Source organism: Mauremys reevesii, linkage group 15, assembly GCF_016161935.1.
Source record: "Mauremys reevesii isolate NIE-2019 linkage group 15, ASM1616193v1, whole genome shotgun sequence".
Lineage (NCBI taxonomy): Eukaryota > Metazoa > Chordata > Testudines > Geoemydidae > Mauremys > Mauremys reevesii.
Window position 1 is genome coordinate 14,731,611 of NC_052637.1, and position 144,179 is coordinate 14,875,789.

At 49.7% G+C, this 144,179-nt stretch overlaps 1 protein-coding gene across 1 annotated transcript; it reads left to right on the forward strand.

Annotated features, from left to right (window-relative positions):
* Nucleotides 1-29,833: 29,833 nt before the first annotated feature.
* LOC120383107 (butyrophilin subfamily 1 member A1-like) lies at nt 29,834-108,345 on the forward strand. Its single transcript, XM_039500733.1, has 9 exons — nt 29,834-29,939; nt 52,682-53,029; nt 78,748-79,029; nt 89,717-89,749; nt 90,055-90,087; nt 97,326-97,346; nt 99,541-99,546; nt 99,649-99,675; nt 107,792-108,345. Exons 1-9 carry the CDS (start codon nt 29,834-29,836, stop codon nt 108,343-108,345), a joined length of 1,410 nt encoding a protein of 469 aa, XP_039356667.1.
* Nucleotides 108,346-144,179: the final 35,834 nt, after the last annotated feature.

Below are 144,179 nucleotides of genomic sequence, written 5' to 3' on the forward strand. Positions count from 1 at the left end.
CGACCAAGGGGTTCCTGTCCCTACGGTCTGAGTGAGTGAAATCTGCACAATCGCAGCCGCACCGCACCTTGGGTAAAGCCCCTGGTGTGAAAGCAAGGGCGATTGAGGCAGTAGCCCGTGGGCTCCTTTTGTGTGTGGCACTGGGCATCGCTCTGACGAACCCGAATTTCCTTCTTGTGTGATTGGTGTGTAAAGTCCTCCTGTATGGGTAACCAGACGTCTAAGTCGGGGCAGTTCCCTAAAGGAACCCCGGCTCATTTTATGCATTTTAGGAAGGGTCCGGACTCCTGTAAATTTCTGGAAAAATGGTCTAGGCTAACTCAGGGAGATCCCAAAACTCAGTGGCCACTGTTAGGATCTTGGGACAAGGACCGAGTAGACGTCTTAAAAGACAAACTCGGCCAATCTAAAACTAAATTGGCAAAAGGAGAGGTTGACTGTTTCATGCAATGGTGGGAAGAGGCAAATCGTAGATGGACAGAATCAAAACTCGCCTCTCTCAAAGATTCAAATGATAAGTTAAAAGCTTTATTGGAAACCTCCTCTCCCACCACTAGACCGAGCGCTCCCCTTTATCCTGTTCTCCGAGCAGACCCCCCTTCATACTCCTGTCTCCGGGTGGGAAAAGACAAAGAAAACCCCTTGCTAGATTCCGGGGACGATGATGAGGAAGACGCACTAATTGGCCTGGCAGCCTTGCGTCGGATCAATAGACAGCCACCCACGGCCCCAGCTCAGGAACAACTGTCACCAGATCTCTCAGCTCATGAACAATTCCCAGAGATCTCCAGTTCAGACCTGTCTGGATCATCCAGTACGGCTGAGGCCCATTCCTCTGAACCCACCTTGCCCCGTAAAAGCTCGCGCTTGGGCCTTAAAAATGTCCAGGCTCCCCTCCGAATCCTGCATACTGGGGGCCGAAAAGGGGGTCCCACTTGGAGCTATAAACCCTGGACTCGCACAGAGCTCCTTTCAATTGTAAAAGGCTTTCCAAAGCCCCGGGAAAATCCTACCAAATTTGCAGAGGAATTTTTGTTAGTATGTGACACCTATGAACCCTCTGAGGCAGACCTCCTGCAGCTGTGCAAGCTACTTGTAGCAGCCCCAAGTGAGCATGAAAAATGGCTCACAGCAGCAAATTGGCTCACTGCTGACCGCCACTCTACTTTACCAGACACTGGTCCTGATACTGATTACCGGAAAAAGTGTAAAGAGCGAGCTAAAAATCTATTTGAAGCCATCCCTCAGGTATGGACTCCTAAAACCAACTGGATGGTCATAAATGGCTGTAAGCAACGACAGGGAGAAAACCCGGGCGACTATCGCACTCGGCTAACTGACATTTTTCTGCAACATTCTGGTATACAACAGCCAGACAGAAATGGACAGGGCGCCCTGGCTAGTGCGTTTGTTAATGGCCTCCTACCTGCTATTGGCAATATGCTAAAACGAATAAGTGTTGGGTGGGAGACTGAAACCATGGACAAATTGCAAACAGTGGCAGAGCATTGCCAATGTACTTTAAAGGGAAAGGAGGAACAATCAGCTCAACAGTTAATGGCCCTGCAAATACAGCATTATTCAGGGCAGGGCAAACAGTTCCGGGGAAGGGGAAAATACCAGGGACGGGGACGTGGTCGAGGGAGGGGCAAAGGAACTGGTTTTTCGGGTTATGGGGATGTTTGTAATTACTGTAAACAGCCCGGACATTGGAAGAACGAATGTCCCAGCCGGCCTGGTAATTCTGTAAATAACCAGCTAGACCCCCTGCCAGCACAGCCAGTCAGTCCCCAGCCTTACTTTGTCTCACAGCAATGATGGGATGCCGGGGAACCTCAGGAAATTTTAACTCCTTTACTACCACTCACTCCTACGGGTGAGTGTGTGTTAACTATCAATGATCTTTCTCTCCCTTTCCTTGTTGATACGGGAGCTTCACTCTCTGCAGTTCGTACTACTGATCTGCCTGCGGTTCCCCGCTCCGGAAAAACTGTGTCCGCTGTGGGCATTACGGGAGTCCCAACCTCTTATCCCCTTTCAAAACCTCTACCAGTCCAGGTTGGTCCCCTTTCTGCGGATCATGCCTTCCTTCTCTCTGATTCATTCATCATTCATTCATTCATTCATGCCCGTCACCCCAACCGGGGTATGGGCCGCCAACAACAGATCTCCATAGTCTTCTATCCTGGGCCATTCGCTCTAGCTGGTTCCAGGTATAGCCCATTTTTTGCTATCAACCTGAAGGTCGCGTCGCCAGGTATTTCTTGGGCGGCCTCTTTTCCGCTTGCCTTGGGGGTTCCACTGCAGTGCCTGTCTGGTGATGTTGGTTGGCTGCTTGCGTAGTGTATGTCCTATCCAGCCCCACCTTCTCCTTCTAATTTCTTTCTCTGCTGGGAGTTGATGGGTCCTCTCCAAGAGGTGGATGTTACTGATGGTGTCTGGCCAGCGGATCTGGAGAATCCTTCTGAGGCAGCTATTAATGAAGGTCTGGATCTTCCTGGTGGTTGTTTTGGTTGTCCTCCAGGTTTCAGCTCCATACAGTAAGACTGATTTCACGTTGGAGTTGAACAGTCGAATCTTTATTGCCAAAGACAGCTCTCTGGAGCTCCAGATGTTCTTGAGCTGTAAGAAGGCTGCTCTTGCCTTACCAATCCTTACTTTGATGTCTGCGTCTGTGCCACCCTGCTGGTCGATGATGCTACCTAGGTAGGTGAAGGACTGCACTTCTTCCAGGGGGCTTCCATTCAGTGTGACTGGGTCGTTGCTGATGGAATTGATCCTAAGGATCTTGGTCTTGTCCTTGTGGATGTTGAGGCCAACCTGTGATGATGTGGCTGCCACTACGTTGGTCTTCTCTTGCATCTGCTGTTTACTGTGCGAAAGGAGTGCAAGGTCGTCGGCAAAGTCCAGGTCATCAAGCTGGGTCCACAATGACCATTGGATTCCATTCCTACGCTTGTAAGTGGATGTCTTCATAATCCAATCGATGACGAGAAGAAAGAGAAGTGGTGACAACAAGCATCCTTGTCTGACTCGGTTCGCACCTGGAAGCTGTTTGTGAGCTGCCCTCCATGGATCACTCTACAGTGTATGCCGTCGTATGAATTCTTGATCAGGTTGACCACCTTTGCTGGGATGCCATAGTGCCGAAGGAGCTTCCAGAGGGTCTCTCGATCCACGCTATCGAATGCTTTCTCATAGTCAACAAAGTTGATGTACAACGAGGAGTTCCACTCCATAGACTGCTCGACTATGATGCGGAGCGTTGCTATCTGGTCCGTGCATGATCTGTTCTGCCGGAAACCTGCCTGTTCATCTCGTAGCTGTGGATCGACGGCATCCTTCATTCTCTCTAAGAGGACTCGGTTGAAGACCTTCCTGGCACCGACAGGAGTGTGATTCCTCTATAGTTGGCACAGTTGCTGAGGTCTCCTTTCTTGGGGATTTTGATGAGATATCCTCTTTCCAGTCAGCCGGAATCACTTCTTCTTCCCATATTTTCTCAAAGAGGGGTACAGCATTTCCACTGAGGCATCCAGGTCTGCTTTCAGGGCCTCTGCTGGGATATCGTCAGGTCCAGCCGCCTTCCTGTTCTTCATCATGGTGATGGCTTTTCTGATCTCGTCTCTGGTTGGTTTATCGCAATTGATTGGGAGGTCCTCGTTGGCTGGGTCGATGTCTGGTGGATTTGGTGGTGCTGGTCTGTTCAGGAGTTCCTCAAAGTGCTCCGCCCATCTGTTCATCTGTAGTTCTATTCCTGTTATAGACTTTCCCTGCTTGTCTTTAACGGGACGTTCTGGCTTGCTGAACTTTCCAGACAGTCGCTTGGTAGTATCGTACAGCTGTTTCATGTTACCGCTGTATGCTGCCTGCTCTGCTTCTGCTGCCAGTCCATCCACATAATCTCTCTTGTCCTTCCTAATATTCCTCTTCACTGCTCTGTGGGCTTCAGCATACTCTTTTTGAGCTTTGGCCTTTGCTGCTCTAGTCCTGCTGTTGTTGACTGCTGCCTTCTTCTTCTTTCTGTCTTCTATCTTTGTCAAGGACTCTGCTGTGATCCACTCTTTCTGCTGGTGTCTCTTAATTCCAAGCACTTCCTGGCATGCTGACCTAAGTGTGTCTCTCACTTTCTGCCATCTGTTGAGTACACTGTCTTCCTCTTCCTCAGACCGATCCTGTAGTACTGAAAACTTATTCTTCAGCGTCAATCCAAAATCTTCCTTGGTCTTATGGTCCTTCAGAAGGTTGACGTTGTACTTCACTCTTCTGTCTGACGCGTCTATCCAGTTCTTCTTCAGCTTCAGCTTCAATCTGGCCACCACTAAGTGATGGTCGGACGCCACGTCTGCTCCTCTTCTAACTCTAACGTCCTGCAAGGATCTTCTGAACTTCTTGCTAATGCAGACATGGTCGATCTGGTTTTCTGTCATGCCTGCTGGCGATACCCAGGTACTCTTGTGGATCCGCTTGTGAGGAAAGATGCTGCCTCCTATGACCAGATTGTTAAGTGCACACAGATCCACAAATCTCTCTCCATTCTCACTCATCTCTCCCAGAGCGTGGGTCCCCATGACTTGTTCGTATCCTGTGTTATCAGGTCCAATTTTGGCATTAAAGTCTCCCATAAGGATGGTAATGTCTTTGTCTGGGAGAGTCTCTAATATTTTCTGGAGTCTGTTGTAAAAGTAGTCTTTGTCCTCCTCTTCACTGTCATTGGTTGGAGCGTAGCACTGAACAACATTCATCTTAATCCTCTTCATTTTAGTTCTGAAGGATGCTGTGATGATCCTGGGACCATGTGCCTCCCAACCAATCAGTGCTCTCTGTGCCTGCTTGGACAACATGAAGCCTACTCCCTGTGTGTGGTGTGCGTCGCTCTCTTCATGTCCTGAATACAGCAACAGCTCTCCTGTCAACAGTCGTCTCTGTCCAGCTTGCGTCCATCTTGTCTCGCTAATGCCTAGTAGGGTCAGGTTGTTGCTCCTCATCTCTGCTGCAACCTGCGCCGTCTTTCCTGATTCGTACATGGTCCTCACGTTCCATGTGCCGATGGTAATCCTCCTGGCTGCAAGAAGGGTGATCGGCTTAGTGGCTTCCTCGTGGCTTTCACCACCCAGCGTCATGCATCTTCGAGTTGAAGACCCTTTTTTTTCCAGGCTAAAAGTCTCTGTTAACTCTATTGTTGGCGTTTCTGTAGCAAGCTGATTTTTACAGGGTGGAGTTGCTAGCCCCACGCCCAACCCTCCTCCTTTACCCTGACTTGGGACAGGCAGATGGCCCCAAAGGACCTCTCTGGTGGAGTTTTCTCTCTGATTCCACTCCGGTAAACCTTTTGGGTCGGGATCTGTTATGTAAGCTTGGCTGCACCATATACTGTTCCCCGGATGGGGTCTATTTACAAATTCCCCAGTCCTCTCTGAGTGATTCTGTAGCCTCCCTGCTGTCTGAAACTTCCCTTTCCACTCCAGTCCCTTGTTGCCCACTGGTCCCATCCCTTGAACACCTAATTTCGCAGGTCCCATCCTCTCTGTGGCCAACCCATCCCTCTGAGGTGGGCCGCTTAAACACTGACCCCGTCTGCATTACTGTGGACTCCTCCAAACCCCTGCCTCGCCTTTCTCAATACCCTTTAAACCCTGAGGCAGAGGCTGGCATTGCTCCAGTCATAACTGCCCTGCGGGAGCAAGGCATTATTGTTCCCTGCTCCAGTCCCTGTAACACCCCATCCTCCCAGTTCGAAAAGCTGATGGCAAATCATGGCGATTTGTTCAGGACCTCCGAGCCATTAATCGTATTGTCATACCCGCCTTTCCTGTTGTCCCAAACCCAGCAACGATTCTGGCTTCTATCCCACCAGCTGCAACTCATTTTACTGTTGTTGATTTGTGCTCTGCTTTCTTTTCTGTTCCGGTTCACCCTGACTCCCAGTACCTCTTTGCCTTTTCTTACAAGGGACAGCAATATACATGGACCATGCTTCCCCAGGGGTATACGGAAAGCCCATCTTACTTTTCCCAGGCATTAGCCCGAGACCTAGCTGACCTTGTTTTCCCATCCGGGTCCACTCTAGTCCAATATGTGGATGATCTACTCCTCTGTTCCCCCTCGTTATCTGCCTCAAAAACTGATTCTTTAGTGCTCCTTACTGCCTTAGCAAACAAAGGTCACAAGGCTTCTCGCTCTAAACTACAGCTCTGTCAAGCCTCTGTCACATACCTTGGTTTTCTCCTCTCCCAGGGTTCCCGTATGCTCTCTCCCACCCGTGTCCAGGCTATCCTTAGCTTTCCCCGACCCTGCTCCCCACGCCAGGTCCGAAAATTTTTGGGCATGGCTGGATTTTGCAGGCAATGGATTCCCCAATATGCCTCCCTTGCAAAACCTCTCCAGGAACTCACTCGACTCTCTGTGCCTAATCCCATGCCATGGCCCCCTGAAGCAGACTCTGCCTTTGTTTCCCTCAAACAAGGTTTAGCTTCTGCCCCCGCTTTAGGGCTGCCAGACTATTCTAAGCCTTTTACCCTTTTCTGCCATGAACAATCTGGATGTGCACTTGGAGTTCTTACTCAGGTGCACGGAGAAAAGAACCGCCCAGTAGCTTATTTCTCTGCCACTTTGGACCCTGTGGCCCAAGGCCTACCTCCCTGCCTGCGTGCTGTGGCTGCCGCAGCGCGCCTAGTCGAAATGTCTGAATCCCTTGTCCTTCGCTCTCCCCTTACTCTCATGGTCCCTCACTCTGTGGAAACTCTGCTGTTACAGCGTAACACAAGCCACCTCTCCTCCGCTCGCCTTACCAGGTACGAACTTCTACTGCTGTCGGCTTCGTATATCACCATAAAGCGTTGTTCTCAGTTAAATCCTGCCACTCTCCTTCCCTTGTCTAATGATGGTGATCCCCATGACTGTCTTGCAACTGTGTCTGCTGTCACTGTCCCGCGCCCTGACCTTTCCGATGTCCCTCTCCCTAACTCTGACCTTGTTTTGTTTACTGATGGTTCCTGTTTTCGAGACAGCCAAGGTCGTCTCCTTGCAGGATACGCTGTTGTGTCACTCTCTGAAACCCTTGAAGCTGCACCTTTACCTTCTGTGACCTCAGCACAAGTTGCTGAATTAGTTGCCCTCACCCGTGCCTGCTTTTTGGCGGAGGGACGCTCCGCCACCATTTACACTGACTCCCGCTATGCTTTTGGGGTTGTACATGACTTTGGCACCCTGTGGCAAGCTCGGGGTTTCCTTACCTCCGCCGGTACCCCCATTAAAAACGGCCCCTACATTGCTGCTCTCCTGTATGCAGTTTTACTTCCCTCTGCCCTAGCTATTGTTAAGTGCCCTGGCCACTCGACGGCAGATACTGATGTTGCTAAGGGTAACGCATTTGCTGATGCCTCTGCTAAACATGCTGCTGCCATAGAACCTTCCCCAGATGCATTTCTAGGTTCCCTTTCTGTTTCTATAGCACCGCCGTCCCTCACTGACCTCACCCTACTCCAGGATTCTGCCCCAGAAGCCGAAAAAGACTCCTGGATAGCCCAGGGTTGCTCTCTGTATCCTGATTCTCTTTGGCGTTCGCCTACTGGTGCCTTTGTGGCTCCCTTTTCACTCTACCCATCTCTGGCCGCCCTGCTTCATGGTGTTTCGCATGTCGGAAAGGAGGGGATGGTCTCTGCTGTAACTAAGGTGGGATGGTGGGCCCCCCATTTCAGCTCTTTTGCAGCCCGCCACTGTGCCGCCTGTACCACTTGTCAAAGCCACAATATTGGTAAACCTGTAAAAGTGGCTCAGGGATTCCGGGGCCTGCCCCAAGCACCCTTCTTGCATTGGCAACTTGATTTTGTACAAATGCCCAAGTGCCAACGATATGAATTCATTTTGGTTATGGTATGTTTATTTTCTGGTTGGATTGAAGCCTTTCCTTGTCGCAAGGCTGATTCACTGTCTGTTGCTAAATGTTTGTTAAATCATATTATGCCTGCCAAGGGAATTCCTGCCACTCTGTCCAGTGACCGGGGTACACATTTTACTGGACAAATTGTTCAACACTTGGATCGTATATTACATATCACACATCTGCTGCACTGTCCCTACCACCCACAAAGTGCAGGTGCTGTGGAAAGGCGAAATGGCGACTTAAGAATAAGCTTGCTAAGATTTGTGCCTCCACAGGGTTAAGCTGGCCAGCAGCTTTACCACTAGCCCTTATGGAAATGCGATCCACTCCATCCCAAAGACATAAACTGAGTCCCTTTGAAATTGTTATGGGACGCCCTATGCGAGCTGTGGCTACCATTACTCCAGTCCCAGACTTGAACTTGACTCACAGTACGCTCCTTCAATACTGCAAGGGATTAATGCAAGCTGTAAGTCACTTCCATTCACAGGTTCGAGCCGCCTGGCCGACGGAACCCACCTCCGACGCTTGCCACAACCTCGAGCCAGGTGACTGGGTCCCACGACGGCACCATCATCGAAAACACGCCTTGGAACCCCGGTGGAAGGGTCCTCATCAGGTACTGCTTACTACCCAGACGGCTGTTAAACTATCTGGCATTGCAGCGTGGATACATGCTTCACAGTGTAAGAAGACACCCTCCCCGGCGAACCAATCATCACCTCAGGACTGCGCAGAGTCAATTTTGACTCCAGAAGAAGACGCAGAGGAACAGCCTGCAATACCTTACAATCTACGCTCTCGTAAGGGTTGCCAGAAGCAGACGACAACCTAAAGCAAGGCCCACCAAAAGAAGCAGTAGTGAGCCTAGCGCCTGCTGCCTGGTGGATGTAAAACCGTGACTGCGGTTCCCTCAGTTGAGGTTGTCAGAACCAGAAGGGCCTTGCCTCCAACATGCACCTCTGGTGGCGCCTGTTCCTCGGCTGCTGGTGTCTTAAGGTCTGGGGAGCCCACAATGACAATTCTTTTATCCAGCAGCAAGTGTGGATAGCTCAGACCCTTAATATTTCTAAATGCTGGGTCTGCAGCCACATCCCAGCCCATTCTCAAGCTGGTATTCCTGTCCTGGCTATCCCACTCAATTCCCCAGATCTCACTGGAGGACCTCGTCCGTTTAACAAAACATGGAACAGCAATGACACTTGGGAAGCAGTGGGAATAAATGTATCTAACTGGATAAGTGTGGTGGAGGGAAAGGGTCACTGGTGTTGGGTGTGTAATGGGACAGGGCTGGATCTGGGAAAAAGCCGTTGCCTTCAGCATATCGTGGCCAATGGTGTATGGGATTATTCAAACAAAACTAAAGAGCGGCGGGCTGGGTATGGGGATATGAATTTTTTTTCAACCTGGGATCAAACAGAAAAATCAATCTCATGTTCCCCTTACAGTAATCTTAGTAAAAATAATACAATCTTTCAATGCCATACAAACACTACCACTCCTCGTAAGGAGAATTACCCTGTCCCCTTTGGAGGATATTACTCCTCATTTGTAGACACCTATGTAATAAATGTATGCAATCGACCCTTCCCGGCCTTAACAGGCCATCATTGGGTTTGTGGAACCAAAGCTTATACTGCATTACCAGCTAACTGGTCAGGTATCTGTTATCCCGCCCAACTCTTCCCACAATTCCGAGTGCTAGGTTCCTTCCCACGAGAACGCCTCCGTAATTTCAGGTGAAAAAGAAGGGACTTACCAGATGCCCAATGGTATATAAATAACATAAGCCCCTTAACCTGGGAAGATGCCATTGGCGGTTCCCTTATCCCACTTGGGGGAGTAATACACCATGCAAAAAGGCTCCTGAGGTTACAAGCAGTAGTTGAAATAATGGCAAATGAAACCGGAGAGAGTTTAAAAACTCTGGCCAAAGAAGCAGAGGCAATCCGACAGGTGGCCCTTCAAAACCGTCAGGCATTGGACATAGTGCTGGCGGCCAAAGGAGGGACCTGTGCACTCATTGGAAAAGAATGTTGTGTGTATATACCTGACAATACCAATGAGGTAATAGATCGTGCTAGCCACTTAGAACAAATCGCATATCTTCCCCATGAAGAGCCGAGTTCTTTATGGAAGTGGCTAAGCAACCTGTTCAATTTCTCTGGCCTAGGAAACTGGTTGTTTCAGGGAGCCCTGACTATCCTGTTTGGAATCCTAGTGATTTTTGTATGTTTTCAGTTAATCTCCTGTTGTATCCAAAATTGTGTAAAATATGCCGCCCAGGTGACTGCCCCAAAACAGAGTGCTAATATGATGATTTTAAATATTGCTGATGAACAAAAAGATAAAGAACGGTTAATATGTGGAACCCAGTCCATCGTTGGTCATGGCGAAGCGTGACCAAAAGGAGGGATTGTGAAAGTAGAATGAATTATATTACAAAAATAGATAGGATTAAAGAAATGCTGTCTGTACCTTTAAGGAATATCGCTGGAATGCTGGAGTCCAGGTGTCAGGAAAACAGACATTAACATAGAACAATTGCACCGTTTAAGGGCAATTGGTGAAGCATTAGCCTTAGATCGATAGGAGTTAGTAAGGAAGTAGGATATGCATGCTATGCCCCAGGTGAATTCTGCTGGTTTTCTCCTTTGCCCCTTTGTTTGATTCCCGCTCTTTTATCTGTATAAATAAGACTGTTTGGGTCTTGCATGGCCACTCACATTATCTGAATGTTATTGGCGGAGCGCTTTGCTAATAAAACAGAGTGGTCTGACAAACTGTGAGTCTTGATTCTAACGTTGACAGGCTGGAATTGAAAAACTACATGCACAGTTTTCTGAACTTCAGCACACATTAGTGGACAGGCTGAAGCATTAGGGGGAGGGATAGCTCAGTGGTTTGAGCACTGGTCTGATAAACCCCCAGTTGTGAGCCCAATTCTTAAGGGGACCACTTAGGGATCTGAGGCAAAATCAGTGTTTGGTCCTGCTAGTAGAGGCCTGGGGCTGGACTTGATGACCTTTCAGGGTCCCTTCCAGCTCTATGAGGTGTGTGTGTGTGTGTGTATATATATATATATTACAACAAGCTAGAACTGAGCAGCAAGAAGTTTTATCATTGGCTAAGGTGGTGACAGACCAACATGCTAATGCAGCTAAGAAGCCTCCTATCATTTATGTTCGATGAGACTGGAAGATACCCGAGTTCAATAGCTTGCCAACAAAGCCAGGGGACATCATGATAGAAGACTGGATTAAGTCAGAGAAAGCAGATCTACAGGTGTTGAGAATTGAAGATCACATGCATTTTGTGGAAGACCACAGCAAAACCCAGATCCAATACCGGATTTATAATGGTGCCACTGGCGCCAGGCCCACGGTCGAAAGGGGCCCCAGCGCACTCTTCTCTGCGCTTTCTTCCCTCCCCCCCGCTCTCTCCTGTGGGGTCACAGCTTGACTCTGCCACTGCTGCGGCTCCGTGGCAGCCTCTGCCTGCAGTCTAGCTCCTGCTTTCCCCAGCATGCTACAAGCCACCTCCCCAACTGATCAGCTGGATCAGCCTTGCCGGCAGGAGGTGAGAGGATGGAGTCACAGCACTTTGCTCCGGGGAGGAGGAGGAGAAGAAGAGGCGGGGGTGAGGCCTCTCCCCGACCTCTTTCCCCAGCGTTCCCCTCAGCCCGCCGCTGCCAATCAGCTCCTTGCCAGCAGGAGTGGGGAGGAGGGAGCTGCAGCACGCCGCTCTGGAGAGGAGGAGGAGAAGAGGCGGGAGTGAGGTGTTGGGGAAGAGACTGGAATTGGGGCATACCCCCTCCAGCCCCCTGCGTGAGCACCCACCAGCCCCCTGCCCTCCCTAACCCCTGCACCGCCTCCTGCCCTGACTCTTGCACCCCCCCACACACCCAGCCCCCTGCACTGCCTCACACATATCCAGCCCCCTGCCCTGACTCCTGCACCCCCTCACACACCCATCCCCCTGCACCCCCTCACACACCCTTAGCCCCTGCCCTGACCCTGCACTTCCCTCACACCTCCTCAGCACTCCTCACACACCCCAGCCCCCTTCCCTGACCCCTGCACCCCACACCTCCCCAGTCCTCTGCTCTGACTCCTGCATCCCCTCACATCTCCCCAGCCCCTGCACCCCCTTTAACCCCCACACCTCCAGCCCTGACTCCTGCATCTCCCCTCATGCCCCCAGCCCTTGCCCTGAAACCTGCACCCCATCACACACACCCAGCCCCCTGCCCTGACTCCTGCACACACACCCCACATCCCCACCCCCATCCTGAGAACCAAACAGGAGCTGCCCCAGGTAAGCGCTCCACACCCCAACCTCCTGCCCCAACCCCGAGCCCCCTCCCACACCCAAGCACCTGGCCCGACCCAGAACCCAAACATTTTTTACAATATTTGGAAAGATCATTAAGTTGTCCATCGAGACCCTCCATGATTTTCAAGTGGTCTGTGGAAAAAAAAGTTAGACTACAAAAACAATCAAGGTACCTCACTTTATTTTCATTTACTTGCTATTACTTATGGGAGGAGGATGAAGAAAAAGAGAATGAAAAACGGGGGTGGGGGAGATAAGAGAGAATGCTCTTTGTCTTGGCTGGGTCCCAAGGAGGAGCCCCAAAAATGAAGCTGAGTGCGGGGCTGGGGGGGGCTCACTAACTCTAAATCCAACACTGGCTGTCACGTCACCTGGGCTGGGGAAACTGTCAGGGCTGGTGTAACCACTAGGTGAACTACGCCACCGCTTAGGGTGCCAAGATTTGGGGGTGCCAAAAATGGCACCCCCCAATTTTTTTTTACACTACAGTGGAGTCACATCTTACACGGGTTTAGGTTCTAAAGTCACCACATAAGAGGAAAATTGTGTATAGTGAAAATTGCCATAAAGTACAGTATACACTAGAACAGGGGTCCTCAATCTATGGCACACACACCAAAGGTGGCACGCAAGCCGATTTTTTTTTTAATGGCAGGCTGCAGGTCCTGGCTGCCGCTGAGCCTGCTGCCGACCTGGGGTTCTGTTAACTCAGCTAGCAGTGGGCTGAGCAGGGCCAGCAGTGGGCCGGTTCCTGCCAGCTGAGGTCCCAGCCACCAGCCCCACTCAGCCTGCTGCCGGTGTGGGGTTCTGGCTGCCAGCCCCTTGCCAGTCGGGGTCACGGCCACCAGCCCCGCTCATCCTACTGCTGGCCTGGTGTTCCATTCACCCGGGCTGCCAGAAGGCTGAATGGATCCAGCGGCTGGGTCCCCGGCTGGCAGTGGGCTGAGCAGGCTGAGTGGGGCCAGTGGCTGGGACCCCAGCTGGCAAGAGCCAGCGGATGCTCAGCCCACTGATGGTCTGGGGTCCTGGCCAGCGGATGCTCAGCCCACTGATGGTCTGGGGTCCTGGCCAGCGGCCCTGCTCAGCCCGCTGACGATCTGGGGTTTCGGCTGCCGGCCCCTTGCCAGCCAGGGTCTCGGCCACCGGCCCTGCTCAGCTTCCTGCCAGCCTGGGTGAACAGCAGGAGGCTGAGTGGAGTCGCCGGCTGGGACCCCGGGTGGCAGGGCTGGCCAGAGGATTCAGGGGGCCTGGGGCAAAGAAATTTTGGGGGCTCCTTCCATAAAAAAAGTTGCAATACTATAGAATACTGTATTCTCATGGGGGCTCCTGCAGGGCCCGGGGCCTGGGGCAAATTGCCCCTCTTGCACCCCCCTCTGGGCAGCCCTGCTGGCTGGCAGCTGAGTGACCAGAACACCAGGCTGGCAGCAGGCTCAGTGGTGGCCGGGACCCACAGCCTGCCATTTAAAAGAAAAATCAGCTCGTGTGCCACCTTTGGCACGTGTGCTGTAGGTTGAGGACCCCTGTTCTAGTGTAGACAGTGTATACTATGTATACTGTGTGTACTGTAGTTTATGGTAATTTTCACTATATGTGATTTTCCTCTTATGTGCTGACCTTAGAACCTAACCCCCACGTAAGATGTGACTCCACTGTATTCATTTTTGAAAATTTATAATAAGTGATGCTCCAGAGGGGAGTGGGAGGGTGCAAGGTGGAAGTTTCGCCTAGGGAGCAAAATATCCTTGCACTGGCCCTGGATACTGTGCCAGCTGATCCCCACAGTCTCCAACCTACCTGGGCAGTACAGCAGACATGGCCCTGCCCACTAGCTCCTCTCCACTCCCCCAGCCCCCCCACCACTTCCCCGCCCCTTAAGGCTTAGCCCTCTTACTTTTGAAAATGATTGTTTGCCCCTCTCCCCCCTCAGGCTTTTCTGGCAGCCCTGTTGCCAGGTATCCAGTTTTAGACTGGAAACTCCAGTAGAAAATGGGACCTGAGTGTCCGGTTAGCAGTTCTGACTGGGAACTAAATGTCCAGTTACAGGAGTAACCACATTAGCCTCCGCTCCTCCCACTCCCAACACCCACCCCAGAGGGCTGGAAGAGAACCTGATCTGCTGCTGCGGGAGGAGGGGCAGCTCAGTGCAGAGAGAGACAAAGAGAATGGGCTAGAACCAGGTAGGTACCTGCTCCACTGGTGGGCAGGAGTGTGTGTGTGTGGATCCTCTTTACCCCCTCCCCAGCCCTGCTGCGCTTGCAGTTTATCCCGACCCCTCCCTAGCTCCTGCTCCACTGTCCTTTTACGCCCAGCCCCTTTTACAATTATTCCCCAGGAAGGCCCACAAATATGTTTGGCACCGGACCCACAAAAAGTTCATCAGCCCTGGCCAGACCAGATCCAAAGTGAAGTTCAGGGCAACAGCTGACAAGACAGATGTAGAGAAGACATTTCAGCTTCTCTTAGAAGAGTATGGAAACTGTTGTAACCCCTCTGCCAGGCTGAAATGATAGCAGCAAGGGCCAGGTTCAATACCTAGGGGTCCCTTCCCCACAACGTAATGCAAACCAGCTCGAGCCCCCACCCAGTGACCTGGGAAAATCTTACACACACCCCTGGGCGCCTCAAGGAGGCAATACTTCCCCTCTCGCAAGCACAGACTCTTGGTATAGCAGAAAAGGTTTAATTACATAAGATAAACAACAACAAGCATTAAATTTGGAAAATACCTCAACTAGAGTTCATAGGTCAAACCGTGAGCAAAGACCCACCCCAGCAACTTGGGCCATGTCCTTCTCTCTGGGCCCTTGAGTCCAGCAACCCCCAAATCACCCACAGTCCCAAAAATCCCACAATTCAAAAGTCTCTGTCCCGGGTCAGTGCAGCCCCAGAGTTCAAGAGTCTCTTTGCAGAGGTCCCCCTCCCCAGCCTAGGTAGAAAGGGGCACCTTACGTGGTTCGGGGCCAACTGCCCTGCCTCTTCGTGGGGTTCTGCTTCCACTAGTCGTCCCCGCAAACAGCTCAGCTTCGCTTACTCTGTGGGCTGCTCCACTCTGCCAGCTGCTCTGGTCCACCAGCTGTCCTGTGATCCGCTCCAGCCGTCCTCACGAGCTGCTCAGCTCCACTCACCCAGTGGCTGCACAAACTGCTCCACTCCGCTCTGCCAGTATTGCTTCAGGCTCCCCCACTCATTAGCACAGTGCTCTCAGCTCAGGAAGTCCAGCTCTTCAGTGATTTCAGCTCCACTCATTAGCACAGCGCTCTCAGCTTAGCAAGTCCAGCTCTTCAGTGATTTCAGCTCATAGTAGGGGAGCCCCAGTACCAGTGAATTCAGCTCAGTAACCTGCATCTAGATTCTTAAGGGAATCAAAATTAACTCTGACATTCCACAGTGGAGAGAAGCACAGGTGGAACTGGTACTTCTGGCTCATACAAGGAGTCTGCACCACCAAGTACAGATACCTGTCCCCAGCCTCTCTCTCTCCCCAATGCTTACACTCCTGCCCATTTTGCAGAGATCCTTTTGTGAAAATAGCTAAACATCAGATATTCAGTCAAAATGTAATCATCCCATGCTGCTTTGCGGTATGCTAAGTGGGGTGGGAGTGGCAATGCAAATAACCGAAACTTCTTTCCGCACTCCCCATAATTTACCACCAGATGTCAGGGTGGGGCTCATCCTGACTCTGCTTACATCGTGATGGGTTGGGTCACAGAGATCTCCTTGGGACCATCACCTGATGTGCTGAAATCACCTCGGAGCCAGTTTTCCCTGCCAGCCTGGGCCCCCCAGAACCCCGCTTTGATGGGGCAGACATACTCTAGGTATTTTGCCGCCCCAAGCACGGCAGGCAGGCTGCCTTTGGCGGCTTGCCTGCGGGAGGTCCCCAGTCCCGCAGATTTGGCAGCACGCCTGCGGGAGGTCCGCCGAAGCCGTGGGACCAGCAGACCCTCTGCAGGCATGCCGCCAAAGGCAACCTGCCTGCTGCCCTTGCGGCGACCGGCAGAGCACCCCCCATGGCTTGCTGCCCCAAGCACGCATTTAGCGTGCTGGTGTGTGGAGCCGCCCCTGCACACTAGCCTGCCCGATGCAGACCTAGGGTCTGGGCTAAACCCAAAAGCTGCAGGCTTCACTGAAAACAGCTCAACAAGTTACCTGTCTCCAGCATCAGACACCCAGCTCCCAATGGGATCCAAACCCCAAATAAATCCATTTTACTCTGTATAAAGCTTATACAGGGCAAAGTCATAAATTGTCCGCTCTCTATAACACAGATAGAGAGATAAGCACAGCTGTTTGCTCCCCCAGATATTAATCACTTACTCTGGGTTTATTAATACACAAAAGCGATTTTATTAAGTATAAAAAGTAGAATTTAAGTGGTTTCAAATAGTAACAGACAGTTCAAAGTAAGTTACTGAGTAAAATAAAACAAAATACACTGGGCTAACTTAACACACTGAGGATCTAGTTACAGGTAATATCTCACCCTCAGAGATTTTCCAATAAGCATTCTTCACAGACTGGATTCTTTCCTAGTCTGGACCGAATCCTTTCCCCTGGTACAGTCCTTGTTAGTTCCAGCTTACATCTCAGGTGGTAAACAGGAGTGTTCTCTTCACTGGCAGCCTCTTGAGCCAGCTGAAGACAAAATGGAGGGTTTTCCAGGGCCTTTTATGTTCTCTGCCTAGTGGGAGGAAACCCCTTTGCAAGATTACAGCAGCTAGATGGTGTTTGGAGCCACATGGGCAAGTCACATGTCAATGAATGATTCAGCTTTCTGCAGGCCGACCCGCCATTGTTTACATGTTAGCTTAGCACATGTGGATTGGTGTCTCCCACCGTCCATTGTTAGTCACCTACTTCCAATTTACTTGAATAGTCTTCAAAATAGGTTGGCTCACCCTCCCTTATGTGTTTCCCACAGCAAACACTTAACATACCAGACTAGAGCCGATGCTCATAACTTTAGATATAAAAATGATACATGCATACAAATAGGATGAATATATTCAGTAGATCATAACCTTTTCAGAGACATGTTACATGGCATATTTAGCATAAAGTATGTTCCAGTTGTGTCATATTCACATTCATAAGCATATTTCCATAAAACATATGGAGTGCAACCTCACAGAAACAGAGAGTCCATTGGAACCAGACTCAAGGAATTCTCAAGGAAAGCTGACACAGACTCCAGGTGAGACCATCTGGTCCTAAACATACAAGCTCCAGGAGAGAATGAGCAAGCTGGAGCACTGGGACTCACAACGAGTTCCAGACAGAGGTATAGTTCTGAAAGAGCAGCTGGTGCTGGGGCTCCAGGATGACTCCCTCTGACGTGAAATGAAGAAGAGGTTTAAAGAAGAGACCATTAAGAACTTCCAGGAACTCGTGCCAGCTGCCGTTACATGGTCCAAAGATGAGGAAGTTCCTGTGGAAGAGATGGACAAGCTCAATACCTGTACACAAAGTGCAGGCCTAGTGAATGCAGCTATCAGGGAAAAGGCCCTGCCCCAAACACAGTTAATACTGGAAAGTTTAAATGAAGCTGTCCAGAACCTGGCTGAAGGTGATGACTGAGGTGATGAAAGCTAAAATCTCCCCAGTACACCGAAGTATCCAAGGGCACTGAAATCCTGAAAATCTCCACTGAAGGATTGAGCAGGGAAGGTACATTTGCTACGCTTGTGAAGGGCCAGGGCCTACTAGCCGAGAATGTCCACTGAGAAGGAGACCAGAGTGCCAGGCACTCAAAACCAAAACTCATTCCTGGTGCCCCATCTATTGTAGAAGGCCAAGCAGTGGCAGAAGGATTCCTAGGCCTGTCCTTGGAGGAAAATCACTCTGCAGATAGTGATGGAAGAAACATGAACAGTGCCAGCATATCTAGTGACTTCTGTGAGCGAACATTTGGAGACTGTTTAACTGATGAAGTACTTATAGCAGAGGTGAAGACCAGATGTTTGTTAGATACTGGCTCAGAAGTCACCACCATTACTGAGTCGCATTTTAAAAAATATTTGAAGGACAAGGAGCTGACCATGCACAGCACATGGTTTGTACATCTAACAGCAGCTAATGGAATGGCAATCCCAGTGGTAGGGTGCCTTGAAACAGATATAAAGAACATGGGTCAGACTCTGCCAGGAAAATACATCTTCATCCGGAAAGACAAGGTCTCTGAAGGAAATCATATGGGAGATGGAGCCCCAGGAATTCTAGGGATGCACATCATTAGTGAATTCAAGGAGCTACTGTTGCCAGGAGGATGAACTGTCACGGGCACTGTAAGAAGAATGCTGTGCAGAGTAGGGTACTGACTTGAGCAGAGAGAGAGCCATTCCCTGGGCCCCTGGGAGCAAACTGGAAATGTGAAAGTGGCTGGAAGACAGAAGGTGATTGTTCCTCCCTGGAGAGGGAAGATCCTTGATGAATGCTGTTGGGTACCATGAAATACTGGTGGACATCAAGTGCTTGTAGATCCTGCATCTTGGACAAACCTAGTTAATGGGTTCCGGCCAGCCAATGTACTGACAAATGCCATGAAAGGAAGAATACCAGTGAGTCTTCTAAACTCAGGTGGAGGTGACCTTTGAAAAGAATGAAGATGAGCTGCGGGTGACAAGAAGAGAGAATGAAGAACAAATTGCCAGTTGCAGTTTAAGCAAAGCTCCAAGAGTTGATTCCTGTCACAGATGGTTAACTTAGGGCTTGTCTACACTACCACTTACTTTGGCATAATTTATGTTGCTCAGAGGTGCGAATAAGCCACCCCCCCGAACGATGTAAGTTACTTTGATCTAAGCACCAGCGTGGACAGCACTATATTGGTGTGAGAATTTTTCCCACCAACATCGCTACAGCTTCTCATAGAGGTGGAGTTTTATGCCTATAAGAGCTCTCTCCCAGTGGCATAGAGAGTCTTTACTAGATGCAGAGCTTCTAGTGTAGACTAGCCCTTAAGCATGTTGCTAGAGAAGCATCAAAAATCTTTTCTAAGGATGAGCTGACCAATTTGGAGGACTGGGTCAAAGGTCACCATGACAGGCTGAAGACAACCTGTGAAGTTGCTCCCAGCACAACTCAAGGCACAGCCCAAAGTAGGAAGAGGACTTCTGATCACAAGACCAGTGGGGCTCTCGTCAGACCTGCTGACCATGTCCTAGTTCGTAACCATAGACACTGGGGATGTAATAAAATACAGGACAAGAGGGAGTCAAATCTCCACATTGTACTTTTTCACAACAACTCCAAGCTGCCAGTTTACACCATCCAGCCTAGAGGAGGAGGTCCTGAGAGAGTAGTGCCTGGTGACCAGCTAAAACATTGCACTCTTAGTCTGATTAGGGACCATAGGTGGCACAGATCAGTGTGCCCTGAGGAGACTGAAACCAGTGTGAGTGTGGTTCTAGTCACATAAACTGAATCCCCAGGGGAACAGAGTAGAGCAAACCCAAAGCCTGATGAAAATGGTCAGATCCCTCAAATTGACCCGGTGTTACTCGGGGACTGGGAATAGAAAATATGGGTAATATACCGCTAGTGTTAAGATGGTTCCAGGGAACTGAGCAAGGTGAAACGCCCATTAAACTTACAGATGATTATGTTATTGGTTTTTTGCATTGTATTAGAAAATGTTATAATGTATAAGATAAAGAAGTGGACATAGAATGTTAAATATGTTAAATGTTTATATATATTAAATGCTTGTAAATGTTAATATGGGACCTAGATGTACTGGTGTGGTGGACATTCTTGATGTGGCAGAATTTTAGAAAGGGGGAATGTAGGGACTCTTAACTGAAACTTGGTGGAGGTTTGGCACTCTCCTGAAAAATAGGGGAAAGGCTGAAGAGAAATTAACATCCTAAGGCTAGCTGTCTCCACGACCAACGGGGAGAGGCCAAAGCTCCCAGTCAACCTGATTGACAGGGCAGGCAGGCCAATGAAGGTGTCAGGAGCCCAGAGGACCATCCTCCATGTGAACTGGAGCTGTCTGACCTAATCCGTCACAATTAGCTACCCTGGACTAGAGGATGACAGAGATGAGAGGTAGCAAATTTGTGACAGATGGTTGCTGCCCTGTCATAATTTGCTACTATGGGTCCAGAGTGTGGGAATGGTAAAACACTGTGAGAGGTGTATCCCCATTTATTATAATTTACTCTCCCTAGAGCAATTAGAAAGGAGGGAAGAGGTAGCAAATTGTGACAGGACATCATGGAAACCAGTAACTGGGCCTGGTAGCAAAATCTGCCTGACTTTGCCAATATGGAATTTAGTATTAGTTGAGCAAGTCTGTCTGTATTGCTGGTCTGCTGAGTCCCTTCACTGCACTCAAGGATAGTGTAGGGACTAAATGTTCTCCACTCTACACTGTCTAAAGGCCAGAAGAATGTGGCTAATGCTTGCCCTAGAAAGCAAAGGGTGGTTCGAAATGGTAGGGGATTTGAATCCTGCATTTATATTTGCAGAAATTTCCAAAACTTCCATAACCCTGACTGCCTACATAAGCTTTGTGATATTCCTGCCTCTCCTGAAATCTTCCCAGTGTACTTTTAACTCACTGGTGAATGTGAGCTATGCGTTCATTTCTGGTCCTGAGCCACAGAGTATATTCAGCTTTTACACCTTTCTACTCATTGTCCGCCCTCCTTCCTTCATCACCTACTCCCTTCTCCTTCTGTTAAACAGGGTGGGGTCAGATCAGTCAGGCAAATTATTTACCAGGCACTGGGAGAAATAGCAGCCAGTGAAGGTCTCATGTCCTCCTGCTTGGCAATTAGGGTATTTCCACACTGAGGAGTAACCTGCATGTCACTAAGCTGCTAACATGGTATAAACACAGTGTGGAGTGAACATCCCCATTTAATCACCAGGTTTAAAAGCCTGGTTCTGCCCTTGTAGATGGAGGAGAGTTTGGGGCAAACAGGCTAAGGTGACTGGATTTTGCCCCGACATCTCTCTGGTGCCATGTGTGATACTGAGCCACTGGCAATCACATGGGAGGTCCCCACGTGGGGCCCAGCTGCAGCCGCTATTGACGTCAGTGGGGATTTTAACCATTCACCCAATGGGAGTAGGATGGGGGCTCACAGGTTTGAAGCATTGAGCTGAGGAGTGTTGACTCCCCCTCCCAGCATCAGGAACAGACAGACCATGTGTGTGTGTGCATGTGGCGGGGGGGGAGGGGGGCGGATCCTGAGGCTGGATCTGCCAAGGACAGAAGGGAACAAGCTAAGAGAAGGGTGGAACACTGGGAGGGGCACAATGGGGTGGGGGTGGCAAGGTGAGAGCTTGCCCCATGAAGGGTTCTGTACCTTTATCCTGTCCCCTGTGTGAGCCAGTATCTGCCGCTATTGTTACATTGTTCAATGTTAGATGAAATTTTCTAACTTTTCTTCCTTCTCTTCTTAAGAATTAAACTTCCCAAGATCCAGACAGTTAATGTGTCCCTGGCCATCAAGCAACGGTCGACCTGATAAGGGAACGGTTTTATGGTGCTACCCGTATTATTTATTGCAGAAAAGTCTGAAGGTTACAACAATTCCTGCCTCCAGAGATAAGGAGACTTTCAATGCAAACTGGTGTGAAGAAAAGTTACCAAATACAAAGGTGACTCATGTCCTCCTGCCCAGATCTGCTCTGACAGGAAACCTCTGCACCAGGGTCCCCTGCTCCCATGTGAATGGGGCTCAGAGGTCTCTGTGGCACTGCCCCCCCATGGATCCGACAGCAGATGGTGAGGGGAATGGATGGGCCATAGCTGGGGACACCCATCGTCCCTCCCTCAGCCTAGTGGAGATCCATTGGAAAAGGCAGTATCACCTGGGGCTGTATCAGGGCTGGCCTTACCATAAGGCAAACTGAGGCAGCCACCTCAGGTGCCAGACTGTGGCGGGGGGGGGGGGGCACTGCTAGGACCCAGAGCTTCAAAGTTTTGGCCCAAGCGAGGGGGTATGGGGGATTCATTTGAGTTCCCTGCCTCAGGTGCCAAAATGTTGTGGGCCGGCCCTGGGCTGTATGATATTTTCTGCACCTTCCCATTCATGGTGGGACTCCCCCTTTATGGAGTTCCCCAGGGGCAGCTGTGATCACAGGAGACTTCCTGCTAGTGCTGCTCCCTAGGTGCTGTGTTTCCCAGGGTTGGCCATAGTGGGCACCAGGGGCGGCTCTAGACATTTCGCTTCCCCAAGCACGGCGGCATGCCGCGGGGGGCGCTCTACCGGTCGCCGGTCCCGTGGCTCCGGTGGACCTCCCACAGGCATGCCTGCGGAGGGTCCGCTGGTCCCGCGGCACACCTGCGAGAGGTCCACCGGAACCGCAATGCCAGCGGACCCTCCGCAGGCATGCCACGGAAGGCTGCCTGCCTGCCGCCCTCGTGGTGCCAGCAGAGCGCCCTCCCCGCCCGCCCCGGCATGCCGCCCCAAGCATGCGTTTGGTGGGCTGGGGCCTGGAGCCGCCCCTGGTGGGCACTGCTAGGGCCTCCTGACTTCCTGCTGGTCCCTCAGCACTGGCCAGTTTTGGGACAAGTCTCTGGCTCAGTCTGTGGGAGAGCAGCCCCCACCACTGACAGAGCTGTGCGAAGGGTATTCCTGTATGGGAGCCCCATGGAGACATCCTGCAGCTGCAACCCCTCCAGTATGTGTTACCACAGCAGGGGTGTGATCCCTCCTGCTCTAGTCAGGTTCTTATACTGCTCCCATCCCTGTGCCCTCTGAGACCTTATAATTTATACATTTACTCTTTCATTAATTTTGGAAGAATTTAAAAAAGAAAAAGAAAGCAACCTTATGGAAAAGTAAAATACAAATGTTCCCAGCAATAATTCATACAAACGATTCTAGGGAAATGCAGGGTAGATATTGAGTTATCAAACCCATAAATCAAAGCAGCTAGAAGGACAAATATAATCCAATAATCCTTCGAAAAGGTTTCTGTTACAGACAGGTGGCTGGGCATTGGCCCACACCTGGCTTTCACTGCTGGGGCACTGGTACAGTCGGTCAGTAATAGCACAGGACAATACGTGGATGATATCTGGTGACCTGTGCGAAGTGAGCTGCTGGGTCTTAGTCTATTTCATAGGGAACTGGCCCCACATAGCCTCATCCACCCTCACAATCGGCACCAACACAGACGCTGTTTGGAGTCTCAGCAGAGAGGTGAAACAACCCCTGGACAGGGAGAGTGACTGACTCTGATCCCTAGAGGGGGGGCCTATCCATGGGGTCTCAGCTTGTGCAGCTCCATGCCTTCACTAGCAGGACCAATTTTTGCCCCAGATCCCTAAGTGGCCTCCTCAAGGATTGAACTCACAACGCTGGGTTTAGTAAGCCAATGCCCAAACCACTGAGCTATCCCTCCTCCCTAAGCAATGGACTTGAACTGCAGCAAAGGAGGTTTAGGTTGGACATTAGGAAAAAGTTCCTAACTGTCAGGGTCGTTAAACACTAGAATAAATTGCCTAGGGAGGTTGTGGAATCTCCATCTCTGGAGATATTTAAGAGTAGGTTAGATAAATGTCTATCAGGGATGGTCTAGAGAGTATTTGGTCCTGCCATGAGGGCAGGGGACTGGACTCGATGACCTCTTGAGGTCCCTTCCAGTCTAGAATCTATGAATAAAAGGACCACTTGGAGTTCCTATTTCCCCAAAATATCCCCCCAAGCCCCTTCACCCCCTTTCCTGGGGAGGCTTGAGAATAATATACCAACCAATTGCCTTTAATAAAAGTACAGAGCAGACCCTTGACTTTTAGAACACTAAAATAATCAGGTTCTTAAAAAAAATCTTAGATGCTTATTTCAGGTAAGGGTTTAGGAGATGATTTTTTCCTGCCTGATCCCTCTCTCTGTCCCCAGAGAGAACAACAAAGAGAGCACAAACAAAACCTCCCCCTCTCCCTCTCCCTCCCCCCCCAGATTTAAAAGTATCTTCTTTCTCCATTGGTCCTTTTGGTCAGGTGCCAACCAGGTTATCTGAGCTTTTTAACCCCTTACAGGTAAAGGAGGGATTTTATGCTACCCTTAGCTGTATGTTTATGATAGAAGGAAAAGGACACACAGAGGGGTGTGTGTGTGTGTGTGTGTGTGTGTGTGTGTGTGTAAGTCTCTTATGCCAGGGATGTAGCCAGAGATGGTGGAGATGGACCCTCCCTGGCTCGGTCTGGTAAGCACATCCCTCTGGATCAGGGCTATGAAGGCCCAACTGCGTAATGGTGGATTCTGAGGGCCGAACACATGGTGGGGGTGGCAGCCATGATGGTGGAGCTCACTCTCTCCGGCCCACCTGAATCCCAGTCAGCCAGTGTCAGCTAATTCCGCCCCCCCAGGTTCTCTTCTAGAGATCCCCAGGGGGATCGGTGGGTGGAATGGCCCATCCCCTCATTTTTGTTCACCAGCTAGGCCTAATTTCAGACACACCCATCGTGCTCCATTGATTTCCTATCCCACCCTCCTCATGTTTACCAGACACGATCTGAACACAGCCCTGGAGTTAAACCAGGAGCTCGTCTGTGGGGATTGATTCAGTCGGCCTGTCTCCCACCAGAGCTGGTGCTCAGCGTAAGCAGACTAAGCAATTGCTTAGGGCCCCGGGCAGCTCAGGGGGCCCTGATTTTTGGAAATAATGCAGTTAGTATTCTCAGGGGTGGGTAAAGGCCCCCCCGCACACACTGTGCTCTCTTAGGGCCCCCAATGGGGTAGCACCGGCTCTGATGGCAGCTTTTCCTATCAGCATTTATTGCTATCAGCTATTGTGATATTTTATCAACTTTCTCTCACTTCTCACAGCTCAGCTCACAATTCAGGTAGATGTGTGGCCCAGTTATCAGAACATTACAGTGAGGGAATTCAGCATTTTCCAAGATCCCACAGAATTCAAGAGGTTTGCTGCACTCAGCAAGGCACCATTTTATATCATGTCTCCCTGCCCTGCTGGCACTTGTTTCTAGGGGAAGACCAGAGCAGCCAGGGCCCAGAAAAGAGGATCTGGGCCAGGCTGTCTGAATAACACCACAGGAGTGGAGGCCCAGGGAGTAGGGCTGGCCCACTGGAAAGCATAGAGCAAAACCCGTCCCCTGAATAATCACTGATTAATTTTACATCAGGGAACTGGAATGAATTAACATGGCCACTGAGTCTAGGGGCTGCTGCAGCAGGATTTGGTCCCATGCTTTACACAGGGCTGAAGTAATTACAGAGATTCGTAGAGCCACGGGACAAACAGCCTGCAGAACTGGCCATCACCAGGCAACCTGCAGAGCTGCGGCTGCTGGCACCAAAGCTGCTCTCTCACTAGCCCTGTGGGTGTGTCACAGGAGTTTGATCTTTGTGCCATAACCGTCCTGTGAGGCGGATCCAGTCACAGTCATGTTCGATCCTTCTTTCACTTTTGAAGCTGGTGGATGTGCCAAGAGAGGACGGGGCTTCCATTCAATATAACCTGCCTTACCTGACTGAGAAGCTCAGGGGCAGGCTGGAGTTAACCCCTGCGGCTCCTTGACCCCTCCGGCAGGATGGATGTCACAGCCTGGGAAAGGGAACCAGTCCCTGGGAGCAGGAGCTCTGCCTAGAGGGAATGGCTCTGGGTGGTAGCGAAGCCGGGAGCCCCCTGGAGAGACTGGAACAACTCAGAAACGACTCCCCAGGACTCTGCGGGTAGGGGGTCACTCACTGCAACCCCAGCTGAACTGCTCCCCTGGATAGTTCCAGGCTGATTAGTCAGACGAGCTGCTGCTATCAACGGGCCTCGTTCCTGGGATTTGGGGGATAAACTGTCACTTTCCTACTGGGATCACAGCTGTGGCTGTAGAAATGCCCACACAGATTCAGAGATCTGCCCAGTGTCTCCACTGCCAGGTTGCATTTGTTTGCTGTTCTGCTCCATTTACTGACAGCCAGGGGTAGGCACCGATCGCCGGTGTAATGTTCCCATGGGGCGCTGTTGGGAGTGTGCGGGTGTTTTCATCTTCAGCTCACTAATGGGACACTCCAGAGTGAGAGGGTGAAAGATGGAAGGGGGGGCCAGACTGGAAGCAACTGATGCAGGGAGGGGGGGATTTTATAAAGCTCCTAAGGGATTTAGGAGCACAAGGCCCATTGATCCTAACTCTCTGGGTTTGTAAAAATCTCCCCCTCTGAGTGTAAATTGCAGCTGTCTGTGCCCATGAGGCCCTTTGTATCCCAGGGGGGCCCTCACCCCAAGGGAGGCAGGGGAGGCAGCTGCTGCCCTCAGGGGGTTTCTGGCAGGGTGGGGGGAGCTTTACCTCTCACTGGCATCTATCAGCAGCTGCCACTGAATGCAGGTGCTCAATGAGTGACTCATCTGCCGCCGTGCTCTCACCTACTTCCTCCCCTGTGTGGCTGCTCATTGAACCATGCCAGACCCTGCAGCCATCCTGGCCTGAGGCAGGTTACAGCCATTTCCCCTTGTCACAGTCCAGACCCAGCCAGAGCTATGTGGTGTGAGCCCCGAGTGAAGTCAGCCCTTGTCGGAAGCCCACTGCCCTTCACAGCCACGCAGCCTCTTGCAGGTGCTGGAGGCCATAGAGGCCGAGGGCCACGTTTCCAAGAGAGCTCAGCTATGAACTGCTCCCTGTGTGACAGGGCAGGTTTCTGCAGTTCTGAGCAATCACAGTTGGGAGGGCAGAGGAGGCGGTGACACAGCCCCTCACTGGTCTGGATTGCACCCAAATTATCACAGACACTGCAGAAACAGGTCACCAAAAATGATTCACAGTAGGAGACTGGAGGAGATGGATCTGTTCACTTTAGCAAAGAGAAGATTGAGAGGTGACTTTCTGTCATGCATTCACTAGGTCTGATCTATGCTTTGGCCTTCAGCCAGTCCCTTGGAGTGACCTTCTATTGTGGTGGACCCCACGATCCACACAATTCCACATTACTATGCAGAGGACCAGTGCTAACGAGGTCAATTTGATTAGGGTGGATGTGGTCCATTCCCAACAGTTGATGAGAAGGTGAGAATACTGAAAGAGGGGGAATGACTTCTTGTAGTGAGCCAGCCACTCCAGTCTCTATTCAGACCCAGTCTTATAGTGCATATGAATTCCAGCTCTGCAGTTTCACGCTGAAATCTGGTTTTGAAGGTTTTTTGCTGAAATATGGCAACTTTCAAGTCTGTTACTGAATGTCCAGGGAGACCGAAGTGCTCTCCAACAGGTTTTAGAATGTTACTGTTTTTTATGTCTGATTTGTGTCCATTTATTCTCTTGCGTAGAGACTGTCTGGTTTGGCCAATGTACATGGCAGAGGGGCATTACTGGCACATGATGGCATCTATCACATTAGTAGATATGCAGGTGAATGAGCTCCTGATGGTGTGGCTGATGTGATTATGTCCTATGATAGTGTCACTTGAGTATATATGCGGACAGAGTTGGCAACGGGATTTGTTGCAGGGATTGGTTCCTGAGTTAGTGTTTCTGTTGTGTGGTGTGTAGTTGCTGGTGAGTATTCGCTTCAGGTTGGGGGGCTGTCTGTAAGCAAGGACTGGCTTGCCAGCCAAGGTCTGTGAGAGTGAGAGATTATCTTCCAGGATAGGTTGTACATACTTGATGATGTGCTGGAGAGGCTTTAGCTGGGGGCTGTAGGTGATGGACATCTGTTACTTTCCTTGTTGGGCCTGTCCTGTAGTAGGTGACTTCTGGATACCCATCTGGCTCTGTCAATCTGTTTCTTCACTTCCTTTGGTGGGTATTGTAGTTTTAAGAACACTTGATAAGGATCCTCTGTCTGAGGGATTGGAGCAAATGTGGTTGTATCTTAGGGCTTGGCTGTAGACAATGGATTGTGTGATGTGTTCTGGATGAAAGCTGGAGGCATGTAGGTAAGTACAGCAGTCAGTAGGTTTCTGGTATAGGGTGGTGTTTATGTGACTATTTGCACTGTAGCGTCCAGGAAGTGGATCTCTTGTGTGGACTGGTCCAGGCTGAGGTTGATGGTGGGGTGGAAACTGTTGAAGTCCCGATGGAATTCTTCAGGGGCCTCCTTCCTGTGGGTCCAGACGATGAAGATGTCATCAGCGTAGCGCAAGTAGAGGAGGGGCACTTGGGGATGAGAGCTGAGGAAGCGTTGTTATAAGTCAGCCATAAAAATGTTGGCAAACTGTGGGGTCATGCAGGTACCCATAGCAGTGCCGGTGACTTGAAGGTATAAATAGTCCCCAAATCTAAAATGGTTGTGGGTGAGGACACAGTCACAAAGCTCAGCCACTAGGTGTGCTGTGATATAATCGGGGATACTTTTCCTGACGGCTTGTAGTCCATCGTTGTGTGGAATGTTGGTGTAGAGAGCTTCTACATCCGTAGTGACCAGGATGGTGTTTTCTGGAAGATCACCAATGGATTGTAGTTTCCTCAGGAAGTCAGTGGTATCTCGAAGAGAGCTAGGAGTGCTGGTAGCATAGGGCCTGAGGAGAGAGTGAGGGAGTGATATGTGTTGATTCCAGCCCACACACTTTAAGTGGCTCTACATCTCAGATATCTGGCCTGTTCAGCCTAGTCCCAGCGAGAGAAGCGATTCTTTCCCCTAAAGCAGTAGCGATGCCAAGGGGATTGGTAGAGAGTCCTACTGACAGTTCATTAAAATATTTCAGTAAAGTTCCCCATCTGTCACACCTTCTGTGATGGAGCAGGGAGTGGGGAGTATTGACCTGGGAATGTTGTGTGGGAGTTTTACTGGTACTGTCTGCATTGATGCTGGATGATGGTGTGATATCAGGGTGTGACTTCACTTGGGGGATGATACATGAGCAAGTAACTTGAGCCCTGGAGGGGGTTGGGGCCAGGTGACACCTTCTGCCCAGGAAACTGGACAAAGGCTGGAGGAGGAGCCGGGGAGGAGGGGTGGTTGGGTGAGATGGCTGGAGGGGGGTCTCAGTTTGGAGCTGGCTGGGGAAATGGAGGGAGGCCCAGGACCAGGGTCTGGGCTCCCAGGCCCCCAAGATGGACCTGACTGAGGGGGTCCTGTTGTCTGTACCTACAAACCCTGTTTTGGACTGTGTTCTTGTCATCTAATAAACCTTCTGTTTTACTGGCTGGCTGAGAGTCATGGTGAATCGCAGGAAGTTGGGGGTGCAGGGCCCAGACTCCCCCACAGTCCATGACAGCTTCAAAGAGAAAATACAGAGTACTAAAGTTCTCTTTAATATAGGGTAGAAAGGCATAACAATACCTAATGGCTGGAAGTTAAAACTGGACAAATTCAAATTAGAAATAAGGCACAGAATTGTAACACTGAGGGTGATTAATCATTGGAACAAACTACCCAGGGAAGTGGTGAATTGCCCAACTCTTGCTGTCTTCAGATCAAGGATTAGTGACTTTCTGGAAGATGCTTTACTCAAACACAATTTTGGGCTGAGTACAGAGGTAAATGGGTGAGAGTGTTTGGCCCATGGCACAGGTCAGACTAGATGATCTAATGGCCCCTCTGACCTTAGTCTATGAATATTGGGAAGTGCGTTCATGTAAACGTAACTGATCCATGGACCAGGGCTACGAAAGTCTGATAACCGTGGCACTGTCACTGCATCCCACTCACTCACCATCTGGTTTGTTATTTCTCCTGTTCCCCAGACCAAGCTATGATGACAGGGAAGGTTCCCTCATTCTCCCTCGGCTACACAGTGAGCTCCGCTCTGCCCGGCTACGTCGTTCTCTGCCTCATTCTACAGGTTCACAGGCTGGTGTCAGGTAGGAGCTCCGGCCTCCTCGCTGGGTTTGCTGCTGTTGGTATTGCTGGTCATCAGTGCATGGGTGGCAAGTTTGTAGAAATTTTGGTGGTGTCCAGAACCTGCCCCCCAACTCCGCCCCCCCAAACTCTGCCCCCACCTGCCTAATGCTCTGGGAGGGAGCTCGAGGGGGAGGTCTGGGGTGCAGATCCTGGGCTGGGGATTAGGGTGCAGGAGGGGTGCAAGGTGCAGGCTTTGGGATGGAGTTTGGATGCTGGGTGCAGGCTCTGGGCTGGAGCAGGGGTGGGTGTGCAGGAGGGGGGTGAAGGGTGCAGCTTTGGGATGGAGTTTGGATGCTGGGTGCAGGCTCTGGGCTGGAGCAGGGGTGGGTGTGCAGGAGGGGGGTGAAGGGTGCAGGCTTTGGGATGGAGTTTAGGGTTGGGAAGGGGGAGGGGGTGCACCTTGTGGGGAGGGAGTTTGGTGATAGGAGGGAATACAGACGTGAGGGCTGTGGGGCTGAGGATGAGGGATTCATGATGCAGGAGGGGGCTCAGGGCTGGGGCAGAGGATTAGGGTGCGAGGACATGAGGGTTCTGGCTGGGGATGAGGTGTTCATCCTGTGGGGGGAGGCTCAGGGCTGGGGCAGAGGATTAGGGTGCAGGGGTGTTAGCCAAAAGGGCCCGATTCTCCCTGGAGCTTACCCAATTACGCCAAGGAAGCACGGAAACAGGTAGACGAGTACCATTAGCTTTATTGATCGATCAGCTGAGCGGGTGTTCTCGTCCCGGCTAATGCCCGAGAGAGACACACCTTACATGGCCGGATGGGCTTACCTTTATACCCCGAAACAAACAACTTTGTTGACGTCTTATTTGCGTTACTTGGCTGACCCTATAGGTCCTGTAAATGTATCTATAGGGAATATTGAAGTACATAGAATACATATATCAATCAAAAAGGAACAAGATATGCATAACTGTCACGGATACATCCATCATGATAACAGTGCAGCTGCACGGATACATTTATCATTGTAAGGAAGACATAAGATATCCCCTTTAACCCCTTATATTATCATACTAACTACTCTTGGCTTCATGCATGAGAAGATGACCCATTAGGCTAACTGTTTTTGGCCATAAGCAGAAAAAGACAGCTGCACATATGCTACGCCAAGCGTGGGCCTTGCTGATAAGCATGGACTAGTACAAACCAAGCATTAAGCTGATAATAGCTGACACAGGCTTTTCTCTCTGCTTGCATCTCAAGGCCTTGATTTTACTTATGCTAAGGGCCTTGAGTCTTACCCATGCTAAGGGCCTAGTCTTTGCTAACAGGCTTGCATTGGCCTATTTTTCTAACAGCTTTCCCCCCTTAAAGCATTTTAAGAGCTTAAACTTCCCCACTCCTCTGCTTCCTTTGGCCGATCCTCTGGCCGATATAAGGTCATTATTTGCTGATAGGTAACGTGGGTAGCCAGTCGTCGAACTATAGCGACCAAGCAGGGGGTGAAGCAAGCGAAGGTTATAAGGGTAACTATAACAAGCATAAAAAGCAAAAAGCCTTTACGAAACCATCCCATTTGTGGCAACCAGGATGTGAACCAGTCTGTGTCCCACCCACCCCAGGTTTGGACTGGGACGTGGGCGAGTTTTCTCATTTCTTTGGTCAACTGTTTCACTGTTTGCCCATTGTCATCTATTTGCAGGCAGCAATTAGACTCATTAAGTTTTGCACAGAGCCCGCCTTCCTCCGCCAGCAAGTAATCAAGAGCTAGATGATGTTGGAGGATGGCATTTCGCATTTGGGTTGACTGATCTGCCAGCAGATCCAACGCTGCAGCTGTCTGGTTGGTTAATATTTCCAAGATAGCTTGCAGCCTGATAATGCGGTTCAGATTGTAAATTGGTTCCCTAGCTCCCGTGACAAGCTCGGTGGGATTCCAGGTGGCAGGCCCATAATGTTTGATGATCCGCTCTGGGGGCCACTCCTGAGCTCCCCAGGCCTGGGAACTTCCGGCAGTTAAAGTGGAGTCCACAAACCGCTTTTCCCTAACGAGATCATCATACACTCTAATTCCTAGTGTGTTTCCCCGGTTCTGGGGCAGGAGAAAGAACAATGGCCGAATATACCCCACATAACATATCCCCGACCAATTTGGTGGAAGTCTGCGATAGGCATAAGAGCCACAGATCCAATAATGGCCTTTTAGGGCCCAAGTCCCATTAGCAAAAGGGCCATCCCAGGTATCGGGGTCCAAGGGTCGTTCATAGTATATGTGGTTGCCTGTTCCTAGGGGTCCTCCGAATGGCCCACCCATCACGGAGGACGGTACCCCATCAGCAGCACAGTATTCACATTTCCATGCTCCAGCTCCTGCTTTCCACACACACTTACAACCTGACCTGGGCCTGTCGGTATTAGACCAAAAATGTCTGAAGTGAGTTACCCGAGTTCCATTAGAGTGCTGCCATGCCCACTGATACCACCGGATCACATGCTTTTTACTAGTGGTGTTATCGCGTTGACAGGCTAGAAAGAGGGAATCAAAGAACCCATCTAGTCCCACTGCCTTACAACCCTCACCGGTATGGTGTTGGAAGGAACATCTGACCCAGCTACTATTGGTTAATTTCACATGGGTATGGTTCCATCGCCCTCGATATTTAGAGCAATCATAGGTGTGACAGCCAGGATGATGGTAGCAATCATATCCCCGGGATAGGGTCCAACTACATTTACTTTCCCCCACATACCGGCCCCCACGCCGGGTGCGATTAAGGCAAAAGATTCCCATGCCAGCGGAATAGAGCCGCCAAGGGCTACTATCTGTGGACCATTGCTCCGTGCCATTATGCACGATGCTGAGGTTACTCAGCAAGTACTTGGGCTGCACTGGCTGGGCTACCCAGGGCCATTCATCCACCCTGGGCCACTGCACACCCAGCAGTTAGTGAGGTTAAAGGAACTTGCAATTATCTCTCCTAACTGCAGAAACCTGTTTTCCCAACCATAAGAGCAAGCAAGGAAACAAAACAGAAACAGGAGGAACAACTTCATTGTTTCCTTCTTTTAAAGAGTCCCTTTAAGCCCTCCAGTCCGTGATACTCCCAGTTAGAGTCTTCACCTGTGTCACCCCGGGCGTCCGGAGCCGGGGGGAGCAGAGGGCTGTTGTCCTCCTCGGTTGATTCGTCCTCTGGATCCGAGCCAACAAAGCGTTTAACTCGCGTGCAGTGCGTCCATTTGTCGCTTCCAAGAACCTTGACGGCAGCTTGGCTGATGAGCGAAACAGTATGTGGGCCTTCCCACCGTGCTGTGAGAGGATCACGCTTCCACTTCTTGATAAAGACCCGGTCACCGATCTGGAACGAATGCACGGGTCGATCCAAGGGAAGGGCCTGGAAGGGTGCTGCGATCGGTGTAACTGAAACAAGACAGATTGCAGCGCAGAGACCTGTTTCCACAAAGAGTCATTCCTACCTCCCAGCTTACATTTTCCCGAACCCGGGATGAGTACTCGGGAGGGAACCTGAAAACCAACTCAAAGGGTGAGAGTCTCAGACCCTTACGGGGCCCTTCGAATGCGAGTAAGCGCAGCGGCAAGGCATCAGGCCACTTTAAACCAGACTCTATACAGAGCTTTGTTAAAGTATCTTTGAGAGTCCGATTCATTCTTTCTACCTGGCCTGAGCTTTGTGGCCTCCAAGGAGTATGCAGCTTCCACTGGATACCAAGGGCCTGCGCTACCTGTTGGACCACTTGGGAGATGAAGTGACTTCCCCGATCTGACTCAATTACTTCAGGGAGGTGGTATCTGGGAAGTATTTCATGTAGCAGGGCCTTAGTAACTGCTCGAGCCTGACAGTGTCGGGTAGGGAAACACTCCACCCACCCGGTAAGCTGATCAACAAAACAAGCAAGTATTTGTAGCCTCGGCAAGGGGGTACTTCAGCAAAATCCACTTGCCACCTTTGAAAGGGGTAGGCAGCCCAGGGTCGGCCTCCCAGTGGAACAGGGGGGCCAGATCCCTTCTGGTTAGTGCGCTGACAAACAGAGCAATTATTGACAATTCTCTGGGCTTCTGTATGCATACCCACTGCTCTAAGGGATCGGGCAGCCAAATCAACCATTGCTCCTGATCCTAAATGTCCTCTTTATGCAGGGATTGAAGAATCTCCTGGAGCACCGGACGGGTTTAATATTTCTCCCCGGTAGTTTCCACCACCCAGAGGGGTTTGCTGGGCCCCTGCAGCTTGGGCGCAGGATACCTCCTCTGTCGTAACGGGGACAGGAGTTTCGGCCTCAGTGTCCTGAACTAAAAGAAGCCACACAGTTCCCTGCGTGCTGCCTCCTTCGCAGCCAGATCAGCCAAACGATTATACTTGCGCTGCTCTGCATCAGGAGCTTTCCCATGTGCACGGACATGGATGACAGCGACCCGCAGGGGAAGCATTAAGGCTTCAAGCAACAATTTGATAAGGGTCCCATGGGCAATTCTTTGGCCCGAGGCTGTAATGAAACCCCTTTCTTTCCACAAGGTCCCATGAGCATGTACTACCATGTACGCATAGCAACTGTCAGTGTATAGATTTATGGTCTTCCCAGCCCCCAAGCGAAGAGCTTCGATGAGAGCAATTAGTTCTGCTGCTTGAGCGGATAGAGAGGAGCTGAGTTTAAAGGGATACACCACCTCTGTGCTTTTAATTATCACAGCAGCCCCTGTGTACCGCTTCCCATCTAGTACATAACTAGAACCATCGACATATGCCTCAAGATCAGGGTTGGGCCAGGGCAAATCTGAAAGATCGGGACGGGGTTTAGTCTCTTGCTGCAGGACTTCGACACAGTCATGGGTCAGATCAACAGCACCACTGGGAACCTGAGGGTCAGGCAGTAAGGTAGCTGGGTTGAGAGAACTGACTGTTTTAAAGGTGAGGTTCGGGGCTAGTAAAAGTCCCACCTCATACTTAGTATGCCGACTGGGGTTCAGATGTCTATCCCCCGCCCCTGTTCCTAGTATCTGGGGTACTCCGTGAGGCACCACAACCTCAGTGTCCCCACCAAGGGTTAACTTTTCGGCTTCCTGTACGAGGAGAGCAGTTGCAGCGACAGCCCGCAAGCAGGCTGGCCATCCCCTGGCAACGGGATCTAAGACTCTGGAATAATAGCCGATGGGTCTCCAGGTCGGTCCTGACTTTTGACAGAGGACCCCAGACGCTACCCCGGCTCTTTCGTGGACATACAAAGTAAATGGTTTCCGTGGATCTGGGAGAGCCAGAGCAGGAGGCTGAATTAAAGCTCTTTTAAGCTCTTGAAATGCTTTCTCTTTGTCCTTAGTCCACTTCCAATGCAGCAGACCCTCTTTAGTTAGGGCTTCATATAGGGGTCTGGCTTTTCCCCATAGTCAGGGATCCAGAGTCGGCAAAGCCGGTCAGTCCCAGGAAAGCTCTCAATTCTCTGGGGTTCTGGGGCTGAGGGCTGTCGAGTATAGCCTGGATTCTATCGTTACTTAAACTTCGACTCCCCTGACTAAGGCGGTACCCTAGGAAAGTCACCTGCTGTTTAACCAGTTGTGCTTTTTCCTTAGAGGCTTTGTATCCCTGTGCCCCCAGGAAGTTAAGGAGTTCTACAGTTTGTTCCTTACAAGTCTGCTCTGTCTCAGTGCTTAAAAGTAAATCATCGCAGTACTGGACTACGTTGCACGCAGGGTGTCGAGCTAGGAAGGGAGCAAGGTCCCTCCGTAGCTGACTCCCAAAAATTTCCGGTGCACAAGTAAGCCCCTGGAACAACAGTCCAGAGGTATTGGGCTTTGTAATGGGTGTCGGGATCCTCCCACTCAAAGGCAAACAGCTTTTGAGATTCCTGATCAAGGGGGATGGAAAAGAAGGCGTCTTTTAAATCTATTACTGAGAACCAACCATGGCTTTTGGGTATCTGTCCTAGAATCGTGTGGGGGTTTGGGACAACAGGATAAGGCGCCTCTATTAGCTTATTGACCTGCCTTAGATCCTGCACGAGCCGGTATTGTCCGTTAGGCTTAGGCACTCCCATTATCGGGGTGTTATACGGGGACGTGTCCTCCCTTAGCCACCCACATTGTACAAACTTTTGGATCAGAGGTTTTAACCCGATTTGAGTGGCTAACTTAAGGGGATACTGTCGGATTCGGACGGGCAACCCTTCCTTAAGGGTGATGTGTACCGGCGAGGCATTTTTGGCACGGGCATGACCTCCCTCCTCAGCCCAAACTCTGGCATTGATGCCTGGCAGGGAAGCCTCGTCAACCCCGTGGTGTGCTAGGGCAGGTTTTACAGCAGCGTTAAGTAGGGCCATCTGATAGTTGGAAGCTTGTTGTTTTGGGAGCCTAACCTCCATAGCCCCATTAGTGAACGAGATCTCTGCCTGTAATTTAGTGAGGAGGTCTCGCCCTAGCAGCGCAATGGGGCAGGAAGGGCTGCAAACAAATTGATGGGATACTTGGCGGTCCCCTACTTTCACTAGGAGGGGGAGGGTTTTCTTTAGTGTAATGTGCTGCCTCTATTCCTTGGACCGTGACACACCCTTGGGCTCTGGCTCAGGTGCCGTGTCGAGGGTAGTAAACTAAGAGTAGCCCCTGTATCAATAAGGGCTGTAATCGGGCGGCCCTCTACCTTAATTTTTACCGTGGGATCCAGACTGGCGGGTTGTGCTGCCAGGAGGGGCCGTTGGGTCCCCCGGCCTCCCTATAGGGTAGCCCCTTCCCCCGTGCCACCATAGAAAACAGGCACGGGTGAAGTCCCATCCTTGTGTCCCTCTCCTCTAACCGGTCGGCGGGGGCACTCATTTCTCCAGTGTCCCTCTTCCTTACAATAGGCACACTGATTCCGACCCAACCGGGAGCCCTTTCCCCTGCCAATTGAGCCTGAGCGTCCTCTTCCCTTGCCCCCCTTTTCCTCTCTTCCTTCTCTCAGGGCCATAGCCAGTACGCGAGCCCCTTTCCTCTGCTCCTTGTCATCTCTGCGGTCATAAACCTTCACTGCAATCCCCAGGAGCTCTTCTATATTTTTGCCTGCAGCTCCATCTAGCTTCTGTAATTTCCTTCTGATATCCTCATAGGACTGTCCAATGAAAAGGGGGATTAATACCTGCCTTCCATTGGCAGTCTCTGGATCGAGGTCAGTATACCTTTTACAGGTATCGCACAAGCGCTCATAAAAAGCGGCTGGATTTTCATTTTTCTCTTGTCTCACATTATACAATTTAGCCCAATTTGTGGTTTTCCGAATACAGCGTTTCATCCCCTGTACCACTGCCACGGCATAGTCATGGTGTTTTGTTATGTCTGGAACCGCTGTATGTCCCCAGTCGGGTGGTACAGTAGGGAGCCGTCCAGCTAAATCCTCTTCCCGCACCCCCGATTCTCGTAAACACTTACGGGCTTGGGAGAAAACTAAGCGTCTCTCTTCTGCAGTAAGAAGAGTATCTAGGGCAACCCTCATATCCCCCCAGGTGGGCTTATGGGCTGTAACCAAGGTCTCAAATACGGCAGTCAGTGGGGCAGGGTCTTCCGTAAACGGGGGATTCTGGTGTTTCCAGTTATACAGATCGCTGGTGGTGAAGGGGACATATACCATAGTCAGGACACCAGTACCCCCCTCACCGCCAGGAAGCATAGTCTCCCGTAAAGGGCACTGAAAAACTGGGCCAGCCTTACCCGGGGAGTCCCCGAAAGGGGCAACAAACGTGAAGCTCCCTGTCCTAGGATTCTGTTTAACTCGGTCTGCCACTGAGTCACCCTTATCAGAGTGCTCTGAAACAGACGGCTCATCCCCTAGCTCTGTGGCCGAGTCTATCCCTGCAGCCTCCTGTGTGTCAGGTAAGGGTTTTGCCACTATGGCCGGGGCTTCCGCCTTCGGGGGAGGGGAAGCGAGAGCTGGAGCCTGTGGAGCTGCTGCAGCTGCCAAGACCGGGAGACCAGGATATACAGGAGGAGGAAGCATTGGGTCAGGGGCAGAAGGAAGCACGGCAGGCGGACGGGGGGTATCATAAGGGGGACAGGGCTTTTTAACAGGGGCGCGGGCTAATAAGGCTCTGATAGCTTGTGCTCTGCATTCCCGTAGCCACGGGGGGGGATTGGCCACGAGATCCTGCCAGATATCTATATAGGGGTATTGATCCCAATGCCCATCCCGAGTGACAACGTTATGTGTAGCCTGCACTGTTTCCAGTTTGAGTGTTCCCCCTGCGGGCCACCCCACCCCAAACGTTGGCCATTCTAAGGTACAGAATTTTTCCAGATTATCTTTACACAGTACCATTCCATAATCTGCTTGGCGTCTAAACTCTGGCCAATTTTCTAACATACATCCTAGGGGTGTCCGGGTAGACATGCTTTGTCCGGACCCCATTACACCTAGATATCAGCCTGGTCACGGGTTCGGCCAACTCCCCTTGCTTTCAAGATATTCCGGTCCCTGGGGAAATTCCCCTCGCGGAAGTCTTGGGGCGGCTAGAATTGGCTTAAGTCCTAGACCAGGCTAGTGCAACCGCGGTTTCCAAGTTGTCAGTACAATGTAAAACACAAGTAGTATTATCGCAAACAAACACAAGAGGGTAGTATTTACATTCCAATACTCATTCAGCACGGTCCACGAATCAGTGGAGTTAGTAAAGTTATACATTTGCCGTGCCTGAACCTAGGTACCTTATCAGAAAACTTTTACCCACACACCTTCCTATCTGTGGGTTCCTTTACCATTAGGGGCCCAATGTCCCAACCCTCACTCTTCGGGGGCGTTAATCCTCAAACCCAAGAGGTAAACGCACTTACCGCGCCCGGAGTGGCCGCGTCCGCAGGTGGACTCCTCTTCTGGTACTGTCTTGCTTCCGTGTCGGCTGGAGTTCTCTATAGAGGGGGCGTAGCCGTCCCGGTCGATTGTGGCGACCCGGAGCTCGAGCAAACCAATAGCTCGAGGTGGCCACTCTCCTGAGCCGTCCTCGGCCGCCGGTCAACGCCCCCAACAGGGAGAGAAGTCCCGGCGTGGAGTCGCCAATTTGTTAGCCAAAAGGGCCCGATTCTCCCTGGAGCTTACCCAATTACGCCAAGGAAGCACGGAAACAGGTAGACGAGTACCATTAGCTTTATTGATCGATCAGCTGAGCGGGTGTTCTCGTCCCGGCTAATGCCCGAGAGAGACACACCTTACATGGCCGGATGGGCTTACCTTTATACCCCGAAACAAACAACTTTGTTGACGTCTTATTTGCGTTACTTGGCTGACCCTATAGGTCCTGTAAATGTATCTATAGGGAATATTGAAGTACATAGAATACATATATCAATCAAAAAGGAACAAGATATGCATAACTGTCACGGATACATCCATCATGATAACAGTGCAGCTGCACGGATACATTTATCATTGTAAGGAAGACATAAGATATCCCCTTTAACCCCTTATATTATCATACTAACTACTCTTGGCTTCATGCATGAGAAGATGACCCATTAGGCTAACTGTTTTTGGCCATAAGCAGAAAAAGACAGCTGCACATATGCTACGCCAAGCGTGGGCCTTGCTGATAAGCATGGACTAGTACAAACCAAGCATTAAGCTGATAATAGCTGACACAGGCTTTTCTCTCTGCTTGCATCTCAAGGCCTTGATTTTACTTATGCTAAGGGCCTTGAGTCTTACCCATGCTAAGGGCCTAGTCTTTGCTAACAGGCTTGCATTGGCCTATTTTTCTAACAGGGGGATGAGGGGTTCATGCTGCGCGGGGGGGGCTCAGGGCTGGGGCTGAGGATTAGGGTGCAGGGGTGAGGGCTCTGGCTGGGGATGAGGATTAGGGTGTGGGGGGATGAGGGGTTCTTGCTGTGGGGGGTCTCTGGGCTGGGGCTGAGGATTAGGGTGCAGGGGTGAGGGCTCTGGCTGGGGATGAGGATTAGGTACGGGGATGAGGGGTTCATGCAGCGCGGGGGGGCTCAGGGCTGGGGCAGAGGATTAAGGTGCGAGGGGATGAGGGTTCTGGCTGGGTCTGGGGGATGAAGGGTTCATGATGTGGGGGGGCTCAGGGCTGGGGCTGAGGATTAGGGTGTGGAGGGATGAGGGCTCTGGCTGGGGCTGAGGGTTTGGGGCGTTGGAGAGGCTCAGGGTAAGGGCAGCCTGCCTTGCCATTAGTGCAGGGCAGGCACTAGGACCCTGGGGCAGCAGACAGCAGTTCTGCCGGGAGCCACTCTACTCCGGCAGCATGAGGAAGAGGCGCGCCCTGCTTTCTGTCAGGCCGGGACGCGGCACGGGGGTGGCAGGCGGGGTTGGGACCTGCTCCAGGCAGGGACGTGGCGGGGGGGAGGCCCACGGGGGCAATCCAGGCAGGGCCGGGGGAGAGACCCAGCTCCAAATATTGCTGGAGCAGGGCACCCAGCCCTGAATATTCCTGGAGCCCGGGCACTGCAGGTCTATATAACCTGCCGCCCATGCATCAGTGTCCATCAAGCAAGGGAGGGTCTTCTACTGCAATGTGGCTTCCGCCCTGGCCCATATGCAGCATGCCTGTGTGCAGCAATGGTCCCCCCACCTGTCACAGCACAGTGGCGCGGACATGTTAGCCTGACTGCAACAAGGACCCCAGTGGCTCTCCCGAGAAACCTGCACAAGCTCATTGCCCAAGTTCTGGCTGAGACCTTTGAAGAGATCTCTGTGGCCAGTTACCGCAATGTGACAGAGCACATCAACGCTCTATTCCGCATCTAGGCATGCATGCAGCCCAAATCCTCCACCGAATAACTTCCTTCCCAAAATAAAAGCCGGTTACCGGGCACCTCCTCTGGTGTTTGTTCTTCTCCAAGCACCGACTACCGGGACTGGCTACCTTCCTCCTGGCTTGAGAATAGCTCCTGGCTGCATTGCTCTAGGGATTCTGGGGATCTTCCTCCACATCAGCACCTTCGCTCCCACTTTGCTGCTCCTCCTCCTCCTGCCTTGTTGCACTGGGCTCCTAGGTGTCCATGGCGGTACTCGGAACAGAGGTGGGGTCACCCCCATGTACATAGGCGGCAGGTTTGTGTAATGTTTGGTGGGGCCCAAAATAGTGGTGCCCCCCCCCGCTCCCGCCCTGTAAGCTGATATAAAATGAAGTGCCACAAGATTACAAGGGTCAATTACAAGTGGAAAGTCAGAAGCAGCACTTGCCTACTTCAATATACAGTATTAAATATTTTGTTGCACATGTTATGATGAAGTGGGAATGTTCTTAATATTTTCTCTGAATACTGTGTGGGTGCCTCAGTTTCCCCTGCAAGGTGCCAACTGAAGGTGTTGGGGACAAAGATCAGGTGGCCTCCTTGTCCGGAATCGAGACACAAAGGCCAGAGGAGGGAGTGTCAGTTTGGAGCTGGCTGGAGAAATGGGGAGAGGCCCAGAACTTGGGTCTGGGCTCCACACCCCCCAAGATGGACCTGACTGAGGGGTCCTGTTTTCTGTATCCACACGGTCTGTTCTAGACTGTGATCCTGTCATCTAATAAACCTTCTGTTTTACTGGCTGGCTGAGAGTCACGTCTGACTGCAGAGTTGGGGTGCAGGGACCTCTGGCTGCCCCAGGACCCCGCCTGGGCGGACTCACTGCGGAAAGTGCATGGTGTGGAAGGGCATGCTGAATGCTCTGAGGTCAGACCCAGGAAGGTGTAAACTTCTTGCCCTGGAGACAGTCTGCTCAGAGAGGAGGCTCCCCCAGAGTCCTGACTGGCTTTGAAGGAGTGGTTCCTCCAGAGCATCCCAGCATCCCCTTCCACACCATGCGCTTCCTGGAAGTCCGCACAGGCACTAACACTCCCTCCTCTGGCCTTTGTCAAGAAGGCTAACAGCATTTTGGGCTGTATAAGTAGGGGCACTGCCAGCAGATCGAGAGACATGATCATTCTCCTCTATTCAACATTGGTGAGGCCTCATCTAGAGTACTGTGTCCAGTTTTGGGCCCCACATTGCAAAGAAGGATGTGGAAAAATTGGAAAGTCCAGTGGAGGGCAACAAAAATGATTAGGGGGCTGGAGCACATGACTTCTGAGGAGAGGCTGAGGGAACTGGGATTGTTTAGTCTGCAGAAGAGAAGAATGAGGGGGGATTTGATAGCTGCTTTCAACTACCTGAAAGGGGGTTCCAAAGAGGATGGATCTAGACTGTTCTCAGTGGTAGAAGATGACAGAACAAGGAGCAATGGTCTCAAGTTGCAGTGGGGGAGGTTTAGGTTGGATATTAAGAAAAACTTTTTCACTAGCAGGGTGGTGAAGAACTGGAATGGGTTACCTAGGGAGGTGGTGGAATCTCCTTCCTTAGCGGTTTTTAAGGCCCGGCTTGACAAAGCCCTGGCGGGGATGATTTAGTTGGGGATTGGTCCTGCTTTCAGCAGGGGGTTGGACTAGATGACCTCCTGAGGTCCCTTCAAACCCTGATATTCTATGATACTCTAAACTGACCACCAAATTTAAGTTGCGTGTTTTTCCCGTCAGGTGAGGACTCTGAGGCAGGGCTGGGGATAAGGAACTTGGGGTGCAGACAAGCTGCCCCAGGGCTAGGGCCAAAGAGGACTCCCCTCCACCCTCCCTGGCAGCAGCAAGCTCCAGGGGAGGGACCCCTTCTGCCCCCCCAGTCACTGCACATGCTCCTAGGGTCCCTCTCAGGTCCAGAAAGCCCACTCGCCTCCCCTATGGTGGGTACCGGGGGGAGGGGAAGTTGCCATCACGTGTGGCCTCCCCTGCTGCCACCCCTCACCATAGCCTCACTGGGGATGGGGCTGCCCCTTGCCCAGCATGGTGCAGGAGTGGAGACTGCAGGGTGGTAGCTGGGGAGGAGCACAGTATCACAAAATTCACCTAAGCCCCAGCTGCACAGGTCTAGGAAGCTCCCCTCCCCAGTGGTGTAGCCAGGTTCTAACATCAGGGGGAGTGAACACGTAAAAAAAGGTGCCAGCCAACATATCCAATTACTAATCAGGCAGTGCTATAACAAGAGATTATGCTATTACCATTATCCAGTCAGCTTGCACACTACTATTTTGAATTAGTGATAATTCAGAGAGAGAGAAAGAAGAAAGCTGAATTTAGAGAACAATTATTAACAAGATTCCTGGTTATCCACCAGTCACTTTGCTCCAGCCCATGGCACAAAGCACCATAAACACAGTAGAATCTGGCCAAGAGACTATTCTCCTCAAATTGGCATCTGCTACACTCCCCCCTCCCCCGTCCCCAGTCCCCACTATTCAGGATGTAGCTGAGTGAAAAGGCGGCGTTGTGGAAGCATTTAGCAGGCAATTGAAAACTCCTACAGAGCACTGTGCAGCCCCTGAGATCACTGCTGAGTTCTGAGCACTGGGGCTGCAGCTAGTCAGCAGTGAGATGAGGAGACACAACTGGCACCTTAAAGCACCTTTACCCCCCCCCCTTCCTTCACAAGCTGCACTAAGCCTCCTTTCACAGCCCTGGGCGCAGCACCGGGGGGGGGGGAGTGGGGGGGCAATAACCCAAAGTCACTCCTTTGCCTCCTGGTCCTGCTGATCCCTCAGCCCCTCTGCTGAAGAGACACCAGGAGAAAAAAACATCCCCCCCCTTCCCTCTCCACCAGCACCAGCTGGGCTTCAGAGCCCCCTTCCCTGCCGCGTGGCTGCCTTGCTCTGCACGGGGCTGCCGGGACCAACGGGGCTGCTGCTCCTCAGTCCCCCGCCGCACTGGGGGGGGGGGCTGCGCTGCCACCCCTCCCCCTCCCGGCAGAGCCCACCCTGGCTCCGGGAGTGGGCAGCTGCGAGCGCCTCCTCCTCTCCCCGGGGGAGCCCGGCAACCAGCCCACGCTGCCTGCAGAGCCCAGAGCCAGCTGGTGGCCACACGCAAAACCCGGTCCAGACTCCAAGTCTGGAGCCCAGTGCTGGCTGCCTGGAAAGGTGCTGATTTTGTAAAATGTGCTCAAAGGGGAGCGGCTGCTTCCCCCCTTCCACCCCACTACACTACTGGGTGGGCGGGGATGCTCCGGGGCTGGGGCTGGTGGTAGTGGCAGCCAGGGGCCAGTGCCTGCTCCAGGCAGGGCCAGGGGAGAAATCCAGCTCCAGATATTGGTGGAGCACAGCCCACAGCTCTGAATATTCCTGGGGCTGGGGCTCCTCCAGCCCATATAACCCGGCACCCATGCCCATGTATCACGTTCAGCTCTTTGTAAAAACAGCAGGTCACGGGGGCAGCAACAGAGCGGCTGTTTGCTTCGTGGGCATTCCGCAACTTCTTCGCTTTAACCCTGCACTGCAGTGCATCCCGGTCATGGCCCCTTTCCATCATGTCCCTTGATATCTGCCAAAAGGTATCGTAATTCCTACGGCTGAAGTGCAGCTAGGACTGGACAGCTTCCTCCCCCCAAAGACTGATGAGGTCCAGCAACTCACCATTGCTCCATACTAGGGCTCGCCTGGCGTGTGGAGACATGGTCACCTGGAAAGATTCGCTGATAGTACTCCATGCCTGGCTGAGCAAACAGGAAGGGGATTTTCAAAATTCCCAGAGAATGTAAAGGGCAGGTCTGTCGGTTGGTCACCTGAGGGCAGAGCAGTAGGGTTCAAAGTGATGACCAGAGTGACTAGAACAGGCATTGTGGAATACTTCTGGAGGCCGATCACAGCACACTAACAGACAAGGGCATCCATACTGGCACCACGGCAATCCAGTGGGAGCACAGCAAATGTTATTCCGCTCGCTGAGGTGGAGTACCAGCAGTGCTGTAGCCGCGGAGACAGAGCACTTTGCGTGCCTTGCCAGTGTGGATGCGGAGTGAGCTAGGGCACCCAGGGCTCCTTTATTGCGCAGTAATTCACAAGTGTAGCCAAGCCCTTAGTGACTGTCAGCTCTGAGGCTGGGCAGAGACGCTGTCCCACCAGAAGTGATTGTCAGCACTTTTAAGCACTTAAAATGACAAAAGGGTCCCAATGGAGCCCAGGGCTGGATTAACCTTTTGTGGGCCCTGGCGCCAAACATATTTGTGGGCCCCCATGTAGTCATTGTGGGCTCCTAGTGTGGGCCCGGTGTGGCAGTGCCATTGGTGCCATAGTATACCCAGTACTGAATCTCAGAGACATTTCTCATTTTGATCACACACCTCTACATGACTACATGCATTGCTCCCTTGGCCCCCAGTTTTTCTCATTAAGCTGTTTATCCATGTGGGTTTACCAGTGTACAGAGTGAGAAGAACTTTCATAGTGATCAGGGAAACTCCCCACAGATTTATCTCCTTCCTCATTCAGACCTTCTCTAGCCATGTCTCCAGTACCGCCCCCGTCACCAGTCACTGCATGTGGTTCTGGTCGCAACTGAATAAAGGTTCACAGCCAGCAGATACCTGATCAATTCTGACAAATCCCTCCCTCAGCGCTCATCCTGCCATGTGAGCAAGCCACTTGCAAACACCATTTCCCCAAAGTGAGGACTTAGCCGCTGGGAACCCGAAGTCACCAGCCTTTCTCCCTCTGCTCCCATCTACATGCTAGTCTACTACCTGGTCACCACCACCTCTCTCCATGCTTGTTTCCCTTCTACCTTGGATGTGCTCCCCAGCCACCTGGGGCTATTCTCCCCTGCAAGCCTGGTCTGCTTCCTCTTTCCCTGCTCCCCTTGACATTCCTCTCCTACAGGTGACCTCTGTTCCTTGAGGTTAACTCCAGTTTCTTTATCCACTCCTAGTTAATGGCCCCAGTAGTCACAGAGCCACCTGCAGCTTCTCTGGCTATAGCCATGGGGCCAACTGCCAGAGGCCAGCCTGAGATAGTTGCAGCTGAGAATGGAGGGGTGGCAATTCCAAGGCTGAGCATGCTTGAACCTTGCAACAGCGGCACTATGGACTCTACATCCTCAGCACTGGCCCTAGGCAACTGCAGACTCTGGAGTTAGGCACTTCCCTCCTCTAGGCCATGGCTTTAAGTACCTGAGCTGCCCATCATCTGCAGCAGAGGCCACCAATTCCCACGCACCCCTCAGCCAGCACATAGTCATGCAGAAAGTGCAGCCTGAATGATTTTAGAGGCTGGGGTGCCAGGGGGTTCCCATCCCTGAGCAGCAGCTCTGCAATAAGCTCAGATGGCCCCCCTCCGCTGTGGGACCAGGACCCTGTGAAGACAGTGGAGTTACCCTGTGTATAACCAGGTCTGTCCAAAGCCTGTTGAAGTGAGTGGGAGTCTTTTCACTGTCTTTAATGGGCTGTGAATAGAAGCAAAGACCCCATTCTAGACTCTAGGAGCAAAGTGCATTCTGTGCGGCACTGGTTTACTATTGTAACAGAAAGGTCTCACATTACCTAGTGAATAAGCAACAGCTCCTACAGCAGCTAAGTTTTTCTGAGAGGCCTCCTGCCAAATTACTAAATGTAAACCTTCCTTTGCTTACAAGGGATGGACATATCAGGTGGGATGGTCACAAAAACAAGGCACTTCTGAACTCAGCAGGAATTTTGGATGTGCACAGAACACAGACAGGACTGGTTCCCACATGGTTACAGAACTGCAGTCAAGTGGAACAATTTTCAGCTTGTGTGATTGGAGGATATCTGGATCCATATTGTAAGACTGTCCTATATAAATGAGGAAAAGTTGAGATGCCTTTGTTATTCTTTTCTTCCACTCTTCATTTCTGTGGGGAATTTGCCAATACAATATCACGGTCTTCTTTTTAAACAAACAAAACTAAAAAAAAAAAATGGCAATGGCTGTTGAAAATAGCAATTCCAGTCCTAGTTAGCACTAGGAAGAGTCAAGCATTTGTTGCTCAATTTTATCCTACTTTTTCTACAGCAAATTACAGTGTATCAGCATATTTGATTTGTGAGAAATGAAGTAACAGCTGCAATTTTGAGGTGTTCAAATCTGTAAGGCAGGTGCTAGATTCCCTTTCTGAATATTAGATAAATCTGGAAAGGAAAAGCTCATTTCTGCTTCCATGGCTCAGAAGTGGACATCCTCCTACATGCCTGGTACTGTATCTAAAGCTGCCCAGGTCCTCTAGTAGAGCCTCCCCCTCCCTTACTTTTCATTTTAACTTCTAGTGGGATCCACATACCTTCTTTGCTAGGCTTCAGATAGAGAGGGGCACCGTCCATTTAGTCCACCCAATTCCTTCTTTGAGGGCTGCCAGGTGAGGTCACACCAGCATCCCTAATCCAGTCTGGGGAAGTCTTCTGAGGGTGATATCTGGGCCAAAGCTTTCTACTCCTTGAGCACACTTGTTCCCCATTCACAGTGCCACCCCCTTCCAGCAGCCAGCTCTCCATTCACAGCAAGCTGCAGTGCTTGGGGTCTCAGCTTCCTCACTTCCTCCCTTTCCTGTTGATAGCTGCTAAGGGAATGCTGGGAAATGAAGTTCCTTCCCTGCTCCAGGGTGGGCTCTATAGGCAGAGAGTTGGCCAAGAAACTACAGCTCCCAGGGCCCCGTGAGTTCTCAGCTCGTATGCTGGATCCCTGCTGCTCCAACGCTCTGCTTCTGCACCACTGCAGAGTGTTACAGGGCCCCTTCTGAGCTTAGGCCTGGCACTATGGCGGCACCATGGTAAATCTGGTACTGATGGAGCCTATTTAGCTCTTTGAACCATGGGGAGGAACAAGTTAAACCAGCCCAGGGCCCCTTGGGAGCATCCACATCTCCTTGCTAAAACACTTGTCCCCACCCCCTCTTTGCTTTCTCAGGGGGGTCTGGCATTTGAGCCCTTGGCTTAGCGAGGTGACCTCTGATTTGGGACAAATTAAGCACAGTTCTGCTCCCTTCTACTCAGACAATAAAGACAACAACACTGATAACAGCATTTCACTACCCCTGCATTCAGTACCAAAGTGATTTATAACCCAGCACCAGCCAAACTTGGAGCTACACAGCTCCTGTCTGCTAGATATTTACGCACAGTAGGTTTGTTCATGTAAATACAGTTTGCTCCTGAAGTCTCTCCCCCTCTCAACTAGATGTCAGGGGAGAGCTCATTCAGACCCTGCTTACATCTAGGGAATAGATACAGTGCTCCTGTCAGCTAATTACTATGTTATATAAAATAAAACACCCTAGAGTTTTCAGGTACCTATATAGCCCGTGGAATCACAGTTAAAGTTGCCCCCACTCCCCAAAATCAGAAATGGCACCCAGTGAGCCAAGAGTGGCCCACAGGGCTGCGGGCTCTGGCAAGATGCAACCCCTGTGTGATAGTGTAAAGCCTGCCTTGAGCTGCAGGCTGAGTGCCAGGTACCATGAGTCACAGCACCAGTCAGGGTAGCATTATACCCTATATCGCTCCACCCTTATTTCTGTGCTGCTGCTGGCAGCGATGTTGCCTTCAGAGCTGGGTGCCTGACCAGTAGCCACGACTATCAGACCACCCAGCCAGTGTTTAATTTGTGCTAGGTCTGAGCTCTAGCACCTCTTTCAATATAAATTAAGCACTGGGGGGAAGCAGTGGGGCAAGGAGGTGATGGGGAAGTGGGAAGACTGTGGGTGCCAAGGGTGATGGGGGAGGCACCGAAATACAAGTTTGCCCAGGGCACAATTTCCCCTAAGGTTAACCCTGAGACCAGGTCCAGAAGTCTAAGAGAACAAAGATTTTTGGTTTAAAAGCTGGATTTTAACTTACCAGAGGCCCAAGATCTTGGGCTACAAAGTGACATGACCTGTTAACCAAGGAGGTGACCTTAAGAGAAAGGTTTGAATGACTTTGAACCCTACCAGGGAGTCCCATGTGCCAGATGAGAATCCTTTGGGACACATGTAACATATGTTCAGACCTTTGATGGGTTTATGGTAACTTTTCTCTGTCAGGCTTTTGTGCTTAAATGTTATCTGCTTTGGAAGAGCTCATAGAATCATAGAAGATTAGGGTTGGAAGAGACCTCAGGAGGTCATCTAGTCCAATCCCCTGCTCAAAGCAGGACCAACACTAACTAAATCATCCCAGCCAGGGATTTGTCAAGCCGGGCCTTAAAAACCTCTAAGGAGGGAGATTCCACCACCTCCCTAGGTAACCCATTCCAGTGGTCCACCACCCTCCTAGTGAAATAGTGTTTCCTAATATCCAACCTAGACCTTCCCCACTGCAACTTGAGACCATTGCTCCTTGTTCTGTCATCTGCTATCACTGAGAGCAGTCTAGCTCCATGCTCTTTGGAACCCCCCTTCATGTAGTTGAAGGCTGCTATCAAATCCCCCCTCACTCTTCCCTTCTGCAGATTAAATAACCCCAGTCCCCTCAGCCTCTCCTCGTAAGTCATGTGCCCCAGTCTCCTAATCATGTTCTTTGCCCTCCGCTGGACTCTCTCCAATTTGTCCACATCCTTTCTGTAGTGGGGGGACCAAAACTGGATTCAGTACTCCAGGTGTGCCCTCACCAGTGCCGAATAGAGGGGAATAATCACTTCTCTCGATCTGCTTGCAATGCTCCTACTAATGCAGCCCAATATGCCATTGGCCTTCTTGGCAACAAGGATACACTGCTGACTCATATCCAGCTTGTTGTCCACTGTAATCTCCAGATCCTTTTCTGCAGAACTGCTGCTTAGACGGTCGATTCCCAGCGGTGCATGGGATTCTTCCGTCCTAAGTACAGGAGCTGTTTGGTTACTGCCATTTCACACCCCTGTCACAGAAAGCAAAGCACAGGAGCTGGTATTTGGTCAGGCCTGCTGGGAAAACCACAGTGAATTGCAGGGCCTGAAACCAGTGGCATAGCCAGGCTCTAACATCAGGGGAAGTGAACACATAAAAAAAGGTGCCACTCAACATATCAAATTACACCTCTACCTCTATATAACGCGACTCGATATAACACAAATTCAGATATAATGGGGCAAAGCAGTGCTCTGGGGGGCTGCGCACGCACCTGGTGGGACAGCCCCTCTCATCTCTCCTGAGGGGGCTGCTCTGCAATCTGTGGACCCTGGAAGCAGGCAGCACACAGGAGCAAGGGGGCGGGGGCATAGTCCCCCGCATGAGAGAAACAATCGGACAGAGGTGGGCAGGGTCTGTTGGGGGTTCGCATGGGAGAGAGGGGGTGGGGGGCTGCACTGGGAGATCTCCAATGCAGCACCTAGCCACGCTTGCTCTGTGCATCATGAGGCCACTCGGGAAAAGAGTCAGACAAGGTCAGCTCCCAGACAGCTGCACTCTGCAGCACGGTATGGGGAGGAGGTGACCAGCTCTCTGTGGAGAAAGAAGTAGTTCGGGGCTATTTAGGAAAGCTGGATGAGCACAAGTCCATGGGGCCGGATGCGCTGCATCCAAGGGTGCTAAAGGAGTTGGCCGATGAGATTGCAGAGCCATTGGCCATTATCTTTGAAAAATCATGGTGATCGGGGGAGGTCCCGGATGACTGGAAAAAAGCTAATGTAGTGCCCATCTTTAAAAAAGGGAAGAAGGAAGATCCAGGGAACTACAGGCCAGTCAGTCTCACCTCAGTCCCTGGAAAAATCATGGAACAGGTCCTCAAGGAATCAATCCTGAACCACTTAAAGGAAGGGAAAGTGATCAGGAACAGTCAGCATGGATTCACCAAGGGCAAGTCATGCCTGACTAACCTAATTGCCTTCTATGACGAGATAACCGGCTCTGTGGATGAGGGGAAAGCAGTGGATGTACTATTTCTGGACTTTAGCAAAGCTTTTGATACAGTCTCCCACAGTATTCTTGCCAGCAAGTTAAAGAAGTATGGGCTAGATGAATGGACAGTAAGGTGGATAGAAAACTGGCTAGATGGTCGGGCTCAACGGGTAGTGATCAATGGTTCCATGTCTAGTTGGCAGCCGGTATCAAGTGGAGTGCCCCAAGGGTCGGTGCTGGGGCCGGTTTTATTCAATATCTTCATTAATGATCTGGAGGATGGTGTGGACTGCACCCTTAGCAAGTTTGCAGATGACACTAATCTGGGAGGAGTGGTTGATACGCTGGAGGGTAGGGCTAGGATACAGAGGGACCTAGACAAATTAGAGGATTGGGCCAAAAGAAATACGATGAGGTTCAACAAGGACAAGTGCAGAGTCCTGCACTTAGGACGGAAGAATCCCATGCACTGCTACAGACTAGGGACCGAATGGCTGGGCAGCAGTTCTGCAGAAAAGGACCTAGGGGTTACAGTGGACGAAAAGCTGAATATGAGTCAACAGTGTGCCCTTGTTGCCAAGAAGGCTAATGGCATTTTGGGTTGTATAAGTAGGGGCATTTCCAGCAGATCGAGGGATGTGATCATTCCCCTCTACTCAGCACTGGTGAGGCCTCATTTGGAGCACTGTGTCCAGTTTTGGGCCCCACACTACAAGAAGGATGTGGATAAATTGGAGAGAGTCCAGCGGAGGGCAACAAAAATGATTAGGGGGCTGGAGCACATGACTTATGAGGAGAGGCTGAGGGAACTGGGATTGTTTAGTCTGCAGAAGAGAAGAATGAGGGGGGATTTGATAGCTGCTTTCAACTACCTGAAAGGGGGTTCCAAAGAGGATGGGTTTGGTCCTGCTTTGAGCAGGGGGTTGGACTAGATGACCTCCTGAGGTCCCTTCCAACCCTGAGATTCTATGATTCTATGATTCTATGAAAAGGAGACAGCAAGAGAAAGAGGCCAAGGAGGAGTGCCCTTCCCCTCCCAGCTGGGTCTGTGAGTCCCTGATCTCACAGAGTCTCAGCGCTGCAGACACCCAGCCCCCAGGTACTGGGATGCAGTGCAAGCTAGAGGGGCTGATACAGAGAAGTCAGGACCAGTCAGAGCACTTCCCATGTCATCATGAAAACTCACTCCTGGAAAGCTGGGTGAGGTAATATGGGGGGGGGGTGTAATATATATCAAGGTAGGTGAGGTAATATATTTTATAGGACCAGTTTCTGCTGGGAGACACAGCTGATCGGCAGGGAATCCAGCACGCTGGGGGAAGCCCGGCAGGCCAAGCTTCACAGCGGAGTGTGGGCCCCTCCCCTGGCGCCATGGTAATCATGCCAAAGGCCCACTTTTTAGAAAATGTGCTGAGGGGAAGCGGCTGCTTCCCCTGCACCCCCTAGCTATGCTACTGCCTGAAACCCCAGTGTGAGGGCAGGGCCGGCTCTACATATTCGGCCACCCCAAGCAGTCATGCGCGGGAGACGCCCTGGAGCCCCGGGAGCAGCGGACCTTCCGCTGGCTTGACTGGTGAGGGTCCGCTAGTCGCGCGGCTCGGCTGGACCTCCCGCAGCTGCGGACGGTTGGCTGATCCGGTGGCTCTGGTTGAGCTGCCGCAGGCATGCCTGCGGGAGGTCCAGCCGAGCCGCGCGACCAGCGAACCGTCCGCAGTCATGCCTGCGGCAGGTCCACTGGAGCCGCGGGAGGAGCGCCCCCTCCGCAGTCATGCCTGCGGCAGGTCCGGTCGTCCCGGGGCTCCGGTGGACCTCCCGCAGGCGTGACTGCGGCAGGTCCGCCGGCCCAATCTGCCACCCCTGAGGACAACTGCCGCCCCACGCACGTGCTTGCCGCGCTGGGGTCTGGAGCCGGCCCTGTGTGAGGGAGAGGGACGTGGGTCCCTGCCCAGAGAGAGATGACAGCTGGAGGGCTGAGACCTAAGAGGCCATTCCTTGAGCAGACCACAGAGGGATCAGAGGTGCAGTTACCCCAAGCTTATGACTCTCTGCACTGATAGACATGTCTAGGGCACTGCATGGGGACATGATGTTCACTTCTAATGCAGGGTGTGCTCTCACTGTGGGTCTTCCTGCTGAATTAATGCCGCTTGTCACCAATTTAATTTCCATCTTTCATTGTACATTTCACAGCACAGTTCACAGTGACTGGACCTGACCGTCCAGTCACTGCATCCCTAGGGGGTGAGGCCATCCTGCCCTGCCACCTCTCCCCCAGGATGAGCGCTGAGAACATGGAGGTGAGATGGTTCCGATCCAAGTACTCTGAAGTCGTGCATCTGTACCATGATGGGCAGGACCAGTACGGAGAGGAGATGCCGGAATATCGAAGAAGAACTGTGCTCTTGAAAGACGACATCACCAATGGGAGAGTTTTCCTGAGAATACGCAATGTCCGACCCTCCGATGATGGGCTGTACACGTGTTTTTTTCAGTCCAGTGTCTCTTATGAAGAAGCTTTATTGGAACTGCAGGTGGCAGGTCAGTGACTTGTGGTACTTTGATGTCTTCAACACAGTAATAAGTGGAGTCAGAGGGGTCATTGTGAGATGATAGCTGATTTTTCTCATTATAGTGGGTCAGTAGCTCTGCTCTGGTTAAGGTTTGTTCTAGTTTACTGTTTAACAACAATTTCCCCCCCTCCCAAGGGCTCTAAAATTCACACTCATACTCAGATTGTCTTGAAAATTGTTGTGACTCACTGGAGTCTGGGATAGGGTTAGTAGGTTAAATTGGAGGTCATTAGAGCAATGGTTCTCAAACAGGGTACATGTATCCCTGGGGTATACAGAGAGCTCCTAGGGGGTACATCAACTCATCTAGATATTTGCCTAGTTTTACAACAAACTACATACAAAGCACCAGTGAAGTCAGTACAAACTAAAATTTCATACAGACCATGACTTGTTTATATTGCTCTATATGCTATACACTGAAATGTAAGTTCAATATTTATATTCCAATTGATTTATTTTATAATTATGTGGTAAAAATGAGAAGTCAGAAATTCTTCAGTCATAGTGTGGCTGTGACACTTTTGTATTTTTATGTCTGATTTTGCAAGCAAGTTGTTTTAAAGGGAGGTGAAACTTTGCGGGTATGCAAGACAAATCAGATTCATGAAAGGGGTACAGTAGTCTGGAAAGGGTAAGAGACACTGCATTAGAACAAGGGATTAAGAAGATACACAAACACGAATAGAAAGTCAGGTGCCCCATGTTGCAGAGGAAGGCGAAAACCTCCCAGGACCTCTGCCACTCTGCGCTGGAGGAAAATTCATTCCCGACCCCAAATATGGCAATCAACTAAACCCTGAGCATGTGGGCAAGATTCACCAGCCAGACACCCAGGAAAGAATTCTCTGTAGTAACTCAGATCCCACCCCATCTAACATCTCATCACAAGCCATTGGGCATATTTACCACTAATAGTCAAAGATCAATTAATTGCCAAAATTAGGCTATCTCATCATACCATCCCTTCCATAAACTTATCAAGCTTAGTCTTTGTAGGAGGCTAGGGAACCACGGAAGATTCTGTTACGGCTTAGCTTAGGCAGTTCCGCTTTCTCAGCCTCCGGTTATTGTAGGACACAGCATGCTAGCTTTAACCTGCCGCAACCGGCTGGGACTACTGCGTGGCAAGCCCCTGGCTGTTGGCCAGGGGGGCAGGCCCGGAGGGTGGAGAGTTTCTATTGCATTATGTATGAGCTGATATGCTGCTGTTTTGTATAAAATGAGCATGCTTTGTGTTTGTTTTTCGGACTTCACCCCAGGCCGAGCTACAGGGCGCTGGGTCCCCGTCTCAGTGACAGCAACGCTTGGGGTCCCCGTTGCAGATGTGTCACTTTACCTTCATTAAGGCCAATTACTCTCAGTGTGGAGTCGGTCTCGTTCTTGCAGAGTACCTCGGACCCTTTGGGGCAATAACAAGTGGCGCAGCGAGCAGGGTGCTCTGGAAGACGATGCCGCTTTGGCAGAAGGCAGGGGAGGTAGGGAAGCCGTTGCTGTCCCTACAGCGCATACCGGGGTGACCCCAGACGGAATGCTGGGGGTCGGTAGCGCGGACCTTGGCAGGCTGGACGGCTCCAGCCAACTGGCCGGGATTCCAGCAGGCAGCTGGGGTTACGTCTGAGCAGCTGCTTGAGAGCTTACAGCGGTTGCGGGCGAACCGGCAGTCTGGGACGGAGCGGCGGGCGATGGGGGAGCTAGGGTGGCTCCTCCTAACCACCCTTTGGGCCCAGGACGAGGAGGTGCTCCGCTGGCAGCGGGCCCTGGACGGGAAGGCGTTGGAGTGTACGGCGTAGGCAGAGGCCCATGCCGGTGCCCCGGGGGTCGTTCGGACCTACAAGCGAGTGAGTTGTTTCGGCAGGGGCCTGGAGAAGGCATTCTACGCTGACTGGTCCGAGTCTGGGACAGTGCCGGGAACACCGTTATGCTTCTCCGGTATGAGCTGCATCAGCTGGGTGTCCTGACACAGGATGCGCAGGTTAAGGCAGCCGAGGGGAGGAAAAAGAACACAATGAGTTAACTGAAGAAAACTAAAGATAAGAGACTAGCCCCAGTCAAGGACATCGCTTGCAGCTGAGACTTGGCGGACAACCAAAAAAGGGAGGGGGGCTTGACTGTGCCCAAGCCGCTGGGATGTCTGTAAAACTCGGCCAGACACTACCGGAATGTGTTAGATTTCTTTTCTCATGGGTAAAGAAACGCTACAAAAAAAAAGGGGGGGGCAAGGTGGAGGGCTGGTTAACCTCTCCCTTGTCCACTGGCAGCCCCCATTGTGTCATTGGATTCTTTTGAAAGAAGCAAAACCATTACAGGGTGATGTGCTGGTGACCTTACCCCCGAAGAGACTGGAGCTGAACCACGACTGTGTTGGGAAAGAAGAAGAAACACCTAAAAACCCATGCCCCCGAAGAGACTGGAGCCTCAATCCAGGACTTCCTGACCAGGAAGGACGTTAAGGACTGACCCTGGTGAAGAACCAAAGAATTGTCCCCTGGCAGGATGAAATTTGTGGGACTCCTGCTGGGGAATGTGGTATTGAGTTATGGGCAAGTGCCCCTAGAATAGCACCTGACATTTTGGATAGAAATAGGGAGTCAATGGCTATCAGGATCCCTACAGCCTCAGTGTATGTACGCACTGAGCCCGGGGGAAGTTGTCACTGTTCATGATAATGTTTGCTGGAGGGAACAGCAGTTGAACTTTGTGAAGATGCTAAGGAGAAACGTTCTAAATAAATTCAGGCATGGAAATTATTAGATTGTAATTATTTGGCTATAAACAATTTTGTTGAATTAGCTGAAGAATGTATATAGTGCTATGTAATTGAGATGGTATTAGGTCCTAAGGGCACTATACGTGGTGATGTTTTATTTCAGTGTTTAAAAGCAGAAGTTAAAAGTAAGAAACTTTAAGCTGTGAATAGCTTTGAATCCAGAAGCAAGCCAGGAAGCAACTGTATTAGTGCAAATGATTGAACTGATAATGTAATTCCACTGTTTTGCCTGAAATCAATAAGGGTATTTGTATACGGTATTTTAAGTACTGATTGACTGCCCAGAAGGGGCAGACCTCCGTTTTGCCTTTCAGATAATTAGAGAAGACTGATGCCAGCTGAACAGCATTCAATGTACCATGCATTTATTTATAGAGTTTAAATTTATGTTTTGTGTTTTATGTTTTGTTTTGTGGTGTTTGTTTTTCTGGCCAAAATTATTGTTATGTTGTTAAGGTTTTTATGTGGTTTATGTTGTGTTTTCTTTAGGACCCCCCCTCCCTCAGTGTCAGTTTGATCACCTGACATATGAGGGATGAATTGGTAATAGAAATTTGTCACAATTTGGTGAGCAATAGAGAAGGGGGGAACCCTGCAGAATTTATGTTATTTGTTTTGTTTTATTTTTGTTGATTTATGTTTGTTGTGTTTGATGTTGTTGGTGTTGTATGTTATGAATTGCATGATTAAAGGTGAGCCCTAATAGATTAAGGAAACACTATTTGGTTTTGGTGCACTATTTAGCTTTGACTCTGTTTTGTTTAACCGGTTACTGTTGTTTTTTCTGCTCTGTTCATTTGGGCGTTGGGTGTGTGAGCGGAACTGAACTTCTCGTTCGTAATTCCTCAGGGTGGAAGCCATGTGTGCGATGAAGCTCTGAGGTGGTCCTGAGATTTTACAGTCCCGCCCCCCCCGTAACGGACAATGTAATAGAAGTAGGAAAAATCTGGCTTAGACTGTAATTTTCTTTGCTCTCTGTATAATCTTTTGTTCTGTTTAAGCGCAAGCAGACAAATGGGGATGCTGGTGCTTGTATTGCTAGATTAGCTCAAGGTTATGCTGCTGTTGTTGTACCGGAGCGCTTGAGAAAGCGAGGGGAGGAATGTAGGAGGCTAGGGAACCACGGAAGATTCTGTTACGGCTTAGCTTAGGCAGTTCCGCTTTCTCAGCCTCCGGTTATTGTAGGACACAGCATGCTAGCTTTAACCTGCCGCAACCGGCTGGGACTGCTGCGTGGCAAGCCCCTGGCTGTTGGCCAGGGGGGCAGCCCCGGAGGGTGGAGAGTTTCTATTGCATTATGTATGAGCTGATATGCTGCTGTTTTGTATAAAATGAGCATGCTTTGTGTTTGTTTTCGGACTTCACCCCAGGCCGAGCTACAGGGCGCTGGGTCCCCGTCTCAGTGACAGCAACGCTTGGGGTCCCCGTTGCAGATGTGTCACTTTACCTTCATTAAAGCCAATTACTCTCAGTGTGGAGTCGGTCTCGTTCTTGCAGAGTACCTCGGACCCTTTGGGGCAATAACAGTCTTGAAGGCAGATATGTCTTTTGCCTCCACTGCTCCCCTTGGAAGGCTATTCCAGAACTTCACTCCTCAGATGGTTAGAAACCTTCATCTAATTTCAAGTCTAAACTTCCTGATGGTCAGTTTATATCCATTTGTTCTTGGGTCCACATTGATACTGAGCTTAAATAATTCCTCTCCCTCCCTGGTATTTATTCCTCTGATATATTTATAGACAGCAATCATATCCACCCTCAACCTTCTTTTGGTTAGACAAAACAAGCCAAGCTCTTTGAGTCTCCTTTCATAAGACAGGTTTTCCATTCCTCAGATCATACTAGTAGCTCTTCTCTGTACCTGTTCCAGTCTGAATTCATCCTTCTTAAACATGGGAGACCAGAACTGCACACAATATTCCAGATGAGGTCTCACCAGTGCCTTGTATAATGGTAGTGACACCTCCTTATCTCTACTGGAAATACCTCGCCTGACGCATCCCAAGAGTGTATTAGTTTTTTTCACAGCCATATCACACTGGTGACTCATAGTCATCCTGTGACCAACCAATTTCTCTGAAGTCCTTCTCCTCCTCTGTTACTTCCAAGTGATGCATCCCCAGTTTATAACAAAAATTCTTGTTATTAATCCTTAAATGGATGACCTTGTACTTTTCACTATTAAATTTCATCCTATTACTATTACTCCAGTTTACAAGGTCATCCAGATCTTCCTGTTGGATATCCCAGTCCTTCTCTATATTGGCAGTACCTCCCAGCTTTGTGTTATCCGCAAACTTTATTAGCACATTCCCACTTTTTGTGCCAAGGTCAGTAATAAAAAGATTAAATAAGATTGATCCCAAAACTAGTCCCTGAGGAACTCCACTAGTAGCCTCCTTCCAGCCTGACAGTTCACCTTTCAATATGACCCATTGTAATCTCCCCTTTAACCAGTTCCTTATCCACCTTTCAATTTTCATATTGATCCCCATCTTTTCTAATTTAGCTAATAATTCCTCATGTGGAACTGTATCAAATGCCTTACTGAAATCAAGGTAAATTAGATTCACTGTGTTTCCTTTGTCTAAAAAATCTGTTACCTTCTCAAAAAAAGGAGATCGTGTTGGTTTGGCACAGTCTACCTTTTGTAAAACCATGTTGTATTTTGTTCCAATTACCATTGACCTCAATGTCCTTAACTACTTTCTCCTTCAAAATTTTTTCCAAGACCTTGCATACTACAGATGTCAGACTAACAGGGCTGTAGTTACCTGGATCACCTTTTTTTCCTTTCTTAAAAATAGGAACTATGTTAGCAATTCTCTTATCATACAGTACAATCCCTGAGTTTACAGATTCATTAAAAGTTCTTGCTAATGGGTTTGCAATTTCATGTGCCAGTTCTTTTAATATTCTTGGATGAAGATTATTTGCCTTCCCCCCACAATTTATTCCCATTAAACTGTTCGAGTTTGGCTTCTACCTCGGATGTGGTAATATCTACCTCCATATCCTCATTCCCATTTGTCATCCGTCCATTATCCCTAAGCTCCTCTTTAGCCTCATTAAAGACTGAGGAAAAGTATTTGTTTAGATATTAACCAATGCCTAAATTATCCTTAACCTCCACTCCATCCTCAGTGTTTAGCAGTCCCACTTCTTCTTTCTTTGTTTTCTTCTTGTTTATATGGCTATAGAATCTTTTACTATTGGTTTTATTTCCCTTTGCAAGGTCCAACTCTACATGGCTTTTGGCCTTTCTCACTTTATCCTACTTGATCTGACCTCAATAAGGTAGCTTTCCTTGCTGATCCCTCCCATCTTCCCTCCTTGTAGGCTTTCTGCTTTTTCTTAATCACCTCTCTGAGATGCTTGTTTATCCAGCTTGGTCTACAACTCCTGCCTATGAGTTTTTTCCCCTTTCTTGGGATGCAGGCTTCTGATAGTTTCTGCAACTTTGACTTGAATTAATTCCAGGCTTCCTCCACCTTTAGATCCCCAAGTTCTTCAGTCCAATCTACTTCCCTAACTAATTTCCTTAATTCTTTAACTTTAGCCCTTTTGAAATCAAAAACTCTAGTCACATCTATTTTTGTTTATCCTCCCATTTAGTTTGAACTGAATTAGCTCATGATCACTCGAACCAAGGTTGTCCCCTACAACCATTTCTTCTATGAGGTCCTCACGACTCACCAAAACCAAATCTAAAATGGCATCCCCTCTTTGTGTTTCTTCAACTACTTGGTGAAGGAATCCATCAGCTATCACAGCCTGGAAAATCTGAGCCCTATTATGACTACTTGCACTTGTCCTCCAGTCTATATCTGGGAAGTTAAAGTCTCCCATGATCATACAATTCCCATCAGTATTTACTTCACTAAAAACATTAAAGAGGTCTCTATCCTTATCCAAATCGGGTCCCGGCGGTCTATAGCACACCCCAAGCACTATCCCAGAGGAGGCTCTAGTAGCTTTCTTCCCCAATGTGATTTTTGCCCAGACAGACTCTGTCTTATCTATTCCATCACTTCTTATTTCTTTACAGTCTACCTCTTCACTGATATACAATGCTACTCCACCACCTTTGCCTTTATTTCTATCTTTTCTAAACAGCACACACCCTTCAATACCTGTACTCCAGTCATGACTACTATTCCACCATGTTTCTGTTATCCCTATAATATCTGGTTTCACTTCCTGCACCACTAGCTCTAGTTCCTCCATTTTGTTACCTAGGCTCCTCGCATTAGTGTACAAACATCTTAATTTTTACTGTTTGGCTTCTCTCACATTATTTACCTGATTAGGCATAGACATTCTACCGCCAGTATTATCTATTAGACTGGTATCTACACTACCCTTCCTCCTTATGTCCATTCTCCTACCCACAGCTGTATCCTTTGTTACTTTGTTTTCTTCCCTCTCAATGTTAAAATCCGGCATGGAGATTACCTGGACATCTACCAACCATCTCCCCCAAATTCCTAGTTTAAAACTCTCTTAATCAGTTGTGCCAGCCTCCCTCCTGGAGGTCTATTTCCTTCTCTACTCAGGTGAAGTCTATCCCGAGAGAACAGTCCTCTGTCCATGAATGCTTCCCAGTGGCCATACATCCCAAAGCCCTCCTTATAGCACCACTGCCTGAAGCATCTTGTCACACCTTTGTTGCCTTTCTGTAGGACCCGGCAGAATCCCACTGAAGATCACCTGAGCCTCGATTTCCTTAAGCGTCTTCCCCAGTCTGGTATAGTCTCCCTTGATACGTTCCAGCAGGAATCTGGCCATATCATTTGTTCCCATATGAAGAACAATCAGTGGATTCTTTCCCGCTCCTGTTAGGATCCTCTTCAGCCTCAGGTCCACATCCCGTATCTTAGCACCCGGCAGACAGCACACCTTTCTGTTCTCCAGATCAGCTCTAGTTACAGGCCTGTCTATTCTTCTCAGTAAGGAGTCCCCAATCACTTAGATCTGCCTTTTCCTGGTGATGGTGCGATTCTCAGGTCTATCCCCTGTTCCCTCTGGCTGCAAGTCCTCTTGATTCCTATTCTCCCTTGCAATCCTCTGCAACCCATCCCGTATCCTCCTGGGGCTCATATTTGGTGTTGTCTCCATTGACTCTTCCCCTATTCCTGTAGGACTAGTTGCTCTTCTCTTCTTCCTTGCCCTCTCACCTTCAGCGACCACCTGCTGTGCCCCTTCTTCATTTTCCAAATCCGCAAACCTGTTCCTGAGCTCTATTTCTCCTTCACTAGCCCGTCTTTTCCTCTGCCTGGTTCTCTTAGGGTACGTCTTCACTACCTGCCGGATCGGCGGGTAGCAATCGATTTCTCGGAGTTCGATATATCGCATCTCATCTAGACACGATATATCGAACCCCGAACGCGCTCCCGTCGACTCCGGAACCCCACCGGAGCGAGTGGCGGTAGCGGAGTCAACGGGGGAGCCGCGGACGTCGATCCCGCGCCGTGAGGACGGGTAAGTAATTCGAGCTAAGGTACTTAGACTTCAGCTACTCTATTCACGTAGCTGAAGTTGCGTACCTTAGATTGACCCCCCCGCTAGTGTAGACCAGGCCTTAGTCACATGCTTCCACTGTCCACTTTCCTCACCCAGCAGTCTACCCTCAGAGTTTTTTGGTCCTGCTTCCATCTGCAAGTCTGAGCTTTTCCCTTCAGCCTCCTCATGTCTTTGCTCCATCATCCGCTCGACCCCCCTTCTAAACTCAACCAGAGTTTCCACCTGCATCTCCTGTCCTCGGATCTTTTCTTCCATCAGCTAAGTTCCAGGCGGCACGTCATGCAGACGAAACTCTTTTCAGGTACCAGGATCATGTACATGCCGCAGCTTCCACATCCAGTCATCTTCATAGTGTCTTTCACTGCTTGGGTCACTATCACTGCTGCCTCTGTATCTGTCATAGCCTTCTCACCTAAGTCCTGTTAGTCCAGGAACCACAAACCAAACCAAAACACCACCACCCACAGCCACACAAACCCCCAACAAGCACCAAAACACTGCCAGACCACCACACACACCCTTCACTAGCCTGGCTCTCTTAGTCTTCCCCTCAAACTCCCCTGTTTACAACTCTGTTTGCTGGCTCCTGTGCCACTGCAGCTGTCTATGCCACTGCCTGACTGGCTGGCTACCTTTATAGGACCCCTACTCAGAGAAGCCCTGCGCCAATCAGGGCTCAGCTTCTCTCCCAGCACACTGCCCCTACCAGCCTCTACAAATACAAATACAAACACTAATAGATGTAACCCTTCTGCCCATCAGAGTTGGCAGTAACAAGGGCCAGATTCAGTATCTAGGGGTTCCATTTAAATAACACAAGGCAAAACCGGCTCAAGCCCCAACCCAGTGACCTGGGACAACTACATACCATGCCCCTGGGTGCCTTTAAGAGGGAATACTTCCTCTCACAAACACAGAGTCTGAGTGTAGCAAAAGCCTTTTATAAAGGAGGGAAACAATGTGGCATTATATTGGGGAAACAGCACAAACAGGATTCATGACACAAACCATGAGCAAATGACCCACCCCGAAGTGAGTTTGGCATGTCCTTTTCGCCTCAGGGTCTTAAGTCCAGCAACCCAACAGACATTCTACCCACAGTTTCTGTCCTTGGTCAGTGCAACCCCCAGAGTTCAGAACTTCATCTGCAGAGTTTACCTCCCATCCTGGGTGGAAGTGAAGGGAAGTATGGGGGGGTGGGCATCTTACATGCTCTGCTGCTCAGGTCAACAGCCGAGTGCCATGCCTCTCCATGGGGTTCTGCTGCAACCTTCACCACCTCTTTGCCAGCCATCCTGTGGTCCACTCCTCTCTGCCAGCCACCCTGTGATCCATTCTGCTCTCCACCAGCTGCCCTGCTATCTGCTCCACTCTCCATGCCTCTCTGCTAGCTACTCACTAACCTGCCTTCAACCCCCCTCAACTTCATAAAGCTCTCAGCTACTTTAACACTCAGTGAGTTTAGCTAGTAGCAGGGGAGCCTCAGTACTGGTACACTACTAGCCCAAAGTAGATCTAATACTTGGATCTAAATGTTAGAGATTTCAGCTCTTCAGCACATAACAAGACTCCTAATGGAATCAAAATTAGCTCTGCTATTACACAGTGGGGAGAAGCAGGATCAAAATAGCATTTAGGAGCTTCAAAAGCCACTCACACTGTCTACTACACATACCTAGCTATAGTCTTTCTCTCAATCCACTGTGTTTTGAAACCCATGTCCCCTGCCTAGCAAGTGCCCTGTAGTTGAGGGCAAGTCCCTCCATCACAAAATGCCAAGTACAGTTCTGCTCTCCTTGATTCACATAACCAGGATAACAACCCTTTATTACCTCTGCCCCAATAACAAAGAGACTGGGGATCCCACAGCAGCCAAAGTGACCATTTGGGCAGGCAGTCTCTCATGTTAGGCAGGCTGGGTGTGCCCATGCAAAAACAAGATCCACCCCTGAAGTCCTTTTCCACAGCTCACCACCAGATGTCAGGGTAGAGCTCATCCTGACTCTGCTTACATAGCAATACCTCTGTGCACTTCTATTGACACAGCCTACAGACCTGGGGTGATCAGATGTCCCAATTTTAGAGCCCTCATGGCCAAGATGGAATCTGCTCTGCAGAGTGGCTCTGGCCAAGAACAGGCGCACACTGGAGCACAGCGGGGTAACTCCCTTCCACCCCAGAAGCATCCATTCCAAACCCCACCGGTGTAAATACACACACACCAGAATAGATCAGTGAATATAGGAAAGGGAAATATCTATTTACTGAGGGATGAAGATAGAAAAACAACAGGGGTGAAATATGGGAGCACCGGTAAAAGAGGTTACAGTCAACCCAAGGGACCACGGGACCAGTGATACCACAATTAAAAATGTGAGAGGCCAAGCACTGCATCTACACTCACAGTTCAGGAGTCCTGGGTCGAGTTCCGGTGCAGCAGTGAGTCTGGGGTGCTCCTGGTTGTCTTTGACACCAATTAATTTTCCACAGCAAACCTGTCCAGTGCCCTCTTCTGATGCTCTCTGCAAACCCACACAGAGTGACAACCTCCCCACTTACCTGGCTAACAGCCTCCCTCCTTATTCCCAATGCAGAGTCACAAACCCAAGTACTCACAGCCCCATACAGCTCTGAGTGACAGCAAAACTGGGTCTGGCTCTGGTTTGTCCTTCTCAGGTGATTCCTCCCTGGCACAGTGCTCCTCCTGGCTACCATCTTGGGGTGTCCCCAGCCAGCCGCTCTGTCATTCCTGGGCTTTGGGCAGGTTCTTGGCTGCTGTCACTGTGTGAGGGCCTCTCGCTGTAGCCTTCTTGTTTGAGAGCTACAGACACACTCACCCTGTCTTTCTCCTTGTCTCCCCCCGGAACACCCAGCACTTCCTTTGCCTCAGGAGAGGTTTGAAGGGGCCGTGCTCTCTAAGCCCTCAGGGGGTCACAAATGATTGTAAAATTATCTTTGTAACTAAGTGGAAGTAGTAGAAGACTTTAGCCTCCCTGCCCATCAGTTAAGCAGTGCACAGCTCCTTCCAATGGTTCTTCTGATTCAACCCGTTGTCCCTGCTAAGAGGCATTGGCTGTGTTCATCGAAGGGAAAGCCAGTCTCTTGTTCCTGCTCAGGAAAGTGCAGGATTATGTAGCAGCACCAGCTCCCCACTATTGGTAGAGAATATGAAGCATGTGCACATAAGCTAGAACAGCACTAAATGAGAGACACCAATCGCCGGGTGGATAGCGCAGTGCACTGAGTATCAAGGGACAGGGCTTTTAGTCCTGCCTTTACCACTGAGCTGTGCATGAACTTGAGCAAGTCTCTGTTTCCTCTCTCACCCTTTGTCCATCTTGCCTGCACAAAAGCTGTCAACTGCGGGTAACCTGAGCTGCCAGTCATAGCCAGGGGCGAAAGTGGAGGCCAGCATCCGTAATGGGGGGGGGGCAGATTTGGCCCCCAGAAGGGGTGGGGCCTCGGGCAGAAGGGGCAGGGCTGGGAAGCCCCCACGTTGCTCCTGTGTGCCCGCACTCCACCCACACCCAGTCCCATGAGCAACACAGTCTGGGGGATTAGCAGGGAGCCTGAAGCCGGCTGCAGGGGTTGGGCCCGCACCCCCACTCACCAGTGCGGCAACACTGCCAGATTGTACCGGCAGACCCACCGACAGGGGGCAGCAAAAAGTTGGCCGTGTGCAGGCCAGAGCGGCAGCCAGTTCTTGCCAGAGTGCTGCTCCAGCACACACCAGCCCACTTTCACCTCTGATCATAACCACGACTGGGTATTACACAGAGTTCACTTTATAACCACAACAAAGTAATTCCCTTCTGTACTGTACATGTAACCCACCAAACTTTGGTTAAACAAGCACCCGCTATAATTCCATGTTACTGCAGGGAGAGTGCCCACGTTCAATCTGATTGGACAGCAGAACTCCCACCCGCGGATAACAACAAGGGATAAATATGCACATTTGGACAGTCGTGGATGCTCATAGCCTGAATTTATTCCAAACTGGAGCAAGGGCTTGTCTACATTACCACATGGATCGATCTAAGTTTCGCAACTTCAGCTACGTGAATAGCTTACCTGAAGTCGACGTACTTAGATCTCCCTACCATAGTGTCTTCACAGTGGTTATTTGACAGCTAACGCTCTCCTGTCAACTCTGCCTGTGCTTCTCATTCTGGTGAAGTACCAGAGGCAATGGGAGAGCACTCAGCTGTCAATTTATTGCATCTACACTAGACACGATAAATCAACCTCTGGGGGATCGATCGCCACACGTCAATCCAGCCCCTAGTGTAGACATGCCCCAAGACACCACAATGGAATAAAGCTGCTCAAGCTAAAACAATCATTAGGCTCATAAGAGGACAATCTGAGAGTTAACTGAGGCTTCTCATAAATCTAGACACAATCTTATCTTGACATCCATACAGCAAATACTTTGCAAACAACAACAATAAAATTAGCATCAAACATACAGATTTCTTCAATACCAAATGGCTCACAGGCCACAAATCCTGCATTTAAAACATGCACTACTGATGTTGCATTAATGTTACCACATCGCCATGAGCAATAAAGCCATGAGCCATAAGCAGCAAGCATCCAGTTCTTCAAATAGGCTAGTAACCTTCTCCTTGTGGCTATTTTCTTGCTGCAATGGGTAAAACAGGCCTCTGATTATCAGTGCTCAGGGTGAAGATCTGATGTGTCTGTCTTCCTCTTGGTCTGGCTGAAATAACTTAAGATTTTGGCAATTTTTTTCTTTATACATTGAAAGTTGTTTTATCCAGCACTTCACCACCAGAAAGCTCTATAAACTGGCATTTCTGATCATTATTGAAATTCCAGTTTATGGTCCACTTGGCGCAGGGCTGGCAGTGGGTTGGAGCACAGGAGGGATTGTGGAGTGCATGTTCGGGGAGGGAGTTTGCGTGTAGGAGGGTGTGTGGGGCTGGGGATTGGGGTGCAGGGCTGGGGCCAGGGGCAGCTCTAGCCATTTTGCCGCCCCAAGCATGGCGGCATGCCGCAGTGGGCGCTCTGCCAGTCACCGGTCCCGCGGCTCCGGTGGACCTCCCGCAGATGTGCCTGTGGATGCTCCACCGAAACCATGGGACCAGCAGACCCTCCGCAGGCACACCTGCGGGAGGTCCACCGGAGCCGCCTGCCACCCTCCCGGTGACCGGCAGAGCGCCACCCATGGCATGCCACCCCAAGCACGCGCTTGGTGTGCTGGGGCCTGGAGCCGCCCCTGGCTGGGGCGCAGGCTCTGGGAGGGAGTTTGGGTGCAGGAGGGGGCTTGGGGCAGGATGTTGTGGGGCGGAAAAGGGTGTGGGATGCCAGATTTGTGGGGCACTACCCTTGGGCAGCTCTCCGTAAGCAGTGACGTATGTCTGCTGCTCCTAGGCAGAGGGGTGGCCAGGAGAATCTGCATGCTATCTCCACCACAGGCGCTGCCCCCGCAGCTCCCATTGGCTGCAGTTCCTTCAGGGTGGAGTGAGGGCAGTGCGCAGAGCCACCTGCCATGCCTCCATCTAGGAGCAGGCAGGACACGTTGCCACTTGCAGGGAGTGGCCTGAGGTAAGCGCCCCAGATTCTGGCACCCCACCCCCCTTTCTGCTGTCCAACTCCCTGCCCCAAGCCCCCTCTAGCACCCAAACTCCCTCCCAGAGCCTGCACTCCACACCCCCTCCTGTGCCCCAACCCCCAACTCTGCACCCAAACTCCCTCCCTCTCAGTTAACCAGCATTTTTCACTCACCAGTACCCCCCATTGCCCCAACATGCCGGATAAAACAGCTTTTACTGTATTTGGGAGTGGAATTGGCCCCCACCCTTGGAGATGCCCTACTGAGCTTGCTGCAAGGGCTCATGAACTTTTCCCTTTGTTTACCTGCTAGTCCCCAGCTAGCTGCAGTCAGTGGGCTGTTTAAAAGGAACAGCAACAGAAACATGGGGGGTTGCACTGAATTTTCACCTTAGGCACTTTAACCTTGTCTGTGGCTCTTGGGTATTTCCTATAAGTCTGTCAGACCAAAGCCTTGTGAATCATACCCCTTCTGGGAGAGCACTCTGTAGCCTGCACTTTTCTGGTCAAGAATCCCATATGGGGAAGGCTCCAGGCACTCGTAGCTTCTTAGCCCTGGTCTACACTATGAGTTTAGGTCGAATTTAGCAGCATTAGATCGATTTAACCCTGCACCCATCCACACAACAAAGCCATTTTTGTCAACTTAAAGGGCTCTTAAAATTGATTTCTGTACTCCTCCCAGACGAGGAGATTAGTGCTGAAATCGACCCTGCTGAGTCGAATTTGGGGTAGTTCAATGGTATTGGCCTCCAGAAGCTATCCCAGTGCTCCATGGTGACCGCTCTGGACAGCGCTCTCAACTCAGATGCACTGGCATCTGAGTTGAGCCCCGCGAACTTTTGAATTTCATTTCCTGTTTGGCCAGCGTGGCGAGCTGATCAGCACAGGTGACTATGGAGTCCCAGAATTGCAAAAGAGCTCCAGCATGGACCAAATGGGAGGTACTGGATCTGATCACTGTATGAGGAGACAAATCCATGCTTTCAGAACTCCATTCTAAAAGACGAAATACCAAAACATTTGAAAAAATCTCCAAGGGCATGAAGGATAGAGGCTATAACAGGGACCTGCAGCAGTGCAGCATGAAACTTAAAGAGCTGAGGCAAGCCTACCAAAAATCCAGACAGGCAAATGGGTGTTCTGGGTCAGAGCCCCAGACATGCCGCTTCTATGCCCCTACAACTATCCTAGCCCTGTGCGTAGACTCCGTCAATGGATTCTCACACAACAGAGATGTGGATTTTGGGAACGAGGAAGATGATGATGAGGAGGAGGTTGAAGATAGCGCACAGCAAGCAAGTGGAGAAACCATTTTCCCCGACAGCCAGGAACTGTTTTTCACCCTGGATCTAGTAACCTCCCAACCCACCGACGGAGGGCTCCTGGACCTAGAAGGCGGAGAAGGAACCTCTGGTCAGTGTACCTTTGTAAATATTGTAGATGGTTTAAAAGCAAGCGTCTTTAATTATTAATTTGCCCTGAAGACTTGGGATGCATTCACGGCCAGTACAGCTACTGGAAAAGTCTGTTAACATGTATGGGGATGAAGCATAAATCCTCCAGGGACATCCCAATGAAGCTTTCCTGGATGTGCCCCCAAAGCCTTTGCAAAAGGTTTCTGGGGAGGGCAGCCTTATTCCGTCCTCCATTATGCCTGGCCAGTAGCACGTAGTCTGGAATCATTGCATAACAAAGCATGGCAGCGTATGGTCTCAGTGTTTGCTGGCATTCAAGCAACATCCATTCTTTATCTCACTGTGTTGTCCTCAGGAGAGTGATATCATTCATGGTCACCTGGTTGAAATAGGGGAATTTTATTAAGGGGACATTCGGAGGTGGCTGTTCCTGCTGGGCTGTTTGCCTGTGGCAGAACAGAAATCATCCCCGCTGTGTGCCATGCGGTGGGGGGAGGGGTGAAGTGATCATCCCAGAGAATAGGGTGGGGTGGATGGGTTTAGTTGGGTTTGTGCTGCATGTTAACCCGAAAACTGCAGCCCCTCCTTTTAAATGGCCAAACCAACGGGTGCTTGGTATGGGACATGAGGGTGCTGCTGTTTGAAACCATCCCCACATGTTATGAAGATTAAAGAAGCCAAAAGACTGTGTCTTACCATGTCTGCCTGCAAGTCGAATTCTGTTGCCCGCCGGCCCTACGTGTGTGATCTCTCACACCAAACCGGCAGGCCCTCAATATAAGATGCAAAATGTGACCTTGTAAAGAAAGCATACGTGCTATGTAGTGTTAACAGCTTGGTTCACCATGAAAGAGTCTACACGTTGTTCTCTAAAATATGTCTTTTTAAATAGTACTCTCCCCTTTTTTTCCCTCCCACAACTGCACGTTTCAATGCTCCCTGTATAGTCTCCATCCCAGAGGCTAGCGAAGATTAGAAGGAGAAAAAAATGCACTCATGATGAAATGTTCTCTGAGCTCATGCAGTCCTCCCACACTGAAAGAGCCCAGCAGAATGCATGGGGGCAGACATTGCCAGAGTGCAGGAAAGCACAAAATGAACGCGAGGAAAGGTGGTGGGAGCAAGAGGAAAGGTGGCGTGATCAAGATAATAGGTGGCGTCAGTGGGATGAAAGGAGGCAGGAAGCAATGCTCAGGCTACTGGAGGATCAAACTGATATTCTCCAGTGTATTGCTGAAGTGCAGGACAGGCAGAAGGAGCACAGACAGCCGCTGCAGCCCCTGTGTAAGCAACCGCCCTCCTCCCCAAGTTCCATAACTTCCTCACTCAGATGCCAAAGAACATGGTGAGGGGGCCTCCGGGTACCCAACCACTCCACCCCAGAGGACTGCCCAAGCAACAGAAAGCTGGCATTCAACAAATATGTTTTGAAGTGCAGTGTGGCCTTGTTCTTCCCTCCTCCCCCACCCCACCCGGTTCTTCCCTCCTTCCGGGCTACCTTGGCATTTATACCTCCATTTGTGTGACAAATTAATAAAGAATGCATGAATTTGAAACAGCAATGAGTTTATTGCCTCTGCAAGCGGTGATCAAAGGGGGGAGGGGAGGGCGTTTGGCTTACAGGGAAGTAGAATGAACCAAGGGGGCAGGTTTTCAAGGAGAAAAAAACAGAACTTTCCCCGCCTTAGACTGGCCAGTCATGAAACTGGTTTTTAAAGCTTCTCTGATGCACAGTGCGCCCTGCTGCGCTCTTCTAATCGCCCTGGTGTCTGGCTGCGTGTAATCAGCAGCCAGGCGATTTGCCTCAACCTCCCAACCCGCCATAAACGTCTTCACCTTACTCTCACAGATATTGTGGAGCACACAACAAGCAGCAATAACAATGGGAATATTGGTTTTGCTGACGTCTAACCGAGTCAGTAAACTGAACCAGCATGCTTTTAAACGTCCAAATGCACATTCTACCACGATTCTGCACTTGCTCAGCCTATAGTTGAACAGCTCCTGACTACTGTCCAGGGTGCCTGTGTATGGCTTCATGAGCCATGGCATTAAGGGGTAGACTGAGTCCCCAAGGATAACTATAGGCATTTCAACATCCCCAGTGGTTATTTTCTGGTCTGGAAAGTAAGTCACTTTCTCCAGCTGTTCAAACAGACCAGAGTTCCTGAAGATGCGAGCGTCATGTACCTTTCCCGGCCATTCCACGTTGATGTTGGTGAAACGTCCCTTGTGATCCACCAGTGCTTGCAGTACCATTGAAAAGTACCTCTTGTGGTTTACATACTGGGTGCCCTGGTGCTCCGGTGCCAAGATAGGGATATGGGTTCCATCTATTGCCCCACCACAATTAGGGAATCCCATTGCAGCAAAACCATCCACTATGGCCTGCACATTTCCCAGAGTCACTACCCTTGAGAGCAGCAGCTCACTGATCGTGTTGGCTACTTGGATCACAGCAGCCCCCACAGTAGATTTGCCCACTCTGAATTGATTCCCGAATGACTGGTAGCTGTCTGGCATTGCAAGCTTCCACAGGGCTATTGCCACTCGCTTCTCAACTGTGAGGGCTGCTGTCATCTTGGTATTCTTGCACTTCAGGACAAGGGAAAGCAAGACACAAAGTTCCATGAAAGTGCCCTTACACATGCGAAAGTTTTGCAGCCACTGGGAATCATCCCAGACCTGCAACACTATGTGGTCCCACCAGTCTGTGCTTGTTTCCCGGGCCCAGAATCGGCGTTCCATGGCATGAGCCTGCCCCATTGCCACCAGGATGGCCAAATTGCCAGGGCATGCGCTTTGAGAGAAGTCTGTGTCCATGTCTTTATCACTCTCATCACTGCGCTGCCATCGCCTCCTCGCCTGCTTTTTCAGGTTCTGGTGCTGCATGCACTGCAGGATAATGCGCATGGTGTTTACAGTGCTCATAATTTCTGCGGCAATCTGAGCGGGCTCCATGCTTGCCATAGTACGGTGTCTGTGTGGAAAAAAGGTGCGAAACGATTCTCAGCCGTTGCTCTCACTGAGGGAGGGGCGACTGACGACACGGCTTATAGGGTTGGCTTACTGTACTGTTCCCACAGTCTCCGCTGCCCATTGGAATTCTGGGTTGAGCTCCCAGTGCCTGATGGAGCAAAAACATTGTTGCAGGTGGTTCTGGGTACATGTCATCAGCCCCCCCCGACATCTCCCTCCATGAAAGCAACAGCAAAAAATTGTTTCTCGCCTTTCTTCCTGGGTTATCGTGCAGACGCCATACCACGGCAAGCATGGAGCCTGCTCAGCTCATTGTCACTGTACATCTCCTGGGTGCTGCTGGCAGACGCAGTACTGCATTGCTACACAGCAGCATCCCCTTGCCTTGCCCTGCAAACAGCAGATGGTGCAATACGACTGCTGGCTATCGTCGTCGCCCTGTGGGTGCTCCTGGCCGACCTCAGTTAGGTTGGTCGGGGGCGCCTGGGCAGACATGGGTGCTTCTGACCAGCGTTGGTGAGGTCATGTCTGCTCAGGCACCCCTGACCGACCTCATCGAGGCCAGCCAGGAGGAACCAGGAGATAGCAGCAGACGGTACAATACAGTTGCTAATCATCTTCGCTAACTTGCAAAGGCAAGAAGCTGCTGCTGTGTAGCAATGCAGTACCGCATCTGTCATCAGCACCCAGGGGACATATGGTGACAGTGAACTGAGCGGGCTCCATGCTTGCTGTGGTATGTCGTCTCCATGGGTAACCCAGGAAAAAAGGCTAGAAACAATTTTTTGCCATTGCTTTCACGGGCGGGGCCTGACGACATGTACCCAGAACCACCCATGACAATGTTTTTGCCCCATCAGGCACTGGGAGCTCAACCCAGAATTCCAATGGGTGGCAGAGACTGCAGGAACTGTGGGATAGCTACCCACAGTGCAATGCTCCGAAAGTCGACGCTAGCCTCGGTACTCTGTACGCACTCCACCGACTTAATGGTCTTAAGTGGGGACACACTCAATAGACTGTATCAAATCGATTTCTAAAAATTCAACTTCTGTAAAATCAACCTAATTTTGTAGTGTAAATATACCCTTGATTAAAAACTGCCAGTGCTGGAGAATCCACCATGACCCTTGGCATGGGCAGTGGGTATAATAGGCTAGGAGATGATCAGCCTCCCCTGCCACTGCTGTGGCCACCAGACCCCATTTGTGGGGTTTTGGGGGGAAGGTTTTGATTTATTACACCCCATGCAGGTTCCGGGGTGGCTGAGGAGGTGGTATGTGCTATTCAGCTTCCTGGGTTCATCAGTAATCTCCCTGGACTGGAGATTACTGTGGAACCCAGGAAGCTGAGTAGCACATACCACCTCCTCAGCCACCCCGGAACTAGCATGGGGCATAGCACAAGCATCTTCCAGACCTGAGAGATGTTTCTCCCAAGGCAGCTTGGGGACTGGGAAGGGGAGGCACAGCTGCAGCTGACCCGGGGCAGCTTCGGGCAGGTGGGAAGTGGGAGGGCTCAGGACTTCAAGCATGCTGGAGCTCTTCCATCTGAGGGAGGGGGCGCTTGGGGCTCCTCCAGGTGTGGGGGAGGGACAGGGGGTCTCGGGGCTCTGGCTGCGGGGGGGGGCATGGGTGAAAGAGGCAGAGCTGGGGCTAGCTTCCCCAAAGGGAGGCTCCACCCACTGCCCATGACCCTCAGTAAATTGTTCCAATGATTAATTAATAATTAATAATGGCTGGCAAGATCTCACCCTGTTGTGCTTATGGGGATAACTCTACAGCCAGCTAATGTGATGGGCCCAGACACTGACCTTTCTCGCTCTCCTTATCCGATTGCAAGGTCTCTAGAGGGAAAAAAGGGCGAGAGGTGAGATTTCACTATCACATTTAAGGTGCAGTTCCTGCTATTAATGTAATTGTGCTGTAACTATGGAAGCGAGGCAGACAGACTGACACACAGGAGACACTAACAGATCTGTCTCAACATCCTCTCTTTGTAGGTCATTCCCCTCTCTAGGGTGGTCTGTGTGAAATTTCCAAACAACCTAAAGGCATCTCTGCACACATACACACTGACCCCACAATAATGAAATCAGTTTGAATTCACACCTTTGATTCAGGTACAAGACTCTTGTTTCAGATTAAGATAATTTTATTTCAGTTTAGCTCATCAAAAAAAAAAACTCCAAGTGTGATCAGGTGTGGGAGGTGTTACCTTAAATCCTACATTTTCTTGTTGAGTGTTTGTCTTTCTGGTTTGCTGAGGCTATGTCTACACTGAGGCTATGTCTACCCTCATAAATTCAAAGTGCTGCTGCAGCAGTGCTTTGATGTGCAAGTGTGGACGACGACGTGCTGTGGTGCTGGGAGAGAGCTTGGAGCCTGTCTACACTAGCACTTTAAAGTGTTCAAACTTGCTGCACTCGGCGGAGTGATTTTTCACCTCTCTGAGCCAGCAAGTTGGAGCGCTTTGCCAGCGTAGACATGTGCTAAAAACCTCAAAGCGCAGCTGTGGCCGCACTGTCGCAGCAATGCTTTGTTCTGACTGTGTGCTCATCCGCGAGCGCTTGGGAGAGAGCTCTCCCAGCGCTCTATGTAACCCACCTCAATCAGGGGAATAGCTCCGGGTGCCTCCCAGTGCTCGGAGCCTGTCTTCGCTGGAGCTTTACAGCATCAAAACTTGCTGCGCTTGGCAGGGTTTGATTTTTCACACCCCTGAGCGAGCAAGTTACTGAGCTGTAACTTGCAGTGTAAACATGGCCTGAGTGTATTTCCTGGCTTTCAGTTGTACCAGTTTTCTGCTATTCACATCTTTATTCTGGAAGGGTACATGGCACTGCCAAGCAACCTGAAATCCCCTATAACAAAGTTTTTGATTTGTGAATTAATTTAATGCTTGTCTACACATACATGTGCACTGGTTTTGATGAACTAGTGCAAAGCTCTGTGTGGACAATCCTAAATAAGACCATAAACACAGCCATACTGGGTCAGACCAAAGGTCCATCAAGCCCAGTATCCTGTGCTCTGACAGTGGCCAATGGCAGGTGCCCCAAAGGGAATGAACAGACAGGTTATCATCAAGTGATCCATCCCCTGTCACCCTATCCCAGCTTCTGGCAAACAGAGGCTAGGGACACCATCCCTGCCCATCCTGGCTAATAGCCATTGATGGACCTATCTTCCATGAATCTATCTAGCTCCCTTTTGAACCTGGTTATAGTATTGGCCTTCACAACACTCTCTGGCAAGGCGTTCCAGAGGTAGACAGTGCATTGCATGAAAAAATACTTTCTTGTGTTTGTTTTAAACCTGCTACCTATTAATTTCATTTGGTGGCCCCTTGTTCTTGTATTATGAGAAGGAGTAAATAACACTTCCTTATCTACTTTCTCTATGCTACTCATGATTTTATAGACCTCTATCATATCCCCCCTTAGTCGCCTCTTTTCCAAGTTGAAAAGTCCCAGTCTTATTAATCTCTCCTCATCCAGAAGCCATTTTATATCCCTAATAATTTTTGTTGCCCTTTTCTGAAACTTTTCCAATTCCAATATATCTTTTTTGAGATGGGGCAACCACATCTGCATGCAGTATTCAAGGCGTGGGCATACCATGGATTTATATAGAGGCAATATGATATTTTCTGTCTTATTATCTATCCCTTTCTTGATGATTCCCAACATTGTGTTCGCTTATTTGACTGCCGCTGCACATTGAGTGGATGTTTCCAGAGAACTAGCCACAATGACTCCAAGATCTCTTTGTTGAGTGGTAACAGCTAATTTAGACCCCATCATTGTGTATATATAGTTAGGATTATGTTTTCCAATGTGCATTACTTTGCATTTATCAACATTAAATTTCATCTGCCATTTTGTTGCCCAGTCACCTAGTTTTGTGAGATCCTTTTGTAGCTTTTTGCAGTCTGCCTGGGACTTAACTATCTTGAGTAGTTTTGTATCATCTGCAAATTTTGCCACCTCACTGTTTACTCCTTTTTCCAGATCATTTATGAATATGTTAAATAGGACTGGGCCCAGTACAGACCCCTGGGGGACACCATTATTTACCTCTCTCCATTCTGAAAACTGACCATTTATTCCTACCCTTTGTTTCCTATCTTTTAACCAGTTACCAATCCATAAGAGAACCTTCCCTCTTATCCCATGACTGCTTATTTTGCTTAAGAGCCTTTGTTGAAGGACCTTATCAAAGGCTTTCTGAAAATCTAAATACACTATATCCACTGGATCTACTTTGTCCGCATGCTTGTTGACCCCCTCAAAGAATTCTAGTAGATTGGTGAGGCATGATTTCCCTTTACAAAAAATATGTTGACTATTTCTCAACAAATTGTGTTCATCTGTGTGTCTGACAATTTTGTTCTTTAGAATAGTTTCAACGAATTTGCCCGGTACTGAAGTCAGGCTTACTGGCCTGTAGTTGCCAGGGTCACCTCTGGAGCCCTTTTTAAAAATTGGTGTCACATTAGCTATCCTCCAGTCATTTGGTACAGAAGCTGATTTAAATGATAGGTTACAGATGACAGTTAATGGTCCTGCAATTTCACATTTGAGTTCCTTCAGAACTCTAGGGTGAATACCATCAGATCTGCCACTCAAAAAGAATAGCTCAGGTTTGGGAATCTCCCTCACATCCTCAACAGTGAAGACCAATGCAAAGAATTCATTTAGTTTCTCCGCAATGGCCTTATTGTCTTTGAGTGCTCCTTTAGTATCTCGATCGTCCAGTGGCCCCACTGGTTGTTTAGTAGGCTTCCTGCTTCTGATGTATTTGAAAAAAACTTGCTATTACTTTTGGAGTCTTTGGCTAGCTGTTCTTCAAATTCTTTTTTGGTCTTTCTAATTATATATTTATACTTCATTTGGCAGAGTTTATGCTCTTTTCTACTTTTCTCATTAGTATTTATCTTCCACTTTTTGCCTCTCACTGCTTCTTTTACTTTGTTGTTTAACCACGGTGGCTCTTTTTTGGTTCTCTTATTATGTTTTTTTAAAATGGGGCATACATTTAAGTTGAGCCTCTATTATGGTGTCTTTAAAAAGTTTCCACGTAGCTTGCAGGGATTTTACTTTTGGCACTATACCTTTTATTTTCTGTTTCACTACCCTCCTCATTTTTGTGTAGTTCCCCTTTCTGAAATTACAGTGTTGGGCTGCTGGGGTGTTTTCCCCACCACAGGGTTGTTAAATTTAATTATATTATGGTCACTATTACCAAGCGGTCTACCTTTTGGACCTGATCTTGTGCTCCACTTAGGACTAAATCAAGGATTGCCCCTCCTCTTGTGGGTTCCAGGACTAGCTGCTCCAAGAAGCAGTCATTTAAGGTGTCAAGAAACTTTATCTCAGCATCCCTTCCTGAGGTGACATGTATCTAGTCAATATGGGGATAGTTGAAATCCCCATTATTAGGCACGACCTGTTCTGTCCTTCCGATATATTTTGTACCCTGGTATTACTGTGTCCCATTGACTATCCTCATTCCACTAGGTTTATGTGATGCCTATTATATCAATATCTTCCTTTATCACAAGGCTCTCTAGTTCACCCATCTTATTATTTAGACTTGTAGCATTGGTATATAAGCATTTTAAAAAATTGTCATTTTATGGCTGTCCCCTATTGCATGACATAATTGAATGGGACTGTTTCTCCCATTTGACTGTTTTTTAATTTGACTGTTTCTCATCAGATCCTCCCTGTATTTTACCATCTTCTATTCTCTCCTCCTTATTAGGACATAGGGAATCTCTATTTATAGATCCTCCCCTAAGGGATGTCTGAACCACATGCTCCTCCACACCTGTCAGCTTTCCCCCAGCCCTCAGTTTAAAAACTATTCTACAACCTTTTTAATTTTAAGTGCCAGCAATCTGATTCCGTTTTGGTTTAGGTGGAGCCCATCCTTCCTTTTGGGAGAGGCTCCCCCTCTCCCAAAAGCTTCCCCAGTTCCTAATAAATCTAAACCTCACCTCCCTACACCATCGTCTCATAAAAGCATTGAGACCTTGCAGTTCTGTCTTTCTAACTGGCCCTGCACATGGAACTGGAAGCATTTCAGAGAGAGCTACCATGGAGGTCCTGGACTTCAATCTCTTACTTAGCATTTACCATGACCACTGGCTCCTCCCCAGCACTACACATAAGCCTAGATGTCTCGAGAGATCCGCAACCTTCGCGCCAGGCAGGCAAGTCACCATGCGGTTCTCCCGATCATAACAAACCCAGCTATCTATGTTTTTAATGATCGAATCACCCACTACTAATACCTATCTCTTCCTAATAACTGGAGTTCCTCCCCTGGAGAAGTAGCCTCAGTACGAGAGGATACCACAACATCATCTGGTAGGAGGGTCCCAACTATGGGATCATTTCCCTCTGCTCCAGTTGGATGTTCTCCTTCCCTGAGGCTTTCATCCCCCTCAACAGCATACAGGCTGTCAGACCGGGGATGGGACCATTCTGCTGTGTCCTGGAAAGTCTCATCTGTGTACCTCTCTGTCTCTCGTAGCTCCTCCAGCTCAGCCACCCTGGTCTCCAAAGTCCGTACATGGTCTCTGAGGGCCAGGAGCTCCTTGCACCGAACGCACACATACACCACCAGCCCATCGGGCAGGTAATCATACATGCTGCATTGGGCGCAATAAACTAGGTAGCTCCCACTCTGTTACTGGACTTCTGCCTGCATTCTCTTTTTACTTCCAAAGCTTGTTCCCTTGCTGGTGCTTAGTTTTTATCAAGCGATGTTTTGACATTTAAGTGCAAAGAATATTAGGTGTAACTAGCCCCTGCTCACACTCCCCCTGTAAACTCCCTCACCAAACTCCCCTGTTTGCTAGCTCCTCTGGTCGCTACGGGGCAGGCTTTTTAAAGCCCTGCTCTTCCTGAATAGCCCCGCCCCCCGGTTAAGGGTTGATTGGATGCCTCGTCAAGAAGCTCCTAGCTCTCAGCCTCACCTAGCAGGACGCTAGGCTCAGCACACACACATGGTCCCCCAAACAAACAGACCACACAGTATATTTCAGTCAAGCAGCAAGCACACCACAAACACAAACACTACGGACAACAAATTTACCCCAACGGATATTGATTTATCTTGAGTCAATTCCTTCTTGATTTAAGAGTGTCCACACAAGAATTTGCACTTGATTAACTAAACAAGTTTAACTAAACTGGAGCAAATTTGTGCGTAAAAAAGCCCTATTATAATACTATTTTTACTTTATATCAAACATTAATCTGACCAGATTAACTGACCAACCACACTCGTGAACTCACGTCTGATTATTAGTTTAAAAATAAATGGCTTTTGATAACAGTGTAATAAAGCTTTTGGCTCATTCCTGGGCACTCTAGGATTATCACAAGTTCATTTATTTCTTCTGTAGATATGGGGTCTGCTCCTGTCATCTCTGTGGAGGGACATCAGGACGGAGGGATCTGGGTGGCGTGTCGATCATCTGGATGGTACCCACAGCCCAAGGCTCAGTGGAGAGATCACCAGGGCCAGCTCTTACCATCAACCTCTGAAAAAATAACCCCAGAAGCCAATGGCCTGTTTCAAGCAGAGATTGCCATTGTTCTAAAAGAAGAGTTCAACCAGAAAGTGTCCTGCTTTGTCAGGAACCCCCGTCTCAACCAGGAGAGAGAATCAGTGATTTCCATAGCAGGTCAGTGCCTGTCCGTGCCACACATGGATAGACCGAGATGCTGCAGACATGAGCGGAGAGTATTTATCATTGTGTCTCCTATGTATTTGCCTGAAACTTCAAGGTGCTGAGCACATCTTGGAAAGTCCTGAACAACCCTCAGTTCTCTTTGGATATATCTGCGCTGCCATTGGACACCTGCTGGTGGCCCGTGCCAGCTGGCTCAGGCTAAGGGGCTTGGGCTAAGAGGCTGTTAAATGGCAGTGCAGACATTCAGGATCAGGCTAGAGACCAGGCTCTAGAACGCTGTGAGGGTCTCAGAGCTCGTGCTTCAGCCTAACTCCATCTACACTGCCATTAAACAGCCCCTTAGCCTGAGCCCAGCGCACCTGAGTTAGTTGGCACGGGGCAGCTGTGGATGTCTAATTGCAATATAGACATAAACTTTGACTCCAGTAGGAGCTGAGGATGTGTAGCACCTTGCAGGCTGGGACACCATTGGCCACATTTTCATAATAGCTCAGTACCCAGCTGTGATGGGACTTGCCACAGCCCCAGGTGTTCACCTCCCTTGGAGTGGAAACCCAAACTTATATGAAATTCGTCCCTTCCCTCAGTGTGGAGGAAGGTATGCACAACTCCCCGCCCCCCGTTAAAATTATATAAACTGGATTATATTATAAACAAGAAATATGTTTACTAACTACAAAAGATGGATTTTAAGAGGTTAAAGAGGTAGCAAACAGAACAAAGCAGATTACTAAGAAAATAAAACAAAGCACACACACTAAGCTAGATTCACTAAGGAAATTGGTTACATATAGCAATTTCTCACCCTAGATAGAGGTAGGTCTTAGGTAGATTCCTTCACAGGCCAGAACTCTTTCCTGCATGAGTCAAGCAGTTCTTCCCTTCCCCAGCCCCTCCAGTTCTTGTTTCCAGGAGTTTTTCACTGTCTCTTTGGGTGGGGAGGCAGAGGAGACAAGAACCTTGATTATTTCCATCCCCCACCTTATATAGGATTTTGATAAGGCAGGAATCCTTTTTTTTTTATTTCCCACTCCCGAGTGGAAAAGTTCACCAGTCCAAAATGGAGGTTAGTATCAGGTGTCCAGGTCTGACTCTATAGCATCACAGCATCCATCAGTGGCAGTATGGAGCATCTGCAGGAAGGCCAAGACTTTTCACAGTCCATTGTCCTCACTGATGGGCCATCAGCCCTGTTTGGCTTCTCCACTGTTGTACCTGAAGTGTTAGCAGTGGCTGTCACCCAAAGTAGCATAGTTGAAATACAGATACATAGTCAATATCCCTAACTTCAGATACAAAAATGATACATGGATACAAATGGGATAATCATATTCAGTAAATCATAACCTTTCCAATGATACCTCACAGGGGCCATCTTGCATAAAGTACATCTCAGTTATGTCATATCCATATCATAAGCATATTTTCATAAAGACTATGGAGTGTAACGTCACACCAGCAATCATCATTCTTCTCAGTAAGGGTGGGGAAGGGAATTCTCCTTTGTTCTTGTGGTGTAGTGAGGACTGTGTTGGAATTTCACGCTATCACTTTAAGAGAGGGGTGTTTGCCAGGTCCTGTTTGCAGACCAGAGAGCTCTTTAGAAAATCCTGTGAGTCTACAGAAACAGTTAGCTTGTGGCAAGCTGGGGTGTAAATCTGCCTCTCACTAGCCTGCCACATACTGTACTGTCCATGTGGACCCTGCTACGTACACTAGTAATTCCGTAGTGTGCTTTGTTCTACTCCATTTTGAAATGGGAACAGATCAAAATGCACCAGGGAACTTGTAGTGCACAGTTGCGGGGGTGCACACAGCCAGTTGGTGTGTGGCAGGCTAGTGCAAGGTGGATTTACGTCCCAGCCTGCCGCACACTAATGGTTCCTATAGCTAAGCCAACGTAAAGCAAGGTGCCCACTGCCTTAGGGAGCAGCCTCCCCTCTCCGGTTTGGGTTCTTGTGTGTTATGGTTCTGGATTGTAAGAAGTAAAGTCCTGTTTGTGACATGCCCTAGGGTACAGTCTGGACTGTTGAACTACTGTGTCCCTTTAACTCTCCAGCCCAGGGTGCCTGTTACACGGCTTTGCTAGTGAAAAGCAGCCTCTCCAGGCTCTGTTCACACACAGCCATTAGCATGTAAAGTCACTCCCAGCAAAGTTACATGAATGCTTTCCCAGCCACTTATGAACTACATATAGGGTGACACTTGCAAATTCCCCAGCTTTGCACCCAGAAATGTGCATCCTGTAGTGTCCAGCACACTACTGAACAATGCAAGCCCATTAATAGTCAGTTATTTAATCAAAGGAAATGATTCTGCTGGTGCCTTTGTTAACCTGAGTAGAGATTTCCCAAACACTTTACCAAAACACATTGGTTTAGGTAAAACAATAAAACAAATGTATTAACTAGAGAAAGATAGATTTTAAGGGATAAGGCAGAAAGGTCAGAATTAGTTACAAAAGAAATAAAAAATAAAACCAAAAACTAATTCCTAAACTTTACCAAGCTAAGTAAGATTTGAAAGCAAAAAGGTTTCTCACACCCAAAAACTTACTGCGGTCAAAACTAACTGGAAAACCTTCCAGCTAGGACCAACTCTCCCCTACCCTCCACACACACAGTTCAATGATGCTCCTACTGACTTTCAAGCAATCTTATTGCTGTGAGTAGAGATTGGGGAGGAGATGTAATGTGAAGATCACTGTCTATTATTTTATACCCTCCTCTCTTCGAGGATTACTTCCCGATGGGGTGCAGACAAAACAGTCCCCTGTGTATGTGAGATTCAAAGAGTCCATCAGGAGGACTGTAAATTTCTTGTTTGCACCATCTGTGTATGTGACGTTTGAGATGTCACTGGGGATGATATGAAATCTTTTGTTTACAGTCCTCCTGGTGGCAAATGATTGCCTCAGCAGTTAATAGTTTTCCATCACCTGTCGTCAGTTCTTTGTTGTCTCTGAGGAGCTAGTCTGTGGACATTCCCCAGAATTACAACATATTTCACTAACAAACATAGTAAAATCTCATAGCTCCACATACACCGTTAATGTACACATTATAACAGAACAATGATATTCAGTAAATTATGAATTTCAAATGACACTTCACAAGGCATACTTTGTACAAAATATATCATAACCATATAACAGTGGTGAACATGGGGGTTCAGTGTTTTATATGGGGTGTAGTGTGTTACAGTGTTATGTAAAACAAGGTGGGATGAACTGTGCCCGCTGCCTTAGAGACTCCATTGTGCGGTTCTTGTGGGTTAAGGTTCTGGCTTCTAAGGAATAAAGTCACGTTACGCTGCAACCTTCCACCGAGAGTACTGATGTCTGTGTCTAACTTCTCTGTGTGTGCTGTGACCATCACAGTTCTCAGTGGGGGTGGGGGAGGGAATTCTCCTTTGTTCTCAGTGAGAGCTGCTGGGTGCTGAGTATTTATGAAAATCTGGCTAATGAAGTCATTTTTCCTGACTAGCACAAGAGAGCCCTGGATATGGTCTGAGCATTGCTACGTAGAATATATCTGAAAATACCAGCAATAAAAGTTGAGGCCCAAAATTGGCTGACACAAATTCTTACCTAGGAGCACCTTAATTTTTATAAAAAAAAGGTTGTGATTTTATGTGTTATTATCTACCAAATAACTTGGTTAATACTGAATGAATATTTAATCACTGTAATAGTAAGACTGTTGTATTTGTAAAGCACTATTCATCTGAGGTCTCATAGTGCTGCACTGCTGGTTAGTCTATGATATGCCCAGTATTACCTTATTGTTATGTTCACAGCATACACACAGAGAGTTGAAACCACACATAAACACTCTTCCCAAAAGGCTGCAATGTAGCACTGCTCTATTTCTAAGAACCCAGAACTCTAACATGCCACAGCCAAATACAGAGAGAGACAATGCAGGCTGCTCCCTAAGGCATCGGGGCCGAACCAAACCCACTCTGCTCTAGGCTGGCTCTTTGCAGACTGACTGCAGAGGACCCAGATGCATGCTCCCAAAAGAGCCCTTTAGCCTGCAAGTAGGACCAGGAATCCCCTCAGGATTTCAAGTGTCAGTTTGTAATTTTTACACAGTTTTCAATATACACCACTAACCACTTAACAAAGGACCCTCTAGTCAGCCGTTGCTCCAAGGCCCAGGGAAGAAGACTTTGGAGGAATTTTTACTTTGAATCTATAGGCTCCCACATCGATGTGAGAGCTGCGCTATGGGCCCCATCCTGCAGTTCAGACTCTGGCAAAATCCCATCATCTTAAATGAGAGTTTTGCCCAAGTCATAACTGAGGATCAGGTCATAACTTGTACTTAATTGCTCAGAAGGCCATAAACAGAGAGCTCCACAGCCAGCATTGCCCAAGAATGTACATTGTGGGGTTTTATTTCACAGTCACAGTGGGACAGATCCTACCTTCCCTGCATAACCAGGTTGATGAGAGTTTTGGCAGTGCTAACAATAAAGGATCAGGCCCAAAACATGCAGAAACAAACTTTTAGCTAAAAAGCATCTTGATTTGTAGAAAAAAGGTAAATATTTTTTCTGTATTATCTATTAAATAACTTTGTTAATACAGAATGAGTAGTTCATCACTCTAATAATAACAATGTTTATATGTTAATCACTAGTCATCTGAGATCTCATAGTGCTGCACTGCTGATAAGCATATGGTGTGTCCAGTATCACATGATTGTTGTGTTCACAGCATACCCACAGAGAGTTAGAAACAAAACAAATACTCTTCCTGGAAGGTTGCAGTGTAACGCTGCTTTTTATCCAGGAATCCAGAATTCTAACACACAACAGCCAAATTACAGAGATAGACAAAGCAGGCTGCTCCCTGAGGCAGGGAGGCAGAACACAGCCCACCTGGCTCTGTGCAGAGTGACTGCAGAGGCCACACACTGCATGCTCCTTACAGAGCCCTCTAGCCTGCAAACCTCTCAGGATTCAGAGTGACAATTTGTGATTTCTACATAGTTTTCAATACATCACACTAACCACATAGCAAGGACCCTGTCATCAGCATCGCCCCAGGGCCCAGAGAAGAGGAATCTGGAGGAATTTTTAATCTGACTCTACAGGCTCAAGTTTTGTTTGTATTAAAATCCTGCAAAAACATGTTTTGGGCCAGACTCTGTCATGTGGCTGAGCCCCTCTGAGCACAGGGGAGTTGGGGGTGTCAGGGAGCTGGTCACAACTCTCTGATTCTCAGGGCCAGTCTGCACTGGCTGCAGCTTGGGGATCAGTTAGAGCAGCCTAAGGAATACCTGAATTTATGCCAGTGGGGGATAGATGTAACACATCCTGTCCCTACTCCCTCCCTACCTCCAACATGCCCCCTCCCATTAACTAACTATGATCAGTAAGAAGAATAAAGCCTGGACTTTCATTGACTCAATAATAAAGCACAAAGGAGCCACATTTCAAGGTATATTTCCCAGTGAGACTCTTCATTGTCACCACTGTTGCAGTGTCCTGCCTTCATTCTGCGCGTGTTTGCTCCCAAGTCAATGGCACTTTCTCTTGCAGAGCCATTTTTCCCCAGGGTCAATCCCTCGCAAGTGGCTCTCTGCGTGATCCTGGGTCTCCAGGCTGTTCTCATAGCCCTGGCCGGTTACTGCTTCTGGAGGCGACACAGAGCAACAGGTGAAGTAACAAGGGGTGGGGGGGAATTTGGGGTGGAGGGAGAGATAAAAATGAAAAACAAAAGTAAAGATACCAGGATTAAGGGGCTTTGATTCTATGTTCAGGAGAGTTTCAGGCAACAGGTGGCAGGAGAAGGGTGAACGATGACTTCATATTTGAGCTGCGAAGTGTCAAATGGATTCACCCCTTCAACGCTCACGAAAGGATCCCAATCGAATGGGATTCTGAACTATTCTGTGGGGATCAGCCTTGCTTACATTGAAACACCCGTGGGGGGCTTAGTGAGCTGGGCTTGGAGTGCTGACATTTGTAACTTGGCAAGAAAAAATGAAAGAAAGGAGGAGGAGGAGAGAGGGGATTTCTTTGGTTCCAGTTATGCCCCTCCCCTGGTCTGTGCATGTCCCTCCCCCTCCCCATCTAGATGAGTAGTAGCTGCGAATGGGAAAGTAGTGATAATGGAGAGGTTACCTCCTCTACAGTGTGGTCATGGAGCAGTGCCCAGAAAGAGCTCTCCCTGTGCTCTAGGAAAACCACTCCATGAGGGGCGTAGCTCCCAGTGGGGGAAGCCTGTCTACACTGGCAAGTTACTGCGCCGAAACTTGCTGTGCTCAGCCTGAGGGTGGATCTACACTGCACACTTCTGTCGGTAGAACTACATCCCTCACTCGGGGGTGTGAGGAATCCTCACCCGTGAGCAACTCAGTGATCCCGACCTAGCTGTCAGGGAGGTGAAGTACCTACCCCAATGGGAGAGGCTCTCCTGTCAGCATAGGTAGCATCTCCACTACGCGCTCCAGCGGCGCATCTGTACTGGTGCAGCTGCAGTGCTGTAGGTGTAGACAGGCCCTGAGATCCTGCTACAGGGACAGGGCAATAAACTCTCTATCGTTATACAAGTGCTCAGCTGCAGGTTTTCCTCTGATCACAAGGGGCAGAAATTGGCCTTCAGTGATCTGGCCATTTCTAGCAATGCTGGGTTTTCAAAGCTGCCTAAGGGATCTGAATACTCAACTTTTGTTTAAATTAATGGGCACCAAGTGTGCAACTCCCCAAGGCAGCTGTGAACGTCCCAGTGAGGGTTTTCTCACCTGAAGTGCTGTGTGGGAATTTACAACTATCTGAAGAATTTGGAAGAGGAAATGTCTGTTACAATGATTTCCCAGTGAGGACAGAAGCAGGTAATTCAGAGAAGCAGAGAGGAGCTGTGCTTTGTACTTGTGAAAGCTGGAACTGGGTGTTATACCTTTAGAACTGTCACCTGTAAACCTTTTGCCTCTTGGAACTGGCAGAAACAAGGGCCAGGTGCGATATCTAGGGGTTTCTCTTCATCAATGCAACACAAAACCAGTAAACTGGGACAATTATATACCACCCTCTGGGTGTCTCTGAGAGACAATACTTTCCCTCTTGCAAGCACAAAGTCTCAGTGTAGAAAGAAACTTTTAATAAAAGGAGGGAAATAACAGCATTAATTTGGGAAAACACCACAAACAGGGTTCATAAACATAAACAATGAGCCAAAGACTTAGGCAGTGTCCTTTCCCCTCAGGTTCTTAAGTCCAGCAGCCAAATGTCCCTTTAACATGCCCATCCCTTCTCTGCACCCCACTCACAGTTGCTCTGGGTCAGCGCAGACCCAGAGTCCAGAGGTGCATCTGCAGAGTTCACCTCCCACCCTGGGTGGAGAGGGGGTGAGCAGGCACATTAGTAACTCTGCTGCCCAGGCAATTGCTTTCCACTTCTCGTTGCCAGACAATTGGCCCTCTGCTTCTCTTCCCCAACCACCCTGCTAGCCAATTGCTACCCCAATCCATCAGGATGTTTTCAGGTCCCACCCCCTGCTTAATACAGCTCTCATGATTTCAGCTGTTAGAGTGTGGGAGCCTCAGTGGCTGGTGCACACTAGAAAGTCTCTTACATCAGAGACACTGTCCCAAAGCAGGTCTAACAGTTAGACCTAGATATCAGTGATTTCAGCTCTGGAGTGTGTAACAAAACTCTCAATTGAGTCCAAATTAACTTTGCTATTACACAGCAGAGGTATAGGATCAAATGGGTGGCTGGCTGGCCAGCCTCACTAGACTTTGGAGCCCATGTCCCCTGCCTAGCAAGTGCCATTTAGTTGAAGGTGAATCCTTCAATCAGTTATGCCAAGAACAGTTCTGCTGCGCTTGATTCACACACCAAGATAACAACCCTTTATTACTCCTGCCCCAACAACAAGGAGATGGGGGATCCCACATAGAATCATAGAATCTCAGGGCTGGAAGGGACCTCAGGAGGTCATCTAGTCTAACCCCCTGCTCAAAGCAGGACCAATCCCCAACTAAATCCGTCAGCCAAAAGTGATCATTTGGGCAAAGCAATCCCATCATGCTGAGCTCCTAGGCAGGGTGGGTGTGGAGGGCAGAGAGGCCCTGTGACCAGAATATATGGGGCTGCCCTTGCCCTCGCTCTCAAGGCAGTAATGCCCCATAGCCAGAGTCAATACGGCCTCAGGGCAGCGAGGCCTAGCAGTGAAAGTCAATCAATCCGAGGCTTTAACAAGTAGCAGCGCCCAATAGTCACCATCTCGGACAGAAACACCCAATCCCTGGGGTGGCCCCTGCACCCAGTGGTAGGTGCAGGAAGGGGTAGGGGGACCCAGACCCACGCTGCTCCACTGGGTCCCAACCCAGGGCCCTATGAAACTAGTAGCCCTGGTTTCAGATTCAGATTCCAACCATGATTCCAGTGACGGTATTTCCTCCACCAGAAACAGCCATCTGTCTTCATCTGTCTCTGTGGTCAACTAGGGTCTTGCCATGGAATCGGTGTGTTCAGCTGCCACAGTTTGCAGCTCTAGCAGCTACCTGAAAAGATGGCCTTTTGATGTACAGAACTTATTTTAACTGCAGGAGCTCAGAGTGTGCATATGCTCTCTTCCACTGTCAGCCCAGACTGGGCTGAACTGCTCCCTTGTATAGCCAGCGTCCAGTTGGAGCGTGTCCAGGAGGGGCAAGGAAACATGGCCTCTTGCACCCATAAGCTGTGTTCAACCCTTGTTGGACCAGTGCAGGGTTGATACGCCTCATCACACAGGGATTCACTCATTTTCAGTCATATGTAAAATTTGTCTATGTGTCCAGAGAGAGCTATGTTGGGCTCATCTGCACCCTCAGCAAGTTTGCAGATGACACTAAACGGGTAGGAGTGATAGATACGCTGGAGGATAGGGTTAGGATACAGAGGGACCTAGACAAATTAGAGGATTGGGCCAAAAGAAATCTGATAAGGTTCAACAAAGACAAGTGCAGAGTCCTGCACTTAAGACAGAAGAATCCCAAGCACTGCTACAGACTAGGGACCAAATGGCTAGGCAGCAGTTCTGCAGAAAAGGACCTATGGGTTACAGAGGATGGGAAGCTGGATATGAGTCAACAGTGTGTCCTTGTTGCTAAGAAGGCTAACAGCATTTGGGGCTGTATAAGTAGGGGGACAGCCAGCACATCGAGGGACGTGATCGTTCCCCTCTATTCAACATTAGTGAGGCCTCGTCTGGAGTACTGTGTCCAGTTTTGGGCCCCACAATACAAGAAGGATGTGGAAAAATTGGAAAGAGTCCAGCAGAGGACAACAAAAATGATTAGGGGATGGAACACATGACCTATGAGGAGAGGTTGAGGGAACTGGGATTGTTTAGTCTGCAGAAGAGAAGAATGAGGGGGGATTTGATAGCTGCTTTCAGCTACCTGAAAGGGGGTTCCAAAGAGGATGGATCTAGACTGTTCTCAGTGATAGCAGATGACAGAACAAGGAGTAATGGTCTCAAGTTGCAGTCAGGGAGGTTTAGGTTGGATATTAGGAAAAGCTTTTTCACTAGGAGGGTGGTGAAGCACAAGAATGGATTACCTAGGGAGGTGGTGGAATCTCCTTCCTTAGAGGTTTTTAAGGTCAGGCTTGACAAGCCCTGGCTGGGATGATTTAGTTGGGGATTGGTCCTGCTTTGAGCAGGGTGTTGGACTAGAAGACCTCCTGAGGTCCCTTCCAACCCTGATATTCTATGATTCTATCATTTATTTCCAAGCACTAAAAAAATCAGAAAAATTAACTATCACTGTCTTGTTCCCTAGGCCTTGCAGAGAATTCTCTGCACTAGCCGCACTGGTGAGCTGTGGCTAGGATGCTGTCATAACACAAACACACTCAGGACTTGCACAGCTGTTCTGAGACGCTGCTCACACTGGGGTAGAAGATGGTTTCACTCAGTCTGTGCTCAGCAGTGACTGTCAGACATGATGCTACCTCCATTTCCTTCAGTGTTGGTACCTCAGGGTTGATGCATCAAGGGGACGAGCTCCCAGTGGGAAAGAACTGATCTTAGAGGCGATGCCTGTAGGGCCCATCCACACACCCCTCCCTAGTTCATGCTGACCCAAGCATACAGCCCATCCTCCACCCCATTCTTAGCTGGGGCACCCCATCTGCCCAGGCCCTAGAAGGAACTGGTCCCAGATATCACTAGGATCAGGCAATGGGCATGACCCTAGTGATACATGGCCAGGAGTTGACCTATGATGGAGCCAATCAGACCCTGTCCCGTATCCAGCTAAGGTCAATGCCCCATTCCCATCACTCACTTCCCTCCCTTATCCCCACAGTCAGGAGCTGGGAAGAGCTGGGGCTTTTCAAGGGATGGGCATAGAGGGGAGCAAACAGGGAATTGAATTTAAAAAAGAGACCTTCTCTCCTCTCCCCCGCAACAACCAGATCAGACAGGAGTGTGACGGGTCCCAGGAAGCGGGGATGGCTCCTGGGGCAGACACTTAGAGTAGCTCCTAGAGGTGATGGTCAGTGGGGGAGGAAAGTGAGGGATGGTCAGTGCAAAGATGTTGAGACAGATCTGTCTGTGCATCCTGTTTGTCAGTCTGTCTGCCTCGCTTCCATAGTTACAGCACAATTATATTAATATCTGGAATTGCACCATAAACACGATGGTGAAATCTCACCTCTCACCCTTTTCTCCCTCTAGAGACTCTGCGATCCAAGATGGAGAGTGAGAAAGGTCAGTGTTTGGATCCCATCGCATTACCTGGCAGTAGAGTTATCCCCATAAATAAAATAGGGTGAAATCTCGCCATTATTAATTAATGATTGGAACAATTTCCCAAGGGCCGTGGTGCATTTTCCAGCACTGGCAGTTTGTAAATCAAGATTGGATGTTTTTCTAAATGATCTGCTTTAGAAATTATTGTCGGGAAGCCCCTGGGCGTGTGTTATGCTGGGGTCAGACTAGGTGATCACAATGGTCCCTTCTGGCCTTGGAATCTATGAATTGATGCATCATCTCTCACCCTGTTCTCTCTCTAGAGACCCTGCTGTCTGAACGGGAACAAGAGAAAGGTCAGTGTCTGGGCCAGTTACAAAATTAACATTATCCCCATAAACACGACAGGAGGAAGTCTCACCTCTTCCTCTTTTCTCCCTCTAGAGGCCCTGCGATCTGAGATGAAGAGGCAGAAAGGTCAGTGTCTGGGACCAATGGGATGCGTTGAAGATTTCATGTGAAGTCAGTCAAGTCAGCTCAGTGGAGCCAACTGAACTCAATTGAAAGCCACATTTACTGCCAGTGCAGTCACTGTTTAACACCTTTAGCTGAGTTTTAGCAAGTGAAGTTACAGCCTGTTTGAATGAGTGACAAGGAATGTCTCTGTATTGGCACCAGAGCCCAAGCAGGGAGCTCAGGGCTGCTCACACTGACACAAAGAGGCTCTGAAGGGTGAATGGCCCATTTGCCCTAATAAACCCCATGGGAATTACAGAAATGGCACCTTGAGCCCCGGTCCCTAAATACACCAGCCCAGCTTGGTCAGTCTCATTGCTGGAGACTGTGGGTACATGTCCAGTGCAAAAAACCACCTGTGGCTGCGAGTCTCAGACCCTGGGTCAACTGACTGGGGCTTGTGCTGCAGGGCTAAATCTAGCAGTGTAGCCGTTCCCACTCGGGCTGGAGCCCAGGCTCTGAGACCCTTCCCCATCACTGGGTTTCAGAACCCAGGTGCCAGCCCAAGCAGAAACTTCTACACTGCTATTTTCAGCCCTGGAGTGCGAGCGCTGCAAGTCCGAGTCACTTGCCTCAGGCTCAGACCCACTGACACATGTTTTTTTGCAGTGTAGATGAACCCGGAGAGACTTGTCCAGTGTTTGACAGGATCCCTCACCTGGGAACCCCCTGTGTTCTGACCCTTCTATGCCCATGTGATATGTGGGGAAAGGATTTCACCCTCAGTAACCACGCACACCCACAACCTCAGCTCCACCCTGCAGTGACTCCATACAATAACCATACAGGTCTGATCAGTGCAGAGCAGTGTGTGTGGTTCTACATCAAATGAAACTGATTTTTAAAGGCACAGTGTTTTTCAGTTTTCCCCTCATGATCTTACTACAGGGCAGAGTTAAGGTTGTTTAGGTGCCTCAGCTGCATTTCTAGACCATAGATTTCTTTTATAATTTAAGCACAATTTGTATATGCTGGGTGTATAACACTTGGTTTGGGAATAATTAAAAGATTCCTCCTATAATGTGTTTAACCCTTAAGTTACAAGTACGTCTCCTCAGCCTTAACTCCACATTAATGTAGTTTTTATCTGGGAATTGCATTGTGCATTATGGCCTGGATCTACAAAGAAACCCCAGACATAAGCCTCTCAAGCCCAGTTTTAGGCACCATCGTCCACAAAACCCCACTTGGTTGAAACCCAACCCTGTAGGTGCCTAAACTGACTCGGGGCATTAATCTCTGGTGTAAAAGCTCTCTCAGTGTCTGCCTCTGGGCACACAGAACACATGACTGCCTTGCTATAGACATTTGGGCACCTATCTCCCATCTGTGCCCCTGCAGACACATAAACTGAGAGGAGGAGCATCTAGCTCACTCGTGGGGCCTGATCCAGTAGATGTGCTCAGAGGTCACCCAACAGCACACAGCATGAGGTGGGAGATGGAGAAAGTGTGGGTCTCCCATGTAACATTTAGCCCAGGGGTTAGGGTACCCACCTGGGATGTGGGTGAGTCTGGTTCAAGTCCCCCCTTTCTGCCAGATGAGGAGAAGGCATTTAAACAAGGATCTTCTACCTCTCAGGACAATGCTGGGCTGTGGGACATTCTCATGTGAGGCTCCCTCTGTCTCTTTTGTTCAAGTTGTTACATTTTAATTAAATATTAACTCAGAATCACTCTATAACACCCCTCTGCCTTTCGGCCATCTTGTGTGGAGCGTGGCTCGCACCTTACTCTGTCTCACAGAGACACGGAGGTGCCTCATCTGCCTGGCTCCAGAAGAGGGCTCCTGGCTGTGGATTGCTAGCAGAGAAAGGCACCACCATCAGGAGAGGGGCAGGGCTTAGCACATACCCCTCTTGTCAGCCTCTCCCATTGGCTGGCTTACATGGCTCCTAACACACTGAGTTCTGTGGATCCCATTCTAAGGCGCCTGCTTCTCCTCATTCATTGTATCGGGAGCTCTGAGATGTCTCTGGGATTACATGAGTTCCCCAGGGTAAATTGCTGCAACCTGCTCGCAGTGTGGGAGCCTTGTCTGTGCCCACCAGGGGAAACTCTCCCAAAGCTACTGGTTACAGGCAATACGAGATGCTGTGCTCTGGGCTCCATGAGCCCCGCTGTGTCTCTCTGCAGGCTAGTAATTCACACCTCAGCTTTCAGAGTAGCAGCCGTGTTGTTACACTCGTGTGCTCAGTCCCTTCTCTCCTGGACACCAGCAATGCACGCCCATCTGCTGCCTAAGTGGAAGCAGTGCACCCCCACTTACTGGCTTCCCCTTGGTTCAACACACTCCTTTGCACCAGGCACTTAGACACATCTACAGTAAAACCAAAGTTTTTGAAGTTTAATTAATAGAGCCTCAGACAGAGACTCAAATAAAAGCAAGTGTAGATTTGGAAACATAAAGTTACAGATATAAGAAACACAATCTATAGCCTATACTTGTTAGCAGGGCACTATCCTGTCTGACAAGGTATTTCTCACCCCCTGGTCAGTTCTACTCACAGTGGATGTGAGAAGGCTGGTGCAGGGAATGGAGTTACGAATTTCCAGCCAATGAGGCTGAGGCTTTCAAAGCTGCCTCGAAGATCTGGATGCCCATCCAAATTCCTGTTTGAAACCTTGTTAAAACTTTGTTTTCATTCTTTTGTTACAATCAGACATGAACGGGGCTCTTTTCCCTGTCCTAGGGTGTCCTGCAGGTATCATCCTGCTCCCTGAAGCTCTCCTTATCTGAGGGACTTGCTGGCCAGGCTTTTATGAGGACAAGGAGATCTTTAAGCAGTCACCTGATCCCTGGTCTCAACATCAGCTGATTAGTCACAGGGTGGGGCTGGGCCCAACTCCTCTTAAAAGACCAGACACCCCGTGACACTTAGTCTCACCCATCTTCACACTTTCCATCCCCAATCCCAGTTCTCAGTCTACTTATTGCCCCTTCTGCCGTCCATCTCTAAGCTCAGTGAAAGCTCCGTCTACAATCGCTGTCTGGAGTTCCTTTCCTCCAATTCCATCCTAGACCTGCTCCAATCCGGCTTCTGTCCCCTGCACTCCCCTGAAACCGCTCTCGCCAAAGTCTCTAATGACCTTCCTGGAAAGATTCTATGGCTTCTGTGTGATCCTCATTCTCCTTGTGCTAGCTTCATGCTCCTCCTTCTGACATCATTGACAGACCACTCCTCTCCATTAAATCCTTGGCTTTCACAGCTCCCTCCTCTCCCAGTTCTCCTCCTGCCTTTCTAATCACTTCTTTGGTGTCTGTTTTGTTGAGTCGGTCTCTTCCTGTCTCCCTCTTTCAGAGAACATCTGCACCCCAGTGCCCCGCACTTGGCCTCCTGCTCTCCTCTTTTCACACTCTGCCTCTAGTAGCTCTTACCTACATGCATAGCTTCAGATACAACCTCTGTGCCAATGTCTCTCAAACTTCTTCTCCACTAAAGACTGTTCCCACATCTCGGCCTGTCTGACATCTCCTCATCAATGTCCAGAGGGCAGCTTAGGTTCAACAGCTGAGTGTTTAATCTCTTCTGCACCCCTCAGAACCCTCCTCACTTCCTAGTTTTTTCATCTCTTTGGATAACACCATGAGCCCTCTCAAGGGACTGTGGCTGCTCCCCTTCCCTCCCTGCCTCCCATCCCACACACTGGTCTGCCCTGAGCTAGGTACCAGGATCTCTGCCTCTCCTGTGGTCCAGAGATTGTAGCCCTGAGGTAGGGTGTGAAGCTTGAGCTGACCGGAAGGAGCCCAGAGCAGAGTGGGAGGCCTGGGGTCTGAGCCCTGCTCGAGGTGGCTCCTTATGGGAGGGGACTGGGGCCATTTCCTCTGCCCTGGCTGGGAGAACCATTCCATGATGTTGGCCTGGGTTGAGAGTTGGGCGGACAGAGGAGGCAGGGCAGAAAAAACTGTCCTGTATTTTTTAAATACAGTGTTGGCCACCCTAACAACACCTCCATCCGCCCAGTCACTCAGGCCAGAAATCTGGGCATCGTCTCTGACTCAGCCTCTCGCTGGGCCCACATGTCCTAACCTCATCCCATCCCTGCTCCTGCGTGTATAACACGTCACAGATACAGCCTCCTGTGTCTGTTCTGACAGCCCAGGCTCTCATTCATCTCACACCTCCACTGCTGTGATCTCCTCCTGTCCAGCCTTGATGCCAGCCGCTTTGTCCCCTCAGCTGAACCCAAAGCACGGCTGCTGCTAGGCTCAGCCCTCAGTCTCATCTCTCCTGCCATCTCCACCACTTAGTTCCACTGAGAACCCGTCCAGAACAAGCTCCTTGTCTTTGCCTTTAGGTCCCTCACCAGTTAGTCCCACCTTGTCTGCGCAATTGGTGCCACCTTCCCTCTGCCAGTGATGGCAGCCTGCAGGGCCGGTTTTAGGGGTGGACGTGCTGGGCCGTCACCCTCAGCACCTCTTCCATGGGGAGCCGTATTGCTGCTGGGCTTTTTTTTTTTTTTTTTGCTCCTGGCAGACCAGCTAACAAGTGTGAAAAATCAAGCCTTTTTTTTTTTTGGCGGTAGGGTGTATAGTTGCATATATAAGACAAAGCCCCTAATATTGGGATGGTCCTGATAATATTGGGGTGTCTGGTCACCCACAGCCTGGGTCACCCACCTGTCTGCTTCTCCCTTAAACACCTCACTATTTTCTCTCCCTCCCACTCCATATACCGAAAAACATCCTCTCAGTATTAGTAAAGCTAATTGAAGCCCCCTTCTCTCTTCAATCCCTCCTCCAAATCCAGCTGTGCTGTGCCCCTGGAATCTCTCCTGTCTGGCATTGGGCACCTGCTGAGCTGGGCTTTGGTTTGTTTTTATCATTATCTCCCCCTTCCAACCCCTTCACCCCACTTGTCTATTTCATCCCCCTGTTGTACTCGGTTGGTCATGCAGAGGGTGAGCTCCCTGGGCCAGGAACTGTCGCTTTGTTAGATGCAGTTTGTGTGGACAGAAGGGGGACAGTGAGTGTGGCTGGGAGCCATAGAAGAGGCTGTTATTTTAGTTGTGGCAGGATCTAATGAGGGCCTGAGAGAGAGGTTATGCTACAGGGATGGAGAGAAAAGGGCAGATACTGGAGATAATGCACAAGAGGCAGCAGCAGTGTTTGGAAATGGCCTGGGTGTGCAGAGGAAAAAAACAAAAATAACCACAAGGCTGTGGGCACTGAGATTTGGCCAATCTGATCACTAGGGACCCCAGTGAGAGCGGTTCGAGTGGAGTGGGAAGTCAGACTGGAAGGGATCTAGGAGAGCTGGAGACACAAGCAGTGTTTGCAGACTGGGTTCACTGAGTTCAGATACAAAAGGGAGGAGGGAGATGGGGCAGCAGTTAGAGGGGTGGGTGGGGAAGAGGACGAGGTTTGTGGGTAAAGTTAGACCAGGGCATAAATATTTGCAGGGTCAGGCCCTGAGACTGTAAACTCTTTGGAGTAGGGACTGTGTCTCTTACAGTCTGGAGTGTGTGTGAACAGGTCCCTAGCACTGTGGGCAGGGCCGGATTAAGAAAGGGGCTTTAAGGGCTGTAGCCCAGGGCCCTGGGCTAAGCAGGGGGGCCTGGGCTGCAGTCACTAAAGCCCCTCCGTGGTGCATTCTTGGCCGGCTCTGCCTGGAGGTGGGGAAGCGGCTCTGTGCACTGCTGACCCATTTCTCCCACACCCGCTCCAGGCTGGAGCCATGACAACGCTAGTGCAGGGAAGCTCCCTGTCCCAGTTCTTTGCTCGGTCCACCCCCACCTCTCCCATTGGCTGGGAATCAGGGCCAATGGGAGCTACGTGGGGTGGTTCCTGCAGGTGTCCCGCCCCCTGCACAAAGTGGGAGCACCAGGTAAGCGCCCCGCCCGCCAGCCCCTTCCTACACCCTCCCAGACCCTGCACCCTCCCAGCCCATTCCTGCACCCTACCTCCTTCCCAGACCCCTCACTCCCACCCCAGCCTGCTCCTGCACCCTAGATCCCTCCCTCCCAGCCCCTGAACCCCCCAGCCCGCTCCTGCACCCTGCCTCTCTCCCAGATGCTGCACCCCCCCAGCCTGCTCTTGCACCCTAGTTCCCTCCCAGACCCTGCACCCCCACCCCAGCCTGCTCCTGGAAACTCCCTCCATCCCAGACCCCGCACTCCCACCCCCAGCCTGCTCCAGCCCTCTACATCCCGTCCTCCCTCCCAGACCCTACACTGCCACCCCCCAGCCTGTTCCTGCACCCTGCACTCTTCCTCCCTCCCAGACCCCCCAGACCCAGCTTCTCCTGCACCTTACCTCCCGCCGGACCCCCACCCCCAGCCTGCTCCCCAACAACTGCCTCCCACACACTGAACCCCTCATTTTTGGCCCAACCCTGGAGCCTAGGCCCCTCCCCCAAAATCAACTAGCCCTGGGCCCCCAGAAGAGTTAATCCAGCCCTGGCTGTGGGGCCTGTACAGGACCTAGTGCCATGGGGCTCAGGCCTGAGTATGTGCGTATAAGACCTAGCACAGTGGGTCCCAGCTCTGAGTGTAACCTCTAGATGCAACTGGAATGCAAATAACACTGTGGAGTGGGGCAGGAGACTGGCCCTGGGATATGCAGGCATGACATTGGGTGGGGCTTTAAAGGTATGGTTACCAACCCTCCAGGATTGGCCTGGAGTATCCAGGAATTAAAGATCAATCTTTAATTAAAGATTATGTCATGTGATGACATCTCCAGGAATACATCCAAACAAAATTGGCAACTCTACTTAAAGGCATGTGTGTCTGTGCAGAGAACAGGGGCTGAACAGGAGTGGGTGGGGAGGGTTTCAGGATCAATATGGGAGGGACTGAGAGTAGTGATGTGGAGCCAGGAAGCCCTGCTCTCTGGCCAGGTTTACCTGTGCAGCGTCTGAGGTGTATAACATAGTACATGTAACAGCTGGGGCAGGACAGGTTGGGTCCCTGCCTCCATAAGAAGCCGGCTCCTGTGCTGTGCTCTGCCTAGTGTCTTATGGACAAATCTTGCAAAACATTTGTATCACCAGTGAGGGAGACTTTGCTTTTCACTTTACTATTTCCCATTAAGTTTTGAGACTCAGTGTTAACTCAGGATGTCTTTGACTTTCCAGGGGAATACGAGGCAGTGAAAGGTATGTGTGTTTTTACTAGTTTTGATTATGCTTTAAATTGGAAAGGAATACTCAGAGCTGTGTGTGCAAAGAAATGTTAGAGTAAAAATTAATGTGTTACTGTTACAGGTAAAGTACATGACAATGGGAAATCCAGATATTTCCCGGAAATAATGAATGGAAAATTTGTGGTATTGAAATATGAATATTAACTACAGTTGCCAATGACACAAAACCATACACCCTTGCCCCACCCTCTGCCCTGCTTCTTCCCCTAGACCCTGCGCCCTTTCACTCCATCTCTCCTCCCTCCATCACTCGCTCTCCCCCACCCCCACTCATTTTCACTGGGCTGGGGCAAGGGTTTGGGGTGCAGGAGGGGGTGATGACTCTGGCTGTGGGTACGGGCTTTGGGGTGGGACCAGAAATGAGGGGTTCAGGGTGTGGGAGGGGGCTCTGTGCTGGGGCAGGGGTGTAGGAGGGGGTGAAGGCACCAGATGGGGGTGCGGACTCTGGGATGGGGCCAAGGATGAGGAGTTTGGGGTTCAGGAGGGGGTCCAGGCTAGAGCCAAGGGGTTTGATGTGTGGAAGCGGGCTCAAAGCTGGAGAAGGGGTTTGGGGTGCAGGAGGGGGCTCCAGGAGGGAGTTTGGGTGCTGGTGGGAGCTCAGGTCTGGGGCAGGGGTTTGGGGTGTGGGCCCTGGGAGGGAGTTAGGGTGCAGGAGAGGGTTCTGACCTGGGGCCAGGGGTTGGGGGTGCTGGAGAAGGTTTGTGGTGTGGGCTCCAACCTGGCAGCGCTTACCTCAGGCAGCTCCCAGTCAGCGGGGCTCCCTGCCTGCCCTGGCTCTGCGTAGCTCCTGGAAGCAGCCAGCATGTCCGGCTCCTAGGCGCAGGGTCGGCCAGGTGCCTCAGTGCTCACAGGCACTGCCCCCGCAGCTCAAACTGGTCCTGGTTCCTGGCCAATGGGAGCTGTGGAGCAGCCACTCAGGGTAGGGACAGTGTGCAGAGCTTCCCTGATCACCCCTGCACCTAGGGGCCATGGGGACAAGCTGGCTGCTTCCGGGAGTCACACGGAGCCAGGGCAGACAGGGAGCCTGCCTTAGCCGCACTGTACCTCTGACTGGCCCGGTCAGCAGTGCAGACTGGAGCCACCAGGGTCCCTTTTCGACCAGGTGTTCCAGTCAAAAACTGGACACCTGGCAACCTTAATATTAATAGTTTTATTTTTCACATTAACCCTTGGAAATACTGTCTTAAACACAACCAAACACACTTCCCTTACTGACACCAGAGATCTCCTTTAACGAGAACAATAATTAGTTTACATGAATAGGGCCCACCCTGAGAACTCTCCATGGATGTTCTCCCGCACACGTAGGTTCCCTTGGAGCAGGATCGGGCCCTCTGAGCCCTGTTGGTTTCCACACACCACACACAGCAGCTGTAGGATCAGGCACATGGGTCTGATCCCACTGAAGCTGGCAGGAGTTGTAGGCGCTCAGCACCCCTTGGGGTCACCGGCATCACCCAGATGATGGAGACACTTATGAAGGAAGAGTTCTCTGAGCTGCAGGCCCAGGTTCTCTGCTGGGCCAGGACTTGCGAGGTGGGGGACGGGGGCAGGGCGGGAGCTGGTTATGGCTCCCTGGTTCTCAGGCTGCCCCAGGGGCTGTTCTGATTCACTCCAGCTGGCTGTGGTCCCTGAGAATTGGTGATGTGCCCTGCCCTGCCCCAGCACACACCCCAGCCCATCAGTCCTGGCCCTGACACTCCCCCTACACCAGGATGAGGGGGGCAATTGGCACAGGAGCCAGTTACACTGTTTTACCCCAGCTGGGCTCTCCCTACGCCAGGGGAATTCTCTGATGTCCAAGGCCTGATCCCAGCCAGTCTGCACTATCCCAGCACACAGTGACCAGAGCAGGGAGAGAACCGGGCCCTTTATCTGCCCCCATGACTCACATGAGTGATCCCCACAGGTGCAGCCCCATTGATTTCTGGGGGGAGGTTTTGCGGGATCAGGTGCGATAAAGGAGAAGCCTTAACTACTGATTAGGAGCCCAATCCTGCTGTCCTTACTCAGGCAAAATTGCCACTGAGGCCAATGTAATGCGGGATTAGAACTGGGCCCTTTTGTTACTAAGAATCTCTCCTATTGATTCATTTATGTTCTTTTTTCCCTTTTCTCCCCTCTCATTCCCATGGACCCTCTGGCAGAACTGGGTAAGTTCTGTGTTGTTTGTTTTTCACAGTGTGACTTGTTCAGTCTGTGACTTGCTGAGTCTGCATTTCGTTTGTGTAAATTCTCATGTCTGATTATTTCAGGACTCGCCAGAGCCCGAGGATACGCAGGTAACTAACACTGATACTGCTGCAGTCCCTCTCAGTCCCATTCCCCTGGGATACTCGGTCCCTGCTCAGTCCTCTTACAGCTCTCACAGTAACTAAGGGGTCGGGCAAGATGTCATTGTCCATGTGAAAGTTAGAGAGAGAGAATAGAGAATACACACACACACACACACACACACACACACACACACACAACACCTGCTGTGAGAGGGAAGCTGGTGCCACAGGCAATTGTTTAACTGCTCTCTGTTGCTATGTTATAGCCTCTAGTCAATTATTTATTTATTTCACTGCTCACCATTTTTGGCAGAAACATCCAGCCGATGAGCTTATCCAACCCTGCTGGATGCAGTGGCAGAGAGTGGGTGGAGGGCAGAGGGGCAGCTGATGGCTCTAGAAGGGTTGCTGGGGTGAGGAACAAAGAATTCAAACCTCCTCTCTCCACACCAAGGGCTTGTCGGTGTCGGGAATTCACAGGGAAGAGCCCAGCATGGCTAGTGTGGAATCGCTGTTCTGTGCCATAATAGTGAGGGTGTGAATTTAAAGCTATTCCGCACTAACTCCCTGTGTGGACACTATTAGTCTATTATCCCAGCTCAGTCTGCAGCAGAGGGGGGAGGACACTCAGTTCCAATGGGGATTAACCCAAAGCAGACAAGGGCACTCTTAGCATGGAATCAGAGTGTCCGCACAGGCAGCCAGTGCTGATTAGCTGTTCTGCACTAGCTGCTCAGGGCTTTTTCCAATGTAGACAAGCCAGGATGGCACAGGTGGCAGCTTTAGCTTCAGCTGGCCCAAGCTGCCCATATTACCCTGGCTACACTGCTATCTTCAGTGTGCTAGACTGAGCAGAGTTAGTGCAGGTACGTCTACGTGAGCTGGGAATCTCACCTCCCAGCTCAGTTGCAGACACCCTCTGTTTCCAGTTCTCCAACTTTCTTCCTTCTAACCGGTGTGGCAGGCTCCTGTGTTCCAGCAAACCCTGCTCTAGTTTCCCAGCCACACCCCTCACTGTAGACCTTCCTGGGGCCCTCCTTCGCAGGGCCTAGGGCTTGTTCAAGCCCTTTCAGTTTTGGCTCCTGGGTAACTTTCCTCTTGCATGGATCATTTCCTACCTTGGCTGCCGGCACCTTGGCTGCCTTGAGACTGTTGTTGTTCCCCATCTCCCTGTTGCTTTGCTCCTCCCTTGGCTGAACTATTCCAGTCTCCAGGTGCTGCTTCTCCTCTAGGGCCCAGGCTCCTTGACCAGGGGTATTGGCAATTCCAACTGCCACTTCCTCCCTGTGGGATGGTGCCTGGTGCTTGGTGCATTCAGCAGCTGTGAGTTTCTCCTGAATATAGATAATCACACCAGTCCTTGGCTCACATGGGTGCTGGAGCTTTATCTCCAACATCTGGGCTTCTTGGGACCTAGAGCAGAATTTCTTCTGCTGAACACCCTGTTTCTTTTTCAGTGCCTTGACTCATTTGCTCTCTGTAGCCACAGTCTGGTGGCTTCTTCCTCCTCTGCGAGTAGCTTCTTCTGCCTGTCCTCTTGTCACTGGGTTTGCTCCTGTTGCTTGTCCAGTTTCAGTAAGAAATCCTGCACCTGGGCCTGCAAGTTACAGAGCTGTTCAATAGCCCTGTCAGAGCTCTAGTCACAACCCTCTCCTGGGACCACCAGAAATGCTGCATCACATTTTGCTTCTGCCCCAGCTCCTCTGCCCCAGAGAGTGGCTGTCCCCTAGAGCCGCTGGTTGGATCATTTTCCAAGGGAGTCCTTTCAGGTTCTTGGGGGAAGCTGCTCAAACACCCCCAGTTCCCAAGCTTTGAATCTGGGAGTGAGGCTAAGGTATCCCTCGTTAGCAGAGGGACATCTGAAAACCATGGCTGGCCTCTCCCTCTGAAGGTTTTACCCCAGGGCCTACTTTCTTAGCAACCCATTTTACCCAGTACTAGAAACTCTCACTGCCCCATAACAAAAGCCTCTCTGCACCAAATCCAAAGTTCTTGTAGAGCAGCATCTTTTTATGTGTCCCTTTTCCCTGCAGTCAAAATAAATTAACCCTGGGGGGGTCACTCTTTCCAGCCCAAAATGGGGTTCCCACAGTCCTGGGCCTGACCTCCCCATGGCAGGTGTCTATAATAACGTGGAACTCCCCTGTTCCCCAAGTGTTCTGGGCAACCAGGCCAGTCTCCCCATCCTTGCTCCTGGAGGCAGCCCCATCTTATGTGCCCATTCTGCCCACAGTCAGTGCACAGGATTGGACCAGCCCTGTCTGCGGTGGGTTAGGGTGACACTTTCCAGTCACTGGCCCTCCTCAGTGCGTCGCTGTGGGTGCCTGGGCACTTCCAGCAATGGGAGCTGGAACACCCTTGGCTGTTGCTGGCTTGGGAGAGTGAATGTCCCTCCGGCATGGAAGGTGTCTGTGCCATGCTGCCAGGGCCGGTGCAACCATTTAGGTGACCTAGGCGGTCGCCTAGGGCACTAGGATTTGAGGGGCACCATTTTCTTCGGCAGCGACCACGGCGGCCAGATCTTCGGCCACCCTGGTCGCCACCAGCATTTAGGCGGAGGGAGCTGGGGCAGGGGAGCATGGGGAGGGCCTCCTGCAGCAAGTAAGAGAGGGCACGGCACGCAGGGGAACTCCCCGCCCCAGCTCACCCCCGCCCCACTTCCTCCCCAAGCACTCCATGGCTGCTTCACTTCTCCCGCCTCCCAGGCTTGCGGCGCCTAAGCTGATTGGCGCTGCAAGCCTGGGAGGCGGGAGAAGTGAAGCAGCCATGGCGTGCTTGGGGTGGAGGTGGGACAGGTAGGCGCCGCAAGCCTGGGAGGCAGGAGAAGTGAAGCGGCAACAGTGTGCTCGGGGTGGAGACGGAGCAGGGGTGAGCTGGGGCGGGGGAGGTGCCTCAGGGCGGAGGGGGGGGCTGCCACTGGCGCGGGAGCCTCAGGGTGGGGGCGCGGGGGGAGGAGGGCGCAAGGTGAAAGTTTTGCCTAGGGTGCAAACATCCTTACACTGCCCCTGCGTGCTGCTCTGTCAGCCCTCCTGGGTGAGTCTCAGAGCCGGGGTGACAGACATCGGCTTGTGGGGTTTGTGCTACAGCATTAAACACAGCTGTGTAGATGTTGTGTCTGGGGCTGGAACTTAGGTTTGAAGCCCCACTTACTCCCTGGGCTTAAGAACCTGAAATTCAGACTGAGCCAGAAGGTCTGTATGGCTCTTTTTAGCGCCATAGCAGGAGCCCCACAAACCTCAGTCTGTTCTCCCGGCTCTGAGACTTGCTGCTGTGGGCTGTGTAGACGAACCCAAAGTGTCTCCAGAGTCTGGGTGTGAAAGTTCCCAGCATGTCTGACCCAGGGCCGGTTAATGAGAGTGAAGGAGGTGGCTGGTGCAGTCATTAGATGGAGACACCTGAGCCCCTAAGGATCTGAGATGGTCTCTGTGATGATTATCCACTCTGGGAGACGCCCAGGTGAAGCTGCAGAGGGTCTGTGCTGCTGGCAGAGTCCAGGGGACAAATCGCTCTGGGCAGAGAGTTCAGGCTGGGATCAAGACTCCATTTTCAGCCTGATGTGGGGGTGAGATCATAGAATCATAGAATCTCAGGGTTGGAAGGGACCTCAGGAGGTCATCTAGTCCAACCCCCTGCTCAAAGCAGGACCAAACCCAACTAAATCATCCCAGCCAGGGCTTTGTCAAGCCTGACCTTAAAAACCTCTAAGGAAGGAGATTCCACCACCTCCCTAGGTAACCCATTCCAGTTCTTCACCACCCTACTAGTGAAAAAGTTTTTCCTAATGTCCAACCTAAACCTCCCCCTCTGCAACTTGAGACCATTACTCCTTGTTCTGTCATCTGGTACCACTGAGAACAGTCTAGATCCATCCTCTTTGGAACCCCCTTTCAGGTAGTTGAAAGCAGCTATCAAATCCCCCCTCATTCTTCTCTTCTGCAGGCTAAACAATCTCAGTTCCCTCAGGAAACGGCGTGGAATTTTTCTAGCGAGGGCAAATTTAACAGCAGCTCTGGAGTGTTTCATAGCTGACGCCCTGAGACTGGCCTGCCTGTAACTGTGTGTTTCTGGGGATGTTGACAGTGCACATCTCTGGAGTTTGGACTCCTAAGTTGCTCAGACAAGTTTGAAGTGAGCCTGGGAGAAATAGTTTATATTTTTGCTTCGATTGAAACTATTCCCAAATCCATGTTGAGTTTGCTGACTAGTTTCAATGAACAGGAAAAGGTGCCCCCTGTGTGATGTGAGGCGGGAATTAGGATGTGGGTCTCCTCCCCTCAGGTGAGGGCTGGAACCAGTGGGCTCTGGTGTCTGACGTGGGGCTCCCTCAATCTCTCCTGCTGAAGACGCTCCCTGTGTCTAAACACTGCCATGGGCCTGGACCAAAGCATGGGAGTGAGAATGACTCTGCAGCCCAGTGTGTTGGGCCCCCACCTGGGAGCCCAGAGTCCAGCTCCCCTGCCCCAGTGCTCCTGTAATTACTGACCCATAACCCCAGTGAGGGGAGGGGTTACGGCCCCTGGCACAGCAGTGTCTCAGGCTGTGTCTGCCGGGGTTTCCTTGCACCGATGTAGCTGCCCTGGTGCAAACCCCTAGTGCAGATGCACTGCACAGGTATGGGCTGGGACGGGCACCCGATGCACCTTCTCCCAGATGGAGGGGGCAGGAAGTGAGGAAATCCCCCCTCCAAAGCAACAGAGATTCCCTGGGGACTGCCCCATCCCTCGTATGCCTCTGCTTCCCAGGTGCCTGCGACTCCACATTACCACTTGGCCCTTACCTCTGTTCATCCATAACCCCAGTGAGGGGAGGGGTTACGGCAGGGGATGGCCACCGACATAACCCAGCCAGCCTCCTCTGACTTTAGCGCAGGCAGGAAGGGGTTAAGCCCTAAGGATGCATTGTGCACCAGAGCCCAGAGAATCTGATTGCAGGAGCTTCAGCGAATGGGTGGCTCAGCAGGGGAGGGTGCCTGGGGGATTGAGTAGCTCCGCACTCCCTGGGGGCAGGACCTTACCCGGGGGCTGCTGTGGAGCCTGCAGGTTTGGGGCATGAACAGGCTGGAAATTGCTTCCCTGGCCCCACTCCAGAGCTTACTGAGGAGAGGAGAGGCTTCCTTGTGCCAGTGCTGGGGGGGCAGGGGGAGCAGGGGAGGTTGGCACATGCAGGGCTCGGCTCCTCCTGGCCAGTGCCCTGAGCTGGAGGGTCTTGGGTTTTCCCTGAGTGCTGGCCCAGCCACAGGCAGTGGGGGAAGGAAAGAGCCTGCCAGCGAGGCTGCTGGGGAGCTGCTGAGCACTCGGGTCAGGGGCTGGTTCTTCACACGGTGCTGGGAGGAGGATATGCCCCGCTGGGGGGGTGGCAGCAGATATGGAGGAGCAGTGGGGCTGGGGGGCGGGAAGGGGCAAAGCAGAGAGAGGACAGCGAGAGGGGGATCACGTAAAGGGCCGGGGGGGGGAGAAGCAGGGGCAACATGTAACCAGCTGCCACCTGGTGCCTGCCCGCACTCACCAGCTCCTGCAGCTCACAGCGCGCAGTCAGTGCTGGCCGGAAACGGGACAGGGGGCAGGACCCTGCTGGCTCAGAGCTGGCACATAGTGGGGGCTGCACCAATAAACCAGCAGGGGGAGAGTCCAGCCCTGCGTTCTGCATCTTCATCCCACCACCAGCCTTGCAAACCCACCCCCATCGTCAGTCAGTGGCCACCTCCTCCCCACTGCTGGTGGGTGGGTCGTGGGTGTCTGGTGAGCAGGGATATGGCCAGCAGCAGGACCCACAAATACAGATGGGGCAGAGACAGAAAATACAGGACAATTTGCCCATTTTTTAAAAAGAAGCTGGGAGACCGGCAGGAGAGTTTAATATGGGACTGACCTTTTGAAAAAGGGACGTCTGGTCACCCTACCTCTGAGGGGAGTCTGGCCTGTCTGCCTGTGAGGAGACAATGAGCCGGGAAAGGGCAGGAGGAGCAGGGGTGGGGGTGGGAAGGTGTCAGTGGGGGATGGGTGAAGGGGACAGGATAGAGTGACCAGACAGCAAATGTGAAAAATCAGGAAGGGATGGGGGGTAATAGGAGCCTATGTAAGAAAAAGACCCAAAAATCGGGACTGTTCCTATAAAATTGGGACCTCTGGTCACCTTAGGACAGGATGATGCTGGGAGAGGAAAGGGGAGGGGCAGGTGACAGGAGCAGAAGGGGGCAGGGGAAGACGGGAGGGGCAGGCACAAAGGCAATGTGGGGGGCACGAGAAGCGGGCACCAGGAGGTGGAAGGGATGAGGAGTGGGGCAGGTGCCAGGATCATGGGATGGGGGAGCAAATGAGCAGGCACCAGGAACAAGGACCTAGGGGTTACAGGGACGAGAAGCTGGATATAAGTCAGCAGTGTGCCCTTGTTGCCAAGAAGGCTAACGGCATATTGGACTGCATTAGTACGGGCATTGCCAGCAGATTGAGGGAAGTGATTATTCCCCTCTATTTGGCACTGGTAAGGCCACACCTGGAGTATTGCATCCAGTTTTGGGCCCCCCACTACAGAAGGGATGTGGACAAATTGGAGAGAATCCAGCAGAGGGCAACAAAAATGATTAGGGGGTTGGGGCACATGACTTATGAGGCAAGGGTGAGGGAACTGGGGTTATTTAGTCTGCAGAAGAGAAGAGTGAGGGGGGATTTGATAGCAGCCTTCAACTACCTGAAAGGGGGTTCCAAAGAGGATGGAGCTCGGCTGTTCTCAGTGGTGGCAGATGACAGAAAAAGGAGCAATGGTCTCAAGTTGCAGTGGAGGAAGTTTAGGTTGGATATTAGGAAACACTATTTCACTAGAAGAGTGGTGAAGCACTGGAATGGGTTACCTAGGGAATGGGTGGAATCTCCTTCCTTAGAGGTTTTTAAGGCCCACTTGACAAAGCCCTGGCTGGGATGATTTAGTTGGGGATTGGTCCTGCTTTGAGCAGGGGGTTGGACTAGATGACCTCCTGCGGTCTCTTCCAACCCTAATCTTCTATGATTCTATGACACAGAGTGAGGCAGGAGCCTGGGGGCAGAGGGACTGGCTGGGGCAGGGGCAGTCACCAGTGGGCGGAGGAAGGTGAGAGGAGGGGAAGGTGCCGGGGGAAGAATGGGATGATGGGAGGGATGGACACTGGAGGGAGGGGGTTAAGAGGGAAAAGGAGGGTCAGGCATCAGGGCCATAGATTATGTGTGAGGGGCAGTACTGGAGATGAGGGGAGGAGTGGGCACGAGGGGCCAAAGGGGGGCAGGGGAAGGGGCGGGCACTGGGCTCAGAGGGGAGGAGAGGGACAAGGCTCACACCAGGGGACACAAGGGGTGAACAGAGGGGCAGGCACTGGGAAGGCAGAGGGTGGGTAGAAGGAGGGGCTGGCACCAGGGGAAAGGAGAGGGTGGGGGAAGGTGCAGGTGAGAAGGAGAGAAAGAGGGGTGAGGGGTAGGGTGGGTGCCAGAGGGCCATGGGGGGTGAGGGGTGGGGCAGACCCCAGGGGTCAAAAGGGGAGCAAAGGAAAGGGGCAGTCATAAAAGTGGAGAAGGGCATGAGGGGTGGGTGCCAGGAAGACAGAGGGGGGCGAGGGAAGGGGCAGGCACTAGGAGGGATGTGAGGACTGAGCAGAGGGGCACATGCAAGGAGAGGAGAGCAGATGGGCACCAGGGGGCAGATTGGGGGCAAAAGACCAGGTGAGCACAGGGGACAGAGAGAGGGGTGTGGGGATGTGAGCACCTGGGGGGCAGAGGGCGGGTGAGGGAAGGGGTGGGCACCAGTGGGGCAGAGATGAGGTGAGGGAAAGGGCTTACACCAGGGGTCCAAAGAGGGGAAGGGAAGGGCAGGCACCATAGAGGCAGATGGGGGCAAAGTTAGAGATGCGACTCGGGGGGCAGAAGAGGAGTGAACAGAGGGGCTGGCACCAGGGCACTGGGGGGGGTGAGGGGTGCTGATGTCAGGGGGACAGAGGGCGAGGGGAAGGGCAGGGGGGAGAACTAAGGGGAAGGTGCCAGGGAGAGGGGGTGCGAGGGAAGGGACAGGCGTGGGGAGTGATGGGGATGCAGGTTAATTTCCCTTTGATCCCAGTGACCAGCCCCTGCCCCCGGCCCTGACTCTGTGACTCTCTCCCCAGTGGACGTGACTCTGGACCCAGACACAGCAAATCCCAACCTCATCCTGTCTGCGGATCGGAAACATGTGACACATGGAAACTGGGATCCGCCCAACAAGTCTGAGGGAGCTGAGCATGATATCTGGGTCCTGGGCACTGAGGGGTTCACGGGTGGGAGGCGTTATTGGGAGGTGGAGGTGGGAGGCAACATAGGCTGGTACCTGGGGGTTTGTAGGGAATCTGTGAGCAGGAAGGGGAAGGTCACACTCACACCTGAGGATGGATATTGGGTCGTGTGGCTGAGAGGTGGAGTATACCAAGCCCTCACCTCCCCCTCGACCTCCCTCCCGGTCAGCATCAAGCCCAGCCGGGTGGGGATTTTCCTGGACTATGAGGCAGGCGAGGTCTCATTTTACAATGTGACTGACAGGTCCCGTCTCTTCTCTTTCACTGGCACCTTCTCCGGGACGCTCCGCCCTTATTTCAGTCCTGGTTACTATGTTTGGGGTACAAACGCGGCTCCCCTGAAAATCTGCCCAGTCCCAGCTCAGGCCGGAGGGAATCTTGGTTCCTGACAGTGACCCCGCGGAACAGACTGGCCCCTCCCAGTACTGCTGCTCTTTCCACCCCCAGTCGTGGCGGCCAGTTACTGCAGACAACTGGACTTTTTGTGCTGACCACATGATGCCAGTGTCCCTGTTCAACTGGAGGTTCCAGATGAGAACTGAACACCTGGCAACCTCAGCCCTGGCTGGGTGAATGTGTCCTACATGCTGGAAGGAGCAAAACAGATTTCCCCCCGTCCCTCTGTGTTTGCCCCACCCCTGGCACAGGGTGATGCTGGTAAGAAATACTGCCAGACCGTGGTTTTTGCTGTCCTCACCTTTCCCCATCCCCTGCCCAGGGGTAGCAAATGGTGGTGGACGGGGATCATTCACTCCTGTCAGAATATTCTATCCCTGTGAAATCTCAATGTAAAATATGAAAGAAAAAAGATTATTCTAATTTAGAAAATATTATTGTCACAAGGTGTAAATGCAAGAACATTTTCATTTACATTTCAACAGCATTTCAAAAATAAGCATCTAAACATATTTTTTAGAAATGGAATTATGTACATTTATTTTTTTAATTTTCCCTCAAACCTATATGGAAGTTTAACTTCTCTAAATAGTATAATTTGTATTTCAGTGTGGAATTTCAAGAAATCCAAAATATTTATCTTAACAAAAACAATTATTAAATTGTCAGACTGGGTTGTTCAGTTACAATGTACATATGTCATAAACATCACAACTATACACATGTGCAGCTGATCTCGCTCTCTTTTCCTCTATTTATTGTCTTGACTGGTTCTCTCTGGAAGGCAGGGCAGATACACCCACCTCCTGCACTACACCTTTGACAATTAATTGGTGAAAAAATGATAGAATTAATTAAGCAACATATTTAAGTTAACTCACACAAGATTATAAAATAGTCTTTGAACTTCTGTTAGTATTAAATCATGTGATTTTTAACTTTCTAGCTTCATATAATCGGTAATCAAGATATGACCCTTCTTTTCTTGTTCTCACATCAGTTAAGAAAACATGGTCCTGAACCTCAAACGCTATCTTCCTATGTGTAGAAATCTCTTCTACAATATCCTTTTCTTAGTTTATTTTTCTTTAGAAATATTATTTGCAGGCAATGTACTGTCAGTGTCCACTGTTGATTTCAATGTACTTCTGGGCTCTTTATGTTCTTGGTTCTAAGGATGAAACAAATGTATTTTGGTAAAGAAATAGAGGCAGGGTTGTATTCCTTTACTGAATCATCACAAATTAAGTTAATTGTATTAAAGACACTGGCACTTGATGACACATAACATGAAATTTGGTGATGCTTTATTAGGAAACCTTTCTTCTCGGCCATAAATCAGTTGAAAGGGTGATATTTTGTTGTCATGTGAGGTTTAGAGTACAAAGAAAATAAAGTTGCTCCAGGAAATTCATCTCAGTTCCTCTTGGTTCTGTCCACCATCTTCAGGCATACTCTGTAAAAATAGTGACTTTGATCTAATTCCTTCAAATTGGACATTGAACTAATTTCTTCAAGAGCTAGCTGTGCAGAGTATGAGGGGAGGCACATTGCATGGCATTGCTAGGATTACTTTTTGTTTTAAACATGATGTGTTATGAATATTTTCAATGTCAGAGGGCCCTAAACTTACTTTGATTATTTTAAAATAATACTCTAAGTTTATCTTTTGATGGATTCATTCATGTTTTTATCCAGTCTGCTGGTGTCTACGTGGAATGGGCTGCTGAAGCTATGTGTTTTTTCCTAGTTTTTAACACAGGGAAATGTTAATCTAAAAATAGATAATTTTTCCCTAAAATTTCCTTCAGAAATATCTGCGATCCTTTCCCTATTTCTCACTGAATTATGTGTAATTACTGTGGTTTCTTATCCAATCTTATTGTGGTATTACATGGGAAAATATGTTGACAAATAGGTTAATATACAACATGGTTTTTACTATCTGACAAGACATAAAATGAGTTGTCACTAACAATTTACAGCATGAAATGTCATGAAGAGATTGCAGGCAATGTTCATTTTTAAATGTCTAACTATGAATGGGCTCCCCCATCAGTTCCAGCAACCCTGGGCTAGCAGACCTCTGTGTGAAGTAAGCAGCCTCCAGGCTGCAAGGGAACCACCACCAAGGGTCTTTATTACATTTTATGGTGCATCACAGAATAGCAGGAGTTATGAAGAGCCCCCCTTCCTGCTCCCTGGTTCAGCCTTTTATACTGCTGCTTTCCTCTCAGCACTGAGCTAGTGACCTCATCAGGCTCCCTACAGGTGCAAGTGATCCCCTCTGCCCTTCTGCAACAGGGGGTACTCTTGTGGGACACTTCTGAGAGTACCAATTCAGGGCAATTTGCTGAGAAACAGGGCAGTCACAGCCTCAGGCTGGCGGTTCTCCACCTCTAAGGCACACCAAACCAGCCAAACAGAGAGCACTTTGGTTTCACGCCACTGGCTAACCAGAAGTCATACAAGCAATTCCCTCAGGTACTCCAGTTCCCTTGTGCCACCAGAAGCACTCCTTATAGGGATGACTGATTATGAAAACCAGTGTCCCCAATTAAAGGTTCTCCTGATCCCAAAGGACCAGCCACAAAACCCAGGTCAATATAAAAATCAAATCTTACCCCAAAATCACAATTTTGCCAATCTTTTAGGATGTAAAATCTAACGGTTTATTCATAAAAAGAAAGAAATATATATGAGAGTTAAAATCAGTTAAAGGAATCAAATACGTACAACAATTGAAAAGTTCTTGGTTCAGGCTTATAGCAGTGATGGAATAAACTGCTGCCTCAAATCAAGTCTCTGGAGTACACCCGCAAATTTGGATGAGTCCTTCAGTTCTTTGTTTAGAGTTTCAGGGTACGTCTACACTACGGGATTATTCCGAATTTACATAAACCGGTTTAGCAAAACAGATTGTATAAAATCGAGTGCGCGCGGCCACACTAAACACATTAAATCTGTGGTGTGCGTCCACGGTCCGAGGCTAGCGTCGACTTCTGGAGCATTGCACTGTGGGTAGCTATTCCGTAGCTATCCCATAGTTCCCGCAGCCTCCCCCGCCCCTTGGAATTTCCGGGTTGAGATCCCAGTGCCTGATGGGGCAAAAATCATTGTCGCGTGTGGTTCTGGGTAAATGTTGTCAGTCACTCCTTCCTCTGGGAAAGCAACTGCAGACAAGCATTTCGCGGCTTTTTTCCCTGGATTGCCCTGGCAGATGCCATAGCATGGCAATCATGGAGCCTGTTTTGCCTTTTGTGACTGTCTCTGTATGTGTACTAGATGCCGCTGACAGAGGAGATTCAGCAGCGCTACACAGCAGCATGCTTTTGCTTTTGCATGACAGCAGAGATGGTTACCAGCCATACTGTACCATCTACCATACCATAAATTGGTAATAAGATGATCATGGTTACCAGTCCTTTTGCACTGCACCATTTGCTGCTGTCATAAGTGCCCCTGGCTGAGATCAGCCTGGGGCGCAAAAGCCAAAATTGGGAATGACTCCCTGAGTCAATCCCTCCTTTTTGGTATCTAAAAATAGAATCAGTTCTGCCTAGAATATGGGCAAGTGTACTAGAGAACCAGTGTATCATAGAACCAGAGAGCACAGCTGCTCTGTGTCAGATCCTGCATAAATTATGAGCTGTATGCTATTCACAGGGGGTGCTCCTGCAACAACCCCACCTGTTGATTCCATTCTTCCCCCAGCCTTCCTGGTCTACCGTAGCATTGTCCCCCCACTTGTGTGATGAAGTAATAAAGAATGCAGGAATAAGACACAGTGACTTGTTAGTGAGATAAAATGAGGGTGGGGCAGCCTCCAGCTGCTATGATAGTCCAGACAGGACATTAAGCAGTGTGGAGGAGAGGAGCTCAGCATCCTGCTGCTAATCCAGGAGCAATTGAATCTTTTCTTTACACATGAAGGGCGGGGGCTGATGGAGCTCAGCCCCCTGTTGCTATGATGAAGACGGTTATCAACCATACCAAACCAAATTAGGAGCAGGCACCCTTGATTGATCTCACTGATGCTAGTCAGCATGGTTACCAGTCCTTTTGCACTGCACTATAAGGCTGATGATGATGGCGGATATCAGCCATATTGCATCATCAGCCACCCATAGTGGGGGGGTGGGAGTGAGGATGTTGGTGTTGACTGCTGCAGCATTGCGTCTATCTGCAGCATTCAGTAAAGATAGGGTGACATGTAAAAGAGTCAAGAGAGGATTGTTTTCCCTTTCACTTCTGGGGGTGGGTGGGGGGGGTGCGTAAATTGCCGAGCTATGCCCTGACCCACTGCGGACACTGTGTTTGACCCTAGAAGCATTTGGAGCTCAGCCAAGAATGCAAATGCTTTTCTGAGACTGCAGGAACTGTGGGATAGCTTGAGTCCTCCAGTCCATGAGCGTCCATTTGATTCTTTGGCTTTATGTTACGCTTGTCACGCAGCAGTGCGCTGAGTCCCTGCTATGGCATCTGTCTGGAGATTTTTTTAAAATGATTTTGAATTTCATCTTCTGTAACGGAGCGCTGATAGAACAGATTTGCCTGCCCTTACAGCAATCACATCCGCATGGTCCATGCAGGAGCTCTTTCTTTATTTTGATTTTTAACTGCATCGCCACACGTGCTGATCGGAGCTCCACGCTGGGCAAACAGAAAATATTCAAATGTTCGCGGGGCTTTTCCTGTCTACCTGGCCACTGCATCCGAGTTCAGATTGCTGTCCAGAGCGGTCAGTGGTGCACTGTGGGATACCACCCAGAGGCCAATACCGTCGATCTGCGGCCACACTAACCCTAATCCGATATGGTAATTCCGATACTAGCGCTACTCCTCTCGTTAGGGAGGAGTACATAAATCGATTTAAAGAGCCCTTTATATCGATATAAAGGGCTTCTCAGTGTGGACGGGTGTGGCGTTAAATCGGTTTTACGCTCCTAAAACCGGTTTAAACGCTTAGTGTAGACCAGGCCTCAGTTTGTAGCAAAGTTCTTCCAGAGATCAGAAGCAGGTTTGAAGACAACATGGGCGGACTTCCAGGGCCTTTTTATCAGGGGCGGCTCTAGCAATTTGGCCACCCCAAGCAGTCATGCGTGCAGGAGGTGCACCGGAGCCGGGGGACCAGCGGACCTCCCGCAGGCATGACTGCGGAGGATCTGCTGGTCCTGCGGCTCCAGTGGTCCTCCCACAGCTGCAGAGGGTTCGCTGGTGCGGCGGCTCCGGTGGAGTATCCGCAGGCATGTCTGTGGGAGGTCCACGGGAGCCGCGGGACCAGCGCACCCTCCACAGTCATGCCTGCGGGAGGTCTGCTGTCCCGCGGCTCCCGTGGACCTCCCGCAGGGATGACTGCGGAAGGTCCGCCGGACCCTCCGGCCACCCTGCCGGCAAAATGCCGCCCCACGCACACGCTTGGCATGCTGGGGTCTAGAGCCGGCCCTGTTTTTTATATCCTCTACCATGTGGAAGATCCCCATTGTTCTTACTGTGCAAAATCACAGCAGAAGATGGAGTTTGAAGTCACATGGGCAAGTCACATGTCCATGCATGATTCAGTTGCAGGTGGCAGCCATTGCTCACATGCTACTTTGAACATTCCCAGGAAGGCTCCTCAGATGTGGATTGGAGTCTCATAGGGTCCATTGTCAGTTAAGTGTTTCTTGATGGGGCACTTAATCTGAATAGTCCCTTCTCTATGAGCTGGCCAAATGCCTCACTGGTGCTACTTAGAATCAAACACATTGAAATACAGATACATAGCCAATACTCATCACTTCAAATACATAAATGCTACACACATACAAGTAGTTTAATCACAATCGGCAAACTACAACCTTTCATAGATATCTTACTTGACCATCTTTATACAAGATTTGTTGCAACTATATGACAGTGGTTGCAATGATGATGTATACGGTCATAGTTCATTGAGATAACGTCACACCTTCCAAACCCAAATTACTAAATGGAAATTCTTCTCACTATTTTGAAAAATCATCTGTAGCTGTCACTACATACTGGTATCCCATCTGTGGGACTGGCTATAGCCTGATTAAATCTTCTCCCAGCACTTCCCAGGGTTTAACAACTTATGTGCAAGAACACAGGCTCGAATTTTCATTTGGATCTTTCTTATGAAATTTTTATTATAATCCCATATATAGTAAGCAAAGTAAACTTTATAATGTGGTTTCTATAGTAGTTGATGTCTCCACACAGTCAGAATCTAACTTTTGGTGTTTTTCACAAGTAAATAAATACAGGCCAAACTTCTGCAGCTGAAAACTTGCATAAATACAGTGTTCCAGCACAATGGGCCATAGAAGTCTTTGCTGCCCTGTGTCATCCATTAGTTCACATGTGCACTTGTCATAGTTCATCAGAGGCTTTATTGTGCAGCAATAATAAATACAGAAAATAATAAACAATTCGCTTGGCTAATGTTTAAAAACACTTCAGATGTATTTAACATGGGGACAGATGCAAAGTGTTTGATTTAAGAGGAAGCCATCCACTCAGGTCCACTTCATTGGAGGGCTTGTAAAGTTAAGTCCATTCCAAGAAGGACATTTGTTTTGCACAATCTCTTGTATGAACTCCTGTAATGCCGGGAGTTACAGCACTCCTCAGAGAGCGCCGCAGGGAAACGCTGCTGTGTGTTCACACTGTCAGCTACCAGTTATTAGTTATTTTAATTCTAGTGATCACTTCACACAACAAAGGTTCCCCACTAAGTCCAATCAGCTTTGGTTTTAAACAGAAGAGTTAAATAATGTCTAAAAAAATTCTTTGGGCAGACCCTACTTATATCTATTTTTTTCTGTTACACTAGCAGTTGTCCTCCCTCAGGTAGCTGAGGGTGACCCCCTCATTCAGGCAGGCTAAGCACAACTTCACTGCCCATTACTCATACAATAAGGATAATGTTTCACTACCCCTGCATTCAGTAATAAAGTGATTTGGAACCCCAAAACAGCCATAATTGATCACTTTGTTGAAGCAGTTCCTGCTGGTGCGCACCTATGCAGAGTAGGTGTGTTTATACAAATGCAGTCTGTCCCTGAAGTCTTCCCGCCCAGCTCAGCACTAGATGTTGCATGGGGGGGGGGGGGCTCATTCAGACCTGCCTACACATCACTGAACCCAACACCGTGTATGAGCCTCACAGCTACTGCAATTGTCAAATCTGATTTATTTGAAGCTGTGTTTGTGCTCAATAGTATGGGTGCTGAAACACGGGGTTGTACTATAATCTAAATGTTTTATTCAATTGTCAGTATAATATCCAGGATGAGCCTATGTGAAATCGGAAGATCTCTGATAGTTGAAAGTCTCAATCCTTGTACCTATTTTGTAAGCTATTGTATATATTTTTGGGTCTAGGCCCTGTGTTATAGTCTTCCTTTTGAAGGGAAATAACAAATCTCTAGCTAGGGATGTTGGTCTAGTTAGGGGGCATTGTAACTGCAGTGATATAACAGACTATTTTTGGAGTGTTATTCATAAAAAAGGCATTTGAAATTATTAAGTGTGTGTGTAACTGTTGTGATGGAGCAAGGCCGGATGGCTACAGGAAAGTACTGAGGAACAGGTATGTTAGCCCCAGGCTAAGCAAATCCCTAGGACCATGGGAACCAAAATGGCAGTTGCTCCAGGCTAATCAAGGCACCTGGGGCCAATTAAGAACTTTCTAGAAGGCACCGGAGAGAGCTACATTGATTGGAGCACCTGCAGTCAATCAGGGCAGGCTAATCAGGGCACCTGGTATAAAAAAGGGGAGCTCACTCCAGTCAAGAGAGGAGGAGCCAGAGGAAGGAAGTGTGTATGAGAAGCTGGGAGCCAGAGACACAAGGAACTAAGAACTGAGAGGGTGTACTACTGGAGGATTGAGGAGACACCATACAATCAAGCAGTATCAGACACCAGGAGGATCCTATGGTGAGGATAAAGAAGGTGTTTGAAGGAGGCTATGGGGAAGTAGCCCAGGGAGCTGTAGCGGTCAAGCAGCGGTTACAGGTAGCACTATAGAGACTGCTGCAATTCACAGGGCCCTGGGCTGGAACCCGGAGTAGAGGGCGGGCCCAGGTTCCCCCCTAGCCTCTCTACTCCTAATCAGACATAGGAGGAGTTGATCCAGACTGTTGGGTTTCATCCAAGGGGAAAACCACTGAGGGGAGGAAATCCGCCAATAAGCGCAGGACCTACTAGAGGAGAGGAGGAACTTTGTCACGCTGTCTTATGGTAAAGAGAGATAGTGAATGCCATTAGAATGCACAGCATCCTGGATGATTTTCATGAAGCCCTGCCTCTTCCACCTGCAATTCTGGGAGTTCTTAGACAAATCTCATAATCCTCTGCTCCGATGGATCAAGGTGGCCATTTTCCTTCATGGAGACCTGCTTGGCAAGTTGAGTTACAGCATCCCCAGCTCAAGGAATTTCCTGGAAGGGAAGTTTTATGTCTTTTGCTCTCTACACAATAGGGAGCAGTTCTGAAATGTTCACAGCACCCAGATAACTCAAGGGTGGAGTTTAAAACGGAGCTAAGAATGCAGACTACCAATTCCAACTCCTGGAGGAATTCTGTGCCACTGCCCATGTGCAGAATTCATGTCTGGCGCAGATTTCTTTTCCCCAGAGACGATATATTCTGCCTGAGAAGTGCTGCTGTCATAAACAGATAGTTAAGGGTTAAGCTGTCTTTTACCTGTAAAGGGTTAACAAGCAGTAACCTAATGAACACCTGACCAGAGGACCAATCAAGGGACAAGATAATTTCAGATCTCTGTGGAGGGAAGTCTTTGTCTGTGTTCTTTGGTGGGGGCTTTGTTCTCTTTTTGGATCTAAGAGAGACCAGACGTATATTCAAGCTCTCCAAATTTCCTGAAGTATTTTCTTCTATTCAGTATAGTGAGTATTAGAAAGGCGGACTAGTCTTATAATTAATTTCTGCATTTGCAATTGTGTGTTTGCTGGAGGAAATTCTTTATTTCTGTTTGCTGTTACTTTGATTATTCTGAGAAAGGAGGGGGGGGGGAAGTCTCTCCAGGTTTATAAGTTAGACCCTGTAATTTTTTCCATCCTGGTGTTACAGAGATAATGTACTTTCTTTTTTTCCCTCTTTTAATAAAATCCTTTTCTTTTTAGAATCTGATTGATTTCTTCCCTTGTTTGGATTTTCAAGGGAAGGGAAGGGGGATAGGGAATCCCTTTTTGTTTGGTTCAAGGAATTTGAATCCAGGTATCTCTCCCAAGGACTAGGGGAAGGGAGGGGGAAGAAGGTGTGGGGGGGAGGAATGGAATTAGAATGCATGGATGTCAGGACTAAAGATGCAATCTCTAAAAGACCTGGCCCACCTGATGCAAATGGAACAGTTCTTAGATGGTGTTCCTGAGGAAATAGAACAGTACATCCTAGATAGAGAGCCCAAAGATGTAACAGAGGCAGGGGAGATTGGAGGCAGATGGGTGAACCTAGCAGAAAAGAAAAAATTACAGGGTCTAACTTATAAACCTGGAGAGACTCCCCCCCTCCTTTCTCAGAATAATCAAAGTAACAGCAAACAGAAATAAAGAATTTTCTCCAGCAAACACACAATTGCAAATGCAGAAATTAATTATAAGACTAGTCCGCCTTTCTAATACTCACTATACTGAATAGAAGAAAATACTTCAGGAAATTTGGAGAGCTTGAATATACGTCTGGTCTCTCTTAGATCCAAAAAGAGAACAAAGCCCCCACCAAAGAACACAGACAAAGACTTCCCTCCACAGAGATTTGAAATGATCTTGTCCCTTGATTGGTCCTCTGGTCAGGTGTTCATTAGGTTACTGCTTGTTAACCCTTTACAGGTAAAAGACACCTTAACCCTTAACTATCTGTTTATGACAGCAGCACTTCTCAGGCAGAATATATCGTCTCTGGGGAAAAGAAATCTGCGCCAGACATGAATTCTGCACATGGGCAGTGGCACAGAATTCCTCCAGGAGTTGGAATCGGTAGTCTGCATTCTTAGCTCCCTTTTAAACTCCACCCTTGAGTTATCTGGGTGCTGTGAACATTTCAGAACTGCTCCCTATTGTGTAGAGAGCAAAAGACATAAAACTTCCCTTCCAGGAAATTCCTTGAGCTAGGGATGCTGTAACTCAACTTGCCAAGCAGGTCTCCATGAAGGAAAATGGCCACCTTGATCCATCAGAGCAGAGGATTATGAGATTTGTCTAAGAACTCCCAGAATTGCAGGTGGAAGAGGCAGGGCTTCATGAAAATCATCCAGGATGCTGTGCATTCTAATGGCATTCACTTTCTTTCACTCCTTAGGAATCCACTATCTCTCTTTACCATAAGACAGCGTGACAAAGTTCCTCCTCTCCTCTAGTAGGTCCTGCGCTTATTGGCGGATTTCCTCCCCTCAGTGGTTTTCCCCTTGGATGAAACCCAACAGTCTGGATCAACTCCTCCTATGTCTGATTAGGAGTAGAGAGGCTAGGGGGGAACCTGGGCCCGCCCTCTACTCCGGGTTCCAGCCCAGGGCCCTGTGAATTGCAGCAGTCTCTATAGTGCTACCTGTAACCGCTGCTTGACCGCTACAGCTCCCTGGGCTACTTCCCCATAGCCTCCTTCAAACACCTTCTTTATCCTCACCATAGGATCCTCCTGGTGTCTGATACTGCTTGATTGTATGGTGTCTCCTCAATCCTCCAGTAGTACACCCTCTCAGTTCTTAGTTCCTTGTGTCTCTGGCTCCCAGCTTCTCATACACTTCCTTCCTCTGGCTCCTCCTCTCTTGACTGGAGTGAGCTCCCCTTTTTTATACCAGGTGCCCTGATTAGCCTGCCCTGATTGACTGCAGGTGCTCCAATCAATGTAGCTCTCTCCGGTGCCTTCTAGAAAGTTCTTAATTGGCCCCAGGTGCCTTGATTAGCCTGGAGCAACTGCCATTTTGGTTCCCATGGTCCTAGGGATTTGCTTAGCCTGGGGCTAACATACCTGTTCCTCAGTACTTTCCTGTAGCCATCCGGCCTTGCTCCCTCACAACAGTTACACACACTTAATAATTTCAAATGCCTTTTTTATGAATAACACTCCAAAAATAGTCTGTTATATCACTGCAGTTACAATGCCCCCTAACTAGACCAACATCCCTAGCTAGAGATTTGTTATTTCCCTTCAAAAGGAAGACTATAACACAGGGCCTAGACCCAAAAATATATACAATAGCTTACAAAATAGGTACAAGGATTGAGACTTTCAACTATCAGAGATCTTCCGATTTCACATAGGCTCATCCTGGATATTATACTGACAATTGAATAAAACATTTAGATTATAGTACAACCCCGTGTTTCAGCACCCATACTATTGAGCACAAACACAGCTTCAAATAAATCAGATTTGACAATTGCAGTAGCTGTGAGGCTCATACACGGTGTTGGGTTCAGTGATGTGTAGGCAGGTCTGAATGAGCGGCCCCCCCCCCCCATGAAACATCTAGTGCTGAGCTGGGCGGGAAGACTTCAGGGACAGACTGCATTTGTATAAACACACCTACTCTGCATAGGTGCGCACCAGCAGGAACTGCTTCAACAAAGTGATCAATTATGGCTGTTTTGGGGTTCCAAATCACTTTATTACTGAATGCAGGGGTAGTGAAACATTATCCTTATTGTATGAGTAATGGGCAGTGAAGTCGTGCTTAGCCTGCCTGAATGAGGGGGGTCACCCTCAGCTACCTGAGGGAGGACAACTGCTAGTGTAACAGAAAAAATAGCTATAAGTAGGGTCTGCCCAAAGAATTTTTCTAGACATTATTTAACTCTTCTGTTTAAAACCAAAGCTGATTGGACTCAGTGGGGAATCTTTGTTGTGTGAAGTGATCACTAGAATTAAAATAACTAATAACTGGTAGCTGACAGTGTGAACACACAGCAGCCTTTCCCTGCGGCGCTCTCTGAGGAGTGCTGTAACTCCCGGCATTACAGGTAAAAGAGACCTTAACCCTTAACTATCTGTTTATGACAGCTGCAGATCTGCCTTTTGCTCACCAGAGGCCACCATGGTCCAGCAGCATGGCTATAATAGCTGGCTTTCTAGGACCACAGTGTCTTCTGGTGGGCAAAAGGTGGAACTGCAGCACTTCTCAAGTCGCAGTGGGGGAGGTTTAGGTTGGATGTTAGGAAAAACTTTTTCACTAGGATGGGGGTGAAGCACTGGAATGGGTTACCTAGGGAGGTGGTGGAATCTCCTTCCTTAGAGGTTTTTAAGGTCAGGGTTGACAAAGCCCTGGGATGATTTAGTTGGGTTTGGTCCTGTTTTGAGCAGGGGTTTGGGCTAGATGACCTCCTGAGGTCCCTTCCAACCCTGATATTCTATGATTCTATGAGTCTTGGGCAGAATGTATTTTCTGAGGGAAAAAAAATTCTGGGCATGCTCAGTGTCACAGAATCCCCCCAGGAGTAGAAGTTCATCACAGCACCCTGCCCTTAGAGCCAGGTTAGGACAGACAGAACAGGGCACATAGGGCTGCTGGGCGGGTCACAGACTGGGGTTCAGAATGGCAAGTGGGGCGCACCGACTGGGGCACAGGTTCAGGAATTAGTGGGGTGACAGTGCTGAGTCAGGGGCTGAATGGCAGTGGGGGTGCAAGGCCACATGGGTCAGGGGGCCAACAGCTACCAGGCTGTCCCCTCCCCTGAATGCAGGCTCAGAGGACAAGCTGGTCATGGTCGACAGACGCTAAAGTATCCCCAGGTGCAGCTGTGAGTGCGCAGGGCCCAGGTGCTACTGGCAGCCCTTGTGATCGTGGATGCCCTAGGGACAGGAGGAGGCTCTAACCTCCTGGGGAGAGTGAAGGAAGCAGAAGTGAAGACAGTTCTTGCACTGTGGGAGGCAGGAGACCAGAAGGGAGCCTGCAGGCCACTGAGTGGACCACAGGGAACACAAGACAGCAGCCACTGGGAAGATCTGGGCCCAAGGGAGAGATGAGTGAGACTGAGGAGGAATTGACAGGGGTGCTCAGAGCAGAGGCAGGTCAGGGCCCCAGAGGAGAGATGAGCGAAACTGAGGAGGAAGTCCCAGTTCATAGGAAAGACAGGACTGGGTTATGGAGCACGGACTCCTGATCTGGAGATGGAAAGAGCTGGCAAGTTCAGTGGGGAGGGGAGGAAGCAGCCCCACAGAGTGTGCTGTTCAATTGGCCTTGGGGAAACTGGGAGAGAGATCATCTATGAGATGGGACCTGGGCGCCGGGCAGGTGGCAGCCCACTGCACTGCAAGTGAGAATGCCCCTGGAAGGAGGACAAGGGCCAGGCTCCCCTGGTCAGAGAGAGCCCAGGAGGCAACTATGTGCTTGCCCCTGGAGCAGGCTACTGTCTCCCAACAGCAGCAGCTGCCATACAGGAGAGAAATCATCACAGCTAAAGGCCAGGGGAATCATAGAATCATAGAATCTCAGGGTTGGAAGGGACCTCAGGAGGTCATCTAGTCCAACCCCCTGCTCAAAGCAGGACCAAACCCAACTAAATCATCCCAGACAGGGCTTTGTCAAGCCTGACCTTAAAAACCTCTAAGGAAGGAGATTCCACTACCTCCCTAGGTAACCCATTCCAGTTCTTCACCACCCTACTAGTGAAAAAGTTTTTCCTAATGTCCAACCTAAACCTCCCCTCTGCAACTTGAGACCATTACTCCTTGTTCTGTCATCTTCTACCACTGAGAACAGTCTACATCCATCCTCTTTGGAACCCCCTTTCAGGTAGTTGAAAGCAGCTATCAAATCCCCCCTCATTCTTCTCTTCTGCAGACTAAACAATCCCAGTTCCCTCAGCCTCTCCTCATAAGTCATGTGCTCCAGCCCCCTAATCATTTTTGTTGCCCTCCACTGGACTCTCTCCAATTTGTCCACATCCTTCTTGTAGTGTGGGGCCCAAAACTGGACACAGTACTCCAAATGAGGCCTCACCAGTGCTGCGTAGAGGGGAATGATCACATCCCTTGATCTGCTGGAAATGCCCCTACTTATACAACCCAAAATGCCATTAGCCTTCTTGGCAACAAGGGCACACTGTTGACTCATATTCAGCTTTTCGTCCACCTTAACCCCTAGGTCCTTTTCTGCAGAACTGCTGCCCAGCCATTCGGTCCCTAGTCTGTATCAGTGCATGGGATTCTTCCGTCCTAAGTGCAGGACTCTGCACTTGTCCTTGTTGAACCTCATCATATTTCTTTTGGCCCAATCCTCTAATTTGTCTAGGTCCCTCTGGATCCTATCCCTACCCTCCAGCGTATCAACCACTCCTCCCAGTTTAGTGTCATCTGCAAACTTGCTGAGGGTGCAGTCCACACCATCCTCCAGATCGTTAATGAAGATATTGAATAAAACCGGCCCCAGCACCAACCCTTGGGGCACTCCACTTGATACCGGCTGCCAACTAGACATGGAACCATTGATCACTACCCGTTGAGCCCGACCATCTAGCCAGTTTTCTATCCACCTTACCGTCCATTCATCCAGCCCATACTTCTTTAACTTGCTGGCAAGAATACTGTGGGAGACTGTATCAAAAGCTTTGCTAAAGTCCAGAAATAGCACATCCACTGCTTTCCCCTACACATCCACTGCTTTCCCCGCTGGCAGCGCAGCTGCCAGGCTCTGGCGTGGGGCTTGCAGCTGCACAGGACATGGGGCAGGGTCTCCATGACGTATCTGCACTTCCGGCAGCGCTTGTCCCGGTTCCCGTGGCAGACGGCTCCGTTGAGCGGGACACGGTGCAGAGTACAGTGGGGAAAGGGCTTCCATCAACAGCACTGGCAGCAGCAGAGTGTGAAATAGCCCCTGGCCTGCTGTGGAGAGAGCATGGGTAGGGCTGACTGTGAGAACATCAGAATGGTCATGGACTAATGGTCCATCTAGCCCTGTGTCCTTTCTTTGGTAGCAGCTCATACCAGAGCTTCTGGGGGAGTGATCAGAACAGGGCAATTATGGAGTGATCCACCCCTGTCTTCCAGTCCTGGCTTCTGGACGTCAGAGGTTTAGGGTCACCCCGAAAAGGGGTTTGCATCCCTGACCATCTTGGCTAATAGCCCCTGATGGACCTATTTTCCAGGAACTTCTACAATTCTTTTAAACCCAGTTATTGTTTTGGCCATAAGAATATCCAGTGGCAATGAGTTCCAGAGGCTAATTGTCCATTGTGTGGAAAAAGTACTTCCTCTTGCTTATAATAATTCTGCAGCCTGTTAGTTTCATCAGGAGAGTTGGCAGCCTTATAATCGTCTCTTTTCTAAACCCAACAGCCCTAATCTTTTTAGTCTTTCCTCATATGGCAGCTGTTCCATAATTTGGATCATCTTTGTTGCCCTTGTCTGAACTTTTTTCAGTTTCACTCTATCCTTTTTGAGATGGAGCGACCAGAACTGGACATTGTATTCAAGGTCTGGTAGGAGTATGGATTTTATCGAGGCATTATGATATTTTCTGTTTTATTTTCTATCCCTTTCCAGACAGTTCCTAACATACTGTTAGCCTTTTTGACCACTGCTGGGCAGTGAGAAGAAGTTTTCAGAGAACTATCCATGGTGACTCTTGGGTGGTAACAGCTAATTTCGACCCCATCGTTGTATATGTGTAGTTGGGATTATTTTTGCCCATGCGCATTATTTTGCACTTATCAGAACTTAATTTCATCTTCTATTTTGTGGACCTGTCACCCAGTTTTGTGAGATCTCTCTGTAGCTCCTCACACTGTGTTTTACACTTAAGTATCTGGAATGGGGGTCTAGGGAGTAGTCTTACATCTAGCATGGGGACAGTGCTGCAGTGAAAGCCAACACAGAGGCACAGGAGCAGTGAGGTCCCAACTACCTACTGAAATCACTAAGAACTGAGCTAAGTGGTGGAACCTCAGAGCAGGTCAGTGCCAAGGTGTCAGCGAGATGCAAGCGGTAGCAGCAATAATTGCAGCAGGGGTGAGCAGTAGCAGTGGTGAGTGTGGTAAAGAGGGCAGCGAGCAGCAGGCAGCGGCAGAGTTAACAGTATCAAGCAAGCAGCAGCAGAGAATGGTGGCAGAGAGCAGTGGAGGCGTGAGCAGTGGCAAAGATGAGCAGGGGCAGTGGCAGTGAATTCTGGGACTTCATTGACCGTCGGTGAGTGGGTGCCACAGAGGGAGTGGGGAGTGGTGTATAAAGGGATGTTTGTTTGTCACACTCTCACCCCACAAGGTGGGAAACTGAGGCAAAGACCACTGCCCAATGAACTCTGAGGTGGGTATTTACTTAGGGTTACCTGCTTTTGAATTGTGGTTGTGGTGTTTTCCCAAATTGCTAGGTTCCCTCTCCTGTTTAATAAATCGTTGGTTTTGTTTTTGTTATACACACACTCAGTGGTTGTGAGAGGGGAAGTATTGCTTCTTAGAGGCGCCCAGGGGTGGGGCTCAGTTTTCCCAGAATAGAGCCACTTCTGTTTTGCATTGTTAAGAGGAACTCCTAGGTACTGGACCTGGCCCTTGTTGCTGCTGACCCCACCTGCCAGAGGGGTTACACAAGGATCGGCAGTGTAAATGTTCAGTCAGATTGTGATCTAGATCTCTGTTGTCTTTGCCTTTGTTCAGAAGGACACAAATGTTCCCTTCCCCACACATCCCTAGGAGAGTCCCTGTATCCTGGCAAGCTGACATATGCATACAAAAAAGAAAATCACGTGTGATGAATGATTCCCAGCTATTAACAGTAAGTCACTGCTGCACTGCCATGTGTTACCCTCTGTTGTACCCTAATTTCTTCAGGAGAAGGCTAGTCATTGTCAGGATAAGGAGGAAGATTAGTGAGCCTGTTAATAAGCCTCTTCTTCATCTCTGTGTACTCAGGAACAAAATCAGGGCTGTTTCCAAAAATCAAATAATCGAGACGAGAGGAGGGAGAGAAAGAAACAGTGACAGGTATTAGCTTATTGTGTTAGTCATAATTACAGCTAAGTGAACAGGCATGAGGAACATACACTATGTTTGTACTAGAGAGAGATCTCCTGTGCAGAGATGACACACAGGGCTAGAAATCTCTTATGTAAATTCTTGTCTCCTGCAGGAGTATTATTTCCCTTTCATTAGATAAGAGCATACAATCAACTAAAAAAAATGCACAAGCCAAAACCAGTAGCATGATCAGAAAGCTCCCTCCGGGGAGCGTGGGACGGAGAGAAAGTCTGTTCCTACAGCCACTGGAAACTCAGAGACAAGTGCAAGAAGCTTGTTCCATCTCTTCTTTTGACCCAGATTGTCATTATCAAACGTCCAAGGGTTTTGTCTAAAGCCCTTTGAAATAAAAGGAAAGGCTCCTTGTTACAGCTGGGTGGAATTTTTTGCACCATTTGTTCATTGAAAAATGACGTTTCAGTTGACCCAAAAATATTGAGACATTTGACATTAATTTGCTGGATGCTTTTGGCCAAAAAAGGGGACTTAGAGAACCATTCAGAAAATTGCCAGCGCAGACAAGGCCTTCCTTGTAATGTGTAGCCCAGTGGTTAGCGCACCCAGCTGGAATGTGAGAAACCAGCGTTCAATTCCCCCCCCCCCCATCTGTCTGAGGTGGAGTGGGGATTTATATGTGGGTCCCTTATATTGTATGCGAGTGCATTAGCTATGGGGCTGTGGGACTGCCTGAGATGGTGCTGTTCCAATGTGTGTAAACGATTAGAGTCAATAAAGCAGGATTTGAACCCTGGGCTCCCCCCGCCCCCCAGCAGAAAAATTCCCTGGCCTATAGGATTTTCTGGGGTGAGTTGATTTCAGTCTCTCCTGTTTGAAGCTGTTCCGCTTTGTATACAATGTTTGAATAGTCACAGGTCAAGAGAGTGAGAATCACAATCTAGGCCAATGCTTAGGGGACCCACATTCATGTCCCTGCTCCAGCGGTTATTTCTTTACATTGGAACAGCATCACTAGGTGCTAACCACCCACCAGAACAGCCCAGGTGCTAAGGCAGTCTCTGCAACGAGGGAGACCTCAGTTCAAACACCTATTCTATGTCAAGCAATGAGGGAATTGAACCTGGGTCTCCCAGATGAGTGCCCTAACCAATGGCCTAAACATTATAATGGAGGCTCTTCTTCAGGCCATTTTGTGGATCACTTTTAGCTCTTTATTTCCTTTGCTTTCATGTTAAAAAGTGCCTTGAAATTAAATGAACAGGTGCATTTGGGTCAACCAAAACATTTAGTTCAACCCGAAATGAAACTTTTGTCAGCTTTTCAGTTTGCTGGAATTTTGGGGGGATTTTCAGTTAAACACTTAAAGGCCATGTTCCCAGAACATCATTCTCATGCCACGTGCATGGAACTGGGCTGGCTTGGATGGTGCAGCCCACTAGGAACTGTGACATAGGTAGGGGTTGCCTGTGTGTTATGCTCTCTTGATGGGGTGCATAATTCTCATGGTGAGTAGCTTAGGACAGTTTGGGAGTCTCTTGTTTGGGTGACCGTGTGTTCATTCTCAGGGTACAGCTACACAGCAAAAAGCAAAACCCCCGCAGCATTGAGTCTCAGAGCCTGGGTCAACTGACTCGGGCTCCCAGTACTAGAAATAGCCGTGTAGACGTTTAGAATCAGGCTGGAACCCAGGCTCTGAAACCTGGTGAGGCGGGAGAGCTCAGAACCTGGGCTCCAGCCAAAGCCCCAACATCTACATGGCTGTTTCTAGCCTTGCAGCCGAAGCCCACGGCCAGAGTCAGCTGACCAAGGCTCTGAGACTCAGGCTAAGTCTACACCACAAACCTCAAAGCGCTGCCAGGGGAGTGCTCTGGCGGCAGCGCTTTGATCTGCCTGTGTGGTCACCCGTGAGCACTTAGGAGAGAGCTCTCCCAGCACTCTGTGTAATCCACCTCCACGCGGGGATTAGCTCCGAGTGCAGCTCCGAGCGCTCTGAGCCTGTCTTCACTGGCATATTACAGCGCTCAGGGGTGTGTGTGTGTGTGATTTTTCACACCCCTGAGCGAGCAAGTTACTGTGCTGTGACTTGCCAGTGTAGACAAGCCCTCAGGACCACAGGGGTTTTATCGTTGTGCTGATGTACCCCCAGGGTGTTTGTCCGGCTGGGCCGAGTATGTCTGTGTGGATGTATATAGCACCCACTGCTGGGTGATCGGTGTAGGTCAGTGGTGGGGATAGCGAATGATTTCTCCTTAACTGGCTGTGGGGAACTGTCTGGGCACAGGACTCTGGTTTGTTGCATCTAGTGGTTTTGCACAGACACTGTAACATTTGGCCCGGGGGTGGGTGACGTAAGTTCCTAAATGTTATATGCTTTCACTTTTATAAACTTATACAAAAGTTTACAAAATGTATAAAAAAATGTAAATTTTAAAAATGTACAGAAAAATCTTAACTTTAAATGAACAAAAAAGTACTGTATTTTCAGTGGACCTGGGCTCCGCTGAACACACGTCAACCATAGGAGTCAGCCATTGCAGAGAACCTGCAGCTGCAGAGAGCGAATGAGCTGCTTGCTCCCTGCATGGCCTTCAGCTCCTGGAAGGTTTGTGCTGGGAAGATTGTAATGCAAAACCTTTTTTCCTCGAAAAATGCAGATCCAGGTCAACCAAAACAATTTGAGATTCTGAGCTGCTGTAGTCTAATTGTTTCAGTAAAAAAAAAAAAAAGGGAAAAAAGAAAACAACTGTGGGGAAATGTCAGAACAGTTTCTTTTGGAACTTTTACGCAACTAATTGTTTCGACTTTTTGTTTTGGACAGACGTTTTGTTTCGGATTTCCTGTCAATGTTCTTTTTTAAACAACTATTTAAACTATTTAAATATATTTTAAAAACCATGAAATTGAAATTAAACATTTTGTTCAATATGAAATAAAAAACATTTTGCAACATTTAGTTTCACCAAAAAAAATTGAAACATTTTCTTTTGGGCTTGACCCAAAATAAGTCTTTTCCCTCTGTTTGCGGGATCTTCAACTGAACTGAATATTTGCACAGCCCTTGTCGAGTCTGGCATTGCGCCAGCTCAGGACCGTGACTGCACGGCCTGGCCCAGCCCAGCCGTTGGGAAGGCCATGGCAGGAAGCCCACAGATTACTCAGCCCAAGATGGGTACTGGAGGTGGCTCTCCGATGAATGACATAAGTAACAGCTGCAAAGGGACTGGCTCTGACACTATGAGCCATGGGGCCCCTCGCACTGCTGGGCTTTGCCTCGCTCTGGGCTGGGCTGGCGCTGGCTGAACTGGTCCCTACCTTCAGTAAATGCAGACGCTATTTCTACAGAGGAATTGAGCCCCAAGGGTTTGACACTACACACAGAGCTAACATTTGCCAGAAATATGGAGGAACATCATTTCACAACCTTTTACACAGAGAGCAGCGGAATCACGGTCTGGTCAGCTTACGCTATAGATGAAGGAAATTGAATAGATGCCTCAGAAACATGGAAGGTGGAGTCACAGGTCACAGGTGGAGTCTCCTGTCTGAATCTCTCTGGGTCTCATCTAGGCACCACAACATGGAGCTCTTGATGGCTCTGCCACCTGGAGTGGGGGTGGCGCAGAGACCCATCCCTTAGGTATAGGGCCCTGGGGCTCCGTTCTTCCCTCTCTGAGCAGCAGCACGGCCCCTCTCAGGAGGGCAACCATTTTTGTGTTCTCTCCGCAGGTACTAGTGCAGAGAGTGGAGTGGATGATACATCTGAGGGAACAGAGCAGAAGGAGACTCCACTGACTGGAAGGCATGAGATGCGCCGTCCTAGGGATGGGGGTTCCATGACCACCACTCCCAAGAGGAGGAGGAGGAGCGGGGTGGTGGTCGGGGACTCTCTCCTCAGGGGGACGGAGTCATCTATCTGCTGCCCTGACCGGGAAAACCGAGAGGTGTGCTGCTTGCCAGGGGCTAGGATTCACAATGTGACGGAGAGACTGCCGAGACTCATCAAGCCCTCGGATCGCTACCCCTTCCTGCTTCTCCACGTGGGCACCAATGATACTGCCAAGAATGACCTTGAGCGTATCACTGCAGACTACGTGGCTCTGGGAAGAAGGATAAAGGAGTTTGAGGCGCAAGTGGTGTTCTCGTCTATCCTCCCTGTGGCAGGAAAAGGCCAGGGTAGAGACCGTCAAATCGTGGAAATCAACAAATGGCTACGCAGATGGTGTCGGAGAGAAGGGTTTGGATTCTTTGACAATGGGATGGTCTTCCAAGAAGAAGGATTGCTAGGCAGAGACGGGCTCCACCTCACGAAGAGAGGGAAGAGCATCTTTGCAAGCAGGCTGGCTAACCTAGTGAGGAGGGCTTTAAACTAGGTTCACCGGGGGAAGGAGACCAAAGCCCCAAGGTAAGTGGGGAAGTGGGATACCGGGAGGAAGCACAAGCAGGAGACTGCAAGAGGGGAGGACTCCTGTCTCAGACCGAGAAAGCGGGACAATCAGCGAGTTATCTTAAGTGCCTATACACAAATGCAAGAAGCCTGGGGAACAAGCAGGGAGAACTAGAAGTCCTGGCACAGTCAAGGAATTATGATGTAATTGGAATAACAGAGACTTGGTGGGATAACTCAAATGATTGGAGTACTGTCATGGATGGATATAAACTGTTCAGGAAGGACAGGCAGGGCAGAAAAGGTGGGGGAGTTGCGTTGTATGTAAGAGAGCAGTATGACTGCTCAGAGCTCCAGTATGAAACTGCAGAAAAACCTGAGAGTCTCTGGATTAAATTTAGAAGTATGAACAACAAGGGTAATGTCATGGTGGGAGTCTGCTAGAGACCACCGGACCAGGGGGATGAGGTGGACGAGGCTTTCTTCCAGCAACTAACAGAAGTTGCTAGATCACAGGCCCTGGTTCTCATGGGTGACTTTAATCACCCTGATATCTGCTGGGAGAGCAATACAGCGGTGCACAGACAATCCAGGAAGTTTCTGGAAAGTGTAGGGGACAATTTCCTGGTGCAAGTGCTGGAGGAACCAACTAGGGGAAAAGCTCTTCTTGACCTGCTGCTCACAAACAGGGAAGAAATAGTAGAGGAAGCAATAGTGGATGGGAACCTGGGAGGCAGTGACCATGAGATGGTCGAGTTCAGGATCCTGACACAAGGAAAAAAGGAAAGCAGTAGAACAGAGACCCTGGACTTCAGAAAAGCAGACTTTGACTCCCTCAAGGAACTGATGGGCAAGGTCCCCTGGGAGAATAACATGACGGGGAAAGGAGTCGAGGAAAGCTGGCTGTATTTTAAAGAAACCTTATTGAGGTTGCAGGAACAAACCATCCCGATGTGTAGGAAGAAAAGTAAATATGGCAGGCGACCAGCTTGGCTTAACAGTGAAATCCTTGCTCGTCTTAAACACAAAAAAACAGCTTACAAGAAGTGGAAGATTGGACAAATAACCAGGGAGGAGTATAAAAGTATTGCTCAGGCATGCAGGTGTGAAATTAGGAAGGCCAAATCACACTTGGAGTTGCAGCTAGCCGGAGATGTTAGGAGTAACAAGAAGGGTTTCTTTAGGTATGTTAGCAACAGGAAGAAAGTCAAGGAAAGTGTGGGCCCCTTGCTGAATGAGGGAGGGAACCTAGTGACGGAGGATGTGGAGAAAGCTAGTGTACTCAATGCTTTTTTTGCCTCTGTCTTCACAGACAAGGTCAGCTCCCAGACAGCTGCACTCTGCAGCACGGTATGGGGAGGAGGTGACCAGCTCTCTGTGGAGAAAGAAGTAGTTCAGGACTATTTAGGAAAGCTGGACGAGCACAAGTCCATGGGGCCGGATGCGCTGCATCCGAGGGTGCTAAAGGAGTTGGCCGATGAGATTGCAGAGCCATTAGCCATTATCTTTGAAAAATCATGGCGATCGGGGAAGGACCCGGACGACTGGAAAAAAGCTAATGTAGTGCCCATCTTTAAAAAAGGGAAGAAGGAAGATCCAGGGAACTACAGGCCAGTCAGTCTCACCTCAGTCCCTGGAAAAATCATGGAACAGGTCCTCAAGGAATCAATCCTGAACCACTTAAAGGAGGGGAAAGTGATCAGGAACAGTCAGCATGGATTCATCAAGGGCAAGTCATGCCTGACTAACCTAATTGCCTTCTATGATGAAATAACCGGCTCTGTGGATGAGGGGAAAGCAGTGGATGTGCTATTTCTGGACTTTAGCAAAGCTTTTGATACAGTCTCCCACAGTATTCTTGCCAGCAAGTTAAAGAAGTCTGGGCTGGATGAATGGACGGTAAGGTGGATAGAAAACTGGCTAGATGGTCGGGCTCAACGGGTAGTGATCAATGGTTCCATGTCTAGTTGGCAGCCGGTAACAAGTGGAGTGCCCCAAGGGTCGGTGCTGGGGCCGGTTTTATTCAATATCTTCATTAACGATCTGGATGATGGTGTGGACTGCACTCTTAGCAAGTTTGCAGATGACACTAAACTGGGAGGAGTGGTTGATACGCTGGAGGGTAGGGATAGGATACAGAGGGACCTAGACAAATTAGAGGATTGGGCCAAAAGAAATCTGATGAGGTTCAACAAGGACAAGTGCAGAGTCCTGCACTTAGGACGGAAGAATCCCATGCACTGTTATAGACTAGGGACCAAATGGCTGGGCAGCAGTTCTGCAGAAAAGGACCTAGGGGTTACGGTGGACAAAAAGCTGAATATGAGTCAACAGTGTGCCCTTGTTGCCAAGAAGGCTAATGGCATTTTGGGTTGTATAAGTAGGGGCATTTCCAGCAGATCGAGGGATGTGATCATTCCCCTCTACTCAGCACTGGTGAGGCCTCATTTGGAGTACTGTGTCCAGTTTTGGGCCCCACACTACAAGAAGGATGTGGATAAATTGGAGAGAGTCCAGCGGAGGGCAACAAAAATGATTAGGGGGCTGGAGCACATGACTTATGAGGAGAGGCTGAGGGAACTGGGATTGTTTAGTCTGCAGAAGAGAAGAATGAGGGGGGATTTGATAGCTGCTTTCAACTACCTGAAAGGGGGTTCCAAAGAGGATGGATCTAGACTGTTCTCAGTGGTACCAGATGACAGAACAAGGAGTAATGGTCTCAAGTTGCAGAGCGGGAGGTTTAGGTTGGACATTAGGAAAAACTTTTTCACTAGTAGGGTGGTGAAGAACTGGAATGGGTTACCTAAGGAGGTGGTGGAATCTCCTTCCTGAGAGGTTTTTAAGGTCAGGCTTGCCAAAGCCCTGTCTGGGATGATTTAGTTGGGTTTGGTCCTGCTTTGAGCAGGGGGTTGGACTAGATGACCTCCTGAGGTCCCTTCCAACCCTGAGATTCTATGATTCTAGGAGAAGCAGGGTCCCCTTTTGAACTCAGAGAGGTGGGGGGGGGGTGGCTGAGTGCTCCAAGTACTTTCCCAGCAGCCAGGGTGTCTCTGCTTTGGTGGGGGGACAGGCCCACTGCGCTCTGCCCTCTTGGCACACACAGAGCCCCCTGCTGGGAGGGGTATGCAAGGACCCCAGAGCAGAGGAGCTGGGACTTAACTACCCTTGCATTGTATGGGACAGCTCCCCTCTTCATAGCTATATTCAGGCTCTCTGCAGACTCAGGCAGGCGTCACTGTGTCAGTCCCAATCCCATTCAAGTCACATTTTCAAGCTTTTCTGTGCAACCACAAGAGCTACAGACTTATTCTTTTTTTAAATGCAAGCTGAGATTCTGCCATGGTCCCAAGGAACCAGAGCCCATGCATGAGCATAGAGCTTCTCTGCCTGAATCCAGCCCTGAGTGAGGCCTTCCCCAGAGTCCAGGACAGGGACAAAGGGGACTTGGACTTAGCATTGCAATACCTAGTGCATAGGCACCCTGAAGCCTAATGGAACCCACGACAGCCCCAAGTGAGGTGTGCAAGCTCCATGTACACTACATGGGGAGAGATGGGTGCCTGACAATGGGATCCACAAAAGCCACATGCTGAGGAGGAAGCTCTCTAAATTAGCCAATAGGAAATGCTGAGGAAAGGGGGGTTTCCTAAGTGCTGCCCCTCAAAGGGATTTAGAGGCCTGAGTCTGGGCTGGAGGGAGGCATTTCTCCTCATGCGAGATTCACAGCTGTGCACCCTTTCCTGGTTGTAACTTTTTCTCCCAAAAAACAGAAAAGGGGGTGACCTTCCCCACCCCCAACCTTTAATCCAGTGATTAGAGCACTCCTCTAGCACGTAGGAGAGCCTGGTTCAATTCTACCCTCTTCCTGATGTGGAGAAGGGACTTGAAGACCAAGAGAGGGCTGAGTTGCCTGGTTACTCTGATGTGGGTCTCCCTCAGTCTCTCCTGTTGAAACTCTTCCATGATGTATCAATTATTCACTCTGCACTGGAGCACAGGGATGGCATGTTGGGTTTCCCACATGATGCTCTAACCACTGATCTAGAGCCAGTCTCACTCTCTGCCTGGCCTAAGGACTATTTCAGTTTTCATACACAGTGGAACAGCTTCAGCTGTGTGAAACACTGAGAGACCTGCCCCATAGACCAGACACTAAGGTACTCACACAAATGGGGAAAGACCCAAGTTCAGATCTTTTCTCCCCAGCATGCCATACGTGCTGGAACGAGGGGCACTGCAGGTGCTGCCGCACCCCGTGGCTTGAAATGGTTTCCATCATATACAGCATTTACAGTTTGGTGATTACGATGGGCAGAGAGAGGTGGGTGTCTTGGGGTGTTTCCCTCTTTTGATAGTCCTGTCCCCCCTTTGAGAAGCATTTCCAGCTGAGATTCAGGAGACAGAGTGTCTATGTGTAATTCCTTTGTTTAGAATAGACCAAACTTTGCCAGCTTCTCTTTGGGCAGGGCTGTGGTTTGGAACATGTATTAATAGCACCATACAAGGGACTCTTATAACTTCTCACACAATGTTGCCACACATATTTTATCAGGACAATATTGACCAGCAACTTACGAGTTTTAAAATGATGCCTTTGAAGACACGTCTTTTGTGCAAAGATTATTACAATAGTGTGTAGGGTGTGAACGCAGGGGTACATTCTGTCACAGGCTGGAAAAGACCACAACTGTCCCAGGTGACAAAATTCAGAGGGGTAGCCATGTTAGTCTGTTTCAGTCAAAACAATGAGGAGTCCTGTGGCACCTTAAAGACTAACACATTTATTTGGGCATAAGCTTTCGTAGGATGGAGCCCACTTTGTCAGATGCATGAAGTGGGTTCCAGCCCATGAAAGCTTATGCCCAAATAAATTTGTTAGTCTTTAAGGTGCCACAGGACTCCTCATTGTTTTTGTCCTAGGCCTGGTCTACACTAGGAGGTTATGTCGAATTTAGCAGCATTAAATCGAATTAACCCTGCACCCGTCCACACAATGAAGCTATTTAGTTCGACATACAGGTCTCTTTAGTTCGATTTCTGTACTCCTCCCCGACGAGGGGAGTAGCGCTAAATGCGATATGGCCATGTCGAATTAGGCTAGGTGTGGATGGAATTCGACGCTAATAGCTCCGGGAGCTATCCCACAGTGCACCACTCTGTTGACCCTCTGGACAGCAGTCCGAGCTCGGATGCTCTGACCAGCCACACAGAAAAAGCCCCATGAAAATTTGAATTCCTTTTCCTGTCTGGCCAGTTTGAATCTCATTTACTCTTTGGACATCGTGGCGAGCTCAGCAGCACTGGCAACGATGCAGAGCTCTCCAGCAGAAGTGTCCATGCAATCTCAGAATAGAAAGAGGGCCCCAGCATGGACTGACCGGGAAGTCTTGGATCTGATCGCTGTGTGGTGCGATGAGTCTGTGCTTTCTGAGCTGCGCTCCAAAAAACGGAATGTGAAGATCTACGAGAAGATCTCCAAAGCCATGACAGAGAGAGGATATAGCCGGGATGCAACGCAGTGCCGCATGAAAATCAAGGACCTGAGACAAGGCTACCAGAAGACCAAAGCGGCAAACGGACGCTCCGGATCCCAGCCCCAGACATGCTGCTTCTACGAGGCACTGCATTCCATTCTAGGTGTGGCCACCACCACTACCCCACCACAGACCGTGGACTCTGAGGATGGGATAGTGTCGACGGCCGGTTCCTCGGAGATGTTCACAGATGGGGAAGATGAGGAAGGAGATGAGGAGGACAAGCCAGTCGACAGCGGTTACAACGCTGATTTCCCCGACAGCCAGGATCTCTTCATCACCCTCACGGAGATCCCCTACCAACCCTCCCCAGCCGTTATTCCGGACCCTGAATCAGGGGAATGATCAGTCGGTAAGTGCTTTAAACATGTAAACATTTATTTTTAACAGAACAGGAATATTAACTATGTGAAAAGAAGGTCAATATATACGGGGATAGAACAGAAATCCTCATGGGAGATCTCCACGAAGCTCTCCTGGGGAGAGCGGCCTTATTGTGTCCTCCGTGGTAGCACACTTTTCCGGGCCAGGCTATCATCAGGTACTCGGGTATCATTGCCTCGACGAGCATGGCGGCATAGGGCCCTGGTTTTTGCTGGCTTTCATGCAGCATGCGGTCTTTATCTGTGTCACTGATCCTCATCAGGGTGATCTCGCTCATGGTGGCCTGCTTTGAATTAGGGGAATGTTAGTATTGGGACTGCTTGCCTGTTCCTTTACATAACTATAACCGGCCGTTTACAGCCACTTGGAGGAGGCGGGACAGGGGCAGCATACAGGGATCTTTCCCGGGGACAGCCGCGAGAGGGTGGGACAGGGGCAGAGTTCATGCTTTCCGGATTGCCGGCAGCAGGAACTGGCCAACGCTAGGAGCATTGCTTTGACCGTGAAAGGAGGGCACTGCTATAAATTAAGTTTTAAGCAGCCAAAAGTCTACGGCTTACCATGTCTCCCTGCTACACGAATTCTGCTGTCCTGCCCCGCTTGTCTGATCTCCACTGCAAGACCTTAGGCACTGAATGCGAAGTCCGAAAATTCGAACTTGTCCTGAGTGCGCATGAGATAGGTGCTGTGCATGGTCTTGTTCACAGAGACAGACTAGACTATGTTCATTGTTCGCAAAAATGTATCCTTGTAAGGAATTCACTCCCTTTTTCCCATCACACAGCTGTGACTGTCTCCCGACCTACCCCGGCATCCCCCTCACAGAGGCTGGCGCAGATTAGGCGGCGAAAGAAAAGGACACGGGACGAGATGTTCTCAGAACTTATGGGCTGCTCCTGAGCCGAGGCAGCCCAGCAGACCCAGTGGAGGGAGAACATGTCGCAGTACCAGCGCTCACACAGCGAACGGGAGGACAGGTGGTGGCAGGAACACCAGCAGGCGACTCAAATGCTGCTTGGACTAATGAGGGAGCAAACGAACATGCTCCGGCGCCTTGTGGATGTTCTGCAGGACCGCAGGCAGGAGGACAGAGCCCCACTGCAGTCTATCTCTAACCGCCATCCCCCGCCACAAAGTCCCATACCCCCCTCACCCAAAGTACCAAGAAGGATGGGCAGCAGGGGCCGTGAAAACTGTCACTCCACCCCTGCAGAGTGCTCAAGTACAAGAAGGCTCTCATTCCCAAAATTTTGATAAGTCCTTTCCTTCCCGCCTCACCCAAGCCCCGTCCCAGTTTCATCCCCTAACTGTCTAGTTGATAATAAAAAATACTTTTATGTTAAGTACTGTTTCCGTCATGTTCTTTGAGAGGAGACTGTGTTAGAAGGGGGGGAAGGGGGTTGGTAATTGCACAGGACAATCACCTTTACCAGGGTACAGACACGGGGGCAGGATCAGCAGCAGGTCACACACACAGTGCAGTCACTAGGCACCCTGGTCAGTCTGGGAGGTGGTTTTCATGTTCTGTGTGTGGGGGGCACTATGTGACTTTGTGGCAGGGGAGGGCGGTTAGAGATCTTATGCAGCGGTCCTTATCCTGGATCACAGAGCCACGCAGCAGGGGATCTGTAACCGTCCTCCCCCGCCACAAAGTCACATAGCCACTACACACAGAGTCCCGAAAAGGAGGGGTGGCAGGCTCCGTTGAAACAACCAGTCCGCCACTGCGGACCACTCTAGGAGCAGGAGCCTGTCATTCCTCGAGTTTAGAAGCGGTCTTTACATCACTACACACCCTACCCACCACAGTCTGCGTCCCAGTTTCAACCCTTTACCGCGAAATCAGTAATAAAGAAAATGGTGTTAATTAACAAAGTTCCATGCTTTTTATTTTTAAGCGTGCATTGGAAGGGGGGGAACGGGGTGAACGGGGTATGTAACTGCAGAAGATAGTCAACATTAGCTGGGTAAAGAAACGGGGGCAGGTTCAGCTTCTCTGTAAACAAACTTAATAGTCACAGGTTACTCTGCTCACTGTTGAACCTAGCTTTCAAAGCCTCCCGGATGCACAGTGCTTCCTGCTGGGCTCTTCTAATTGCACGGGTGTCTGGCTGGGCGTAATCAGCAGCCAGGCTATTTGCCTCAACCTCCCATCCCGCCATAAAGGTCTCCCCCTTGCTCTCACAGAGATTGTGGAGCACACAGCAAGCTGCAATAACAATGGGGATATTGGTTTTGCTGAGATCTGAGCAAGTCAGTAAGCTCCTCCATCTCCCCTTGAGACGTCCAAAAGCACTCTCCACCACCATTCTGCACTTGCTCAGCCAGTACTTGAAAAGTTCTTTGTCACTGTCCATGGCGCCTGTATAGGGCTTCATGAGCCCGGGCATTAGCGGGTAGGCTGGGTCCCCAAGGATCACTACAGGCATCTGCACATCCCCAACAGTTATTTTGTGGTCCGGGAAGAAAATACCTTCCTGCAGGCATCTAAACAGACCAGAGTTCCTGAAAACACGTGTGTCATGAACCTTGCCCGGCCATCCGACGTTGATGTTGGTAAAACGTCCCCGATGGTCCACCAGTGCTTGTAGCACCATTGAAAAGTAGCCCTTTCGGTTAATATACTGGCTGGCCTGGTGGTCCAGTCCCAGGATAGGGATGTGAGTTCCATCTATAGCCCCACCACAGTTTGGGAATCCCATCGCGGCGAAGCCATCTATGATGACCTGAATATTTCCCAGGGTTACTACCTTTGAGAGCAGTAGCTCAACGATTGCGTTGGCTACTTGCATCACAGCAACCCCTACGGTAGTGTGGAGGCCAAGAATTAATTAATATAGGTTTGAAGGGATCTTAATGTATGTTAGAAGTTAATGTGACCCTGCATGCTATGTGGTACAGAGAGAATTGTGTGAAGAGTCATTACGACCTTGTGAATTGCAGTCTTGTTTTCTGTTCTAGTATTGCAGACAAATAAGATAGCGAATAGGCTTATGTATAAACAAATGCAAATGTTTATCTTCAACGTCTCCAAGTATGCTAATCATTGTCTGCTAGAAAGGTATAAAGATTGTTATGATTGTTTACTAATTGAGAGAGATCCGTTCAGGACAAGGGGCAACCCAGTTCCTGACACTCTCTCCCTCTTGTGTTCACTAGAGTATTATAATAAAGTATTTGTTTTTGCTGCACCTAAACATAAAAGTGAGAACTGAGTTTTTCTTCGACAATTTGGGGGCTCGTCCGGGATGGCAACGCCCACGGACACACAGACGGCTGCTACGGATCGTTCCCCTTCGAACCCCATGGCGCCACAATAGAGGTAAGAGACCTTTTGAAATCTCTATTGGGGTATCGGAGGAGGACTGTCTGTGGGGGATGTCTGTTTCTGCTGGGCTCACGCCATCTGAACTTATTGACTGTGCAGCAGGATCAAATGCAGAGTGGTATTGGGGAGAGGCCCCAATAAGGTTAGTTTATAGCAGTACTGGGAACTGCTGAGTTGGCCAACAGGTACATGCATAAGGTAATGCATGAGGTAATGCATAGGTAAATGCATTAGAATGCACCGGTGCTGAGGGGTTTTGTTTTACCGCCTCAAGAGGGGTTGTCATACCGCCTCATAGTATTGGTCCGGACCAGGTAACGATGCATCTTGGTTAAAAAAAAAAAAAAAGATAAAAAGAGAAAATTTTAAAAAGAGATAAAAAGGTTAAAAAAGGGTTAAAAAAGAGGATAAGAGGCCTTGGTGTGGGTGTGTGTGTGTATACCTGTGTGAGTGTTTGTTGCTGGAAGACGCCCAGATTGCCCTGTGAAGCGATTGCTAATGATCAGGAGTAGTCTAACGCAAGCCCAGTAACTAGTGGATCTTTAGGAGATCCGACCCACGGTGGGCTGACTCAGCTTGGCATAGTCCGGCGAGGAAGCTGCCTGGGTCTAGGAGTGTGTGAACCCATCTTCCCTCCCCTTTCCCTTCTGTGTGGGCTACTGACAATCTGATCGTCTCCCTGTAAGCAATTAGAGTATGCGGCTTTATCTCCCGGAAATGGAGTCTTTAGCCGACGCTCTTTGCTGAAAGGAGGTGTACGAGGGTCGTAGTCTTTCTTGTGAGTCTCTCCTGTATGTGAGTACCCTGTAGGGAGAACTCCTTAGATTCTGGTCCGCGAGCGCGGACAGGGAACCCCTCTGAGTTTGTGTGATTGGAACATGGGGGAGGGACAGTCTAAACTTTCCACCTTACCCCCTAAGGGTACCCCTGCATATTACATGTACGTACATTATGGTCCTCAAACCTGCAGGTATTTAAATGATTGGACTCTATACACGCGTGAAAATTCATTTAAACAATGCCCATTAGAAGGTACCTTTGAATTAGATAAACTTACATACCTCAGAGAAACCCTTAAATCACACGCCTCTGCTGCGCAGTGCGAGCAGTTTCTGTCTTGGTGGGAGGAAGCAACAAAGAGACTCCATGAGTCTCGGGTGCGGAGTCTGAAGGACTCCCAAGATAAATTAAAAACTGAAGTACAGGATTTAAAACTTAAATGTAAGACATCCAAATGTCTTCCTGCTTCAGTGCAGCCCTCTGCTTCTCTTTATCCCCAGTTAGTTAAGCCTGACAGTGAGGAAGAGACTGCAGAAGACATAGTGGATTTTTTTAGCAGCATTCCACAGCCGCTGCCAGTTCCCCCCACGACCCCCCCTTCTCGGGCTGTGCAGGCAGTGATTGTTTCGCAGCCACAAGTATCAACTGCACAAGTTGTTCATTCTCCTTCTTCGGAAGAATTATCTTCTTCCCTACTGACTGACACCAGTAGTCCGCTTAACCCTGCTTCTGCTGATAACAATGCCGGCTACTTTCTTAGAAGCACGAAGCAGGCACTCCAGGCTCCTTTAAGAGACTTGCCTGGAGCTGGCGCTATAGGGGGGTTGGTTAAGGTACATGCCCCTTGGACACCTGGAGATCTTAGAAACTTGGTGAAAGAATTTCCTAAAATCAGGGAGGAGCCGGTAAAGTTTAGAGAAGAGCTCCAAACAGTGATTCAGTGCTATAATCCATCTTGGGCAGATATTAATCAGCTTTTACGAGCTGTACTGCCAGCTGAAGTTCAGCAACGACTTAACAGACAGGCAGCTTGGCCTGATGCCGACCCTGGTATTGGGGATGCTTTGACAGAGGCTAGGAATCGTCTCTTGACCTCTATTTCAGAAGTTTGTCCTAAGAAAACAGATTGGACCAAGATTGCAAATTGTAAACAAAATAAGGGAGAATCCCCTGCTGATTATCTTGATAGACTAACAAAGGTCTTTGAACAGCATTCAGGAATTACTGATCCAGCTGATAATGCCAGGGAAGCGGTAGGAGCTGCTTTTGTTCAGGGTCTCTTGCCAAAGGTTCAGCAACCATTGAGAACTATTTGTATTGGCTGGCAAACTAAACCCCTTTCAGAATTGGTGACAGTTGCCAATCATTGTACGGCTTGCATAGACCAGAAGAAAGAAACTAGTGAAACAAAACTTATGGCTTTACAGTTACAAACTTATCAGCTCCGGGGTCGTGGGGGAATGAGAAGAGGACGGGGACGAGCTCGTGGGCGAGGTATGGGAAGGGGTTCCTCATATCCTGCCCAGACTCCTGCCCCGACTGGGAGCACTGCATGCCACTTTTGTGGTCAGGAGGGACACTGGAGGAATGAGTGTCCAAATCGGTTAGCTCAGAATCCTACTCAGTTCCCAAATCCTGAAGCTCCTGTATTCTCCCCACAAGGAACCCCTTACTAGGACAGCCTGAGGAAACGTAACTGCATCATGAATCCTTTAATTCCTATTAATCAAGAAGGCCCATTTGTTGATTGTAATATTGCTGGTAAATCTGTTACTTGTCTTGTGGACACTGGGGCTAGTAGGTCTGCTCTGAGATCCTCAGAGTTTCCCTCTGTTCCTTTGTCCACTTTGTCTGTTAATGCATTTCGAACTGTCCTGTTTCGCATCCTGTCTCAGTACCCCTCGAAATTTGTCTTGGCCCTCTAGAAGATAAACATTCCTTTCTACTCAGTTCTACTTCTCCTGTGAATTTGCTGGGAAGAGATCTGTTGTGTAAATTAGGTTGTACCATTTACTGTACACCAGATGGCGTATTCTTACAGGTTCCTGATGAGAATACTAACCTGGTGTTGGCCACACTCCATATATCCGAGCCAGCTGCGTCGAAGTCTCCACTCAGCCCTGACCTTGTGCATTTGTTGTCACAAGTGCCCCCCCATCTCTGGTCTCGTCATGCAAATGAGGTGGGACAGATTAGAACTGCCGAACTGGTTAAGATTCTTGTGGACCCTGCTAAGCTTTTGCCAAGGATTCCACAATACCCACTGCGTCCTGAAGCAGTGGCAGGCATAGCTCCGGTTATAGAATCTTTATTGCAACAGGGTATTATTGTTCCCACTATTAGTTCTTGTAATACTCCTATCTTTCCTGTAAAGAAGCCAGGAAGGAACACCTATCGGTTTGTTCAAGACCTTCGCGCTATTAATGCTGTGGTTTTGCCTTCTTTTCCAGTGGTTCCAAATCCAGCTACCATTCTTTCTTGTATTCCACCGTCAGCCACTTATTTTTCTGTTGTAGATTTGTGTTCAGCTTTTTTTTCAATTCCAATTCACCCAGATAGTCAGTATTTGTTTGCCTTTACTTATAAAGGATGTCAGTATACCTGGACCAGGTTACCCCAAGGGTATACTGAATCTCCATCCCTGTTTTCTCAGATCCTGAAGAAGGATCTGGATGATGTGGTTTTCCCTGGAAAATCAGTTCTTATACAGTATGTGGATGACCTTTTGCTGGCGTCTTTCTCTTTTGACTCTTCCAAAACTGATACTCTGACACTTTTAACTGCTTTAGCTGCCAAAGGTCACAAAGCATCCCTGGCGAAACTCCAGCTGTGTCAACCCAAGGTTTATTATCTTGGTCATGATATTTCTCATGGCAAGCGTCATTTATCAAACTCTCGTATTTCAGCTCTTTTAAATATGCCTAGGCCTAGTACTGTTTCTCAAATGCGTACTTTTCTGGGCATGACTGGATATTGCAGACAGTGGATTTTAGGTTATGCAACAGTGATTAAACCCTTGCAGGATCTGACTAAGTCTGGTACCCCTGAACCTCTATCTTGGCCTCCAGAGGCTGAAAGTGCTTTTGTTGCTATTAAACAGAGACTATCTACTGCTCCGGCCCTGGGACTTCCTGATTATACTAAACCATTTACTCTTTTCTGTCATGAGCGTAATGGGTTTGCTTTGGCTGTACTAACGCAAAAGCACGGGGACAAACACCGTCCAATTGCTTACTACAGTACTGCCCTAGACGCTGTGGCGGTAGGATTTCCCCCCTGTTTACGGGCTGTAGCAGCCGCGGCCCTTTCTGTTCAGTTATCTGAATCTATTGTCTTGGGTTCTCCTTTGAGTGTGTGTGTTCCGCATGCTGTGGCTGCACTCTTGTTAAAATCTAGGACGCAGCATTTATCCGCTTCTCGTCTTATCAAATATGAGCTGGTTTTGCTATCTTCCTCTCATATTACTTTGGCTCGTTGCCCTGTTCTTAATCCAGCCTCTTTGTTGCCTGGGCCTGATGATGGAGACCCGCATGATTGTGTATTTGTAACGTCTGTTCTTACTCGTCCTAGGGATGATTTACTGGATGTGCCTTTGCAGAATCCTGATCTCCTTTACTTTGTGGATGGCTCGTGTTTGCGAGATTCTAAGGGTAAATTAGTTGCTGGTTATGCTGTCTGTACTTCCTCTGTTGTTGTTGAAAGTGCTTTCCTTTCTTCAGTGTTTTCCTCTCAGGTAGCTGAACTTGTGGCTTTGACTCGAGCTTGTGTTCTGGCTAGAGATCAAACGGTCACTATCTATACGGATTCTCGTTATGCTTTTGGGGTGGTTCATGATTTTGGATTGCTTTGGAAATATAGAGGCTTCCTTACATCCACTGGTTCTCCTATTAAGAATGGTTTTTATGTTTCTGCTCTTTTGGATGCTCTTTTGTTGCCTAAAGCTATAGCTGTTGTTAAATGTACTGCTCACAGGACCCCTCATGATGAAGTTACCCGTGGAAATGCTCTGGCTGACTCTGCAGCTAGAACAGCGGCTCTTTCTGCACCTCAGGCTGCACATTCCTGTGTACTGATAGAGCAGCCTTCACTGGCCTCCTTTGACGATCTGGCTAAGATCCAGGAGGCAGCATCGAGAACTGAGAAGCACTCTTGGAGTGCTGCTGGCTGCATTTTACATTTTGATCATCTTTGGCGTGCCCCGGATGGTCACCTGGTGGCACCAAAGATGTTATTGCCCTATCTTGCTCGCATATACCATGGGGTGGCACACGTGAGTAAAGGGGGGATGGTTGCTGCAGTTGCCCGAGATTGGTTTGCACCCATTTTCCCTTCTGTTGCCCATTCCTACTGTCAACACTGTGTGATTTGTCAACAACACAACATTGGTAAAGCTGTTAAAGCTAAGCGAGCAGCCCACCCTCCTCCTTGGGGACCTTTTGTAAATATTCAGATTGATTTTATTCAAATGTCTAAATGTTGTGGTTAT

Excerpts from the sequence above, each read along its gene's own strand:
- LOC120383107 (XM_039500733.1), top strand. The coding sequence starts at position 29,834 with ATGACAGGGAAGGTTCCCTCATTCTCCCTCGGCTACACAGTGAGCTCC. Across the intron at positions 29,940-52,681 it reads GGTTCACAGGCTGGTGTCAG|CACAGTTCACAGTGACTGGA; the intron begins GTAGGAGCTCCG and ends TACATTTCACAG. Across the intron at positions 79,030-89,716 it reads ATCAGTGATTTCCATAGCAG|AGACTCTGCGATCCAAGATG; the intron begins GTCAGTGCCTGT and ends TTCTCCCTCTAG.